At 44.9% G+C, this 139,951-nt stretch overlaps 1 protein-coding gene and 3 pseudogenes across 1 annotated transcript; 3 read left to right on the top strand and 1 right to left on the bottom strand.

Annotated features, from left to right (window-relative positions):
• The first annotated feature begins 2,598 nt into the window (after window positions 1-2,598).
• Window positions 2,599-4,876, top strand: LOC145850302 (uncharacterized; annotated as a pseudogene).
• Window positions 4,877-6,171: 1,295 nt separating this feature from the next.
• On the top strand, window positions 6,172-8,460 carry LOC106606910 (apolipoprotein L3-like; annotated as a pseudogene).
• Window positions 8,461-19,372: 10,912 nt separating this feature from the next.
• LOC106606984 (uncharacterized) lies at window positions 19,373-26,669 on the bottom strand (annotated as a pseudogene).
• A 34,000-nt stretch (window positions 26,670-60,669) lies between these two features.
• On the top strand, window positions 60,670-134,901 carry LOC106606871 (voltage-dependent calcium channel gamma-2 subunit). The gene is made up of 4 exons (XM_014203279.3): window positions 60,670-62,740; window positions 111,598-111,681; window positions 130,457-130,597; window positions 132,893-134,901. Exons 1-4 carry the CDS (start codon window positions 62,515-62,517, stop codon window positions 133,417-133,419), a joined length of 978 nt encoding a protein of 325 aa, XP_014058754.2. The 5' UTR covers window positions 60,670-62,514; the 3' UTR covers window positions 133,420-134,901.
• Window positions 134,902-139,951: the final 5,050 nt, after the last annotated feature.

Genomic DNA, 139,951 nt, shown 5'->3' with positions numbered 1-139,951 from the left:
CAACAATGAGCAAACAGTCAGTAGTTGTATTTGATTCATGTTTTTCAAAAAAAGTGTGGATTTCAGCAATCAAAGAAAGGCACGAAACTACAGAGGACAAACAGGTACAAGGTTGACATTTCATAATATTTCAAACTTTTTTTATATTGTCCTTTTGCAAATTTATGTAGTCATAGCTAGGTTCCACAAAGCCTGGTCTTTGCTCCTCTCAGTTGATGGAATTCATCAGAAACTTCCTTCACCATGAAGTTTAGGTTGCTAAGGAACACTCAACTCCATTATCTTAATCTTATATCGAGGCGTAGTTTGATAACTGGTCACTCGATTTGCTAGCAACAACATTGAATCACGCTTACTTGTACCTATGTTTGTCCTTACAACTTTTCCTCATTTGTGTTGCTCAACTGGAGACATATCAGCCTTGACATAAGCCTACTAAAAACTGAGATGAAATTGGCACATGTGCATTCACGCTGAGTTGAGCAACACAAATGAGGGAAAAACTTGGTTGTAATCAATAAAAGTTTTTATTAAAAGTATGAATTTCAGCACTCGGTTGGACCCCTGTTATACAAGCCAAACATAGGTACAGGTAAGCATTTTCAGAATTTACATTTTTACAAGTATTGATTTACTTATTGTGACTCAATCTTGATGCTAGCAAATCGCGCGACCAGTTATCAAAACTCCACTCCACCCTGATATAAGAGAACAGTTGAGCATTCTTCAGCTAAATTAGTTAAGGGTTATGGTTCAGGTTGGGTTAGGTTAGGTTAGGTAAGATTTAGGTAGTGATGTCCCAGGGATGCCCGATAGCACTAACTGTCTGGAGCTGCTGAGTCAGAGGAGCGTGTGTAGGACTGTGTAGGACTCATTGTGGCCAGCAGGTCAAACAAACAACTAAAATTAACGAATCACTCAGAAAAACAAATCCTGACTTTTGAGTCATTAAAGAGTCGTTCAAAAAGAATGAGTCGTTCAAATAATAACGAATCGTTTGTGAACTACAAGTCAGACTCCGAAAATGACAAAGAGACACCAAAGATACTGTTAGGAACTGCTAATAATTATTCATGCATTTTTACAGTAGGCCTATTTTGTTTAAGGGCTAACCATCTTTACCAGTCATATCCTTTGCCTTTATTTATCTGTAATTTTATTTTCATCAGTTACTAAACTGTGTCAAAGAGGGACAACATGAATTCCAAAATGATCAACAATAAGCTGCGCATGACTCACTTGGAACTCATAGGCCTATTAGTCGGTGAGGTTACAAAATATATAAGGTTTTACCCTAAGGTTTCAACAGGAACATGACTCAAATGTGTAGGCTATGTGCATTATAAATTTGATCTCCTTAGAGGTCCTTACATCAGTCACCCTTGTACAAGGATAGATTCAGGTATGCCTAGGCCTACACTGTGATGTAGTTATAATTATCCTTCTTCATGATGCCATCCTATTTAAACAAACAGGTAAGAAACCCTCTGTCTGCATTCCATTTTTTGAAAAGTCACTGGTTTTAGCAATAAAGTGACATTTAAAAAATGCAGACACTGTTGTAAGGGACTGTAATAGAAGTTTGGATTGGAAAATATGGCTTTTAAGCATGAACACTACATGTATGTGGATACGCCTTCAAATTAGTGGATTCTGCCATTTCAGCCACACTTGTTGCTGACAGGTGTATAAAATTGTTAGTCGGGAGATCATTAAATGGGTTTCCATGATCGAGCAGCCAGACACAAGCCTAAGATCTTCATGCGCAATGCCAAGAGTCGGCTGGAATGGTGTAAAGCTTGCCGCCATTGGACTCTGGAGCAGTGGAAACGTGTTCTCTGGAGTGATGAATCACGCTTCACCATCTGGCAGGCCGACGGACAAATCTGGGTTTGGCGGATGCCAGGAGAACGCTACCTGGCCCAATGCATAGTGCCAACAGTAAAGTTTGGTGGAGACGGAATAATGGTTCATGTCCCCTTAGTTCCAGTGAAGGGAAATCTTAACACTATAGCATACAATGACATTCCAGATAATTTTGTGCTTCCAACTTTGTGGCAACAGTTTTGGGAAGGCCCTTTCCTGTTTCAGCATGACAATGTCCTTGTGCACAAAGCGAGGTCCACACAGAAATTGTTTGTCGAGATCGGTGTGGAAGAATTTGACTGGCCTGCACAGAGCCCTGACCTCAACCTCATCGAACACCTTTGGGATGAATTGCAACACCGACTGTGAGCCAGGTCTAATTAGGTCTAATTGCCCAACATAAGTGCCCGACCTCACTAATGCTTTGGTGGCTGAATGGAAGTCCCTGCAGCAATGTTCCAACGTCTAGAGGAAAGCCTTCCCAGAAGAGTGGAGGCTGCTATAGCAGCAAAGGGGGACCACATACTTTTGGTGTCCACATACCTTTGTCCATGTAGTGTGAGGTCCAGGATCACTGCGCTCCTGACATTGACAAAACTGTCAAACAAACAGGTATTGCAATGAATGAAATTCGTAAAATAAAACATTATTTTATGAACTGAAATGGAAAAAGTCCTTGAGTCTGTGTTTCCATTAATAGCACAAACTGGTACACTCATTAGTGCAACGGCAATGGAGTTTATAGAAATGTAAATGTTTCTAGGCTACTTGGCACTTGTGGTAAATGAAGAATGGTAGTTCGACGTGACAAGAGAGCAGCAGAGAGCTCGCATCATCACGAATACCAGGTGAAAATAATATTCTAAAAGGTTGTATTTTCTTACAGAGAGCAAATTAGGGGGTTATTAGTTCAATACATCTCAGACACCCTCAGCCACATTCACACAGTGAAGGAATTCTCTGACTGGCATTCCAAATGGGCACTTCAGAGAGAGACAGAAGCAAAAATTATGAAAGACATCAAGAAGGAGGCCGGCAGAATCAACCTGAAATTTGACCATGTCACCAAATATAAGGTCAATGCCAGGGCACAGGCCAAGGCGTTTGGGGAGTTCATATGGAGCAGCCTGAGCCAGGTGACTGCAGACAGTAAGATTGAGGAGCAGGAGAATGACCTGGGGGCTGTAATGAAGGATACTGGGGGGATGGAGAAGCTGGACTATATTGTAGATGCTGTGTAGTGTCTGGCGGTCACCTGTCTGTGTTTGAGGAGAACAGGTTCCTCTGTCTGCCTCAGGGGACGGGCCATGCCAGTGTTCAGGCTGCCATCATTGCTGCCAGAATGACCTGCCCTCTCCTCATCTATTTTAAGGGGGATGCTAAGCCCTCCTTTATAACCAGCCTCCTCAATGTAGAAGTACTGGCCTTCTAGGTGAGCAGCTGCATACAGATCAGCCAGGAGCTTTGTGACAGGATAGAGGAAAGGTAAGTGGAATGCCCATCACAATCCACCACTGTAGTTTGCCTAGTAGGCTATAGAGTGGTGAGGAGGAGTCTACCGTGTCCGGAAGCAACTTCACTATTCATTTTCTGGATTCAGGGTTAGGTTAGCTGGACGTTTCTGACTGGTCTTGGAACTGTGACAACAGGCAGCCTCTCCCCGCTTGGCTCGATGGGATATGTAGTGATTTTGCCAATACAGCCAGATATGTACACATAGTCAATTTAAAAAAAGGTTAAAGGTACAAGACTATCTTATTTGTTGATTTAAATCATGCTTTATTAATATAATGAGTAATCGAGGAATATCACAACTTAATTGACACAAAAAAACTGGAAAAAAATAGCAGCTCTACAGAGCGCCAATGGCGACAATGAATGTCAATTACTTCCTGAAATGAAGGGTCCGAAGAGCTCCTCATCACCACTCAATTGGTATTAAAGTAGTACTTTCAATGTTCTTCAGTGTCATTATACATACATTTGAAAAAATATGCTACGACAGCCTGAAAGTAAATTTGAGGAAGATCCCCACAATTGTATTTGTTTATTTAAAATACCTGTAAAAAAAACATGGTCCTACCTAGTAATTACACACAATACAGTATATTCTCTTTAATACTCTTTCTTTGGGCTAACAGGGCTGGTGTCATTCCATGGATAGAGTGCCTTTTGGGTAGTGTAATTTTGCCAAAAATAACTATATATATTTCACCTAATTTTAACATTCTGTCATAAAGATCAACTTTACAACCAACGTTTTTCTGTGTTGATGTGTTATGCTCATCGACACGCTCAGTTTTCCACCGCAAAATGGACAAAAAGAGTAGAATCCACTCAGATGCTTTTACACTATGATTTGACAATTAGATGTTCAATGTTTTTTAGTTTTTTTTAAGGGAATAGTTTTACTATATTAAAATGAGAGTTCAGTTCACATTACAGGGTTGACCTCAGCCTGAAAACCCAAAGTTGAATTTAATTGAATTCTACATTGCGCAAAAATGAGCATTTGTCCTCTCACGACCTCTACAAGCCAGCATGTTGAATACAATTATATTTTAACTTACATTACTGGTTATCCGTGCGGTTGGTCCTTTTGCAGGTAGGAATGTGAGACAATATATCCACAGTTCATATGGAGCAGCCTGAGCCAGGTGACTGCAGACAGTAAGATTGAGGAGCAGGAGAATGACCTGGGGGCTGTAATGAAGGATACTGGGGGGATGGAGAAGCTGGACTATATTGTAGATGCTGTGTAGTGTCTGGCGGTCACCTGTCTGTGTTTGAGGAGAACAGGTTCCTCTGTCTGCCTCAGGGGACGGGCCATGCCAGTGTTCAGGCTGCCATCATTGCTGCCAGAATGACCTGCCCTCTCCTCATCTATTTTAAGGGGGATGCTAAGCCCTCCTTTATAACCAGCCTCCTCAATGTAGAAGTACTGGCCTTCTAGGTGAGCAGCTGCATACAGATCAGCCAGGAGCTTTGTGACAGGATAGAGGAAAGGTAAGTGGAATGCCCATCACAATCCACCACTGTAGTTTGCCTAGTAGGCTATAGAGTGGTGAGGAGGAGTCTACCGTGTCCGGAAGCAACTTCACTATTCATTTTCTGGATTCAGGGTTAGGTTAGCTGGACGTTTCTGACTGGTCTTGGAACTGTGACAACAGGCAGCCTCTCCCCGCTTGGCTCGATGGGATATGTAGTGATTTTGCCAATACAGCCAGATATGTACACATAGTCAATTTAAAAAAAGGTTAAAGGTACAAGACTATCTTATTTGTTGATTTAAATCATGCTTTATTAATATAATGAGTAATCGAGGAATATCACAACTTAATTGACACAAAAAAACTGGAAAAAAATAGCAGCTCTACAGAGCGCCAATGGCGACAATGAATGTCAATTACTTCCTGAAATGAAGGGTCCGAAGAGCTCCTCATCACCACTCAATTGGTATTAAAGTAGTACTTTCAATGTTCTTCAGTGTCATTATACATACATTTGAAAAAATATGCTACGACAGCCTGAAAGTAAATTTGAGGAAGATCCCCACAATTGTATTTGTTTATTTAAAATACCTGTAAAAAAAACATGGTCCTACCTAGTAATTACACACAATACAGTATATTCTCTTTAATACTCTTTCTTTGGGCTAACAGGGCTGGTGTCATTCCATGGATAGAGTGCCTTTTGGGTAGTGTAATTTTGCCAAAAATAACTATATATATTTCACCTAATTTTAACATTCTGTCATAAAGATCAACTTTACAACCAACGTTTTTCTGTGTTGATGTGTTATGCTCATCGACACGCTCAGTTTTCCACCGCAAAATGGACAAAAAGAGTAGAATCCACTCAGATGCTTTTACACTATGATTTGACAATTAGATGTTCAATGTTTTTTAGTTTTTTTTAAGGGAATAGTTTTACTATATTAAAATGAGAGTTCAGTTCACATTACAGGGTTGACCTCAGCCTGAAAACCCAAAGTTGAATTTAATTGAATTCTACATTGCGCAAAAATGAGCATTTGTCCTCTCACGACCTCTACAAGCCAGCATGTTGAATACAATTATATTTTAACTTACATTACTGGTTATCCGTGCGGTTGGTCCTTTTGCAGGTAGGAATGTGAGACAATATATCCACAGGAAAGTATAATTAAATCAACTTTTCAAGGCGCTGGTAGTGCGTTCAGATTTCTATCACCTGAAGCATGCCACAAGATGAAAATACATGCACGCAACACATGCATACTTGCAGAGCTCGTGCACCTGTTTACATAGGCTTGTGTCTGTTTACATGGTTACAGGGATATCGCCCAATGCAAGCCATTTCGATCTACGGTGTCCACAGATTGATTTAAATGGGGGCACTACAGTGTAGATAAATAAAAAAATGTAGCTCCCCTGTCCGAATACATATGGAGGGAGTGTACTGTATGTATATTTGAGTACAGTAAATAGATGTTGAATCTCTCTTCCCTCTATTAAGATGGACCAGCTCCTCAGAATGACGTTCCTGTTCCAAGGGGCTGCTCAGCACTTCATTGGTCAGTTCAGCCAGCGCCGACCCAGGATGGAGCAGTTTCTGACCGAGCTGGAGGAGAATGCTGTGCAGCTGGACAGGATGAAGCTGGGGGCTAAGATCTCCAGTGTTGCAGGCAGCTCAGTGGGGGTGGCTGGAGGGATCCTCTCTATCGCGGGCATAGCTCTGTCCCTAGTCACTGCTGGGGTGTCATTGGGTCTCACCATTACAGGAGCCAGCCTGGGGTTCACCAGAAGGGTCAACAGTTTAACCACTGGTATCACAGAGATGAAGGTCAATAGCATCCATGAGAAGAAGCCAGAGAAGTCTTCCAGAGTTTCATGGAGGATGTGGAGAGTCTCCAGGAGTGTCTGGATGATGTGGCTAGAAAGGAGGCGCTCCTGGGGCAGAGAGGGTTGGATGTCTTAGTTGGAACAGGGAAGGCTATTGGCACCTCAGGGGCCATTGGAAAAGGTATCGACTCCATAGTGGACTGTGGCTCTGGTTTGAAGGCAGTGAAGGCCTTTACAAATGAAGATCAGATCATCAGCACTGGTAAGTTGGCGTGCCAGGACGGCAAAGCTCTTTCTATCCCCACCAATGTCTTATTCATTGGCCTGGATGTCGTCTTTATCTGTAAAGACAGAATTAGCCTGGCAAAAGGCAGCAAGAGTGAAAGATCCTAGCGCATCCTTGCACTGTGGCGCACAGAGCTGGACTCCTGGCAGAGGATCCATGATTCGCTGTGTAGAGGTCTATTCATGTTAAAGAAGAGCCAGAGAATCCTGGAACACCCATTTTACCATCTGGATGAAATGCTAAGAGTAAATAAGACTGAGCTCTATTCAATCTGTATCGCTGAAAAGTTACAGATTACACAATTTCCGATTGAGCCGATATATGCAACGTTTACCGTGAATGCAGTCTCCACTGCCTTTACATTTCAATCATGCTGTAACGCTGAACTTCCACGATACGGATTGAATAGAGCCCTAGGATGAGTATAACATAGCAGGATGACAAAATGACTTACCAGTCTTTGAGGTCTTTGAAGAGGGGAGTTTGTGCCCCTGCAGAAGCAGTTTTCATCAATAATTCAGTATATTAAAGCTGATCATTTAAAATCAATTATACAATTTGATGTAAAGCAACAATTTAAAAAATATTATTGATTTACTAGATTGGTCTGTAATTCATTTATGAGATAATCCACTGGTTATTGGAAGTAAACTAATTCTCAGTCCGACATTAAACAATAACAGTTATTGCATTATCCACAGCATAGTCATCCTATTGAATTATGATCCATTGTAGTGATTTCCTTTTTATGTACTTCTGGAAATGGTCTGCATATCATCTTTAAGCTATCTCTGGGATTTACTTTTTAAATACTATATGTATCAGTAGAAACTGAAAGCTTTGTTTGGTGTTACAGGTGTAAATTCAAGAAGGCCACTCAGAGCGGTGATATATGTTATGGTTGACCACCATGTAAAAGTAAGTGTACCGTATCTTCTAGTTCTCTATATTTCATCAAATGTACTTGGGAATTGTGTATTAATCCTGCCTTTTGATAAAGACAATTCATCTACAACCTATTTTCAGTCTCTCATAGAGAGGGACAGGGAGTACAGTAACCAAAGCTGAGGAGGATCTGAAAGGAACTGTGTAAATACATTGCACTTAAAGCAGCACTGTAATGTTAAAACTGTACATATTTATCAACATTTGATAATGTACTGACTTAAATGTAAATTTATGTGTGTGTTTCAACAGCATGTGTGGTGAACTGTTCAGATCCTACATCAGCCCCACCACACCTCACCTGGTCTGACCTCAGGATCATTGTCAGTCAGAGCTGTAAGACACAATAAAAGAGAAGAGGGAGATTAAGACTTTGCTGACTTCCTGATGACACACACATAATGTGTATACTAACTGACATGTACTGTTTGATAGAATGTAGAGTATTCGCACAAATACCACACCGTGACAGTTTTCCCATATTTTGAATGCACAGATTTGCATGATTTCTCTTATTGATGTGGACCCCAGGAAGAGTAGCTTCTGCTTCAGTAACAGCTAATGTAGATCCTAATAAAATAAAATAAATAAAAATGTCAATGTGAATCATTATAACTGCTATTACCAAGCATTCCTGAAAACAGACATAGAAGCAATCACAAACTGGGTCTGATTATCCCAGGTACAATGTGTGTATAGCTGCCTTTGATTACCACACCTGTTGACTGTTTCTAAGGCTACACTGGGGCATGACACTGGCTGTAAAAAGCTATTGCCTCTCAGGCTGTCCTATGAGAATCTTCCTTGTTTTGTTTCCTTGTATACAACATTTTGAAAAGTTGTTATTTTTCCAGGCCAAAGTCCAGAGATAAATGATATGGGCAAGGGATTTAACACTTTCTGTACATATAGGATTACATATAAGGAACTCATGTTTTAGGATGATTTATAATCACAGTAAATTGTGTGGAAGCAAACAATATCAGTTAAAACATATGCAAAGAGTTCTTATTGTGTTCTGTTGTACAACACAATGCTTTTGTCTTGCTGTACACGACTACAGACTGCATCACTGTGATGTCCGGTATTCAGTTATGTCATGATGAAAATGAGAACGCAGTACAAACGTCCAATTAAAAAATACAATTTATTTTTTCATTTTTTACAAGGGTATTTCAGAACACCAGCAACTAGGCATATTATTGTTAATACAAATGAGACCAGACATGAACAGTCCCATTTAATTTAACATCTCTTAGAAACGTTTTCACACAAGTCAGCATCAGAATAAATTGCAGTAACATGTTTCATTGCCTTTAAGGGCCAGATCGAAATTTACTGGATTTGTGAAGGGTGGTCAAACTTTGTTTTTGCTTTGGGGAGGGTTGTGTGTTTTTTGGGGGGACACGGGGAGGGTAGTGCAAACCTTTTTCCTATAAACAATGGCTTGACTTACTTTTGATATTACCCTAATAAAGTTTAGAAACATTTGTGAAGGTTTGGTATGGTCTGGTATGGTATGGTATGGACACTGTAAAATCCATGGAGAATAAGAGCACCTCCTCCCAGCTGCCAACTGCACTTAGGCTAGGAAACACTGTCACCACCGATAAATCCACAATAATCGAGATTTTCAATAAGCATTTCTCTACAGCTGGCCATGCTTTCCTCCTGGCTACCCCAATCCTGGCCAACAAGGTACTAAACGATATCATAACCGCCATCGATAAAAGACAATACTTTGCAGCCGTATTCATCGACCTGGCCAAGGCTTTCGACTCTGTCAGTCACCGTATTCTTATCGACACACTCAACAGGCTTGGCTTCTCAAATGACTGCCTTGCCTGGTTCACCAACTACTTCTCAGATAGAGTTCAGTGTGTCAAATCGGAGGGCCTGTTGTCGGGACCTCTAGCAGTCTCTATGGGGGTGCCACAGGGTTCAATTCTCGGGCCGACTCTTTTCTCTGTATATATCAATGATGTTGCTCCTGCTGCGGGTGATTTCTTGATCCACCTCTACACAGACGACACCATTCTGTATACATCTGGCCCTGCTTCGGACACTGTGTTAACAAACCTCCAAACGAGCTTCAATGCCATACAACACTCATTCCATGGCCTCCAACTGCTCTTAAACGCTAGTAAAACTAAATGCATGCTCTTCAACCGATCGCTGCCCGCACCCGCCCGCCCGAGTAGCATCACTACTCTGAACGGTTCTGACTTAGAATATGTGGACAACTACAAATACCTAGGTGTCTGGTTAGACTGTAAACTCTCCTTCCAGACTCATATTAAGCATCTCCAATCCAAAATTAAATCTAGAATCGGCTTCCTATTTCACAAAAAAGCCTCCTTCACTCACGCTGCCAAACATACCCTCGTAAAACTGACTATTCTACCGATCCTCGACTTCAGCGATGTCATCTACAAAATAGCCTCCGACACTCTACTAAGCAAACTGGATACAGTCTATCACAGTGCCATCCGTTTTGTCACCAAAGCCCCATATACCACCCACCACTGCGACCTGTATGCTCTCGTCGGTGGTCCTCGCTACATATTCGTCGCCAGACCCACTGGCTCCAGGTCATCTAAAAGTCTTTGCTAGGTAAAGCTCCGCCTTATCTCAACTCCCTGGTCACCATAACAACACCCACCCATAGCACGCGCTCCAGCAGGTATATCTCACTGGTCATCCCCAAAGCCAATACCCACTTTGGCAGCCTCTCCTTCCAGTTCTCTGCTGCCAATGACTGGAACGAATTGCAAAAATCGCTGAAGTTGGAGACTTATATCTCCCTCACTAACTTTAAGCATCAGCTATCTGAGCAGCTTACCGATCGCTGCAGCTGTACATAGCCCATCTGTAAATAGCCCACCCAACTACCTACCTCATCCCCATATTATTTTTATTTACTTTTTTTGCTCTTTTGCACACCAGTATTTCTACTTGCACATCATCATCTGCACATCTATCACTTCAGTGTTAATTTGCTAAATTGTAATTGCTTCACTACTATAGCCTATTTATTGCCTTACCTCCTTACTCCATTTGCACACACTGTATATAGATTTTTCTATTGTGTTATTGACTGTACTTTTGTTTATCTGATGTGTAACTCTGTGTTGTATTTTTGTCGCACTGCTTTGCTTTATCTTGGCCAGGTCGCAGTTGTAAATGAGAAGCTGTTCTCAACTGGCCTACCTGGTTAAATAAAGGTGAAATAAATACAAAAATGTAATGGTGTGGCTATTATTAAACTTGAGCTACTGCAGGCCTATGATACAGTATGAAGGCAGTGCGTCCCGGCGCTCCAACTGACTTCGACAGTTGAACTTGATGTGAGGAAGACTGTTCCAGGCCTACCAGAGTTAATCCTATAATCTAACAATAAAATTCTTATTATTATAAAAAATATTTGGATCGAAAATTTGCAAATTACCCTCATTCTGTACATCTATATCTGTATAGCAGACACAGTAGCTATCTGACATGAAGAAATGCATGCCAGTATCGTAGCATGCCACCGGAATATATATATATATCTGGGGTTAGGCATAAGCTTCTCTTCCTTTATATACGATGTACAGTACCAGTCAGAAGTTTGGACACACCTACTCATTCAAGGGTTTTTCTTTATTTTTACTATTTTCTACATTGTAGAATAATTAAGAAGACATCAAAACTATGAAATAACACATGGAATCATGTAGTAACCAAAAAAGTGTTAAACAGATCACAATATATTTTAGATTTTAGATTCTTCAAAGTAGCCACCCTCTGCATTGATGACAGCTTTGCACACTTTTGGCGTTCTCTCAACCAGCTTCACCTGGAATGCTTTTCCAACAGTCTTGAAGGAGTTCCCACATATGCTGAGCACTTGTTGGCTACTTTTCCTTCACTCTGCGGTCCAACTCATCCCAAACCATCTCAATTGTGTTGAGGTTGAGTGATTGTGGAGGCCAGGTCATCTGATGCAGAACTCCATCACTCTCCTTCTTGGTCAAATAGCCCTTACACAGCCTGGAGGTGTGTTGGGTCATTGTCCTGTTGAAAAACAAATGATAGTCCGACTAAGCGCAGACCAGATGGGATGGCGTATTGCTCCAGAATGCTGTGGTAGCCATGCTGGTTAAGTGTGCCTTGAATTCTAAATAAATAACAGACAGTGTCACTAGCAATGCACCCCCACACCATCACACCACCCCCTCCATGCTTCACGGTGGGAACCACACACGCAGAGATCATCCGTTCACCTGCTCTGCGTCTCACAAAGACACAGCGGTTGGAACCAAAAATTTCAAATTTGGACTCATCAGACCAAAAGGACAGATTTCCACCGGTCTAATGTCCATTGCTCGTGTTTCTTGGCCCAAACAAGTCTCTTCTTCTTATTGGTGCCCTTTAGCAGTCGTTTCTTTGCAGCAATTCGACCATGAAAGCCTGATTCACGCAGTCTCCTCTGAACAGTTGATGTTGAGATGTGTCTGTTACTTGAACTCTGTGAAGCATTTATTTGGGCTGCAATTTCTGAGGCTGGAATCTCAAATGAACTTATCTCCTGCAGCAGAGGTAACTCTGGGTCTTCCTTTCCTGTGGCGGTCCTCATGAGAGCCAGTTTCATCATAGCGCTTGATGGTTTTTGCGACTGCACTTGAAGAAACTTTCAAAGTTTTTAAAACTTTCAGGATTGACTGGCCTTCATGTCTTAAAGTAATGATGACCTGTTCACCGGACGTGCTACCTGTCCCAGACCAGTTGTCCCAGACCTGCTGGAACCCTGACCTATTCACCGGACGTGCTACCTGTCCCAGACCTGCTGTTTTCAACTCTCTAGAGACAGCAGGATCGGTAGAGATACTCTCAAAGATCGGCTATGAAAAAGCCAACTGACACTTACTCTTGTGTTACTGACTTGTTGCACCCTCGACAACTACTATGATTATTATTATTTGACAATGCTGGTCATTTATGAACATTTGAACATCTAGGCCATGTGCTGTTATAATCTCCACCCGGCACAGCCAGAAGAGGACTGGCCACCCCTCATAGCCTGGTTCCTCTCTAGGTTTCTTCCTAGGTTTTGGCCTTTCTAGGGAGTTTTTCCTAGCCACCGTGCTTCTACACCTGCATTGCTTGCTGTTTGGGGTTTTAGGCTGGGTTTCTGTACAGCACTTTGAGATATCAGCTGATGTAAGAAGGGCTATATAAATAAATTAGATTTGATTTGATTTGATTTGATTTCTCTTTGTTTATTTGAGCTGTTCTTGCCATAATATGGACTTGGTCTTTTACCAAATAGGGCTATCTTCTGTATAGCACCTCTACCTTGTCACAACACAACTGATTGGCTCAAAAGCATTAAGAAGGAAAGAAATTCCACAAATTCACTTTTAACAAGGCACATGTTAATTGAAATACATTCCAGGTGACTACCTCATGAAGCTGGTTGAGAGAATGCCAAGAGTGTGCAAAGCTGTCATCAAGGCAAAGGGTGGCTACTTTGATGAATCTCAAATATAAAATATATTTAGATTTGTTTAACACTTTTTTGGTTACTACAAGATTCCATATGTGTTATTTCATAGTTTTGATATCTTGTCTACTATTCTACAATGTAGAAAATAGTAAAAATAAAGAAAAACCCTGGAATGAGTAGGTGTGTCCAAACTTTTGACTTGTACTGTATGTATTTATATAAAAAAATAGGGACCACAATGGAAATAAGTCCCGGACTTTATTATGCAATCTTGATCACTTTAAAACATCTTTGTGTATACAGTGGCTGGTGAAAGTATTCACCTCCCTTGGCATTTTTCCTATTTTGCTGCCTTACAACTTGGAATTAAAAATGATTTTTTGGGGGGGGTTTATACACTGCTCCAAAAAATAAAGGGAACACTTAAACAACACAATGTAACTCCAAGTCAATCACACTTCTGTGAAATCAAACTGTCCACTTAGGAAGCAACACTGATTGACAATAAATTTCACATACTGTTGTGCAAATGGAATAGACAACAGGTGGAAATTATAGGCAATTAGCAAGACACCCCCAATAAAGGAGTGGTTCTGCAGGTGGGGACCACAGACCACTTCTCAGTTCCTATGCTTCCTGGCTGATGTTTTGGTCACTTTTGAATGCTGGCAGTGCTTTCACTCTAGTGGTAGCATGAGACGGAGTCTACAACCCACACAAGTGGCTCAGGTAGTGCAGCTCATCCAGGATGGCACATCAATGTGAGCTGTAGCATAAGGTTTGCTGTGTCTGTCAGCGTAGTGTTCAGAGCATGGAGGCGCTACCAGGAGACAGGCCAGTACATCAAGAGATGTGGAGGAGGCCGTAGGAGGGCAACAACCCAGCAGCAGGATCGCTACCTCCGCCTTTGTGCAAGGAGGAGCAGGAGGAGCACTGCCAGAGCCCTGCAAAATGACCTCCAGCAGGCCACAAATGTGCATGTGTCTGCTCAAACAGTCAGAACCAGACTCCATGAGGGTGGTATGAGGGCCCGACGTCCACAGGTGGGGGTTGTGCTTACAGCCCAACACCGTGCAGGACGTTTGGCATTTGCCAGAGAACACAAAGATTGGCAAATTCGTCACTGGCGCCCTGTGCTCTTCACAGATGAAAGCAGGTTCACACTGAGCACATGTGACAGACGTGACAGAGTCTGGAGACGCCGTGGAGAACGTTCTGCTGCCTGCAACATCCTCCAGCATGACCGGTTTGGCGGTGGGTCAGTCATGGTGTGGGGTGGCATTTCTTTGGGGGGCCGCACAGCCCTCCATGTGCTCGTCAGAGGTAGCCTGACTGCCATTAGGTACCGAGATGAGATCCTCAGACCCCTTGTGAGGCCATATGCTGGTGCGGTTGGCCCTGGGTTCCTCCTAATGCAAGACAATGCTAGACCTCATGTGGCTGGAGTGTGTCAGCAGTTCCTGCAAGAGGAAGGCATTGATGCTATGGACTGGCCCGCCCGTTCCCCAGACCTGAATCCAATTGAGCATATCTGGGACATCATGTCTCGCTCCATCCACCAACGCCACGTTGCACCACAGACTGTCCAGGAGTTGGCGGATGCTTTAGTCCAGGTCTGGGAGGAGATCCCTCATGAGACCATCCGCCACCTCATCAGGAGCATGACCAGGCGTTGTAGGGAGGTCATACAGGCACGTGGAGGCCACACACACTACTGAACCTCATTTTGACTTGTTTTAAGGACATTACATCAAAGTTGGATCAGCCTGTAGTTTGGTTTTCCACTTTAATGTTGAGTGTGACTCCAAATCCAGACCTCCATGGGTTGATAAATTGGATTTCCATTGATTATTTTTGTGTGATTTTGTTGTCAGCACATTCAACTATGTAAAGAAAAAAGTAGTTAATAAGATTATTTCTTTCATTCAGATCTAGGATGTGTTGTTTAAGTGTTCCCTTTATTTTTTTGAGCAGTATATAATTCTATTTACACAACATGCCTACCACGTTGAAGATGCAAAATATTTTTTTATTGCGTTAACAAACAAAAAAAAACTGAAAACTTGAGCCTGCATAACTATTCACCCCCCAAAGTCAATACTTTGTAGAGACACCTTTTGCAGCAATTACAGCTGCAAGTCTCTTGGGATATGTCTCTTTAAGCTTGGCACATCTAGCCACTGGGATTTTTGGCCATTCTTCAAGGCATACCTGCTCCAGCTCCTTCAACTTGGATGGGTCCCGCTGGTGTATAGCAATCTTTAAGTTATACCACAGATTCTCAATTGCTTTGCAGCTCCTTCAGGGTTATCTTTGGTCTCTTTGTTGCCTCTTTGATTAATGCCATTCTTGCCTGGTCTGTGAGTTTTGGTTGGCGGCCCTCTCTTGGCAGGTTTGTCGTGGTGCCATATTCTTTCAATTTGTTTATAATGGATTTAATGGTGCTCCGTGGGATGTTCAAAGTTTCGGATATTTTTTTATAACCCAACCCTGATCTGTACTTCTCCACAACTTTGTTCTTGACCTGTTTGGAAAGCTCCTTGGTCTTCGTGGTGCCACTTACTTGGTGGTGCCCCTTGCTTAGTGGGGTTGCAGACTCTGGGGCCTTTTGGAACAGGTGTGACAGATCATGTGACAGATCATGTGACACTTAGATTGCACACAGGTGGACTTTATTTAACTAATTATGTGACTTCTGAAGGTAATTGGTTGTACCAGATGTTATTTAGGGCTTCATAGCAAAGGGGGTGAATACATATGCACGCACCACTTTTAAGTTATTTGTTCCATTTCACTTCACCAATATGGACTATTTTGTGAATGTCCATTACATGAAATCCACATAAAAATCTATTTAAATTACAGGTTGTAATGCAACAAATAGGAAAAATAACAAGGGGGATAAATAATTTTGCAAGGCACTGTACAGTGCATTCAGAAAGTATTCAGACCCCTTTGACTTTTTTCACATATTGTTAGGTTACATTCTCCTTCTAAAATTGATTAAATAGTTTTTCTTCCTCATCAATCTACACACAATACCCCATAATGACAAAGCAAAAACACGTTTCTAGAATTTATTGCAAATGTATGAATAAAATAAAACGGAAATATCACATTTACATAAGTATTCAGACCCTTTTCTCAGTACTTTGTTGAAACACCTTTGGCAGCGATTACAGCCTCGAGTCTTCTTGGATAGGACGCTACAAGCTTGGCACACCTGTATTTGGGGAGTTTCTCCTATTCTTCTCTGCAGAGCCTCTCAAGCTTTGTCAGGTTGAATGGAGAGCATCACTGCACAGCTATTTTCAGGTCTCTCCAGAGATGTTCGATCGGGTTCAAGTCCAGGCTCTGGCTAGACCATTCAAGGACATTCAGAGATTTGTCCCAAAATCACTCCTGTGTTGTCTTGGCTGTGTGCTTAGGGTCTTAGTCATATTGGAAGGTGAACCGTTGCCCCAGTCTGAGGTCCCGAGCGCTCTGGAGCAGGTTTTCATCAAGGATCTCTCTGTACTTTGCTCCGTTTATCTTTTCCTCGATCCTGACTAGTCTCCCAGTCCCTGCCGCTGAAAAACATCCCGACAGTGTGATGCTGCCACCACCATGCCTCACCATAGAGATGGTGCCAGTTTTTCTCCAGACAAGACGCTTGGCATTCAGTCCAAATAATTCAATCTTGGTTTCATCAGACCAGAGAATCTTATTTCTCATGATCTGAGTCCTTTAGGTGCCTTTTGGCAAACACCAAGCGGGCTGTCATGTGCCTTTTACGGAGGAGTGGCTTCCGTCTGGCCACTCTACCATAAAGGCCTGATTGGTGGAGTGCTGCACAGATGGGAGAACCTTCCATAAGGACAACCATCTCCACAGAGGAACTCTGGAGCTCTGTCAGTGACCTTCGTGTTCTTGGTCCCCTCCCTGACCAAGGCCCTTCTCCCCCGATTGCTCAGTTTGGCCGGGAGGCCAGCTTTTCTTTCATTTAAGAATGATGGCGGCCACTGTGTTCTTGGGGACCTTCAATAATGCAGCCGTTTTTTGATACCATTCCCCAGATCTGTGCCTCGACACAATCCTGTCTCAGAACTCTACGGACAATTCCTTCGACCTCGTGGCTTGGTTTTTGCTCTGACATGCACTGTCAACTGTGGGATCTTACATAGACAGGTGTGTGCCATTCCAAATAATGTCCAATCAATTGAATTTACCACAGGTGGACTCCAATTAAGTTGTAGAAACATCTCAAGGATGATCAATGGAAACAGGATGCACCTGAGCTCAATTTTCAGTCTCATAGCAAAGGTTCTGAACACTTATGTAAATAATGTATTTTTGTTTTGAATTTTAATACATTTTCAAACATTTCTAAAAACCTGTTTTTACTTTGTCATTGTGGGGCATTGTGTGTAGATTGATGAGAAAAAAATATATTTTATCAATTTTAGAATAAGGCTTTAACGTAACACAATGTGGAAAAGGTCAAGGTGTCTGAATACATTCCAAATGCACTGTATACAGTATGTATTTCTTTAACTGACAAATAAAATCAATCAATTCAAATTGTGCAGCGGCCAATTGAGGAATGGAAAGAGACATCTGTTACAAAACATCAAAAAGGTGAATGACATTTTGAGATTGTCAAGCCAAGCCTTCAATACTGGGTAAGCCTACAAGTTAGGCAGGGATGTATTTTCTGTTTGTCTAGATTGACATACAGTAGTCTATTTATTGTGGTGTTGAAAATGAAAACCATGATATTGAAGTGCCCGAAGTCGGTATGCTTTGTTTATAGATTGTGTGGTCATTGGCAAAGAAACCTGTTGGTGGAAAATTTGTTGCATATATTTGATGTAATTAGGAATACGGTATAAACATTTTGAAAATCTGATTCACCCCAAGCTGGTGATTGATTGTGACCAGTTTTTGGTCCATCCTGTTCTTTTTGTATATTTCAAGGGCACAGCTGTGTGGAGATATGAATAGAACAGAGGCTAGCTTGAGCAGCAGTGACAATTCTATCAGCAGAAAGGAGTAACAAAACTGGCGTTATCACTTGTTTACGCTATATTCCCATCATGATCTTACACACCTGCTAAACTGTCACGTAGACTAAGCTTATAAAAGCCGAGACAAAACTATTCTTTGTTGGGTTCTTAACTTTTGAGGGATTGTTTTAACCAGCTCCAGATTTTCACATCTTATTTAAAAAGGTTGTTGTTTGAAGGATCTACAGTCTCTTCCTTTCTGTTAGAATTTCCACGACAACCCTCAATCTTCTGGCCCGTAGCCCTGCGTGGCATTGACTGTGCCACAAAAGCATGCTGAAGTGGCAAAGTCGATACCCATGATTATAAACACAGGCTCGGTACAGATATTGTTATTTGTGGTCGTAAAAATGATTTTGAGTTAATTATATGAGGGGGGAGGGTGTTGAAATTATTTTACAGTACAAAGGGAGGGTCATGTGGAAATATTTGTAACTTTGGGGAGGATGCTTTTTTTACGACACCTTCAGTTGGACAAGCCCCTCCCCCCAGTACATTTTGATCTGTCCCTGTGTGAGAAGTCTTCAACTTCCAGTGAAGTGAGGAATATGAGTCTTCTGTGTATGAAGGTGCATGTCAGCAACACAATCATAGAAACATTATTACATTTCACTTTCAGTATTTTGACTACACCGAACACATATTTTGGGAACATATGGCCATGATATTAAAAACAGACTACTTTAAAAAAAAGTGCCAAGCTGAATACGTTTCATTAAATTGAACAGATTGTTTTATTTCTTATAACATTAAATTGTAAAGTTGATTATAAAATTAGACTCGTGTACAGAATGATTGATGAAAATGAAAAAAGTGTGTCATCTATTTTTAATTGATAACATTCTAAGTGCCACTGAACAGTATGTTTGAGAGGCCCTAACTTCAAAGACTGTTAAGTCATTTATGTTGTCCTACTGCGTCATACACATCGATTTTTCCCTCTCAGCTTCTCCCCCAGAGGGTAACATGGCTGCTCCAGGACGATCTGGCTTTTCTCTAATGTTAATAGACCTCTACACAGCGAGTCATGGATCCTCTGCCAGGAGTCCATCTCTGTGCGCCACAATGCTGATCTGGCACGGATGAGCTGGGATCTCTCACTCTTGCTGCCTTTGGCCAGGCTGATGCTGTCTTTACAGATGAAGAATACATCCAGGCCAATGAAGAGGATGTTAAGGGTGATAAGACCAGCCCGTGCTGACTTGGAGAGGGCTATCTGTCCAATGTCCAGGATGTCCTCTGCTAGCTTGGGCAGGTTTCGTGCTGCTTTGCCTTCCTGGAGCGCCAACTTACCTGCGCTTGAGATCGTCTCTTCTCTTCTAAGGACATTCACTGCCTTCAAAGCTGAGGAACGGTTAACTAGGGAGTAAATGCCTTATCCGATGGCCCCAGTAGGGGCAATCACCTTCCATGCTCCAACCATCCCTAATCAGCCCCAGGACGGGCTTCATATTCCTGGCCACATCCTCCAGACACTCCTGGAGAGACTCCACGACCCCACTGGTGACCCCCAGGCTGACCCCTGCAATGGTGAGAGCCAGTGACGCTGCAGCAGTGACAGGGGTCAGAGCTAAGCCCACGATGGATAGGATCCCTCCAGCTACCCCCACTGAGCTGCCTGCCACACTGGAGATCTTAGCCCAAAGCTTCATCCTGGCCAGTTGCACAGCATTCTCCACCAGCTCGGCAGGAACTACTCCATCCTGGGTTGGCGCTGGCTGAACAGCCCAGTGATGCTCTGTTCAGCCCTTTGGAACAGGAACGTCAGTCTGAGAATGGTGCCAAAGGGGATAGCTGCCGTTTTACGGGCTCCTAACCAATTGTGCTATTTTGTGTTTTTTCGCATTGTTTGTAACTAATTTTGTACATAATGTTGATGCTACTGTCTCTTATGACCGAAAAGAGCTTCTGGACTTCAGAACAGTGATTACTCACCTCGAACTGGATAAAGATTTTTTCTTTAATGAGTCTGACGCAAAGGATATAATGTTGCTTCCAGACAAGGCCCAAATCAAATCAAATTGTATTAGTCACATGCTTCGAATACAACAGGTGTAGACCTTACAGTGAAATGCTTACTTACAAGCCCCAAGTCAACAATGCAGTTTAAAAAATAAGATTAAGAAATAAAAGGAACAAGTAATTAAAGAGCAGCAGTAAAATAACAATAGCGAGACTATATACAGGGGGTACCGGTCCAGAGTCAATGTGCGGGGGCACCGGTTAGTTGAGGTAATTGAGGTAATATGTACATGTAGGTAGAGTTATTAAACTGACTATGCATAGATAATAACAGAGAGTAGCAGTGGAGTAAAAGGGGGGAGCAATGCAAATAGTCTGGGTAGCCATTTGATTAGATGTTCAGGAGTCTTATGGCTTGGGGGTAGAATCTGTTTAGAAGCCTAAACTTGATGAGCTCCGTTTGGGACTATCCTACCAACGGGACATAAAAGTCATTGCTGAACGATGACACGGATAATATACAGTTGGCTGGGTTTTCTGTGCATCGGCAGGACAGAACAGCAGCGTCCGGTAAGACAAGGGGCTGATGTATGTCTATTTGTCAATAACGGCTGGTACGCAATGTCTAATATTACGTGGTCTCGAGGTATTGCTTGCCTGAGGTAGAGTACCTCATGAAAAACTGTAGACCACACTATCTACCATGAGAGTTTTCATTTATATTTTTCGTAACCGTCTATTTACCACCACAAACCGACACTGGCACAACAACCACACTGAACGAGCTGTATAAGGCCTTTAGCAAACAAGAAAATGCTCATCCAGAAGCGGCGCACCTAGTGGCCGGGGACATTAATGCAGGCAAAATTAAATCAGTTTTACCTCATTTCTACCAGCATGTCACATGTGCAACCAGAGAAAATACCAAAAAACTCTAGACCACCTTTACTCCACATACAGAGACACATACAAAGCTCTCCCTGGCCCTCCTTTATGAAAATCTCACCATAATTCTATCCTCCTGATTCCTGCTTACAATCAAAAACTAAAGGAGGAAGTACCAGTGACTCGCTCAATACGAAAGTGGTCAGATGACGTGGATGCCACACTACAAGACTGTTTTGCTAGCACAGACTGGAATATGTTCTGGGATTCATCCAATGGCAATGAGGAGTATAGCACTTCAGTCACTGGCTTCATCAATAAGTGCATCGACCACGTCATCCCCACAATGACCGTACATACTGTACATATCCCAATCAGAAGCCATGGATTACAGGCAACACCGCACCGAGCTAAAGGCTAGAGCTGCCGCTTTCAAGGAGAGGGACAATAATCCGGGCACTTATAAGAAATCCCACTAAGCCCTCAGAAGAACCATCAAATAGGCAAAGCATCAATACAGGACTAAGATTGAATCCTACTAAACCGGCTCTGACGCTCGTCGGATGTGGCAGGGCTTGCAAACTACTTCAGACTACAAAGGGAAACCCAGCCGCAAGCTGCCCAGTGACGCGAGCCTACCAGACGGGCTAAATGCCTTTTATGCTCGCTTCTAGGCAAGCAACACTGAAGCATGCATGAGAGCACCTGCTGTTCCGGATGACTTTGTGATCACGCTCTCCGTAGCCGATGCGAGCAAGACCTTTAAACAGGTCAACATTCAAAAGGCTGCAGGGCCAGACGGATTACCAGGAAATGTACACAGCATGCACGGACCAACTGCCAAGGTACTTCATTGACATTTTCAACCTCTCCCTGACTGAGTCTGTAATACCTACATGTTTCAAACAGATGACCATAGTCCCTGTGCCCATGAAAGCGAAGGTAACCTGCCTAAATGACTACCACCCCGTAGCACTCACGTCGGTATCCATGAAGTGCTTTGAAAGGCTGGTCATGGCTCACATCAACACCATCATCCAGGAAGCCCTAGACCAACTCCAATTTGCATACCGCCCCAACAGATCCACAGATAATGCAATCTCAATCACACTCCACACTACCCTTTCCCACCTGGACAAAAGGAACACCTATGTGAGAATGCTGTGCATTAACTACAGCTCAGCATTCAACAACATTGTGCCCACAAAGCTCATCACTAAGTTAAGGTCCCTGGGACTAAACACCTCCCTCTGCAATTGGATCCTGGACTTCCTGACGGACTGCCCACAGGTGGTATGGGTAGGCAACAACACATTTTCCACGCTGATTCTCAACACAGGGTCCCTCAGGGGTGCGTGCTTAGTCCTCTCCTGTATTCCCTGTTCACCCACGACTGCATGGCCAAGCACGACTCCAACACCATCATTAACCTGTTGGGGCTAGGGGGCAGTATTTTCACGTCCGGATAAAAAATGTACCCGATTTAAACTGGTTACTACTCTTGCCCAGAAACGAGAATATGCATATAATTAGTAGATTTGGATAGAAAACACTCGAAAGTTTCTAAAACTGTTTGAATGGTGTCTGTGAGTATAACAGAACTCATATGGCAGTCCAAAACCTGAGAAGATTCCATACAGGAAGTGCCCTGTCTGACAATTTCTTGTCCTTCTGTTGCATCTCTATCGAAAATACAGCATCTGTGCTGTAACGTGACACTTTCTAAGGCTTCCATTGGCTCTCTAAAGCCGCCAGAAAGTGGAATGGGGTGTCTGCTGTCTCTGGGCAAAGTACAGCAGCAGAGTTTGTAAGTGGTCAGCCTGGGGACAGTGAGACTGAGAGGCACGTTCACGAGACTTCTCAATTTTTTTCTTTCAGTCTTTGAATGAATACAACGTTGCCCGGTTGGAATATTATCGCTATTTTACGAGAAAAATAGCATAAAAATGTATTTTAAACAGCGTTTGACATGCTTCTAAGTACGGTAATGGAATATTTTGATATTTTTTGTCACGAAATGCGCTCGCGCGTTACCCTTCGGATAGTGACCTGAACACACGAACAAAACAGAGGTATTTGGATATAACTATGGATTATTTGGAACCAAAACAACATTTGTTGTTGAAGTAGAAGTCCTGGGAGTGCATTCTGATGAAGAACAGCAAAGGTAATCCAATTTTTCTAATAGTAATTCTGAGTTTAGTGAGCCCCAAACTTGGTGGGTGTCAAATTAGCTAACCTGTGATGGCCGAGCTATGTACTCAGAATATTGCAAAATGTGCTTTCGCGGAAAAGCTATTTTTAAATCTGACATAGCGTTTGCATAAAGGAGTTCTGTATCTATAATTCTTAAATTAATTGTTATGTATTTTGTCAACGTTTATCATGAGTAATTTAGTAAATTCACTGGAAGTTTTCGGTGGGTATGCTAGTTCTGAACATCACATGCTAATGTAAAAAGCTGTTTTTTGATATAAATATGAACTTGATTGAACAAAACATGCATGTATTGTATAACATAATGTCCTAGGAGTGTCATCTGATGAAGATCATCAAAGGTTAGTGCTGCATTTAGCTGTGGTTTTGTTTTTTGTGACATATATGCTTGCTTTGAAAATGGCTGTGTGATTATTTTTGGCAGGGTACTCTCCTGACATAATCTAATGTTTTGTTTTTGCTGTAAAGCCTTTTTGAAATCGGACAATGGGGTTAGATTAATTAAGTTTGTGCCATCAGCAACGGTGGTAGGCCTGATCACCGACAACGATGAGGCAGCCTATAGGGAGCAGGTCAGAGACCTGGCAGTGTGGAGCCAGGACAACAACCTCTCCCTCAACATGAGCAATACAAAGGAGATGATTGTGGACCACAGAAAAAGGAGGGCCGAACACGACCCCATTAACATCGACGGGGCTGTAGTGGAGCGGATCGAGAGTTTCAAGTTCCTTGGTGTCCACATCACCAACAGACTATCATGGTCCAAACATGCCAAGAAAGTCGTGAAGAGGGCACGACAACGCCTTTTCCCCCTCAGGAGACTGAAAAATTTGGAATGGGTCCCCAGATCCTCAAAACGTTCTACAGCTGCACCATCGAGAACATCCTAGTATGGCAACTGCTCGGCATCCGACCGTATTACAGAGGGTAGTGCGTATAGCCCAGTACATCACTGGGGGCAAGCTTCCTGCCATCCAGGACCTATATACTAGGCGGTGTCAAAGGAAGGCACAAAAAATTGTCAAAGACTCCAGTCACCCAAGTCATAGACTGTTCTCTTTGGTCCCGCACGGTAAGAGGTACCAGAGAGCCAAGTCTAGGTCCAAATATCTATGCATAGTCACTTTTCCCCTACCTAGATGTAAAAATTACATTGACTAACCTGTACCCCCGCACATTGACTCGGTACCGGTACCCCCTGTAAATAGCCTCATTATTGTATTTTATAGTGTTATTTTCTTTTTTAATATTTTCTTTTGTTTATTTAGTAAATATGTTCTTAACTCTATTTTCTTAAAACTGCATTGTTGGTTAAGGGCTTGTAAGTAAGGATTTCACGAGTAAAGTCTACACCTGGTGTATTCGGCGAATGTGACAAATACAATTTGATTTGATTTGGTCGATCCTGACAGAGGCGGAAGATGTCTATTTACTGTATTCCAATAGAATAGTTCTTGAATCTTGTTAAAAATGTCAACATAAGTTTTAAGAGAAGAACTAAACCATGGCGGAATAACCTACCTGATATCACTCAGCTGATTCAAATGTTGGAGCATATTTTGTATGGACTCTTCACTCACATCAGCACCAAGGTTGACCACAGGGATGTCATTCCTTTTTTTTAACATAATTTGACTGATTGAGCTACTGTAACAATGAATATTCATTTCAACATGAAATGATATTCATTACATTATTATGTGGCATTTGAATTATATCAATCACTGCAGCTGTAGCAGCCATCTGTAAATATCCCATCCAACCAACTACCTACCTCATCCACATATTTGTTTTAGTTTTTCTGCTCTTTTGCACACCAGTATTTCTACTTGCACATCCTCATCTGCATATATCACTCCAGTGTAAATTGCTAAATTGTAATTACTTTGCCACTATTGGCCTATTTATTGCCTTACCGCCTTACTTCATTTGCACACACTGTATATAGACTTTTCTATTGTGTTATTGACTGTACGTTTGTTTATCCCATGTGTAACTTGGTGTTGTTGTTTTTGTCGCACTGCTTTGCTTTATCCTGGCCAGTTTGCAGTTGCAAATGAGAACTTGTTCTCAACTGGCCTACCTGGTTAAATAAAGGGTAAATATATATATAGTTTTAGATCACATAAGCAAAATAACCTTGTCAAATGACACATCTGAGAAGGAAGGATAAAAATGAAAGGAAAATATGCTAATATAATAGAAATGCTGATATTAAAAGTGTGTGTGGGATCTTACCCAAGTTAACTATCAGGCTGTGGTCTGATCTGTAATCTCGAAGGGAAAAATTGCATTACATAAGTTAATGTTGAATACATTGTGATGGGAGCTCCACTTACCACTTCTCCATCCTTTTACAGACCTGCTGGCTGATTTGTATGTATCTATCTAGTTGGCAGGCCAGCACCTCTACATTGAGGAGGCTGGGCATAAAGAAGGCCTTAGCATCCCTCTTAAAATGGATGAGGAGAGGGCAGGCCATTCTGACAGCAATGATGACAGCCTGAACACTTGCAGGGCTTGTCCCCTGAGGCAGACAGAGGAACCTGTTCTCCTCAAACACCAACAGACAGGTGACCGCCAGACACTCCACAGCATCCAGGAAGTAATCCAGCTTCTCCAGGCCTCCCAGAGTGTCCTTTAGTACAGCTCCCAGCTCCTTCTCCAGCTCCTCACGCCTACTGTCTGCAGTCACCTGAGTCAGACCGCTCCATACGAACTCCCCAAACGCCTTGGCCTTGGTCGCTGAGTTACGGACATGGTCGAACTTAAGGTCAATTCTGTCTGCCCTCTCCTTGATGTCCCTCATCATTTCCAGTTCTGTCTCCCTCTGAAGGGCCCATTTGGAATGCCTGTCGCTGAACTCCCTCACTGTGTGAATGTGGCTGAGGGTGTCTGAGATGCACTGGCCCTTCAGATAGGAGCTTTACTATTGAATTTAGGATAATCAGTATATCAAATGACAAAGTTGGAGATACAGAGTGCCTATACAACTTTAACATTTTATTGGATGGCCTTTATTGAAAACCTTTGATTCTTTGTCAACACTGCCCTCTGTTGTCTATGTAAAGTAATCCAACAACACAGTAATTTATTGCCCCCAGTTATTAATAGTCTCACCGTGACATGGCGCTCTCCCCGCGTTTTGACATTTCCCGGTTTGGTTGATATTGTTACTGAACTGAATTCTAATTGCCTTGGTCATGTCCATTAACTGTGGATCAAATAGTCAACAATCATGAAAATTCGAGGTATACATTTCTCTTCTGAAATAATTTAGAATCAGGTGGGCAAACATGTTTAGATACTTTTCGAAGTACAACATTTCATTTGTGTAAAAAAAAAAAGATTTATTAAACATCACTCACCTTGACAAAGACCCTACTGCACGCAGACAAAACTGAAATGTAGTCTCTTTAAATGGGTCAACATGCTTCAATTCGACTGGGGAATAGCCAAGTACCAAACGAGCAGGGTTACCAGGTCCAGCTGAAATTACTAGATCAATGACCAGTCAAAACCTGCCCACAGGCCCCGAAAACTAACCTACATGTTGCAGCAAGAGAGGAGTTGCCACATTTATCCAATCAAGCTTTTTTTTCATAACATTATGGAGCGAATTAAGAAGGAATATCGACGCAATTTGTAATGACCTAGGCTAAGAAGCAACATTTGGTTTTCAATCAAAATAGTAATTCTTTCATGTTTAAGAATATGTTGCCATATACCACAAACCTCTGTGGTGACTTATTGCTATTATAATCACGTTACCAACGTAATTAGAACAGTAAAAAGTAATTTATTGTCATACCAGTGGTACACGGTCTGATATACCACGGTGTTCAACCAATCAGCATTTAGGGCTCAAACCACCCAGTTTCTAATCGTAAATAAATCCAGTTTGCGCATGTTTTAGTTTAGTTTATTAATTCGACCATTTTACAAAACAAACACACATAAAACTTAAAAGCCATACATGCACATGAATAAAATCATTGAGGATAACACACTATAAAGTCTGGGACTTATTTCCATTGTGGTCCTCTTGAGACAAGATGGCTAGACAAGATCGAACACAGTATGGCAGTGAAATAATAAAACAAAAACATCTATCTCATCATTACATCATAGGGGTTAATCATATGGGCACAGAAGACAAAGATATTCTTACTTTATTTTTAAAGCTGTCCAGAGAGGACATTGTTTTTATAGGCAGAGGCAACTCATTCCATTCTGATGCTCCAGTATACAAGAAAGTACCTTTCCCAGCATTACTCCTGAACCTGTATAAGCACACATCAGCAACACCTGATCTGGTGCTGTGATTGTGTGCATCCCTAACACGAGGAAAGTAAACTCACTTAGATATCTGGGCGCAGGACCATAAATACTCCTGTAAACCAAACCTAGTCTAATCTCGGACACCCTAGCCTCAACAGGCAGCCAGTTTAGTTCCTGAAAGCAGCTCCTGCCTATGTGAGTACGTGGACTCACCTTCAATACTACCCTGATCAGCTTATTCTGGGCTATCTGGAGCTTCCCCTTCATAAGTTTAGATAAGCCCCCAAACCAGGAAGTACTAGCATAGTCAAAATGGCATTGAATGAGGGCAGTAGCTAGCACTTTCATGGAGTCCTTATGCATGTGCATAACTATAGATAAATCCAACAGGAGAGTTTGAGGAGAGTTTGCGTGATGGACGTTGGACAGAGGATCTTGAAATCTCTGTACAATAAATACTTGGACAAACTTAAAAAATATTATATTAAGCTATTTTCTGGCAATTGTGCTATTATTATGTGCCAGATGTTAAGACTACAAAACAATCAGTGGTGATTTTAGCATGTAAATCTTGGTGGAGCAACAACAACAAAAAGCGGGATGCATGCCAGCGAAACCACTACACAACACTAAACAATACATTAATTGCACTATACCACTGCTACACCTGGCTGTCAGCGGAGCCTTGTCTGGCAGCGAGTCAGTTAAGAACAAATTCTTATTTACAATGACAGCCTAGGAACAGTGAGTTAACTGCCTTGTTCAGGGGCAGAACAACAGATTTTTACCTTGTCAGCTCGGGGATTCAATCTAGCAACCTTTCGGTTACGGGCCCAACGCTCTAACCACTAGGCTACATGCCGCCCCATATGACAAGGATTAAAAAAGATTTGCCAGTAGATTGTCTACTTGTTTCATGTTGATTACTGCTAGCTAAGATTTTGAAAGTCCAATTAAACTGATTAATCATGTAACTGTAATTAACTAGGAAGTTGGGGCACCAAGGAAAATATTCAGATTACAAAGTTATAATTTTCCTAATATATCTGATCAATTAGTCTTCGAATTAATGAATTATTATTTACCTCACGTTAGTCTCATTCCAAACGTCGTAAATTGTTGGTTATCTGCAAGAACCCAGTCTTCACTATGAGTCATCCATACATAAATTGTCTTAAAATCATTTATTTACTAACTAGGTAATTCACAGAAATGCATAACAAACAGTAGATATGGTTACAAGGAAATTATAGAATGTGCCCTAGTGGGCTAAACCGGCATGGCGGCTTGTTAGACAAAAGGGGAGTGGGGGTCAGCTGAGGAGGCACTACAGAGTTGATAATTATAACAATTGAAATGCTAATCCTTTGCACATGAACGCTCACTCATTCGGGAATAATTGCAATCAATATATATATATTTACGCTCAGTGTGTTGTCGGGATCTCTGTTGAAAAGTTTGTTTCTGCTGGAGAGCTTGTCCGCTCTCTCTCTCTCTCTCTCTCTCTCTCTCTCTCTCTCTCTCTCTCTCTCTCTCTCTCTCTCTCTCTCTCTCTCTCTCTCTCTCTCTCTCTCTCTCTCTCTCTCTCTCCTCTCTCTCTCTCTCTGCATGCTGGGAGTTTTTTGGAGTTTGAGTGTTTGGTGCGGAGGACTCTGGCCTAACTAACTTTCTAGACTCTTTTCTTGATCTTTTTCTTACATTTTATTTTCTATGGTGGAGGGTTAATGCAATATTTGTTTTAGCGGTATCCACCGTTTTTTTTCAGAGTTAGGGTGGAAGAAGACAGAGTAAGGTTTCTGGGGTTTGCAAGGTGTGGTATGCGCGATGGCTTCTCAGCCTAGCGCGGAGGAGACGCTGTCGATACGGCATGGATTCAGGTGTGTTCCTGAGAATGGAGTTAAGGTGGAGGAGGTTCTGCTCGCGGTCGGCGAACAGGTAGGAGCTGAATTTATACATTCTGCTTCTAGAATGAACAAAGCGGTGGTGGTGTTCATGAAAAGAGAAAATTTGGTTGGTAGGCTAATTGCTAGCGGAATATTTGTAAGGGATGTGTTGGTGCCAGTTTTACCTCTTTCTACCCCTTCGAGAAGAGTAGTTGTTGCAAATTTACCTCCGTTTATTACGGACGATCAAATCAGGAAAGAGCTGAGTCGTTTTGGTAAGTTTGCTAGCGGGTTTCGTGTACTGTCGGCAGGTTTTCAGGCAGCTGCTGTTAAGCACGTTGTTTCGTTCCGGAGGCAAGTGTTTATGTTTCTGAACAACAATGAGCAACAGCTAAATGTGCATTTTAAAGTGAGGCATGGGGAGGGGCTCTATGCAGGGTTTGCCAGCACAGACAGTCTACGGTGTTTTGAGTGTGGGGATTTGGGGCATAAGAGCTTTGCGTGCCCACATAAAGGCCATAGACAAAGTGAGGGTACAAGCGCCGGTGGGGGAAATCGAGGTCAAAGTGCAGGGGGAAATGAGATGCAGACAGCAGAGGCTGGGCCTAGTCATACCAGGGATGGTGGGGTAGCTGAGGCTGGGTCTAGTAAGGCAAGAGATGGTGGGGTAGAGGAGGCTGGGTCTAGTCAGACTAGAGATGGTGGTGTAGTGGAGGCTGGGTCTAGTCAGGCTAGAGATGGTGGTGTAGCGGAGGCTGGGTCTAGTCAGGCTAGAGATGGTGGGGTAGTGGAGGCTAAGCCTAGTCAGGCTAGAGATGGTGGGGTAGCTGAGGCTGGGCTTAGCTATGATATGGAGGATGGTGTAAATGATGCTGGGCCTAGTCATGCTATGGAGGGTGGTGTAGAGGATGCTAGGTCTAGTCAGGTTATGCTAGTGGATGAGGAGAGTATAGTGGGGAAGTGTAAGAGACTAGGGGGGGAGGAGGAGGGTGCCAAGCGGAAAAGGAAAAAGGGTGTGGTTAAAGGCACAATGGAAATTTTGCCTGTTGCTGTGGGGGATGCCATGACCAGAGAGGAAGAGCAGGTGGTCAGGGTGGGAGATGGAGATGAGGAGGAAAGTGAGTCTGAGGAAGAGGATGAGGAGATATTTTTTTCAGACTCCTCTTCAATAGGCCCGGAGCTGACAGCAAGTCAAGCAGAGGGGTCTAAGTACACGTTGAGAGAACTGACAAGGTTCCTGAATGAGACCAAGGGGGAAAAAGTTAATCTTGAGGCGTTTTTCCCTGATTCAAGAAAGTTTGTACGATCAGTACAACATGCTGTGAAAAATGAGGGGCATGGTGTCCTCTCACCCAGGAAACGGTTTAGGTTGAGGAAGTGGGTCACAACAGTGCGTAAGGGTTTACCTTCGGACACTGTTTAGATGTATACTTTCTTTCTGACACTGGGGTTTTTGAGCTTTGCTATTGGTCTTTTTTCTCTGCTGGCTTTTCTCCCACTTCTTATGGAGACTCTACGGGTAGGCTCGCTCAATATAAATGGCGCCAGAGATGCGGGAAAGATGAGTGTGTTGGGTGAATATGTAAAACAAAAAAAAGTACAGGTGTTGTTTCTGCAGGAGACACATAGTGATGTGTTGAATGAAGTCGATTGGGGGCTCTGGTGGAAAGGGGCAAGTGTGTTGAGCCATGGGACAAATCTTAGTGCAGGAGTGGCAGTCCTTTTTGCACCGGGTCTGTCTGTAAAAATGTGCTCCTCAAAGGAGGTGTGTAGGGGTAGGCTCCTTGTTGTTAAAGCAGAAATTAACAACATGGGTTTTGTCTTTATAAATGTGTATGCGCCTAACACAGGGAGAGAAAGAGGGGTTCTATTTGGGAGTCTTAGACAGGAACTCTCACAGGTAGCGCCTGAGGAGACACTGGTGGTCGGAGGGGACTGGAACTGCACAATGGATTTTACAAAAGACAGAAATGGGGAAGAGCCTCATTCAGTGGGAGTGTTAAGGGACATTATTAATCAGTTCGACTTAGTGGATGTTTGGAGAACTAAACATCCGAACACAAGACAGTACACATGGGTGAAGGTTTTTGGGGCTAGGGTGAGTGCAGCCCGACTTGATCGGTTTTATATGTCTAGGAATCGGAGCAATAGGCTGTTGGGCGCTACCATTCTCCCGGTGGGGTTTTCCGATCATCACATAACCATGGCTCGGCTGTCTATTTCACCAGGGCCCCGGCAGGCATCCTATTGGAAATTCAATGTAAAGCTCTTACAAGATGCCACTTTTTGCGCAGGTTTCCAGACCTTCTGGGAAAGGTGGAGGCAGCAAATAGAGGAGTATGAGTCTCTGAGCCAATGGTGGGATGTGGGGAAAGTCCAAATTCGGCTTTTCTCTCAACAATACACAGCTCTCTCATCCTCAGAGGCTAGGAGAGTATTGGGGGAACTAGAGCGGTGTATTAGTGAGATGGAAGTAGAGATGGTGGGGCAAGGCAATGTAGGCCTCCAGGCTAATTTAGCTGAATTACGCAGGGACCTGGGCAGTTTTTTCCAGGTTAAAGCAAAGGGAGCACTTGTAAGAGCTAGATTCTCCATGCTCAAGGAGATGGATGCTCCCAGCTCCTTCTTCTTTGGTTTGGAAAGACAGAGCAGTGAAGCCAAGGGTATGCATTGTCTACGGCTGTCTGATGGGCGGGTGACCTCTGTGGTGGGTGAGATGCGGGAGCGGACTGTGGAGTTTTATACTGAATTGTATAGGGCAAAAGAGTGTGATCCTTTGTGTGCTCAGGTCTTGTTCACAGAACTCCCTAAACTCTCTCTGGCACAGAGGGACGATTTGGACGTTCCTCTGTTGTCCCATGAACTGGCAGAGGCCGTAACCCAGATGTCCCCCGGTCGTGCACCGGGGGTCGATGGACTCCCAGTGGAGTTTTATAAAAAATTCTGGGGAATAATTGGACAGGACTTATTTTGCGTGTTGCGTGAATGCGTCGGGGTAGGAGAGTTGCCGATGAGCTGCCGTCGGGTGGCTCTGACTCTCCTGCCCAAAAAAGGGGACTTGTGTGAACTTAAGAACTGGAGGCCTGTGGCATTGCTCTGTGCGGACTACAAGATATTTGCCAAGGTCCTCTCTAACAGACTGAAGTCCCACTTGGACTCGATAGTACATAAGGACCAAACATATTGTGTACCGGGACGCTCAATCACGGACAACCTGTTCTTAATTAGGGACATGTTGGACTTGTCGAGAGGTTCTAATGTGAACTTTGGACTGGTCTCTTTAGATCAAGAGAAGGCTTTTGACAGAGTGGACCATGAATATCTGTTTAATGTGATGTCTGTGTTTGGGTTTGGGAGGAGTTTTTTGACCTGTGTGAAGCTGTTGTATGCTGGGGCATCATGTATGGTTAAGGTGGGAGGGGGGCTCAGTAGGCCAGTCTGGGTGAGACGGGGCATTAGACAAGGATGCCCTCTATCTGGGAAGTTATACACATTAGCCATTGAGCCTTTTTTAGGCCTGCTACGCAGGAGACTGCAGGGAGTGTGCTGGACAGGTATGGGTGTGGTGACAGGCATAGCAGTGTCAGCATATGCAGATGATGTTTCTGTGATGGTCAGGGATGGTAAGGATATGCAGGCACTGGAGACCAGTCTGAAGGTGTACGAGGGAGCTTCATCAGCTAAGGTAAACTGGGGCAAGAGCAAAGCTCTGTTATGTGGGGCATGGGGGGATAGGGCTCCTCCTCTGCTTCCAGGGGGTTTGCAGTGGGGTTGTGAAGGGCTTAAAGTGTTGGGGGTGTACCTGGGCTCGGAGAGGTGGGTCAGGAAGAACTGGGAGGGGCTGTCACAGGCAGTGGTGTCAAGACTGGCCAGGTGGAGGTGGCTCCTGTCCCAAGTGTCATATAGAGGGAGGGTGCTGATAATTAACAACCTGGTGGCATCTTCCCTGTGGCATAAACTGGCTGTCCTCAACCCCCCCGCCGGTCTGCTTGCAGACCTGCAACGCAAGCTGGTGGACTTCTTCTGGTCGGGCCATCACTGGCTGAGGGCGGCAGTGTTGTATATGACCGTCCACGAAGGAGGACAGGGCCTGGTGGAACTGGAGAGCAGGATGGCTGCTTTCCGGCTAAAGGCGGCACAGAGACTGCTGTACCATACTGATGTTGGCTGGAGGGAACCAGCATGCGCGCTGCTGAGGAGAGCTGGAGATTTAGGGTTGGACCGGCAGCTGTTCCTCATGAAGCTGGAGAGGCTGAGTACAGCAGGTCTCTCAGATTTTTACTCTGCGGTGCTGAGGGCCTGGCAGCTGCTAAGGCACACACGAGAAGGGGGTGTGGAGCCTGGGCTGTGGGTGTGGGAGGAGCCTATCTTCCACAACCCAGCCATCCCTTTGAGATCGGTCCAGTCGGCCACCCTGCAGAGGCAACTGATGGCAGGGGGTGTAAAAAGGCTGGGTGACTTGAGACTCCTGGGAGAGGAGGGGTGGAAAAGCCCGGAAGTCTTGGCACAGCAAACAGGAATAACGTCTCTTAGGCTGCTGGAGAGATTCCTGGAGGAGGTCCAGGAGGCACTGTCTGAGCCGGTAAGGGGGATGTTTGAGCAGCCAAAGGGAGAGGGGCCACCAATGTTTCCGCCACTGCAGGTGACGGCAGAGACTGGAGACTGGCAAGGGGGTCTGGAGGACTTGTTAGATTTTAACACTCCGAGCCTGGGGGAGTTTGAAGGGGTGGGAGGTAAAGCCCTCTACAACCTCTGTGTTAAGGTGAGGAACATTAGGAGCCTAACAGGAGTGAAGGCACATCAGTGGCAGGGGGTATGTGGGGTGGAGAGTATGGTGGGTTTTAGATGGAGGGGGCTCTACAAACCCCCAGTACCAAAGAGGTCAGGGGACCTCCAGTGGAGGGTTCTACATGGAGCCCTGGCCACTAACAGCTGGTTGGCACGGGTTGAACCGGGAGTCGGGCAGGAGTGTCCTTTCTGTAAAATGAAAGAAACTGTGATTCATGTGTTTTCTGTGTGCACCAGATTAATGCCATTAATGTCTCTGTTGGAATGTCTGTGTGAGAGGTTGGGGGTGGTCTTTACTGTTGGGGTGTTCATAATGGGATACAGGTATTCAAGTAAGGAGAAGGAAAAATGTGTTTTGTTGAATTTTCTGTTTGCTCAGGCAAAGTTAGCTATTTGGCTAACAAGGAGGAACAGGGTCAAAGGTGGGGGGATAACAGACCCTTTATTATTGTTTAATGGGATGGTCTCTGCGCGCCTTAGGGTTGAGTTTGAGTTCTATAAAATGATAAAAAGTGTAGAGATGTTTCAGGAGATATGGTGTGTTGGGGGGGCTGTCTGTATAGCTGGGGAAGATGTTTTGGATATACGGTTGTAGGAGTGGGTATTGTCTTGAGTATTGTGATGTTGGCTTGTATCATGTGGTTGCTGGAAAGGCGAGTATGGTACATGTATGCATTACAGGATGTATTTTTGGTTTTATTTTTAAGGGGGAGGTTGGGTGGTGAGTTTTAAATGAAATGAGAATGTTTCAGTAAAGAAAGACAAAAAGTCAAAAAGTCTCTCTCTCTCTCTCTCTCTCTCTCTCTCTCTCTCTCGTGGTTAGAATGGATAGTTCAGAGTGACATTCATTCATGTCGTTATAGAATAGATGTTTCGGCGGTTGTCGGTCTTCGCGTTCAATGATACCGAATTCCTAGCTGCAGACTAGTAATTAATATCAAAGACTTGTTCTTATTCTGTCGGTATCGATAGTCTAAGAGTTTAACCACGTGGTATGGTTAAAAGTTCAGCAAGAGAAATGCTTGGTCTGCAACCTTTAGCCATCTCGTAATTGAGGTAAGCTTGGTCTCCTCTCAAACCTTGACCTCTCGTTATCGAGGTAAGCTGGTCTGAAGTGGGAAAACCCAGGAACATCGAAAGGCTGTCTCATGACGCCAGGTCCTGTCTGTGCCCCTGGGGGTGTGCCAATGACTTAGTGAAACTTTTTAGGGAATTTGAGTTTCCTTCATTAAACAGTCCAAAATCACATTACACAATTTCACAAACAGTATCATCCTCACTCATTCATCTTATACAACAATTAGATGTACGCCTCATAACTGAGGCTATTGTCTAAACAGCGTTATGGTAATGTGGCCGTATTGTCTCCCATGAGTTTCACAAAATTGTACCAAACAGACCAGTTCGTAGCTGGATTCTTCACCGATCTTTAATACCTTCTCCAGAACCTGAATATTGTTCAGTTGTCAAGTTCGGTGAGGTGGAAGAAATTCCTTTGTTCTCTCTATGAAAACTCACTCTCTCTATACTGTCTGGCCATGAGGCAGGATCTTCTATAGGAATTTACGACCTCTTCTGACCACAGCAGCCTGGGTGTGGGAGACAGAGGTAGGGGGATGGTGCATAGAAAAGGGCTGGTGCAGAGGGAGGGGGGGAATAGTGCTCGCTGTACCTAAAGAGGGCAACGTCATGACACCCCCTCAAAACATATTTTTTGTATTATAATTTTTTTGCTAAAAATGTGGGGCTATAAACAGGTGGGGCTCTGACCCCCCTGCCCTGAATGATGGGTCGCCTCTGCAAACAATTATATATTGCCTATTTACGAGATTGACTTGTTAAGTCAATTGGCATAGGCGACCGACTAAAATCTGGGTTTATAATTGCAATTCAACTTTGCCATGGTTTGTTGAGCTAGTTGCAGGTAGACTAGCCCCTGATAGGCCAATATCTCATTTCAGAGAAAAGTCCACAATGAAATTGACATTAAATGTGGAGAATGATACATTTGCGATAGAGCTGTGACCATGAACACAATTGATATCTTCCAATTTAATAAACTAAACATGGCTGAAGTAATAGACTAATACACTCCCTTTAAGAGTGTGCTCCTAATCTCAGCTCGTTACCTGTATAAAAGACACCTGGGAGCCAGAAATCTTTCTGATTGAGAGGGGGTCAAATACTTATTTCCCTCATTAAAATGCAAATCAATTTATAACATTTTTGACATGCGTTTTTCTGGATTTTGTTGTTGTAATTCTGTCTCTCACTGTTCAAATAAACCTACCATTAAAATTATAGACTGATAATTTCTTTGTCAGTGGGCAAACGTACAAAATCAGCAGGGGAACAAATACTTTTTTCCCTCACTGTAAGTATTTCCAGTTTCAGAGATTTTTGTAGTTCGTTCCAGTCATTGGCAGCAGAGAACTGGAAGGAGAGACGGCCAAAGGAGGAACTGGCTTTGGGGGTGACCTGTCACGATCGTCAAAAGGAGTGGACCAAAGCGCAGCGTGGTAATATGTTCAATGTAGTATTAATTTACCTTAGAACACTACAAACAAAAGGAACAAATGAATACGACCGTAACGTCTTGTAGGCTTAACAAGCAGTACAAAATTAAGATCCCACAACTACAGCTGGGGAAAGGCTGCCTAAGGATGATTCCTAGTCAGAGACAACGATAGACAGCTACCTCTGATTAGGAACCATACTCGGCTCAAAACAAAGAAATGTATATCATAGAATGCCCACCCCACACCCTGACCTAACCACATAGAGAAACAAACCCTCTCTCTCAGGTCAGGGCGTGACAGTACTCCCGGCCGCAAACCTGAACCTATAGTGGAGGGTCCGGGTGGGCATCTATACTTGGCGGCAGCTCTGGTTCGGGGCGTAGCCCCCACACCGCCTGCTGATCCCCCCGCTTCTGTGTCGCCGGAGGAACCAGACCGTGGATCATCGCCGGAGGCTCTGAACTGCCGACCGCCGCTGAAGACTCTGGGCTGCAGGTCGCCTCTGAAGACTCTGGGCTGCAGACCGCCGTTGAAGACTCTGGGCTGCAGACCGCCGCTGAAGACTCTGGGCTGCAGACCGCCGCTGAAGTCTTGGTGCTGCAGATCGCCGCTGCAGACCATCGCTGAAGACTCGGGGCTGCAGACCGTCGCTGAAGACTCTGGGCTGCAGACCGTCGCTGGAGGCTCCGGACTGGGGAGCGTCGCTGGAGGCACCGGACTGGGGAGCATCACTGGAGGCTCCGGACTGGGGAGCGTCGCTGGAGGCTCCGGACTGGAGAGCGTTGCTGGAGGCTCCGGGCTGGAGAGCGTCGCTGGAGGCTCTGGACTGGAGAGCAACTCTGTAGATCCGGACTGGGGACCGTCGCTGCAGGCTCTGTGCCATGGATCATCACTACAGGTTCCGCGCCATGGATCATCACTGGAGGTTTTGTGCCATGGATCATCACTGGAGGCTCCGGGCCATGAATTATCACTGGAGGCTTCGTGCCATGGATCATCCCTACAGGCTCCGGGCCATGGATCATCACTGGAGGCTTCGTGCCATGGATTATCACTGGAGGCTTCCTCCGTGGAGCTGAAACCGGTCTCACCGGACTGGGGAGACGCACAGGAGACTGGATGCGCAGAGCAGGCACAGGATATACTGGGCCGTGGAGGCGCACTGGAGGTCTGGAGCTTAGGTCTGGCACACCCCGTCCTGGCTGGATGGTTATTGTAGCCCAGCAAGGGCGGGGCGCTGGTACAGGACGAACTGGGCTGTGCTGGTGAATGGGGGGTACCGTGGGTAGAGTAGGCGTAGGATAACCTGGGCCGTAGAGACGCACTGGAGACCAGATACGCTGAGCCGGCGCACTTCTTCCTGGCTGACGGCCAACTCTAGCACGGCAATGGTGAGGAGCTTGTACCGAGCGCACCGGGCTGTGAGTGCGCATGGGCGACACAGTGCGCATCACCGTATACCACGGTGCTTGTTCAGTCACTCGCTCCCCACGGTAAGCATGGGGAGTTGGCTCAGGTCTTAAAACCGCCTTAGCCAATCTACCCGTGTGCCCCCCCCCCCCCAATTTTTGGGGGCGCTGCCTCTCGGGCCTCCGTTGTTGCCTTGCCTGTCGATCTCGTCGCTGTACCTCCCTCGCTGCTTCCACCTGTTCCCATGGGAGGCAATCCCTTCCGGCCTGGATCTCCTCCCACGTCCAGGATCCTTTGCCATCCCGGATGTCCTCCCATGTCCAGTCCATCGGCCCACGCTGCTTGGTCCTTTGGTGGTGGGATCTTCTGTCACGGTCGTCAAAAGGAGTGGACCAAAGTGCAGCGTGGTAAGTGTTCATCGTAGTATTTATTTACCTCAGAACACTACAAACAAAAGGAACAAACAATGAATACGACCGTAACGTCTTGTAGGCTAAACAAGCAGTACAAAATTAAGATCCCACAACTACAGGTGGGGAAAGGCTGCCTAAGTATAATTCCTAATCAGAGACAACGATAGACAGCTGCCTCTGATTAGGAACCATACTCGGCTCAAAACAAAGAAATAGACATCATAGAATGCCCACCCCACCCCACACCCTGACCTAACCACATAGAGAAACAAACCCTCTCTCTCAGGTCAGGGCGTGACAGTGACCAGAGAGATATACCTGCTGGAGCGCGTGCTACAGGTGGGTGCTGCTATGGTGACCAGTGAGAGGAGATAAGGGGGGACTTTACCTAGCAGGGTCTTGTAGATGACCTGGAGCCAGTGGGTTTGGCGACGAGTATGAATCAAAGGCCAGCCAACGAGAGCATACAGGTCGCAGTGGTGGGTAGTATATGGGGCTTTGGTGACAAAACGGATGGCACTGTGATAGACTGCATCTAGTTTATTGAGTAGGGTATTGGAGGCTATTATGTAAATTACATCGCCGAAGTCGAGGATCGGTAGGATGGTCAGTTTTACGAGGGTATGTTTGGAAGCATGAGTGAAGGATGCTTTGTTGCGAAATAGGAAGCCAATTCTAGATTTAACTTTGGATTGGAGATGTTTGATGTGAGTCTGGAAGGAGAGTTTACAGTCTAACCAGACACCTAGGTATTTGTAGGTGTCCACATATTCTAAGTCAGAACCGTCCAGAGTAGTGATGCTTGACGGGTGGGCAGGTGCAGGCAGCAATCGGTTGAAGAGCATGCATTTAGTTTTACTTGCATTTAAGAGCAGTTGGAGGCCATGGAAGGAGAGTTGTATGGCATTGAAGCTCGTCTGGAGGGTTGTTAACACAGTGTCCAAAGAAGGGCCAGAAGTATACAGAATTGTGTTGTCTGCGTAGAGGTGGATCAGAGACTCACCAGCAGCAAGAGCGACATCATTGATGTATACAGAGAAAAGAGTTGGCCCAAGAATTTAACCCTGTGGCACCCCCATAGAGACTACCAGAGGCCCGGACAACAGGCCATCCGATTTCACACATTGAACTCTATCAGAGAAGTAGTTGGTGAACCAGGCGAGGCAATCATTTGAGAAACCAAGGCTATTGAGTCTGCCGATGAGGATGTGGTGATTGACAGAGTCGAAAGCCTTGGCCAGGTCAATGAATACGGCAGCACAGTATTGTTTCTTATCGATGGCGGTTACGATATCGTTTAGGACCTTGAGCGTGGCTGAGGTGCACCCATGACCAGCTCTGAAACCAGATTGCATAGCGGAGAAGGTCTGGTGGGATTCGAAATGGTCGGTAATCTGTTTGTTGACTTGGCTTTCGAAGACCTTAGAAAGGCAGGGTAGGATAGATATAGGTCTGTAGCAGTTTGGGTCAAGAGTGTCCCCTCCTTTGAAGACGGGGATGACAGCAGCTGCTTTCCAATCTTTGGGAATCTCAGACGACACGAAAGAGAGGTTGAACAGGCTAGTAATAGGAGTTGCAACAATTTCGGCAGATAATTTTAGAAAGAAAGGGTCCAGATTGTCTAGCCCGGCTGATTTGTAGGGGTCCAGATTTTGCAGCTCTTTCAGAACATCAGCTGACTGGATTTGGGAGAAGGAGAAATGGGGGAGGCTTGGGCGAGTAGCTGTGGGGGGTACTGTGCTGTTGACCGCGGTAGGGGTAGTGTTACGGGAATTAAGTTATCAATGTTCTTAAACCGAACTTCAATTTAACTACTCAGTTTGTATACCAGAAGGTGTAAGGTTCCGGTTGAAAGAAACAGACTGAGACCCAGCCTACAATGATCAGAATGTTTATTTACGAGGGCTCTAAAATTCATACAATGCACACAGCCTTTTATATTACCACACACACACACACACAAATAAACTTACATCAGTAGAGAACTCCACCTCGCTTTAGACGGCTGTATTTTTCCACAGTACACAGACCACCTGTCTCCTTATTTTTTGCCAGCCTAGCCGTTTTCGGTCAGTTGTTCCCCTCCCTAACTTAGGGAGGCCCATTTTCCTGTTCCTTTCACAAGGTCGTCTTATCAACTATGCCCTGTTCAATTTGAAATAGTAACAGTGTCTTAGTCTTAAACAGTCTTCTCACACACAGTATTGGATTATAGTTTTTAACACATTAATAATACTTATAAGTCTAATATATTTCACAAAGTTATATGGTATCAGGGTGAAATCATTTAGTCAAACCTTTAATCATATAATTTCCATTACAGGTAGCCAGGTGGAAAGCATGGCCAGCCATAGAAAAATGCTTATTGAAATTCTCAATTATAGTGGATTTATCAGAGGTGACAGAGTTTCCTATCCTCAGTGCAGTGGGCAGCTGGGAGGAGGTGTTCTTATTCTCCATGGACTTTACAGTGTCCCAGAACTTTTTTGAGTTTGTGTTGCAGGAAGCAAATTTCTGCTTGAAAAAGCTATCTTTGGCTTTTCTAACTGCCTGTGTATATTGGTTTCTAACTTCCCTGAAAAGTTGCATATCACAGGGGCTGTTTGATGCTAATGCAGAACGCCACAGGATGTTTTTGTGTTGGTTAAGGGCAGTCAGGTCTGGAGAGAACCAAGGGCTATATCTGTTCCTGGTTTTAAATTTCTTGAATGGGGCATGCTTATTTAAGATGGTGAGGAAGGCATTTTTTTTTAAATAACCAGGCATCCTCTACTGATGGGATGAGATCAATATCCTTCCAGGATACCCGGGCCAGGTCGATTAGAAAGGCTTGCTCGCTGAAATGTTTCAGGGAGCGTTTGGCAGTGATGAGTGGAGGTCGTTTAACCGCTGACCCATTACGGATGCAGGCAATGAGGCAGTGATCGCTGAGATCTTGGTTGAAAACAGCAGAGGTGTATTTAGAGGGCAAGTTGGTTAGGATGATATCTATGAGGGTGCCCGTGTTTACGGCTTTGGGGTGGTACCTGGTAGGTTCATTGATAATTTGTGTGAGATTGAGGGCATCAAGCTTAGATTGTAGGATGGCTGGGGTGTTAAGCATGTCCCAGTTTAGGTCACCTAGCAGCACGAGCTCTGAAGATAGATGGGGGGAAATCAGTTCACATATGGTGTCCAGACCACAGCTGGGGGCAGAGGGTGGTCTATAGCAGGCGGCAACGGTGAGAGACTTGTTTTTAGAGAGATCTATTTTTAAAAGTAGAAGTTCAAATTGTTTGGGTACAGACCTGGATAGTAGGACAGAACTCTGCAGGCTATCTCTGCAGTAGATTGCAACACCGCCCCCTTTGGCAGTTCTATCTTGTCTGAAAATGTTGTAGTTAGGGATGAAGATTTGAGAGTTTTTGGTGGCCTTCCTAAGCCAGGATTCAGACACGGCTAGGACATCCGGGTTGGCAGAGTGTGCTAAAGCAGTGAATAAAACAAATTTAGGGAGGAGGCTTCTAATGTTAACATGCATGAAACCAAGGCTATTACAGTTACAGAAGTCATCAAAAGAGAGCGCCTGGGGAATAGGAGTGGAGCTAGGCACTGCAGGGCCTTGATTCACCTCTACATCACCAGAGGAACAGAGGAGGAGTAGGATAAGGGTACGGCTAAAAGCTATGAGAATTGGTCGTCTATGACGTCCTGAATAGAGAGTAAAAGGAGCAGGTTTCTGGGGGCGATAAAATAGCTTCAAGGTATAATGTACAGACAAAGGTATGGTAGGATGTGAATACAGTGGAGGTAAACCTAGGCATTGAGTGATGATGAGAGAGATATTGTCTCTAGAAACATCATTGAAACCAGAAGATGTCATAGCATGTGTGGGTGGTGGAACTGAAAGGTTGGATAAGGTATAATGAGCAGGGCTAGAGGCTCTACAGTGAAATAAGCCAATAAACACTAACCAGAACAGCAATGCACAAGGCATATTGACAATAAGGAGAGGCATGCTTAGCCGAGTGATCATAAGGGTCCAGTGAGATTCAGACAGCTAGGCGGGCCATAGGTAGCAAGCTGGCAGAAGATGGAGGGAGGTCTGTTTTTAGCCACCTCGTGCGTTTCCGTCTATAGATTAGTGGGGTTCCGTGTGGTAGGGGTGACCAGTCCAATTGGCAAAATAGTTATAGTTATAGTGGCCTAAGAAAATTGTCCGATTGACCTATTCAGATAGCAGCCGATAAGACAGCTAACGATTAGCGGGCCGCAGATGGGCGTTCAGGTTACGTCGCGATGGAGTGGCCAGTTGGATAACTCCCTCGGGCAGATAATGTCGGTAGTCCAGTAGTGAAGGCCCGATGGGGCTCCGCATCGGCAGTAAAACGGGTCCGGATAGGTGATTGTAGCCCAGGAGTGGCTGATGGAACTCTTCAGCTGGCTAGCTCTGGAATAATGGATGTTAGCTCCGGGGCCGACATTAGCCAATAGTCACTCAGGTAGCAGCTAGCTAGCTGCAAGATCCAGGTGTAAATGTCCAGAGCCTCCGGTAGAAATCCGGGGATATGGAGAGAAAATAGGTCCGGTATGCTCTGGTCTGAGTCGCGCTGTACAAAACTGGCGATAGCTTTTCTAGCTAAGGGATAGCTGATGACCGCCAACCGTGGCTAGCTGAACTCCAATGTTAGCCAGTGAACTGGCCAACCTCTGGCTAACCTCTGGTTAGCTTCTGTTGTGGATTTCACATTTGAGGTAAATAATATTTTTTTATTTTTTTATTTGGTGAGGTGGGTTGCAGGAGAGTGTTTTGAGGTTGAGTTTTTAGAAAAAAAAATATAAAAAGATATGTGAAGAAAATATGTAAATATATATATATACACGGGACACGACAAGAGGAGGACAAAGGACGTCTGACTGCTATGCCATATTGGAATGAAAGAATGAGGGGTTAAGACGGAGGGTGACACTCCTCTTGTCTGGACCCATTCTGAAAAACATTCAGTGCTCACTGAAAAGGCATGAAGTTCATTCACCCTCTTAGTGGAGGTAATGGCCAACAGGAATGCCACCTTCACAAATAGGTGCTTCAAAGTAATCAACTCTTGGGGTTCGAGAGTGGCTTAGCAAGCGCTGACATCTCCACGCCAACGTTCCAGTTTGGCACTGAGCCACTGCTGGACACAGACATCGAACTCCCTTCATAAATTTGAGAGCAATGGCTAGCCAGCCATGGGTCCCTCTTGGCATCCGTCATGGCATACCAAGACAGCGGCTAAATACACTCTCAATGTTGATGGCGCTCGGCCCGCATCGAGCAGTGACTGTGAAAAACGTAAAACCGTTTGCACATATGGCTTTCAAACCAGGTACAGAATATGCCCCACCACAACTGATATGATGCACTGGTGGAAGAAACCATGGCATCCCGCAATGTGTTCGCCACATTGTTCTGAAGGCCTAGACTGGTCCACTAACGCCTCTCAGAGGTCAAACACGAAGCTGGAAGCGGTGCGGGTCCGGATGCCACAGTGTCTCCCCAGCCTGAAATGAAGGTCAGGCCTCAGGGGTAGCTGCCATGTGGTACTGAGAAGAGAGACAACAGAAGACTGAACCATGGTGGTCTCAGCCAGCATGGAGCTATTAAGAGCAGCTGGTGGCCAATCAAGATGACCCTGTCTAGTGTAGCTGTGATCAGGGGAAATGGTGGGAAAGTGTAAAGCGGCATTGCCGGCCAATCATGAGAGAGGGCATCGAGAACTAGCTGGGGCAATAAGTGTTCTCCTGAAATGCAAACCGGTCCACCTGTGCTCTCCCGAACCTGTCCCAAAGCTGTAGCACAGGTCCTGTGCACTCATCACCAACAGTTGACGGTGTCTGTGTTATTTTGGGTGCACAGCAAAAGACAAAGACAAAGGCTTCATCTGAACTCATTCGGAAACATTCAATCAACCAGGGCTTCAACATTAGAAGACCCTGAGACATTAGAGGCACCAGAATTATAGTGGTGGCCAGCATCGGAATTGGAGTTCGCAGCCTTACATCACTGTATTCAGTGCCCATGGGGATTCCACTTGCCTCTCTCACTTTGGCCTTTGGACCTGTGAGAAGCTGCCAATGCCAGTGGCAAGCACCTCAGGGTGACAGCAGAGTGCCAACCTTCTTACATGCAGTCCGCTGCCTGTGGGCAGGGACACCTCGCATTTCTCAAGGCAAAAAGCCATGCTGGACATGGTAGTTTCTCTCTGTGGGAAGAAGAGATGGATAGTGTATACCCTGCAGTATAACAAAATAATATGGCAACCCCATCTATACACTGTGTAAGACCAGCAGTGTAATCTAGCTGTTATGGGAGTTTCTAAAGGAAACTAGGATAGTTACTGTCTGTACTGTAAACTAATGTAACAAAAATATAGTAAACCCAGCTATATATTGAAACCCTCAGTGTAATAGATCTGAGATGTGCGTTTCCAGGGGAAACTAGGAGAGTTACTGTCTTAACTGTAAGTACAACAGAAAACTAGTAACACCTGCAGTGTAATAGCTGAAAAGTGAGTTTCCGAGGGAAACTAGGAGACAGAAAAACTACAGTAAACCCAGCTACACACTGTGTAAAAAACAGTATTGTAATAGAGCTGTCAGTTTCCAATTAAGGGATAGTTACTGTCTGTACTGTAAAGTAGTGCAACAGAACTATAGTCAACACAACTACACACTGAAACCCTCAGTGTAATAGAGCTGTGATGTCAGTTTCCAAGGGAAACTATGATAGTTACTGTCTGTACTGTAAAGTAGTGCAACAGAACTATAGTAAACACAACTTCACACTGAAACCCTCAGTGTAATAGAGCTGTGATGTCAGTTTCCAAGGGAAACTATGATAGTTACTGTCTGTAGTGTAAAATAGTGTAACGAAAACTATCGCAACTGTGTGAAAAAACACCAGTGTAATCTCACTATGGTTGGGCTAACATAAACTCAGCCAAATACTGGAAAATTAAGCCAACAGTGTAATATTACTGTCTATAATATACACTGTGCAATACTGTACGATAGTATAGAATGGGACCTACAGTATCAGCCTTTGTCTCATAAACTATCTGAATGAGAGGAGACGTAAATGGGTGTACCTTTTCTTTGTGGAAAAATAATCAAGCCAACAGTGTAAACTGCCTGACCATGATAGGTTTTTTACCTCACACGTTTATAGCTTTTTTCTTGCTTTATACATGGAGGTGCTGGTTGGCAGGACTTAAGGGATAGTGTGTTTATAACCGTCCTTAGTCCTGCAATGGTCACCTCTCGTTAAGCTACTTTGCATAGCTCTTTCACCGTGGAACGCACAAGTGTCTAAACAAGATGGCTGCGCCCTGTGAGAGATGAATCGCGGTGCGTCTCACGACAACTAGCTCGCTCTCAGGGGAGAACTGCAAGCCAGCTGGTGTGAAACATACAGGTCCATTTTCTACATTGTAGAATAATAGAGAAGACATCAAAACTATAAAATAACATATATGGAATCATGTAGTAACCAAAAAAAGTTTTAAACAAATCAAAATATGTTATATTTGAGATTCTTCAAAGTAGGCACCCTTTGCCTTGATGACAGCTTTGCACATTCTTGGTATTCTCTCAACCAGCTTCATGAGGTACTCATCTGGAATGCCTAGTTAAAAGTTAATTTGTGAAATGCATTTCCTTCTAAATGCATTTGAGCCAATCAGTTGTGTTGTGACAAGGTAGAGGTGGTATACAGAAGATAGCCCTATTTGGTAAAAGACCAAGTCCATATTATAGCAAGATCAGCTCAAATAAGCAAAGAGAAACGACAGTCCATAATTACTTTAAGACATGAAGGTCAGGCAATATGGATAATTTCAAGACCTTTGAAGTGCAGTCATAAAAACCATCAAGTGCTATGATGAAACTGGCTCTCATGAGGACCGCCACAGGAATGGAAGACCCAGAGTTACCTCTGCTGCAGAGGATAAGTTCATTAGAGTTACCAGCCTCCTTTGTTCACTGTTTTATCCATTCATCCATTTACACACTCATAGATTCATTTATATGCATGTTGGATGTTTTTATTATTATACCTGCAACCTGCAAATGTATTATTTTATTTTATTTGCATTTATGCCACCGCAATCATAATGGCACTGCCTCTGTCCCTCAGTCAAGGTTAGTGATGGTGCAGGTTTAAAATCAGTTCAATAAAGTGAGGAGGTAGACAGTGCACATCTCGCATACAGAGTGGAGCAGAGAGAGATGAGGTGATTTGCCACCATGGCTCACAAGCAGCTCAGGTGTGTGAGGGACAGAGTGACGAGGGAAGGAAGAGAATAAGATATCACCACAGCATCTTTCTATGAAATAAAGGACAGAATAAGAGTATGTTGGGGAAAGGATTTGTTTGAGACAGAAGTGGAGGCATTGTAATAAAAGAAAAGCCTAGAGAGTGGTTCATTATTCCCCTGAAAATACTGCATATTTCCTTGTGTCTCTAAGTCACGTGTCTCTGTCCTTCATCTTTCCTCCCGAAGGCACTGGGTTCAGGGAGATTAAATATGGGCCCTGCACTCACATTGGGATTCCCCAGCATGCTCGCACTACACTACTTTGGTGGTGACACATTGCTAAACTAAATAGATTGGATTGAAAAAGTGCTGTGACTGGGAAGGTCAAGTCTTCCTATACCACTGAAGCAAGCTCAACCTGATTCAGCTCGCCTGCTCTAACCTGGTGCTGGGCTGGCAGACCCCTCCCCACCCCACTACTCTCTTCCTACTAATAACATATAGTTAAAGCTGGGTTCCAACACGAACATTTACTGTAGATGTGGAATAAGAAAGCGAAAGCTGGTGGACGAAATTAGAACAATACTATAACTGATTGGTTTCATAAACTGATCTGTTATAACAAGCGAATTAGGGTCATATATGAAATACCCTTAGGAATAAAAAGGGAAAAAAACAGAATGAAATAATTGTGCTGCGTTTAACTGTGTCTTAATCAAAATAAAGCTGTACCTTTTGTCTCAGACCATTCTTTGTGACGTAATGCTGAGACAGAGGCAGAGATGGTCCTGCATACAGAGCCACAGCATACTGCAGCTAGAGAGAGAGAGAGAGAGAGAGAGAGAGAGAGAAAGTGAGAGAGAGAGCGTGCCCATTCACATACATTCGTATGCACAAATGTACACACACCCTCACCAATGTGCACAAATCAACGTTGAGATGATCATGACGTATACAACATACACCCCCTGAACATATTGTGCATGCAGGCTCTTTAAAGCGCACACACAAATTCACACACAAAGTCTCTGCTCACAAGCGGCAGCAGTCGGGAAATGTCTAATGGGCCAGCGCTGAAACTGGGAAACTATTTATAGCTATCGCCATTCATGGATTAAATAAGGTCAATATATGTATGTATTTTATTATCTCTTCACTGTGTCCCTGTTTTTCTTTTCCTGCAGAGTCTCTCATCTGCTATGTTGCTATCTAAAGCAATCTCTCAATCTCCCAAGCACACTTACACAGTCGCACGCATAGACCAACTCAAAAATACATAAACACAATTAAAAGAGCATGGAATATACATGGACATTGATCCAGGAATTCACAGACATGGTTTATGGCACATCTATAGGCAAGTGTGAACCAGGCTGTATGTAGCCTAGCGTGTGCAAGCTGAAGATGTGGATGAGGTGGAGGGCAGGATTGGTGCTGTTTCCATGGAAACAGAGCAGTCAGCACATCTGTATTTCTGCCACTGTCACAGCAGGATCTGCCGGGTACCCCCTGCTGCTTCTTTACCACTGCCCTCAGTACGATCTCGGGCTCACACCACACCACAGCATGCACAGCCCGCTCTCTAGTACAAACAGGTCTCAGAGCAGATTACAGTACTATCACAAGCAGCCATTGCAGAGCATCAATGATGTCATGAGCAGAGGCAGTTGGAACGGGATGTTGGAATATGAGGACTGCAGAAACTACACTCTGATCCATCTCCCAAACCCAGCATTTTGTACAAAAACCAAACTCTAAAATCCTCACTCTCACTCTCGTCCATCTCTCTTTCTGTCCATCTCTGTCTGTGTCTGTCCCCACTCTCTCTCTGTGTCTCTGTGGCTGGGAGTAAGGGAGGCCAGAAGCTCTAATTAGAATGCGAGGGAGCGAGTCACTGCTGTAAATTGAAAACATATTGATTCCCTGTGCTCTGCTCTCCAGAGTGTGGAACCAGCAAAGGGAGAGAGAGAGAGAAAGAGAGAGAGAGAAAGAGAGAGAGAGAGAGAGAGAGAGAGAGAGAGAGAGAGAGAGAGAGAGAGAGAGAGAGAGAGAGAGAGAGAATGGTGGACTACAGGGAAAAGGGGGATGAGCCTCACAGATGAAGTATTTCCTTGAAATGAACATGGGAATATTAGCATATAGTGGTCTCATAAGTCTTCCAAATTATAGTGCATTCAGAAAGTATTCAGACCCCTTGACTTTTTCCACAAATTTGTTATGTTACAGCCTTATTCTAAAATTGATCAAATAAAATGTCTTCCACACAATACCCCGTAATGGAAAAAGCAAAAACAGGTTTTTATAAATTTTAGCAAATTTATAAAAATAAAAAACAGATACCTTATTCACATAAGACCCTTTACTATGAGACTCGAAATTGAGCTCAGGTGTATCCTGTTTCCATTGATCATTCTTGAGATATTTCTACAACTTGATTGGAGTCCACCTGTGGTAAATTCAATTGATTGGACATGATTTGGAAAGACACACATCTGTTTATATAAGGTCCCACAGTTGACAGTACATGTCAGAGCAAAAACCAAGTCATGAGATCGAAAAAATTGTCCGTAAGAGCTCTGCGGCAGGATTGTGTCGAGGGACAGATCTGGGGAAGGGTACCAAAACATTTCTGCAGCATTGAAGGTCCCCAAGAACACAGTGGCCTCCATCATTCTTAAAAAATAATAATTATGTAACCTTCATTTAACCTGTTAGGGCTAGGGGGCAGTATTTACACGGCCGGATAAAAAACGTACCCAATTTAATCTGGTTACTACTCCTACCCAGTAACTAGAATATGCATATAATTATTGGCTTTGGATAGAAAACACCCTAAAGTTTCTAAAACTGTTTGAATGGTGTCTGTGAGTATAACAGAACTCATATGGCAGGCAAAAACCTGAGAAGATTCCTTAAAGGAAGTGCCCTCTCTGACAAGATCTTGTTGTTCTTGTCTCTGTTTATTGAAGACTGAGGATCTTTGCTGTAACGTGACACTTCCTACGGCTCCCATAGGCTCTCAGAGCCCGGGAAAAAGCTGAATGATGTCATTCCAGCCCCAGGCTGAAACACATTTGCGCTTTTGGCAAGTGGCCGATAAGAGGATAATGGGCTTAGGCGCGTGAACGAGTCGATCCCGTGCTTTATTTTCTGTCGTCTATTTTCCTAAACGCAGATTCCCGGTCGGAATATTATCGCTTTTTTATGAGAAAAATGGCATAAAAATTGATTTTAACTAGGGAAGTCAGTTAAAACCTCTTTGGGCTAGGCGTGCCTCAAGCGACCCACCTCAACAACATCCGGTGAAATTGCAGAGCGCCAAATTCAAATGACAGAAATCGTAATATTAAACTTTCATGAAAATACAAGTGTCATACGTCATTTAAAAGATAAACTTCTTGTTAACCTGTTAGGGCTAGGGGGCAGTATTGACACGGCTGGATAAAAAACGTACCCGATTTAATCTGGTTACTACTCCTGCCCAGTAACTAGAATATGCATATAATTATTGGCTTTGGATAGAAAACACCCTAAAGTTTCTAAAACTGTTTGAATGGTGTCTGTGAGTATAACAGATCTCATATGGCAGGCCAAAACCTGAGAAGATTCCATGCAGGAAGTGGCCTGTCTGACAAGTTGTGTTTTATCTGGGCTCTTTTTATTGAAGACTGAGGATCTTTGCAATAACGTGACACTTCCTACGGCTCCCATAGGCTCTCAGAGCCTGGGAAAAAGATGAAGGATATCGAGGCAGCCTCTGGCTGAAACACTTTATCGCGTTTGGCAAGTGGCCATTCAGAGTACTGTGGGCTTAGGCGCGTGCACGAGTCGACCGAATGCTTTATTTTCTTTCCTCTGTTTACCTAAATGCAGATTCCCGGTCGGAATATTATCGCTTTTGTACGAGAAAAATGGCATAAAAATGGATTTTAAACAGCGGTTGACATGCTTCGAAGTACGGTAATGGAATATTTACAATTTTTTTGTCACGAATTGCGCCATGCTCGTCACCCTTATTTACCCTTTCGGATAGTGTCTTGAACGCACGAACAAAACGCCGCTGTTTGGATATAACTATGGATTATTTTGGACCAAACCAACATTTGTTATTGAAGTAGCAGTCCTGAGAGTGCATTCTGACGAAGAACATCAAAGGTAATCAAACTTTTGTAATAGTAAATCGGAGTTTGGTCAGGGCTAAACTTGGTGGGTGTCTAAATAGCTAGCCGTGATGGCTGGGCTATGTACTCAGAATATTGCAAAATGTGCTTTCACCGAAAAGCTATTTTAAAATCGGACACCTCGATTGCACAAAGGAGTTCTGTATCTATAATTCTTAAAATAATTGTTATGTTTTTTGTGAACGTTTATCGTGAGTAATTTAGTAAATTCACCGGAGGTTTGCGGGGAGTATGCTAGTGCTGAACGTCACATGCTAATGTAAAAAGCTGGTTTTTGATATAAATATGAACTTGATTGAACAAAACATGCATGTATTGTATAACATAATGTCCTAGGTGTGTCATCTGATGAAGATCATCAAAGGTTAGTGCTGCATTTAGCTGTCTTCTGGGTTTTTGTGACATTATATGCTAGCTTGAAAAATGAGTGTCTGATTATTTCTGGCTGGGTACTCTGCTGACATAATCTAATGTTTTGCTTTCATTGTAAAGCCTTTTTGAAATCGGACAGTGTGGTTAGATTAATGAGAGTCTTGTCTTTAAAATGGTGTAAAATAGTCATATGTTTGAGAAATTGAAGTAATAGCATTTCTAAGGTATTTGAAAATCGCGCCACGGGATTACACTGGCTGTTGCGTAGGTGGAACAATTTGGTGCCACCTAGCCCAGAGAGGTTAATCCAGCCGCGTTGTCAGATTTTAAAAAGGCTTTACAGCGAAAGCACACCGTGCGATTATCTGAGGACAGTGCCCCGCATACAAAAGCATTAAAAACATTTTCCAACCAAGCAGATGCATCGCGAAAGTCAGAAATAGCGAATACCTTCATCTGGTTGCAATCAAAAGGGTCCCTGTTACATAACAAATTATCCTTTTGTTCGATAAATTCCTTCTTTATATCCAAAAAAAGTAAGTTTATTTTGGCGCGCTTCATTCAATAATCCACAGCTTTGCCCTTGTTCAAAATGTATACAAAATGAATCCCAAACGTTACCAATAAACTTGGTCCAAACATGTCAAACAACATTCCTAATCAATCCTCAGGTACCCTAATATGTAAATAAACTATAAAATTGAAGACAGAAAATAGTATATTCAATACCGGAGATAAATAACCAAGTGCGCGCCCTCACCGGAGCGCGTCACAATAATTTTCCAACCAAGCAGATGCATCACGAAAGTCAGAAATAGCGATAAAATAAATCGCTTACCTTTGAAGATCTTCATCTTTTTGCAATCCCAAATGTCCCAGTTACACAATGAAAGGTCGTTTTGTTTGATAAAGTCCTTCTTTATATCCAAAAATGTCAGTTTATTTGGCACGTTTGATTCAGAAATACATCTGTTCCAACTCGCCCAACATGCCTACAAAGGAATGTTAAAAGTTACTTATAAACTTCGTCCAAACATTTCAAACAACATTTCTAATCCAACCTCAGGTACCCTAATATGTAAATAATCGATAAAACTTAAGACGGAATAAACTGTTTCCAAGAGAAAGAGAAAAACGAGGAGCGCGCAGTCATTCACGCGCACCAAAATACTAGAGTCCTTCTGAGTGACACTTAGAAAGAATATGACTACTTCTTCATAATAATTCGGCTTTCCCATAGAAAAGCATTGGAAAGTTGAATGACTTCAAAAAAGAAATTCCTGGATGGATTGTCCTCGGGGTTTCGCCTGCCAAATCAGTTCTGTTATACTCACATTCATAATTTTATCAATTTTAGAAACTTTAGAGTGTTTTCTATCCAATAATACCATGCATATGCATACCTTAGCTTCTGGGCCTGAGTAACAGGCAGTTTACTTTGGGCACCTCAGTCATCCAAACTTCTGAATACTGCCCCCTATCCCTAAAAGGTTTTAAGAACTAATTCTTATTTACAATTGGCCTACATCGGCCAAACCCGGACAACGCTTGGCCAATTTTGCACCACTCTATGGGACTTACAATCACAAGCAATCGGGGGAGAAGGGCCTTGGTCAGGGAGGTGACCAAGAACCCAAAGGTCACTCTGACAGAGCTCCAGAGTTCCTCTGTGGAGATGGGAGAACCTTCCAGAAGGACAACCATCTCACTCCACCAATCAGGCCTTTATGGTAAAGTGGCCAGACGGAAGCCACTCCTCAGTAAAAGGCACATGACAGCCCACTTGGAGTTTGCCAAAATGCACCTAAAAGACTCTCAGACCATGAGAAACAAGATTCTCTGGTCTGATGAAACCAAGATTGAACTTTTTGGCCTGAATGCAAAGCGTCACGTCTGGAGGAAACCTGGCACCATCCCTACGGTGAAGCATGTTGGTGGCAGCATCATGCTGTGGGGATGTTTTTCAGCGGCAGGAACTGGGAGAGTAATCGGGATTGAGGGAAAGATGAACAGAGCAAAGTACAGAGAGATCCTTGATGAAAACCTGCTCCAGACTGCTCAGGCCTCAAACTGGAACGAAGGTTTACCTTCCAACAGGACAATGACCCTAAGCAGCCAAGACAGCGCAGGAGTGGCTTCGGGGCAAGTCTCTGAATGTCCTTGAGTGGCCCAGCCAGAGCCCAGACTTGAACCCGATTGAACATCTCTGGAGAGACCTGAAAATAGCTGTGCAGCGATGCTCCCCATCCAACCTGACAGAGCTTGAGAGTATCTGCAGAGAAGAATGAGAGAAACTCCCCAAATACAGGTGTGCCAAGCTTGTAGCCTCATACCCAAGAAGACTCAAGGCTGTAATCACTGCCAAAGGTGCTTCAACAAAGTACTGAGTAAAGGGTCTGAATTCTTACGTAGGTAAATGTGATATTTCAGTTTAAATTTTTTGAAAATTCTAAAAACCTAGTTTTGTCATTATGAGGTATTGTGTCGAGATTGATAAGGAAAAACAACTATGTAATACATTTTAGAATAAGGCTGTAATGTAACAAAATGTGGAAAAAGTCAATGGGTCTGAATACTTTCCAAATGCACTGTATTTGCTTAAGGCCCATTCACACCATAGAAAAAGATTGATTAATGAAGAAAGGACAGAGCGAGAGAATGATCAAGCATTGAAGTGGCACACCAGAAAATAGAAGCAGAGAGAGAGAGAAAGAATGGTCATTCATTACCTCCAGCCACACCCCCATTAAATATGGACAAACCCCTCCCCTTTATCCATTGTACACACCTGATTGATTATGAGAACAGGGTGAGAGTTGGAGGGAGGGAAACAGCGGATAGCGCGAGAGGTGTGTGTGGTGTGTGTGTGTGTGTGTGTGTGTGTGTGTGTGTGTGTGTGTGTGTGTGTGTGTGTGTGTGTGTGTGTGTGTGTGTGTGTGTGTGTGTGTGTGTGTGTGTGTGTGTGTGTGTGTGTTGAGGGTACAATCAGGCCCTTGCTGAGCCTGTATGTCGGTTAGAAACGGAACACAAGCAGAAATGAAATGGGAAAAGACAGATGGTAAGTTCGAAGTGAGTAGCTGTCAGGTTGAGTCGCACACATACCTGTGTGTCTGCCCCTGGGCACTACAATAGCATCCTCACTCGGTACAGTACTGTCTCTCCATAGCACAGCAGTAACAATAAGTGCCTTCAACAGCACCAGGCACTGAACACATACTGCTCCAATGCTGAGATATTGAGTGTCATGTAGACTGGTCACGCCACTCTGCCAGACAGAGTGCCTTGCAGAAAGCATGCACAGCCTTCATGTCTTTAGTTGCACAATGACATTGATGCACCATGTAGGCTATGTTTCTGATAGCACTGACGTTGTACATAGGGAAATCACATAAGGTTATGCTAGATAGAGAGCCATGAAAAATACCTTTTATGGAACATTGGGTGACCAAGACAATGACCCAGTATTGAACCCTGATTGGATGCCATCCAGGCGGCCAGTGTGGATCACAGCCGCAGAACACCAGTCAGGTAAAGAAGCTGAGGCGCTGCAGCAGAGAGAGACAACCATGTCAGAACGCTCACTCAGCTCAGCTCAGAGCAGGCACCCGGGGATCAGAGAGGAACCGCTGCTGACAGGGCAGTGTCCTCAACATGCAACACAGCCGCAGAACACTGGAGAACACAGCTAAACAAAAACGCATAAGACTGAGGATCACAGCAGAACAGTGGAGAAGAACACAGGCTAACACAGGTCAACACCACATAACACAGTGGAACAGGACAGAGAGGAACCAAGGAATAGAGGAACCAAGGAATAGAGGAACAGAGGAACAGAGGAATAGAGGAGTACAGGAGCAGAGGAATAGAGGAATAGAGGAACAGAGGAATACAGGAACAGAGGAACAGAAGAATAGAGGAGTACAGGAGCAGAGGAATAGAATAATAGAGCCACAGAGGAACACAGGAACAGAGGAATAGAGAAACAGAAGAATAAAGGAACAGAGGCATAAGGGAAGAGTAGATAGAGGGTTAGGGAGGAATTGTGGCACCTGTCATGAGAGTGATTCAATTCGTCACACAGATAATCTTGTGGAGAGAGGGGAGGAAGGTGGGGATGGTGGCAGGGAAGCTGTTTGGTACGTTGTCTTTTGACTGTCTGAATGTAGTTGGATGGAACTGGAATGCAAACAATTTTGTGGCACATGGACATGTTTCCACTGGCAGCCTGTTTCACAGGCTACTCTCAGTCTGAGAATGGGACTGCTGTGGAAACTGTGGTCTATCAGTTGGTAATGATGAGAAACAATAAGTAGGTCCAAGCCCCCCACATCTACCTGGTGAAGAGAAGACTAGCACCCCCTGGTGAAGAGAAGACTAGCACCCCCTGGTGAATAAGTCTAGTTATTCTGGAAGCCAGCTGCCAGTCATCAGCTTTATCTAAAATAACTGTCAATGGCCACAATGAAACATTATGCTATCCATTTAGAGGGGAAGAAATTGTTGTATTTTTACACTGTCCTGTGAAACAGACTGGAAAATGAAAGCAAGGGGTGACATTTGAGTGGGGTCAGCAATGGGATGAGCTTGGTGGATTTATGCAGTTTGTCCAACACAACCATATCCATTGTGTACCCTGTTAATATAGACTACAGAAGCACATGATGTACTGTACTGTTAGCCCCTATGGCAGCAGTGCAGCCCTGTCTCTGGGATCCCTTCCTCCCTGCCTCAGAGCAGAGCTGTAGAGACTAGAGAGATCAGCCCCAGAGACCAAACGGCTCCAGGGTAGAACCTCACCCAGAGACTCCCACTTAACGGGGATCACCTTCAATTAACAGGGATCGAGACGGCTGCTGCCTCCTTCAAAGTAGGCCAACACTTTTCTTCCCTCTCCTCCCTCTCCTCCATCTTTTTTACTCCAGAGCACAATTTACTTAAAGCATTCCTTAAGCCAATGCTCCAGGGGTGCTTTAGCAAGGCCCTGATTAGGCCGGATCTACAGATTGACATAAAGAGTCCATTTGGGAGTTGTGTGGGTGCGGAACTGGGCTCCCTCTGATTGGTGCAGGCTCGACCTGTCAGGGGTAATTGTTTAATAAACCCGAGGGTGTCCCAAATCCTGACCGCGACGGCGAATCAGAGAGGTCTTTAGTCAGAGCACAAGGCCCCCCTCCCAGCTGGGTAGTGGTAGTGTGAGTGAGGGATCCAGAATGGATGAAGAGAGGGGAAGGGCAAGCAAACGAAGACACACAGAAAGACAGTCTGAAAGACAGATATAGATGAAAAATACACACAAATATGAGGGTGAAATGAAGGTGCTGTTTATTGACATAGGAAAAATAGCATTTTCCACGGGACTAGGGATTACAGAGACTAAGCATTTTTCATCTTGACCCAGATGAGAGGAAGAGAGGAAGAAATAAGTAAAGGAGAGAGAGGACACAGTGAGCTGACAAAAAAAGTATGTGAGGTTTCCATTCACAGCAAGACACCGATGAAAATGTTTCATCTCAGTCGCACATTAAAGACCTACAGCGTGAGGGAGTGTTTCTCTGTTCAGAACTGATAAATGCTGAAGTAAGAGAAACACACATCACCTTGTCCAAACGTGTCACGGAGACATTGGCCACAGCTCATAACCTAATGCTTGGGAAGAAAATGATGATGACTTTTCTTTTATGATGAAGCTCCCAGCCATTCAACCTGCACAGACCAGATGACAGAGCCAGTGGTATGTGTGTGCCAGGGCCAGGTTTCTGCTCACCTTATAGGCTCAAGTGTTTATTTGATATCCAATGGAAGGGCTGTGTAGATCAGAGGTGGGTCCCATGGGTCTATTACATCAGGCTTATTAATGAGTGGGGCGCTAGGGACTGCCAATACAGTTAGTAACCAGGTTCAAAATGGCCTGCATTTTAAAAACACTCAAATTAGGACGGATGACTATGGCCAGCAGGTTTTCCTGATCATATGACTTGCCCAGGAAAATCTCCTGGCCCCGTTAGGTTGTACCTAAAACTAGGCCCAGAGTTTTTCCAGATCATGTCGATCTTGCGTTGACATCTCACTCCAACCCTATGCAACAGTCACTGTGGACCCAATACCCAGCTCCCAGTCCAGTGTTCATGCATCAGTTTATTTGCTCCATCGGTTTGTTGAGATCACAGAGTCCCTGGCCAAAACTAGCAGTGCTATTTGTTTGCTAATTGCTCGGTAAAGCAACTGGGACACGGGCTAATGGGCCCCCAGATCTGTGCACATGGCTGGGTTGGGTAAACATTAGAGATGAGTGATGGAGAGAGAAGCCTGCCATAGTTGAAGAGTTGGACTTAAGAATCACCAGGAAGATCAAATTAATTCATATTAATATTACGAGGAGCAAGAATCGACAGGACTCCGCCCTAATGGAATGGCAGAATCATATCCATATGCAAACTATAGCCATACATTGCATGAGTTAATTGCACAAATGTATGGTAGGCCTATGGTTGGTTCTCTACGGAAGTCCAGAGAGCACATATTAATACAACAATTATTGCATTGTTATGTCGAGATCACAACTTATCTATCTTCTGATCACGACGTAACAAAAGTTGTTTTGTCGAGATCACAAGATAAACTCTGTAAATATGAGTGGATGTATTGATGATAGATTGACAGCAGTGTCATAGTGGACCAAAAACAGAAAGACTCTACAAAGATCTAATATCTTTGATCAGAGCACATCTGTTGTCAGTGTCCTATAGGCCTGGACCTTCTCATCAAAGCTCCAGCAATATAAGACAAACTGAGGAATTACAAACAAACTGCACGTTACAGTATGGAAAGGGGATACCTAGTCAGTCGGACAACTGAATGCATTCAACCGAAATGTGTCTTCCGAATTTAACCCAACCCCTCTGAATCAGAGAGAGATGCCGGGGGCTGCCTTGATCAATGTCATCTGCACAGTGGTTTTTGGGGGTTAACTGCTTTGCTCAAGCTCAGAACAGCAGTTTTTTTCCACCTTGCCAGCTCAGGGATTCAAACCAGTGACCTTTCAGTTACTGGCCCAACGCTCTTAACCGGTAGGCTACCTGCCGCCCGAAATGTGTCAGTGAGAGGATTTTTAGAACTGGATGAATGGTGGTGCTGTCCTTCAGTAACACAACATTTTGCCCACCATTTATGGCTGAAATGACAAATAGACTGTAACCTTCATGAAATGTTTGAGTATTTAGAAACCTCAACATGTGATTCACTTCACCTGTTTTACTAGTTTTATTTTTCTGTTGACACGACTTCCGCCAAAGTCGGCTCCTCTCCTTGTTTGGGCGGCGTTCGGCGATCGACGTCACCGGCTTTCTAGCCATCGCTGCTCCATTTTTCATATATCCATTTGTCTTGTCTTGTTTCCATACACACCTGGTTTTCATTTCCCCAATTAAGCTACTTGTATTTAACCCTCTGTGTCCCATCATGTTTTGTGTGTAATTGTTTCATGTTATGTGGTGTTAGTTTACGTGCTTTACTTTTATGTTCTGTTTTTTGAGCGCGTTTGATTTATGCAGTGCTCTCGTTATTGAAACTATAATAAAAGTGTGCCTGTTCATTATACTCTGCTCTCCTGCACCTGACTTCGCCTCCAATACACCTTTTGACATCTGTACTAGTTTTTAATTGTTGTTTGTGACTGTGTTTGGCTGCTATTGACAGGCCAATCTCTCTGTTAAAACTATTCAAGAAATGAAAATAAACTTTCATTGGTAGTCTGCAACCACAAACCTCAATGTTAACTTTTCTTGCCATAAACATTCAACATTCAATTAAAATAGTAGTGCAACATCACTTTTACATGTCTTTAAAATTGGATTGTACTGGAGCCAAAACTGGAAGCAATATATAACTGCCAGACAAAAGGCAATTTCTGCCTGGGTTAATCCCTTATCAAAATAGAAATGGATGCATTGATCCACCCTTGGCTCTGCCTTAGCCATATTGTCAAGCTATCATCAATACATCCATTCCTATGTATAGAGTTCATCTCGTGAACTCACAAAACAACTTTTATGTAATGATCAATAGAAAATATCTCCACAATAGGAGGGAATCTTTTTTTTTATTTATATGTCCTCTCTGAACTTCCGTAGTTCTTTCTAAAGCTGTTGGAATGAAACGCTCAATTGCAGTTGCGGCGCATGAAAGCTAGGGGGAGACAAGCTCCTGAACACTGAACGACGCTTATGGCGCGCGGAGGGAGCTGTCCTTTCAGCACTTTGAGAGTGGACCACACAATCAAGAGCAGTGGCGGACAACCCCCGCGCGTTTCTCTGGCTTCCTGCTGCTTATTTCTCCATTCAGAGTTATTGCAGTAAGGTGCGTGGAGTAATTACTTGTATAGGACCGAGAAAATATTTTGCTGGCAGTGGCAGGAGCTAATAAATCTGATTGCTTTGCAATTATAAATGACACCGTGATTGTTTGGATCAAAATGGCCAAGTCTGAAAACAGCCCAAAAGCGAGTCCATCTCATAAGGCTGTCCTGCGTCAAAATATGGAAATGTTATTTGGTAATTAAACAAATTATGATAGAGGGAGAGAAACCACAGCTGCACTAAAGGTGTAGGCTGTAAAATCTGAGAAATTGGCACCCAAAATCCAATCCAAGCGAGCACGAAAAATAGTAGAGTCACGCAATTCAGACTCAATCCAATAAATCATTTTGGGGGATTATTTTAGGAACATTATGAGCACCATGAATAGACTATCATAAAATCCTGTGGTGGCAATAACCCAAAGCACGTCAGGGCTTATAATGCTAATGCATAAATATAAAATACAGTTCTCCATAATCCTTCAACCAGTTCTAACTAACCCCACCCCCCTCTTTTCACACACACACACACACACACACACACACACACACACACACACACACACACACACACACACACACACACACACATATACCCATACACACACAAAACTAGCCCGCAACCCCCGCACCCCCTATCCACCCCTCCCTCCACTCCAGAAATGGAATTAAAATCTTTAATAGGCTATCTTTCCAGCATCGGTGGACGAGCACTGTAGCCTACTAAAGCCAGAGTATAGCACCAGTCAGTGTGGGAAGAAAATATACTCATAATCTTCAGCACTACAATCAGCATTCAAACACTGACATAAACCATCGTTTTAGAGGAGAAAACCTCAATTAAATGCATAGCGCTGTGACACTGACATCCAGAATATACGGACTCCAATTTGCGCCCCTCTCAACGGCTCTGTGGATCTGTGCTGTTGGGTCGGCGTGGCGTGCTGTCGGTCTCTTCCTCCGGTTGTGTAATATCTTTCTAGCCCAGCTACACACTCCTACACCCTCAGAAGAAAAGCTCCGCTCTCATCTGAACGAACAAGGGAAGGAACAAGGATTGGAACATATACTGTCGTTTTTTGCTTTGATTTGCAACTGAGTTTTCTATCAGATTATTTTCGATTTACATGGCGCAAGGGCTATGCAAGTGGGAAGGTTCTGGTTCCGGTTCTGGGTGTGATACAACCGTGAGTTTGGATATCCAAGTAACAACGGTATTAACAGTGGTACTAAAACGGATCAGTTCCGGAGGCATCCCCAACTCCTCTTTCTCCTCTTCCCGGCTTTATGTCGAGTAATGGTCGGCTTGCCTTGCTGGATGCACCCCGCTCTCTCCGGATCGTCGACTGCACCCTTTCCAACCGCAAATCCCCATTTTCGGCGGAAACCTTCAAGGAGCTAAGGGCTACATATGGAAACTGGGGATCAGAATTTTAGGAAAAAGGAAATCTAGCGCTTGTTTAATTTGTTTTCGACCTGATTTATCTGTTTCTTTACTAATTAATTAATTTATTCATTGGGCTTGATTTCTTCATTCCATTGTTGGTTGATTTATCAAATTGATGCAAGCCCTATAGTATTTTACTTTCTTATATAATATAGACCCCAGGATTATTTTCATTTGTTTCCACTGGACTTGAATCGTCCATTTATTTACAATTGCTTTTCTTATTTTCCCTGTCCTTCATTCCCGTCCCTGTTTCTCTCCTTGCTTTTCCATCTGGACTATAATAGCCCTGACATAGGGTTATTCAAACACAATTAAACATCAAATATATACACATTCAGCATTATATGCCAACAATAATTGTAATTCATTTCGCATCTAAGAGACGTATTGACTTGCCAGGCAGAATTGTTGTAAGCCTACCATTACTCTAACACCACCCCCACCCTCTTCTCTTCATCCATTTGAGCTCATATTCATTCAGCGCTATCCATAGAATAGTACTTATCTGCAAACCTTGCACATCAAGAAACACATTTCCAGCGATCTACATGTGTTAAATGCTACATTGTAAAGCATGAGACAAAAGCTAGTCTCAAAGCAGAATAGCCTACTGAATTTTGATTGAGGCTATCCCCTTTTCCATTTATATTACAGTCTCTCTCTACCTATCACTTACTGTGATTGTATATTATACATAATATTATCTTTACATTAGTAGGTTTATGCTGCAACTGCCAGTGTAGTCTAGTTGTAGTCATAGGGATAACAGTTGACGCTATAGTCCATTTTAGAGGCCATTACCTTGTCCGTAATTCTTATATTTGGGGTAACATTTAGTAAGAACCCATCTGGGGAGAGAGACACTGCGTCCTCCTCCCCAAACTACCCTAAAAGGAAACCCAATTTCTCTTAGTCAGTCCTCACCCAAACGCAACCATAAGGTTCCTACCGCATCCACCTCCTTCCCCCTCCTTTCGCTCAAATATATCCCATTTTTTTAGTTTGGTTTGGTCCCGTAAATTTTCAAATATTTATTTCCTATATATCAAGAGGAAAGGGGGTCCCCCTTTCATGGAATGCGGAAATATGGGTCTGTTTGACCGCGGAGTTCAGATGCTATTGACCACGGTCGGCGCATTTGCCGCCTTCAGTCTCATGACCATCGCGGTTGGCACGGACTACTGGCTGTACTCGCGCGGCACGTGCAAGTCAAAGTCGGTCAGCGATAACGAGACCAGCAAGAAGAACGAAGAGGTGATGACCCATTCGGGATTGTGGAGGACGTGTTGCTTAGAAGGTAATTGAGCCACATGCGTTTTGCAGTCACCTTATTTTCTCCATGTCAGTATAGCATAGTGATTACATTTGAACCTTTAGCTACATGTAGTAAAACCTATCCCACTCGGTGACCTTATAACATGTATCCCTTCCTTTGCTTTTCTACTGACATATGCCATGTGGATCAGGTTTATCTTAGCCCCATACAGTGTATCAAACACATAATTGGGTCAATGAACTACTGTAAGAACCCTCCATTTCACACCTCTTAGGCCTATACACAATCCCCAAGTGACACCTTCAAAACATGACTTTTCTACATTCTTTGCCACCAGTCGATTGTATTGTTCAAAACAGCACCAAGTGACCATGTCATTCTTCAAGCATTTCTAATTGTGATAACATATGATAATGACCAGTGCACAAGAGCAACAGAGAGTCAGCCATTCCTGTCAAAGGTCTATTTCCATCCAGACCCCACCTTTGACCTCAAGATGATGGGGTGCCTTAACAGTGCTTGTCATTTACCCTTTGACCTGGCAGTGCTTAGTATTTTCTAAGTTGTCAAACACAGTCACCTCTCAAGCGCAGGTTCAAGACCACCTCCCACGTCCTGACTTGACACACAGTGGGGTCTTGTTTCCTGTCATGCGGAGGCGTCAGATGCTGACTTTGAGCGTAACCTTGTGAGGTCACGCAGCGTTACATCTTCTTAGCAGAGAGATTCACACAGGCCTCCTGTCTCTCTGCACACTCCTCTGTCATTTGATAAGCAGTAAGCAGTCAGTCTCAGGTCAGATCTCTGCTCTAACAGCCTGAGGTGAAGTCAGCCCTAGGAAGTGGTTTATGAAAATAATGTCAGTGCCACTCAGCTGTAAAGATCTGATGATTTGAACTCTTCAAAATGTGTATGATTGCACAGAATAAAGATATGTGTTTTTTGGCATGTTAAATTCACATTGGCAAAAATGTATTAAAACATTGGAAATTACAGGGATGTATTTTTCCTGGGCAATAAAAGTACTGTTGTATGTTCATTTATTAACCGACATTACTGGGTGATTTTTACCAAGGTAGGATGGCTGACGTTGGCCATATCTGTCAGGGCGGCCTAAGCATCTGCTTAAGGTTTGTTCAAGGTCTGTCTGACACCCTCCAGCTACCCTTTCCAGGAACTCTGCATCTCTTCTCCTGTGCTAGCCAGGACATACAGTGGGAGAGCCATTTTAGGTCTCAACGTGACCCATCACGGGTTAACTACAGCTGTGGAGAGGTTTTCAAAGACTAGAGATTTTTAACCTCTGTTGAAATTCACACTTATCTGTGAAGGTGTAGAAAATCAGTGGTGTGATATGACTGGCCTTTGCCTTAGTCAGGCTGTTATGTAATTAACAGACAATTGTTCATAGTCCAGACCTGACCAAAATCTCCTATACTTGGCACAAGGTGAATTATAATTACAAAGCCCATATGCCGCAGCTTCTCTTTTGTGGCAAGATAACAGCCATCCTCCTTTGAATTGGTGATCCAAATAGCAGGAAATGAACACTGATTTGTAATTTGCGATTCATGAATGGTCTCAGGCCTTGATGAGGGGAGGAAGCGGAGAACGGCACCATCGCATTTACACATCGAGGTCAGATTCATTTGAATACCAATCCAAACGACTTCCTGCTGTGGAAATTGGGCTTAAAAAAACCGCAATTGGGTAAATTTATTCATGGATAATTAGCACAATTTATACCGAAATCTGTGATATTGAAAAATAGGAAGTAAACTGCAGAGCCGGATCCAGCTGCAGTCGAGAATAAGCAGCAGCTCAGCCACAAGAAGCTCCTGCTACGGACCAGGTGTGCTGCTGCTATGTCTGCCATCTCAGGTGGATACTGTAACTACAGCATGAAGAGGTTCATGCCAATGCTGAAATCAAGTGGGTACTTTGTATGGAAAATCATCATCCTACACATTGTGTCTCATATATCGGTAGCTACCTTGTTGCGATGGATGATGATGCATCCTGTCTGTATCACAACTGACAATGCAGACAGTGATTTGCTGTAGCCCAGCTCTGGCCCACTCATACAGCTCATGTTGTGTGCCCAGGTGGGCGAGGGGTTGTGTTTGTTTAATCAGCTCCTGTAGAGGAGAGCCCCTGATCACAGAGGGGAATGCCCACACAACCATCTACCACTCTACTGCTCACTCCAGTCACTGTAATACCATGCCTAGCCTCACCCATGAGAAAGTAACCATACAGGCTGAGTGTGTGTGTGTGTGTGTGTGTGTGTGTGTGTGTGTGTGTGTGTGTGTGCGTGCGTGCGTGCGTGCGTGCGTGCGTGGGGGCGTGTATGCATGTTTGTGTGAAGGTAGAGGCACTTCTCACTGATCTCTCCTCCGGTGAACATTCAGGTCCTTTTCCCTCTCCAGCACTGGAAAGAGAGTGGAGCACTTCGATGGTTCCATAAAATATGGCTTATATAGATTTTGTAGATTTACACTTGTTTTCACTAGTCGCCTGTGCTATCAGTCATACTGAAAATGCAATAGCATATGCCATCGCCAAAGCATGCGATTAATTTGTGAAATCTCACATTGCCCTTGGAGCTGGTTCATATGAATGCTGAGTCCCTTGATCTGTTGCAGTATTTGATTCAATTGTCCTGACATCAGAGAAACCAAAAGATGTGTGCTATCAGCAAAGAGCCCTCCACAAGATTTGGCAACAATGTGCTCCTGGCTTACTATTTGGGCAAACAACATCTAACAGGAGTAACACAGTCCATTACGAGGAAGGTCAAAGATTAGAGTTCAGCATACATCACAGTTCTATGCTTGCTCCACTCATTCACATCAAATGAGACGCAGTCATTTGAATATGTTTTGTATTGTAATTTGCACTGTATTATACAGTAAATTGTATTATGTAGGTGGGTGGCCTTGTGAGAGCCAGAACGGCTCATAGGGCAGGAGTCATTTCCTGTTTCTGAAGCGTTAGGTAGAGGCAGGAGGTTATGTAGTGTTATGTATATTATTCACATTTACATGTTAGTCATTTAGCAGACGCTCTTATCCACAGTGACTTACAGTACATACATGTTCATACTTTTTTGTACTGGTCCCCAAGGGAATCGAACCCACAAACCATGCTCTACCAACAGGAGGATTATGCATATTATATTATGAATTTTAGGTATTTTATTTGTTGTTTTGTTTCCTGTTTGGACCCGAGGAAGAGTACTTAGGGATCCCAATACAATACTAAATACTAAATGCCTCTTCTATAGTGAGAAATAAATATCCAAGACTACATTTTAAACGCAGAATAAAATCCTTTGGAGCCTCTATTGTCATAGTCACCCTAATACACTAGCACCCAGTTATACTGGCAGTTATACTGGCAGTTATACTATCAGTTATACTAGCAGATATACTAGCATATATACTAGCTGTTATACTAGCAGTTATACTAGCTGTTATACTAGCAGTTATACTAGCTGTTATACTGGCAGTTATACTAGCTGGTATACTGGCAGTATACTGGCAGGTATACTGGCAGTTATACTATCAGTTATACTAGCATATATACTAGTTGTTATACTAGCAGTTATACTAGCAGTTATACTAGCAGTTATACTGTCAGTTATACTAGCAGTTATACTAGCGGTTATACTGGCGGTTATACTATCAGTTTTACTAGCAGTTATACTGGCAGTTATACTAGCAGTTATACTAGCTGGTATACTGGCAGTTATACTGGCAGTTATACTGGCAGTTATACTAGCAGTTATACTGGCAGTTATACTAGCTGTTATACTGACAGTTATACTAGCAGTAAATACTAGCTGTTATACTGGCGGTTATACTGGCAGTTATACTAGCTTTTATACTGGCGGTTATACTAGCAGTTATACTAGCAGTTATACTGGCAGTTATACTAGCTGTTATAGTAGCAGTTATACTGCCAGTTATACTAGAAGTTATACTAACAGTTATACTGGCTGTTATGCTGGCAGTTATACTGGCAGTTATACTAGCAGTTATACTGGCAGTTATACTAGCTGTTATACTGACAGTTATACTAGCAGTAAATACTAGCTGTTATACTGGCGGTTATACTGGCAGTTATACTAGCAGTTATACTAGCTGTTATACTAGCAGTTATACTAGCTGTTATACTGGCAGTTATACTAGCTGGTATACTGGCAGTATACTGGCAGTTATACTGGTAGTTATACTATCAGTTATACTAGCATATATACTAGTTGTTATACTAGTTGTTATACTAGCAGTTATACTAGCTGTTATACTGGCAGTTATACTAGCAGTTATACTAGCAGTTATACTGGCGGTTATACTATCAGCTTTACTAGCAGTTATACTAGCAGTTATACTAGCTGGTATACTGGCAGTTATACTGGCAGTTATACTGGCAGTTATACTAGCAGTTATACTGGCAGTTATACTTGCTGTTATACTGACAGTTATACTAGCAGTAAATACTAGCTGTTATACTGGCGGTTATACTGGCAGTTATACTAGCTGTTATACTGGCGGTTATACTAGCAGTTATACTAGCAGTAATACTGGCAGTTATACTAGCTGTTATAGTAGCAGTTATACTGCCAGTTATACTAGAAGTTATACTAACAGTTATACTGGCTGTTATGCTGGCAGTTATACTAGCAGTTATACTAGCTGTTATGTTGGCAGTTATACTGGCAGTTATACGAGCAGTTATACTAGCAGTAAATACTAGCTGTTATACTGGCGGTTATACTGGCAGTTATACTAGCTTTTATACTGGCGGTTATACTAGCAGTTATACTAGCAGTTATACTGGCAGTTATACTAGCTGTTATAGTAGCAGTTATACTGCCAGTTATACTAGAAGTTATACTAACAGTTATACTGGCTGTTATGCTGGCAGTTATACTGGCAGTTATACTAGCAGTTATACTGGCAGTTATACTAGCTGTTATACTGACAGTTATACTAGCAGTAAATACTAGCTGTTATACTGGCGGTTATACTGGCAGTTATACTAGCAGTTATACTAGCTGTTATACTAGCAGTTATACTAGCTGTTATACTGGCAGTTATACTAGCTGGTATACTGGCAGTATACTGGCAGTTATACTGGTAGTTATACTATCAGTTATACTAGCATATATACTAGTTGTTATACTAGTTGTTATACTAGCAGTTATACTAGCTGTTATACTGGCAGTTATACTAGCAGTTATACTAGCAGTTATACTGGCGGTTATACTATCAGTTTTACTAGCAGTTATACTAGCAGTTATACTAGCTGGTATACTGGCAGTTATACTGGCAGTTATACTGGCAGTTATACTAGCAGTTATACTGGCAGTTATACTAGCTGTTATACTGACAGTTATACTAGCAGTAAATACTAGCTGTTATACTGCCGGTTATACTGGCAGTTATACTAGCTGTTATACTGGCGGTTATACTAGCAGTTATACTAGCAGTAATACTGGCAGTTATACTAGCTGTTATAGTAGCAGTTATACTGCCAGTTATACTAGAAGTTATACTAACAGTTATACTGGCTGTTATGCTGGCAGTTATACTAGCAGTTATACTAGCTGTTATGTTGGCAGTTATACTGGCAGTTATACGAGCAGTTATACTAGCAGTTATACTAGCAGTTATACTGGCAGTTATACGAGCAGTTATACTGGCCTATGCTTTGGAAGCCTGTGCAAACTAGTCTGTGTATTATTGTCATACTGAGGCAGAGCCATACGAAGGGGATGAGGTAGGGGGATTTGTCTGGGGCTATGTTCTGTGTGTGTTAAGCATACGGTAAACATGTGTGGTGCTAATGGATTGAGCCCCAGAGGGAGGGGGGAACACTGCTCCATCCTGTCTGGGCTGGGCGACTGCCTACCGGAGCATCCACATCGGTCGGCACGGCCTCCTCTCCTCACAGCCAGGTATAGCACACCGCCACGCCATCGCTCCACGCTAATCTGCCCCATTCATCTTCATTACAGCGCCCCCCTCTGCCTCGGCTATAGGAGGAGAAACGGAGGAAGGGAGGAGGAGGGAGGGCGGGCAGGAGGTGCAAAAGAAGATGGGAAAATCCTTTGACAAAAGAGGGCTGCTTTGGTGGCTGTGTTTCCCCCCCTTTCCTCCTATCACCTGTTGTATGAGTGGTTTTCTTCAGTAAGACCAATAATTCAACCCCTGCCTCGGGGTTCACTGGCAGAGCCGTTTCCCATGAAGGACTATCAGCAATAGAAGGAATACATGTGATTTGTTTGCTACCTTGATGCCGTTTGGAAGAGTAGTCCAATGCTTTGTGATGCCATATGAATGAAAATATATGGGGGCCAGCTTTACCCTCTAAACTTGAAATCCACCCACTTGGTACCCTTTCCTGGTTTCTCAGTTGTGGAAATGGACTGGTGCTGAAGAGAATGCATGTAGGATGGTTGAGGAAATGAATGACCAAACTCCAGGACTTGTTCGTGTGGCCTCCCTCGGTTCTTTCCTGTCAATCATCTTGAGACTATACCAGTGTGTGTGTACAGGCACTGTATCTTATGGTCTTCTACATGTGTATGTGGGTGTAGTGTTGTGAGTACATGACATTCATGCATTTTGAACAGGTGGGAGTAATGTACTAGTGTTTTCTCCATGTGTATGTTTTGTTGGTGTATGTGTGTTTGAGCCTGAGCACTTGTTTGTGTGTGTGTACACGTTTGTGTGTGTGTCTGTGTGTGTGTGGGTGTGAATGTTTACATGCATGTGTATATATCCGGTGTGTGTGTGTGTGTGTGTGTGTGTGTGTGTGTGTGTGTGTGTGTGTGTGTGTGTGTGTGTGTGTGTGTGTGTGTGTGTGTGTGTAAGAGAGAGACACAGAATGAGAGATAGTGCAGAGATTGTTGGGCTGGGCAGTGCCAGTGCTCCAGAGCAGGATTAGTTTCATAGTCCAATCAGATAAGGATTATACCGGCTGGCACATGCCCACCCAGGCTAATGACCCGACCCTAAAGTGGCATTAGGCTGTATTATGACACGGCTCCACTGTACACCCAGCTGCATGAACAGGATAACATGCCCGCATATCTGCCATCAAGGAACCCAAGCGTAGCCACGCACACCAGTGTACTGGATGGCCGTATCAAGTTGAATACGGAGTACTGTATCCGTGGCAGTTCAGAGTGGTCTGGTATTCAACCACTTGTTGAGATAGGGGCAATAGGGGTTCATGGACAATCCCTCCCTTAGTGTTTCATTGGACTGGCTCATTGGAATGACATCTGCCCCAGTCACATCCCTCCACTCAGCTGCTATCTAAGTGACTGGGCTCTATTGCACTGTCACCTCTCCCAGAGCCCATAGATAGATGGGATTCATTTAGCTCTGACCTGTCTGCCGCTGTGGCTACAGTAGCTCTGCTCTGCTGGGACTGCAGACAAACACTACTGGTCTGGACTGTTTTATTGGTCTGTACACTGGTCTGTTCTATTGGCCACTAAGGCCTGATTATTACAGTACAGTCATTACTGGATGAGGCTGTGTGGGACTCAATCACCTTCATTACGGTAGTACAGTGTCTGTGGTGTCAGTCTGTCTGTCATTGGGGTGGCAGAGTAGCCTAGTGGTTAGAGCTTTGGGCTAGTAACCGAAAGGTTGCAAGTTTGAACCCCCGAGCTGACAAGGTACAAATCTGTCGTTCTGCCCCTGAACAAGGCAGTTAACTCACTGTTCCTAGGCCGTCATTGAAAATAAGTGTCACGGCTGTCGAAAGGATCGGACCAAAGTGCAGCGTGGTTGTATTTCCACATTTTACTAAATCCGTGAAACTTTGCAAAACATAAATAACTGAATTTACAAAAACAACAAACCGTGACGCAGAGAGCAACAAACACTACTAAAAAGATAATAACCCACAAAAACAGGAAGAAAAAACCCCTACTTAAATATGATCTCCAATCAGAGGTAATGAGGACCAGCTACCTCCAATTGGAGATCAACCCAAATAACCCCAACATAGAAATAGAAAAACTAGAACTTAAACATAGAAATAGAAAACATATAAAAACACAAAACACCCCCTGTCACTCCCTGACCTACTCTACAATAGAAAATAACCTCTTACTATGGTCAGGACGTGGCAATAAGAATTTGTTCTTAACTGACCTGCCTAGTTAAATAAAGGTTAAAAAAAAAAATTGTCCCACTGTGGAGATGGCCATGTACTGTAGTTCTACTCCTTTATAATGTACTGTCCATTGCCTTGGAGAGAGTGAATAGTGGGAGTGATTATGGTTCAGTACAGTCTTATATGCTGTTGCAGTGTTTTGGTCATGTGTAGGTCAATCACTAAGCCCCTCCTTTCTGACATTATAACATGCTTTACTACAGTGAAGGTTATATCATTTTCCTATCTGGTTTTCTCATTCTCATTCTATGCTCCAGTATAGTGGAGGTGTGTAGTATGTAGGAGTCTCCATGCTATTCTGAATCTCCCCTCCCCCACACTTAGCTTACTGTACCTGCCAGAAAAGGCCTCTCCTGGCTTGGCAGTGGTGTGAAGCGGCATAATCCTCATCTCCATCTCCTCCATGTGCCCGTGTTGTGTGATGGGCTATGGAGAGGGAGATGCCATAGGAATTGGTTTAGGATATGATTAATGGCACTGATGGCTTTGATCGATGGGAAACGTGCTGTAAACTTTGGTAGCCCTGTCCCGTAAAAGCCGCCCTCCTGCACGCCCACCTGCCTGCCCGCCTGCCTGCCCGCCTGCCCACTCAGCGTGTAGGAGTCCCCCTGCTCCACTAAACGAGAGGGCCAGTCGTAAATTAGAAAAAAGGATACATGTCAAAGAGGGGACGGCGTCCGGGTCACCACATGATAATTACATCAGTCCTCTCCAGTAACTGAAACTCACGTGTGTGTGTGTGTGTGTGTGTGTGTGTGTGTGTGTGTGTGTGTGTGTGTGTGTGTGTGTGTGTGTGTGTGTGTGTGTGTGTGTGTGTGTGTGTGTGTGTGTGCTTGTGTGTGTGTGTGTGTGTGTGTGTGGCTCTAGCCTTCATTTACACATGTTATTTTTAGCTGCAGTCAGTTGTGTTGAGGGGGAGTCTATCTTTATCCTACATGGCCAGGGAACAAATCAATAGTGCACATGGGCTGGGCAGCTGGGCCAGTCATACCCTGGGCCAGTCATCAAACCCTGGGCCAGTCATCATACCTTTGGACAGTCATACCCTGGGAGAGTCATAACCCTGGGCCAGTCATACCCTGGGACAGTCAATATACCCTGGGACAGTCATACCCTGGGACAGTCATCATACCCTGGGGGAGTCATACCCTGTGAGTGTCATACCCTGGGAGGGCACACCCTGGGCTAGTCTCTGTAACACTATTGAATGGACAGGGGGCACTGGACTCTGGCTGCCAATAGATGTTATTGTACCGATTACAGTTGACTGTTATAGTACACAAACGTCATGAAAATACATGTGATGCACTGACACCAGAAACAGTGAGATGAGACTGAAAGAAATGAATGTATCCTGGCAGGATATTGCATGGTTACAGGCACAAATAAATAGTTCACTGCTCCTAACAACACAGTAGTCTCTTACCTTGGTTCCACATCGGCGGCCATTTCCTTAAGCAGTGGAAATCTCCCAAAGAGACCCAATAGTAAATAATAATTAACCTCAGATACAATCCATTCATTTTAAGGAGGTGAGATCCACTCCTTTTTCCTGCGATAGTGAGGAGAAACTACAGCAATCTGCCTTTTGATTAATTGGTGGTGTCCACAGTGCAGTTCATTTGCCATCTATTACACCGTATTTGCTTTGTGTCAGTGCAGAGCCCAAACACACTGCATCATCCCGGAGAGTGGGAGTGGGTAGAGTTCTGTCTGCTCCCCAACACCCTGCCATACTGTATGGGGTGTGAGGTGAGCCTGCACCTGGATCCAGTAAGACCAAGGCCCCGGTCCTTCACGGGGTTACGACTCCAGCCCTAGCACAACATCCTCTCAGTGTTGCTGGGGAGAGGAGAATGAGATGTTCCCACCTCTGTAGAACCCTCTTAGCACCTAGTGGGAAAGGTGCTGACAGCTCCACTCCCTGCCTGGTCCAGGTATATTTACTGTAGAGAGCGTAGCTCCAGTTTCATATACTCTGCAATCAATGTGTTTTAGGTATAACAATACAATGGAGCTAGACAGAGTTGTAATATGAGATGTGCAGAGTTTTGAGGGTATTGGATTTCTGCACAGCTAAAGAGTTGAGTCCTGACTGCAGGGCAGACAGATAGAGTAATGATTTTGTTGTACTCACCTGAGCCCCCCGTTTCTTTTTTCATTGTCAATCGACCCGGGTCAGAGAGAGTAATGTCACATTTTGACAACATTATTGACAAGTAACATTTGAGGTTGCAAAGGCAAATGGAAATCTTTCTCACAGCACACTGACTGAAGGTCTTCTGTGCCTTACCTCCTTTAAGGGGATGTCGGTGGCCATGTTTGTATGGGGGCCTGCAGAGGCCATACTGTGCTCTGACTGTGTGTCAATCTCCAAAGACGGGACTGGCCACTGTGTGTGTGTGTCTGTGTGTCTGTGTCTGTGTCTGTGTCTGTGTCTGTGTGTGTGTGTGTGTGTGTGTGTGTGTGTGTGTGTGTGTGTGTGTGTGTGTGTGTGTGTGTGTGTGTGTGTGTGTGTGTGTGTGTGTGTGTGTGTGTGTGCGTGCGTGAATGCGTGTGTTTGTGTGTGTACTCGCACATGTGTGTGCGTGTGGGGCTGTTCAGATGGTCCTGTTAACTGCACTCCAGAATGAGTTTTTACTGCAGCCGACAGAGCTGGCAGACCCCACTGTCACAGCAAATGGTGCTGTTGGGAAAACAAACACTTGTAATGAGACTCTATCTGTCAAATCCGACCGTCAGAAACTGCTCCAAGCTAAGAAAAAAAATGGAAGGTGGTGATGTCACTGCCTGACTTGAATTGGAGTAATGATGTTGACAAGGTCAAAGGGAGACTGCTGAACATTTGATTATTGGTAAAAAAAATATATATATATTTATAGTTATGCAATCCAAATATTTATTTTAAACAGAAAAACATTATTAAAGCCATCCCATTTTAACCTACACAAGCTTTGTGTAAGTTACACTCAATGTTATTTCAGAATGAGTCTGTCCCAACTTGTATCTTACCTGTGAACTGTAGCTTTAGCAGTGACGGAGTGAGTTGGGGGTTAATCTGAAGGCTGATGATGGAATATGTTCTCTACAGGAAATGATGTAAACCTGGTGTCCAGGTATGGCTGACACTCGATTATTCATGTCTATGGAGGGATAATGTATGTACTCTGACTCTGAAGCTCAGCCACAGCCTTGGCCAAAATGCTGACAACGCATCTGATTTTCCTGAAGATGAAAGACAATGCTACGGTAATCTCCAGATCAGGTTGAATCAGGGAGTTTGACAAAATGAAGGTGCTACATACTGATGTAGCTGGGGATAAGGCTCTGCTAAATCACAGAGGAAGATGCCAGTAAGGAAGAGTATGAATTGTTAATGGCGAGCAGCGTGGCTTTCCTTTGCTCTCTCAGATCGTTTTCCAGGACAGGAGTCTCTCATGAGTTCACAACAGCATGCACATGGACTGCTCCTGTGCCATAACATACACACACATTCACAACCAGGGTCAGGAAGGAATTCTTCACTATCACAGCTAGTGTGCACCGCTACTCTTACTGACACGCATACCTGACAAACACATGCATGCAGAGAGGGAGAAATACAGCAGCCTGTACTCGAACCAGCCTAAAGGTGCTGTAACCACCATACCCCAGACCTGCTGGTCTCATGGTGCTGTAACCACCGTACCCCAGACCTGCTGGTCTCATGGTGCTGTAACCACCATACCCCAGACCTGCTGGTCTCATGGTGCTGTAACCACCGTACCCCAGACCTGCTGGTCTCATGGTGCTGTAACCACCGTACCCCAGACCTGCTGGTCTCATGGTGCTGTAACCACCATACCCCAGACCTGCTGGTCTCATGTTGCTGTAACCACCGTACCCCAGACCTGCTGGTCTCATGGTGCTGTAACCACCGTACCCCAGACCTGCTGGTCTCATGGTGCTGTAACCACCGTACCCCAGACCTGCTGGTCTCATGGTGCTGTAACCACCGTACCCCAGACCTGCTGGTCGCATGGTGCTGTAACCACCGTACCCCAGACCTGCTGGTCTCATGGTGCTGTAACCACCATACCCCAGACCTGCTGGTCTCATGGTGCTGTAACCACCGTACCCCAGACCTGCTGGTCTCATGGTGCTGTAACCACCGTACCCCAGACCTGCTGGTCTCATGGTGCTGTAACCACCATACCCCAGACCTGCTGGTCTCATGGTGCTGTAACCACCGTACCCCAGACCTGCTGGTCGCATGGTGCTGTAACCACCGTACCCCAGACCTGCTGGTCTCATGGTGCTGTAACCACCGTACCCCAGACCTGCTGGTCGCATGGTGCTGTAACCACCGTACCCCAGACCTGCTGGTCTCATGGTGCTGTAACCACCGTACCCCAGACCTGCTGGTCTCATGTTGCTGTAACCACCGTACCCCAGACCTGCTGGTCTCATGGTGCTGTAACCACCGTACCCCAGACCTGCTGGTCTCATGGTGCTGTAACCACCATACCCCAGACCTGCTGGTCTCATGGTGCTGTAACCACCGTACCCCAGACCTGCTGGTCTCATGTTGCTGTAACCACCGTACCCCAGACCTGCTGGTCTCATGGTGCTGTAACCACCGTACCCCAGACCTGCTGGTCTCATGGTAATGTAACCACCATACTCCAGACCTGCTGGTCTCATGGTGCTGTAACCACCGTACCCCAGACCTGCTGGTCTCATGGTGCTGTAACCACCGTACCCCAGACCTGCTGGTCTCATGTTGCTGTAACCACCGTACCCCAGACCTGCTGGTCTCATGGTACTGTAACCACCATACCCCAGACTTGCTGGTCTCATGGGGTTGCACAAGTCAAAAATGAATATATTGTGTCAAAATGAAGCTAAGTTGTGATGATGGGCTGTAAGGAGCCTGGCTTTTATATTTAGTTTCCCCTCAATACGCCTCATATCACCTGTTGGAGAGCTCCGCGGCAGATGGCAGACAAAGGCTCAGAACACAACACTGTATTACTGTCGGCCTCAGTGTCTGCTACTGACAATGTCAGTATCACTCATACAATTGACTGAATATCTCACTGGCTCACTATATCTGTGTAGGAGTGACATCCTACGGCAACCCTGTAACCAAGTTAGCCATTGTCAAATGTGTCTACAGTGGAAAGGTGAGACTCTCACAAACACATACATGTTGGTTGTTTTGCTCTAGGATGCCCACAGGCCTCACAAGACTTGTCTGAAGGCCCCCAGTATCAGTTGGAAACATTAATGGAAGAACAGTTTACTGTATATGGAGACTGTTTGGTGCCAAAAATAAGGGGTTAAATACATGTAAAAAAAATAATGGTCATTATATTTCTTATATCGCTCAGATATAGGACATACACTTCGGAACAAACTTCCTTTACATTTTTTGGGGGGAATATCTGTTGTTCCATGTAGTGAATCTGTTATTCAATGCATTTGTATGGGCTTGTAAGGCCAAATTACATTTTTTATCAAATACATTTTTATATACTGTATATTGATTTTTTATACTTCAAGGGGTCTTAAAATCAAATAGCTAAATGATCCTTGGTTAAAATAATTCCATATACAGTGCATTCGGAAAGTATTCAGACCCCTTGGCTTTTTTCATATTTTGTTACGTTACAGCCTTTTTCTGAAATAGATTTTTTTTTAAATTCCTCATCAATCTACACACAATAACCCATAATGACAAAGTGAGAACAGTTTTTTACATTTATTTAAGCAAATTTATAAAACATTTAAAACAGAAATACCTGATTTATATACGTTTTCAGACCCTTTTCTATGAGACTCGAAATTGAGCTGAGGTGTCACGTCCTGACCAGTAAAGGGGTTATTTGTTATATTAGTTTGGTCAGGACGTGGCAGGGTGTAACGGCCGTCGTATGAATTGGACCAAGGCGCAGCGGGTTGAGTGCTCATATTTCACTTTTATTGAACACCAAAACAAGAAAACGTACGAATGAACAGGATGCAGGCTAAACACAAAGCTATGCAACTACAACTACCCACAATACCCCATACAAAACAATCCCTATACATAGGACCTTCAATCAGAGGCAACGAGAAACAGCTGCCTCCAATTGAAGGTCAAATCAATAAACTGAACATAGACGTAAACAACCTAGAACTAACATAGAATATACTAACCTAGAACCTAAACTTAAAACCCCGGTACACTCTAAACCAACACCCCTCTACATAAACACATAGCCCCAAAAAACCCGAAATCTCTAAACAAATACCCCTTCTACATAAACACATAATATAACAAACCCCTAAACACTCTAAACAAATACCCCCTGCCACGTCCTGACCAAACTACAATAACAAATAAGCCCTTTACTGGTCAGGATGTGACACAGGGGGTATTTGTTTAGAGTGTTTCGGGGTTTGTTGGGCTATGTGTTTTGTAGAGGGGTGTTTAATTAGAGTGTTCCGGGGTTTTGGTTTATGTTCTATGTTGGTATATTTCTATGTTCTAGTCTAGTCTTTCTAGTTCTATGTTTAGTTTATTGATTTGGCCTTCAATTAGAGGCAGCTGTTCCTCGTTGCCTCTGATTGAAGGTCCTATGTATAGGGGTGTTTTGGTAATGGGAATTGTGGGTAGTTATTTCCTGTTTAGTGTATATAGCACCTGATGGGACTGTTTATTGTCGTTCGTTCGTTTTTGTATACGTGTTTCTTTTGGTTTTTCCTTCTTTTATAATAAATAAGAAGATGAGTATTAATTTTCCCGCTGCACCTTGGTCCATTTCACGCGACGACCGTTACATCAGGAGGAAGGAGCAGCAAGAGGACTGGACATGGGAGGACATCCTGGACAGCAAGGGATCCTACAGTTGGGAAAAGATCCTGGCCGGAAGGGATCGCCTCCCATGGGAACAGGTGGAGGCAGCCAGGAGAGCGGAGATAAGAGAGGCTAAAGAAGACCGGGAACGCTACAGGGGAACACGGCTGGCAAGGAAGCCGGAGAGGCAGCCCCAAGAAATGTTTTTTGGGGGGCACACGGGTAGTTTGGCTAGGGCAGGCAGTAGACCTAAGCCAACTCCCCGTGCTTATTATGGGGAGTATATGGAGTGGAGAGCGCCGGAGTATGCGGAAGTGCGCATGATCTCACCCATGCGCACGCACAGTCCGGTGCGAGCGATCCCAGCCCCTCGCAAGTGCCGGGCTAGAGTGGGCATCCAGCCTGGAAGGAGGATGCCTGCGCAGCGCATCTGGCCACCAGTGCGCCTCCTAGGCCCAGGCTACCCTACGCCTGCTCTACGCACGGCAACCATCAGGCTTCTGCACAGCCCAGTTCACCCTGTGCCAGCACTCCGCTCGTGCAGGGCTGCTATTTCCATCCAGCCAGGAGGGGTTGTGCAGAAGGTACGCTCCAGACCTCCAGTGCCTACTCATGGCCCGGTGTATCCAGTTCCCGCTCCTCGCACTAGCCCTGAGGTGCGTGTCTCCAGTCTGGTGTGTCCAAAGCCAGCACTACGCACCAGGCCTCCAGTGCGTCAGCCCAGTCTAGTACGTCCTGTTCCCGCTCCTCGCACTAGCCTTGGGGTGCGTGTCTCCAGTCTGGTACCTCCACTACCAGCCCCACGCACCAGGCCTCCAGTGCGTCAGCCCAGTCCAGCTCGTCCTGCTCCTGCTCCTCGCACTAGCCCAATGGTGCGTGTCCCTAGTCTGACGTGTCCTAAGCCAGCCCCATGCATCAGGCCTTCAGTGCGCAGTCCCCGTCCAGAGCTTCCGACAACAGAGCCTCGTCCAGAGCTTCCGGCGACAGTGCCCCGTCCAGAGTGTTCGACGACAGTGCCCCGTCCAGAGTGTTCGACGACAGTGCCCCGTCCAGAGTGTTCAACAACAGTACCCCGTCCAGAGTGTTCGACGACAGTGACCCGTCCAGAGTGTTCGACGACAGTGCCTCGTCCAGAGCTTCCGACGACAGTGCCTCGTCCAGAGTGTTCGACGACAGTGCCCCGTCCAGAGTGTTTGACGACAGTGCCCCGTCCAGAGTGTTCGACGACAGTGACACGTCCAGAGTGTTCGACGACAGTAACCCGTCCAGAGTGTTCGACAACAGTACCCCGTCCAGAGTGTCCGGCGACAGTGCCCCGTCCAGAGTGTTCGACGACAGTGCCCCGTCCAGAGTGTTCGGCGACAGTGCCCCGTCCAGAGTGTCCGGCGACAGTGCCCCGTCCAGAGACGGCCCACAGTCAGGAACCGAGAGAGACGGCCCACAGTCAGGAACTGAGAGAGACGGCCCACAGTCAGGAACCGAGAGAGACGGCCCACAGTCAGGAACCGAGAGAGACGGCCCACAGTCCGGAATCGACGCAGCGAGAGTCGCTCTACAGTCCGGAATCGGCGCAGCGAGAGTCGCCCTACAGTCCGGAATCGACGCAGCGAGAGTCGCTCTACAGTCCGGAATCGGCGCAGCGAGAGTCGCCCTACAGTCCGGAATCGACGCGGCCCACAGTCAGGAACTGAGAGAGACGGCCCACAGTCAGGAACCGAGAGAGACGGCCCACAGTCAGGAACCGAGAGAGACGGCCCACAGTCCGGAATCGACGCAGCGAGAGTCGCTCTACAGTCCGGAATCGGCGCAGCGAGAGTCGCCCTACAGTCCGGAATCGTCGCAGCCAGAGTTGCCCTTCAGCCCGAGGTCTCCAGCGACGCGCATCAGCCTGAGGTCTTCAGCAATGCACATCAGCCCGAGGTCTTCAGCGATGCGCCATAGCCCAGAGACTTTGGGAAGGGTAACAATTAATAAATATTTAGCGGGGGTGGACAGGTTAGGTTGGGGAGTAAGGCCCGAGCCTGAGCCACCTCCATAGTAGGTGGGTTGGGGAGGGGGGTGTGTAGCACAAGAACCGTCGGTGACGGTAGCCACCCTCCCTTCTCTCCCTTTAGTTGGGATTATTTTTTGGGGGGGGGGGTATTTTTGTGTTTTTTGTGTGAGGTGCATCCGGGGTCTGCACCTTTGGGGGGGGGGTACTGTCACGTCCTGACCAGTAAAGGCGTTATTTGTTATAATAGTTTGGTCAGGATGTGGCAGGGGGTATTTGTTTAGAGTGTTTCGGGGTTTGTTGGGCTATGTGTTTTGTAGAGGGGTGTTTGATTAGAGTGTTCTGGGGTTTTGGTTTATGTTCTATGTTAGTATATTTCTATGTTCTAGTCTAGTCTTTCTAGTTCTATGTTTAGTTTATTGATTTGGCCTTCAATTAGAGGCAGCTGTTCCTCGTTGCCTCTGATTGAAGGTCCTATGTATAGGGGTGTTTTGGTAATGGGAATTGTGGGTAGTTATTTTCTGTTTAGTGTATGTAGCACCTGACGGGACTGTTTAGTGTCGTTCGTTCGTTTTTGTATACGTGTTTCTTTTGGTTTTTCCTTCTTTTATAATAAATAAGAAGATGAGTATACATTTTCCCGCTGCACCTTGGTCCATTTCACACGACGACCGTTACATCAGGTTCATCCTGTTGCCATTGATCATTCTTGAGATGTTTGTACAACTTGATTGGAGTCCACCTGTGGTAAATTCAAATGATTAGACATGATTTGGAAAGGCACTGTCTATTTAAGGTCCCACAGTTGACAGTGCATGTCAGAGCAAAAACATAGCCATGAGGTCAAAGGAACTGTCCGTAGAGCTCCGAGACAGGATTGTGTCGAGGCACAGATCTGGGGAAGGGTACCAAAACATTTGTGCAGCATTGAAGGTCCCCAAGAACACAGTAGCCTCCATCATTCTTAAATAGAAGAAGTTTGGACCCACCAAGACTCTTCCTAGAGCTGGCCGCCCAGCCAAACTGAGCAAACGGGGGAGAAGGGCCTTGGTCAGGGATGTGACCAAGAACCCAAAGGTCAGTCTGACAGAGCTCCAGAGTTCCTCTGTGGAGATGGGAGAACCTTTCAGAAGGACAACCATCTCTGCAGCACTCCACCAATCAGGCCTTTATGGTAGAGTGGCCAGACGGAAGCCACTCCTCAGTAAAAGGCACATGACAGCTGCTTGGTGTTTGCCAAAAGGCACCTAGAGGACTCTCAGACCATGAAAAACAAGATTCTCTGGTCTGATGAAACCAAGATTGAACTCTTTGGCCTGAATGGCATCCCTACGGTGAAGCATGGTGGTGGCAGTATCATGCTGTGGGGATGTTTTTCTGCGACAGGGTCTGGGAGAGTAGTCAGGATTTGAGGGAAAGAGAGATCCTTGATGAAAACCTGTGCTCAGGACCTCAGACTGGGGTGGAGGTTCACCTTCCAACAGGACAATGACCCTAAGCACACAGCCAATAGAACGCAGGAGTGGCTTCAGGACAAGTCTCTGAATGTCCTTGAGTGGCCCAGCCAGAGTTTGGACTTGAACCTGATCGAACATCTCTGGACAGACCTGAAAATAGCTGTGCAGCAACGCTCCCCATCCAATCTGAAAGAGCTTGAGAGGTTCTGCAGAGAAGAATGGGAGGAATTTCCCAAATACAGGTGTGCCAAGCTTGTAGCGTAATAACCAATTAGACTCGAGGCTATAATCGCTGCCAAAGGTGCTTAATTTTAGGGACAGACGTTCCGCTAGCGGAACGCCTCACCAATATCCAATGGTAGAGCGTGGCGCGAAATGCAAATGCCTCAAAAAATGCTAGAACTTAAATTTCTCAAACATATGACTATTTTACACCATTTTAAAGACAAGACTCTCGTTAATCTAACCACATTGTCCGATTTCAAAAAGGCTTTATAGCGAAAGCAAAACATTAGATTATGTCAGGAGAGTACCCTGCCAAAAATAATCACACAGCCATTTTCAAAGCAAGCATATATGTCACAAAAACCATAACCACAGCTAAATGCAGCACTAATCTTTGATGATCTTCATCAGATGACACTCCTAGGACATTATGTTATACAATACATGCATGTTTTGTTCAATCAAGTTCATATTTATATCAAAAAACAGCTTTTTACATTAGCATGTGATGTTCAGAACTAGCATACCCACCGAAAACTTCCTGTGAATTTACTAAATTACTCATGATAAACGTTCACAAAAAACATAACAATTATTTTAAGAATTATAGATACAGAACTCCTTTATGCAATCGCGGTGTCAGATTTTAAAATAGCTTTTCGGCGAAAGCACATTTTGCAAAATTCTGAGTAGATAGCTCGGCCATCACAGGCTAGCTAATTTGACACCCACCAAGTTTGGTGCTCACTAAACTCAGATTTACTATAAGAAAAATTGGATTACCTTTGCTGTTCTTCGTCAGAATGCACTCCCAGGACTTCTACTTCAACAACAAATGTTGTTTTGGTTCCAAATAATCCATAGTTATATTCAAATAGCTCCGTTTTGTTCATGCGTTCAGGTCACTATCCGAAGGGTGACGCGCGAGCGCATTTTGTGACAAAGAAATTCAAAATATTCCATTACCGTACTTCGAAGCATGTCAAACGCTGTTTAAAATACATTTTTATGCTATTTTTCTCGTAAAATTGCGATAATATTCCAACCGGGCGACGTTGTATTCATTCAAAGGCTGAAAGAAAAAAATGGAGAATTCTCGTGAATGCGCCTCTCAGTCTCACTGTTCCCAGGCTGACCACTAACAAATTCTCCTGCTGTTTTTCGCCCAGAGACAGCAGACACCCCATTACACTTTCTGGCGCCTTCTGAGAGCCAATGGAAGCCTTAGAAAATGTCACGTTACAGCACAGATGCTGTATTTTCGATAGAGATGCTACAGAAGGACAAGAAATTGTCAGACAGGGCACTTCCTGTATGGAATCTTCTCAGGTTTTGGCCTGACATATGACTTCTGTTATACTCACAGACACCATTCAAACAGTTTTAGAAACTTTAGAGTGTTTTCTATCCAAATCTACTAATTATATGCATATTCTAGTTTCTGGGCAGGAGTAGTAACCAGATTAAATCGGGTACGTTTTTTATCCGGCCATGAAAATACTGCCCCCTATCCCAAACAGGTTAAACAAAGTACTGAGTAAAGGTCTGAATACTTGAAAATGTGATATTTCTGTTTTTTATATATTTTTTATTTGCGAACATTTCCAAAAACCTGTTTTTGCTTTGTCATTATGGTGTATCGTGTGTAGATTGATGAGAAAAAAACAATTAAATCAATTTTAGAACAAGACTGTAACATAACAAAATGTGGAAAAAGTCAAGGGGTCTGAATACTTTCCGAATGCACTGTAGCTTAGTGTTAGGGTTAACCCTAATTGCTCCAGGGTTGCCGTTGATAATGGCAGATCCTGGCTGTGACCCCACTCTCTGAGGGTGTCTCAGGTAGTTGGGATATGCAAAAAACACATTTCCAATTCACACATGTGAAGTGTGTGAAATAGCAAAAATATTATCACCCACCAAATTATTATTATTACTATTATAATAAAATGTGCTTATACTATGTGAAGGGTTTTCACACACAGGAAGTTTTACCCAGAGGCCTAATTAAAACGATTAATCAAGTGAATTAAGTAGAGATCACACAGAGCCTTACCATTGCCCCCCAGGCCAAAGGCTGACCATCGCTAGACTACGTTTCTGCTCTAATGCTAATGCTAACCTAACACTGCTAGCTCTAGCCTTTTGCTAGCCTCGTTTCCTTATGTCTGTCTGATTTTGGTCAATGTTGGCACTAGTGCTGTTTGCCCTCTGTGTTTAGAAGATAAGCGGTGTGTAACAAACAGAGACTCTAGAGCTGGAGTCAGAAGCTTAGCCCATCATGTTGTGTGACTTGCTGCAGGGCGCCCATCTTTGTTCACAGTACAGAGTAATTGCATTGGATCGCAATGCTGCAGTGCTATGCTATCCGTATAGCTAGAGGCTAAAGGCTCCCGCAGACTAGATTTGGTTTGCTCCTAGCAGAACTCGGCTAGGCGAAGTGAACGTCTGTGCCTCGCATACTCCCTTAAAAGACCTTCGCTTAAAAAACGAGAAAAAAATGGCAATGTTACTGTTTGTCCCTTTTGAAACGCCGTAGCATCAACATAGCCAGTATACACTTTCTTAAAAAAGTCAGAAATAATCTAAGATAAACCAAGAAATCTGTAATTCATTTTGATGTTTTTGCTGAGGTCTAAAGCCTTCTTTTTCCTGCAGTCTGAACAACCAAAATGCTAATGGAATCGACTATTTCAAGCCACATTTCAAACCACCTTCGTTGGTGGTTTAAAGTCAGATACAAATCTGATCCCCGGCCATGCAACTTGTGTCTGAATGGTCAAATCTTATTATATTTGCCCTCTCGTGGTTTTTAGACTGTTATTTGGCATATCTTGTTGCTTGCTAGCAATTCTCTTGACAGTTTTACAAGAACATGTGGTAGCGAACTAGCTTGTTAATTGTTTACTTGGCTCATCGTGATCTAGCAACTTCTTGTGGCTGGCCGGGTGCCTGCAGGCTGACCTCGGTCGTCAGTTGAACGGTGTTTCCTCCAACACATTGGTGTGGCTGGCTTCCGGGTTAGGCGGGTGGCTGTTAAGAAGCGCGGTTTGGCAGGTCATGTTTGGGAAGACACATGACTCGACCTTCACCTCCCGTGAGCGTTGGGGAGTTGCAGCAATGAGACAAGATCGAAATTGGGGAGAAAAAGGGGGTACATTTGAGCATTAAGGCCTGCAGTGTGAACAAGGCTTTAGTCATGCAATCTAACTAAGATGTTTGGTGCAGTATTTCTCAAGTGAAACATTTGCATGAAAACTAGTCATCTCTCGATGAATGACAACAAACACTTCCTTGAAGAATCCCCTATGAGTAGTACTGTCGACCAATCACTGACGAAGCGGTGTAGACTTCAGTTACCAAACTTCGACATGCCACAAGAAAATAATGTGTGTGCGTGAAAAACTGCCAAACACCAAAACAAACAAAAATATCACAACATTTCGTCATAATATATGCACAAACAATTTCGACTGGGAAGCTTTACACAAGCACCTAGGCCCGAACCTTTGTATTTTTAGGGGAATTTTGCCATAGAAGAGAATATAACAAGAGAACAGGTCATATGGCTACTGCTTCCCTCTGCCAAGCTACATTTTGATGAGAAGACAGTGTCATGGGTTCATAGCAACACTGTCAGGGCAGAAAGAGGAACAAAGACACTGATAGGAGGAATGAAACACTGTATTACAGCCAATTAAGATATTATATTCCCCTGTAAAAGATTCATGCTGAATTTTGGGGGATTCAGTTGAAGGTAAAGCGGCAAAAGAAAAGAGAAAGGGGGAGAGAAAGAACAACAGCAAGAAAGACAGAGAGAGACAGGAAGTGATATATCAGAGAGCACTGATGTGTCTGAGAAGCTGCTTGTCTTGTATGTGTTTGGGGACTCAAGGAGGGAGAATGCAAACACAAATCCAGCGACATTTACCTAGATGTAATAAAACAGGGAAATAGATTAATACCCTCCTCCACCCACCCAGCCATCTTGCCCTCCCTCCCTACTCCCCATCCCTCGCTCTCCCTTCCGCTGCAGAAGGGCAGAAGATGACATGTGGACACTCAGTGAATTGCCAATTGCCAGAGAGAGGAGAAAGGAGAGAGTGCGAGAGAGAGCACAGGAGAGAGAGAGAGAGAGAGAGAGAGAGAGAGAGAGAGAGAGAGAGGGTGGTTTGACGCATCCAGACTGCAACCATTGGCTTTTTTTCCTACATTAAAGATCAGAAAAAAAGAACTGCAGAGAAGCACTAGACTGAATACTGGATGTATTCTTCTCTCTCTCCCTCTCTGTTCCCTCTCTCTCTCTCTCTCTCCCCCATCACATATAGACACACCGATTCTCTCTCTCACACACACTCTCTCTGTCCCTCACTCTCTCTCACACACACAAACACACACTCTTTCTCTGTCTTACACACAATCACACACATTTTCTCTCATTCTCTCTCAGTTTCTCACACGTGCTCTCACTCTCTCTCACTCTCTCCCACTCTCGCTCTCTCTCTCTCTCACATACTTTCAGCTCAGAAAGAGAAATCAATAGCCACAAATTAATCATTGTGCCTTAGGCAGTCCGTGAGATAGGGGGAGGGGATGAGCCAGGGAGAGAGAGTGTGTTGTTTAGAAAGATAGAGAATTGAGGGGTTTTTGGACCACACACACATACACATGTGAACAAACACACACAGTGAATTTGACCATCAGGGTCCAGACTTGTCAAGGCTTAGTTAACAACAAGGTACAACAAGGTATTTCAATGAAACTGTCACACCTTGATCTGTTTCACCTGTCGTTGTGATTGTCTTCACCCTGATCTGTTTCAACGGTCTTTGTGCTTGTCTCCACCCCCCTCCAGGTGTCACCCATCTTCCCCATTATCCCCAGTGTATTTATACATGTGTTCTCTGTTTGTCTGTTGCCAGTTCGTCTTGTCAAGACTACCAGCGTGTTTTGCCGTGCTTCTGGTTTTCCTAGTCTCTGTTTTCTTACCCTCCCGGTTCCGACCTGTTCTGCCTGCCCTGACAATGAGCCCGCCTGCCTGACCATTCAGCCTGCCCTGACACTGAGCCCGCCTGCCTGACCATTCAGCCTGCCCTGACCTCGAGCCTGCCTGCCCCCCTGTACCTTTCGGACTCTGACCTGGTTAATGAACTTCTGCCTGTCCTCGACCTGCCTATTGCCTGCCCCTTGTATTTGAATAAATATCAGAGACTCAAACCATCGGCCTCCTGTGTCTGCATCTGGGCCTCGCCCTGTGCCATTATAGAAACATTAGAGGTAGCACACATTTTTGCTATTTGAATTAGCTACTGTATTGAATATAATCTTGCTCATTGCTGACAACTGGTTAACAATTCAATGTCTATGTAGCTGCCTGAAAGCACGTCTTTACCAAGACTCACCATTAGTTAAATATGTAGAGACGTACCTGAATTCACCTGATAGAGTAGCTATTTTTCATTTTTAGCATGACTCCATAGTGCTCCATTTTTCCTCCTGCAAAGACTTTGTTATCTACGCTGAATAACCTTATCTTCCAAACTGCACAAGTGTTGCTGAGGAATGCAATTGTAAGGAGCAAGGGAATTTTTATGGAATTATTTAAATTCAATGAGACTTCGATTTAAATCTTTATTTTTTGACGCAAGGGTATTAAGCACTTAGACACACTCGAATGTAATGTGCATAGACAGATACACTTGCCTGCATACAGGTAAGCATATCTTACCGCGTGTGCATGCAACCACACACACACAAACACACAAACACGTGATCGTTTGACACTGATCTAAACAGCTGCTGGTGCAATACTGTACTTAGTCTTTTTCCAAAGTTCAAACAATAACGAAGCGCCACCCCACCACTTGTCTTGGTAAACAACTGAAGAATGGGGCTTGAGAAATATAACCACTCTCAAGCTGATAGACAGAGCTATGGATGCCAGACGGACCATCAAGCCATAACATATGTTCTGAAGCTATACAGTCATCAATGAATTCATCAATGAATCTGAAATTCACTATAAAGTGCTTTGTTCACAGAATATCCACACGTTGTTTTCATCAGAAAAGAAAAGGTTGGAAATGTGTTCACTGTTTCCGGGCAATCAGTAAATACTACTGCACGAAAATGTACATGTCTTTAACAGTAGTATGCCTGAAACAGGTCCACTATAGGGAAAGATCTAGGATTTTCTACAACATTGCAGAGATGCAGAGAATGAAGTTGAGTTACTTCTAAGTAACTTTGGGTTCCTCCTAAATCATCTCTCTCCAACATTGTGATCTTCCATTACAGAGCTTTGCTTTGGTGTGGACTGAGGCCTATACATTCATATCAGTTGTGTTCCTCCACTCTATTCACTATTTCTAATGGAGATTGTGTTTCTGCCGCTGAAGGAAAGTCTACAAGCCTATGTATTGAATGCATGGAACTGGATTGTGATGATACCAGTAGTGAATAAATCCTGCACACAATGTGCTTAGTTTCCATTTTCTTCTTGATTAGGAATCATATTTGATGTGTATGAAACTGTTTGTTGTAATATACAGTACATGAGAGTAGAGTAATTACTCAGAATTCTGCACCTTTTGATAGTTGTATTTCCAGTTTTGATCGTCATGATTTAGTTACTGCAAAGAGAATCTATTAATCTACTGGGATTTAAAAAGGAACTTTCTGTTTGGACTCAAAAGATAAGTATGTTTGGCTTAATGTTTTTGCAAGAAGTTGTGTTCATTTGATGAATGTATTTACATTTTGACGGTGTAATATAGTTTTGATGAATGTATTTGCATTTTGAAGGTGTAATGTAGTTTTGATGAATGTATTTGCATTTTGACGGTGTAATATAGTTTTGATGAATGTATTTGCATTTTGACGGTGTAATATAGTTTTGATGAATGTATTTGCATTTTGACGGTGTAATATAGTTTTGATGAATGTATTTGCATTTTGACGGTGTAATATAGTTTTGATGAATGTATTTGCATTTTGACGGTGTAATATAGTTTTGATGAATGTATTTGCATTTTGACGGTGTAATATAGTTTTGATGAATGTATTTGCATTTTGACGGTGTAATATAGTTTTGATGACTTTACATTTTGAAAACGCATTTACTGTTTATCAAAAGGGTACAGAGTGTGTTTTGAAAACAGACAACATAGTTCCAAAGAATCCTTGTAGGTGATCGAGAAAAACTATAATTTAACAGTCCAAAACTGGATGTAACAACTGCAGATTGCTCCTTTAATGCAAAAAAAACACATAATTTATGTACAATAAAAATAAAAACATAATATATGTACAAAATGTAGTGCTTGGGTGACAGGGGAGTAACCTAGAACCATTTGGATATCTCCCTCAGCTACGTCCAAATCCAGGCATTTCCGACAGGATTTTGGTCCAACATTAACCCTGCACATAGCCTAGTGACTTGGGGTTGGTGCTTGAAGCGGTGGTACTGACTCCACCACCACAGTGTGTAGATGTGACAGGGGGTCTCACGTACAGAGAACACCTCTCAAGACATAAGCCTTGAGAAATCTGCACGAAATTTCCCCAGCTAGACCTTAAGCCTGCGTTCAAAACGGGAGCGTGTTCCCCATCTGCCAGTTCTCACTCCACTCAAAACGACAAGTACTTATTTTGCCTGGGGAAATGCTTCGCTTCTCTCTCTCACTGTGTTGGTGGGAGTGATCTTTTACCAGACACTTCTGAGAGGGGGAGAAAGCGGGGAAGGGGAGGGGAATGGGGAGGTAGAGAGGAAATTTGAAAGAGGGGGAAGGGGATTTAAGATTAAAAAGAGGGAAAGATTCATATCATATCTGTGCAGAAAGAGGAGAAAGCAGGAAAGAGAGACAGAAAGAGTGGGAGAGAGAAGGCGAGTGAGGAAGACCAACAGATTTATATGTTTATAATGCCTCATGCATGTAACGTGTATCTATTTGAGTCATATACATACAGTATGTGGATTGAGGTATATATATGAGATATGATTTATGAGAGACATATGAGTGATGTATAAAAGACAACAGGTCTAAACAGTGATTCATTTAGCTTTGTGCTATACTGAAAACAATGTAGCCTCCTCGCACCCGTAGCATACGTGCTTGCATATATGACTGTTTGTGTGTGTTTGTGTGTAATGCATGCATGATGGATAGGGAGTAATTGTTCATGTTGAAGGTATGGCATACAGGCCTTTATTATACACAGTTAACAGTTTTCTTTCACCCTCTCAAGCTGTTGGCAGCCATCCATGTCTTTATGAGATCTCTTCAATACGACGTAATTGATGATGACTTATTAGTGAAGGACAGAATACCAAACACCACCTCTCACAGACATGAAGGATTCACTGCCTACCAGGTCTAGAATGTTACTTTTGTGATACATTTTCTCATTTCATATAAAACTTGCTGAAGCAAATATTGGCAGATGGTTCTGCTATACAGAAATGATATGTTTTAGGAATAGATTCCTGATCCCTGCAAAATGCACCGTATTACAAATGTACTGTATTAAACTGTATTACTGTTGTCATCACTCCCAGCGAAATAACATGGCATATGCTATCCTTTCTAAAGCGAGTCACTCTAAGTGTGAGCTCAGCCCTGTTTTACAATACAGTATATTGGCCTACATAGGGAAAGGGAAAGGGGATACCTAGTCAGTTCAGCAACTAAATGCATTCAACCAGAATGTGTATTCTGCATTTAACCCCTATGAATCAGCGCATGAAGTGAAGTGCTTTCCCAGCCGTGTGAGTATCCCAGTGTCACCCAATGATCTTTCTGGCAACCAACCTAAAGAGGTCTACAGTAACAACATCAACAGCTACAACAAATCAACACTGTGTTCAGCACCAATAGCTCCGTCAGCTGAATGGCGTGGCTTAGCTTGGCTTGGCCGGGCTTGGCTCTGTGTGCAGTGTGGGGATAACCGGATATGCCACTGGTGCTGTTGCTGGCAGAAGCCTAACTGAGGAGACGAGGCAAGTGGGAGAATGGAGGCTTCCTAGAGTATACTGGCAGACAAGACAAGTAGGCTCTGGAGAGTTGAGTCTGGAGCAAGATCTCAGTTCTCAACCCTGTCTAGCAGCACCTTGCAGTTGGATGGGAGAGTATTTGTGTGTGAATGGTGGTAATAGTTTGTGTTATTTTATCATTTTGTAGGTGTATATGTTGAGTTAGGTACTGTGTGTGTGTGTGTGTGTGTGTGTGTGTGTGTGTGTGTGTGTGTGTGTGTGTGTGTGTGTGTGTGTGTGTGGTGTGTGTGTGTGTGTGTGTGTGTGTGTGTGTGTATGGGTGTATTTGGGTAGCATCCATCCCTGACAGCAGTGCTGAAATGTGTGAAACAGGAGAGTGTACTGAACCCAGAAGTCCCAGCGCAGTGACTCCCTCTACTGCTGTGTTCCTCTCCTGCACTGAGTCAATGGAGATGTTCATGGCACACACACACACACACACACACACACACACACACACACACACACACACACACACACACACACACACACACACACACACACACACACACACACACACACACACAGTGCACACACACACACACACACACACACACACACACACACACACACACACACACACATCCTATGCAATTACACAGGAGCACACAGAGAAGAAATAAACATTCACATAGCCCAAGTCCACATTGAGGACGACTTAGTTGGCAAACCACACTCTGACATCAATCTGTATTTGTCCTACTCACATAGTGGTGGCAGGCAGTGTGATCGTAGTGATGTCATCATCAGTTCAGTAATCAGGGGGATTCAGGGGGCAGGAAGTCTCCCATGACGACACACCAGTGGAGGCTGCTGAGGGGAGGATGGCTCATAATAATGTCTGGAATGGAGTCATTGGAAAGGTATCAAACACATCAAACGTCAAAGGAATGTTTGATACCTTTCCATTGACTCCATTCCAGACATTATTATGAGCCCCCCTCCCCTCAGCAGCCTCCACTGAAATACACTGAACCCACACTTCCTGCCTGCTTGACTTCCTGCTTTCTGGCTCTCTCACTCTTTTTTACTCTCAATCTCTTTCGATTCTCCCCTCCATTCTCTCTCTCTCTTTCACCCCCCTCTCGCTCTATTTCTGCGTTACCCTCTCTCCCCTTGTTCCTCCCCATCTCTCCCTCCCTCCCTCCCTCCCTCCCTCCCTCCCTCCCTCCCTCCCTCCCTCCCTCCCTCCCTCCCTCTCTTTCTTTCTTTCTTTCTTTCTTTCTTTCTTTCTTTCTTTCTTTCTTTCTTTCTTTCTTTCTTTCTTTCTTTCCTTCCTTCCCTCCCTCCCTCCCTCCCTCCCTCCCTCCCTCCCTCCCTCCCTCCCTCCCTCCCTTCTCTCTCTCTCTCTTTCTTTCTCTCCCTCTCTCTCTCTCTTTAATCCTCCCTCTCATTCTTTAACCTCATCCCTTCCCGTCCCTTCCCTGCTTCTCCCATCTTCACATGCCCCCAGCTACTCTCTATCATTCTCCCTCCCTCCCTCTCCCTCTCTCTCTCTTTCGCTTTCTCTCTCTGTGGGTCAGTGCTCATACAGTCATCTTTATAATCTAGTGAAACAGCTGCATCGACCGCCTTTGATTTGTGATCTTTTATAGTCTCTAGTAAAAGTAACCCCCCCGCCCAGCAGATCTATCCTGAAGTGTTCACACTCTTATTAATGTTGGTTGGAAATCCAATTGATTTAGATAAGAGTACGACACGTCCTAAGATCAATGGCCAGCTGTTTTAAGGGTGAATTTATGATGCTCAGCCACTGCCTCACTGTGCTCACTGTGCAGATTTTACACTGATAGCATGAGCTCACTTCCACAGCAATAATGTAAATCATAGCAAAGGGCGGCAGAGGGGTCAAATCGCTTAGGTTTTCATGAGAGTATATGAGCCTCGGCCACAGCTTTATCACCTCTGTAGCACAGCGAACAATCTGCCTTGTAGATTGGGTTTTGTTACTGGCTGTTTATTAAATTAAATTGCCTTTGTGTGTTAACATGACTGGGCTGTGAACGCCTTGGTTAATGTGCGTCTTGCAGAAAAAAGTCAAATACATTGCAGGCTTTTTATCACTTTGCATGTGCTACATTTTCACAACTCTAAGCACACAAATCTAAACAGATCATCAACATGGCTCATGACTGAGTAGAACAAAAACTCACAAATCACTCGATCAATTTGGATACATATTCAATCTAAGTATCTGCTTTTCACTTTACTTTTGATATGATTTTCTTGTCATTTCTTAACAATAAAATGAACAATCACATCACACTGCTCCAAACAGATAACTACTGAATGAAAACGAAGTGCTGCCTAGTTAGCTTATTTACACTACATGTCCAAAAATATGTGGACACCTGCTTGTCGAACATCTCATTCCAATATCATGGGCATTATTAGGAAGTTGGTTCCCCCTTTGCTGCTATAACATCCTCCACTCTTCTGGGAAGGCTTTCCACTAGATGTTGGAACATTGCTGCAGGGACCATTCAGCCACAAGAGTGAGGTTGGGCACTGATGTTGGGCGATTAGGCCTGGCTCGCAATCGGTGTTCCAATTCATCCCAAAGGTGTTCGATGGGGTTGAGGTCAGCGCTCTGTGCAGGAGAGTCAAGTTCTTCCACACTAATATCGGCAAACCACTTCTGTATGGACATCGCTTTGTGCACGGGGGCATTATCATGCTGAAACAGGAAAAGGCCTTCCCCAAACTGTTGCCACAAAGTTGGAATCACAGAATCGTCTAGAATGTCATTGTATGCTGTAGCGTTAAGACTACCCTTCACTGGAACTAAGGGGCCTAGCCCGAACTATGAAAAACAGCCCCAGACCAGTGCTTGGCCATGGAAACCCATTTCATGAAGCTCCCGACAAGCAGTTCTTGTGCCAACGTTGCTTCCAGAGGCAGTTTGGAACTCGGTAGTGAGTGCTGCAACCGAGGAAAGAACATTTTTACGCGCTACGTGCTTCAGCACTCGGCAGTCCTGTTCTGTGAGCTTTTGTGGCCTACCATTTCACGGCTGAGCCGTTGTTGCTCCTAGATGTTTCTACTTTACAATAAGAGCACTTACAGTTGACCGGGGCAGCTCTAGCAGGGCAGGAATTTGACGAACTGACTTGATGGAAGCATTCTATGACGGTGCCACGTTGAAAATCACTGAGCTCTTCAGTAAGGCTATTCTACTGCCAATGTTTGTCTACGGAGATTACATGGCTGTGTGCTCGAATTTATACACCTTTCAGCAAAGGTGCTGAAATAGCAGAATCCAATCATTTGAAGGTGTGTCCACATACTTTTGTATATATAGTGTATATAGTTTGATACCTGCTGAACACTGTACATTTCTATATTTTTACCTCAGAAATGTGTCAGTTTGAAATCAATTTATGTTGGAAGATAAAACCAAATCATATATGGATGTGGCTGTAAATACTACATCATCATTCTCCATCAGGCAGTGTGCTTGAATAGGACAACGTGGAAAGAGTCACTCTATGTGCTACATGTATTGGTGACTAAACTTAATGTTCTCATGGTATTTCACACAAAACGTTGATTTTGCATGGATGACTCAGGGGTGAAAGTTGTGTGAAACCCCAATGAACGCACAAGATTCTGAACATAAAATAGGGGTATTACAAGTGTTTAGTTTAGAGTTTTGTACTTAGAGTTTTGAAAATATACCACTTACACCTGAAAAATGGGCCAAACTGATTGAAAAAAATGAACAGAGTTGTGGGTAAATGTGTGTGTAGACGTATGTGTGTGTTGTGTGTGCATGTGTCCGTGCGTACACGCACGTGTTACTTTAATGTGTGTGTACACTTAATTGTGTGTTTACACAATATGATATCCATGCTGGATAGAGGCATCACGCGGGATAAAGTGGTTGTCCAATGGGGAAGGCAGCACTGCTACTGTATAATGCTAATAAAATTAGCCCTAGTGCTGCTAGGGACTTGGCCAGGCCTTAGCCTGCTAATGAGAGCAGCACAGCCACTCACCTGTTGGCTTAACAAATAACTGGCTATAGCCATATCACATCACAGCCCCAGACATGCCCTCTGTGTGTGTGTGTGTGTGTGTGTGTGTGTGTGTGTGTGTGTGTGTGTGTGTGTGTGTGTGTGTGTGTGTGTGTCTGTGCTCTGACCACAATGATGACATCACTACGATCACACTGCCTGCCACCACTATGTGAGTAGGACAAATACAGATTGATGTCAGAGTGTGGTTTGCCAACTAAGTCGTCCTCAATGTGGACTTGGGCTATGTGAATGTTTATTTCTTCTCTGTGTGCTCCTGTGTAATTGCATATGAAGAGTGTGTGTGTCTGTGTGAGTGTGTGTGTGTGTCGTTTTGTGTGTGTGTGTGTGTACGTGTGTGTGTGTGTGTGTGTGTGTGTGTGTGTGTGTGTGTGTGTGTGTGTGTGTGTGTGTGTGTGTGTGTGTGTGTGTGTGTGTGTGTGTGTGTGTGTGTGTGTGTGTGTGTGTGTCGTTTTGTGTGTGTACGTGTGTGTGTGTTTTTGTGTGTGTGTGTGTGTGTGTGTGTGTGTGTGTGTGTGTGTGTGTGTGTGTGTGTGTGTGTGTGTGTGTGTGTGTGTGTGTGTGTGTGTGTGTTCTGACCACGATGCTGTGTGTATCTGAGTTCACAGACTATGCTCAATAGGGGCCAAATGTAAACTTTTATTAAAACATATTACTTGGTCTTATGCAACACATTTTCGCTTAGGGCCTCCAAAAGGCTCTGACTGCATATGTGGGTATGGATGTGGATACGCAGAACCGCCAGCCACTGCGGCCCCTCATGATGAGTTCAGATTTTTTTGTGGCCCCCACCCCCATCAACGTTGTCCATCCCTGATGTAGGCTCTGTGTTCATGTAGGTGTAATAATTTGCATTCTGTGTATCAGATGAGGGAGCTGAATGTATCGCTGGTGTCCAAGTCACTTCCGGACCATTAACTCAGGGATTAGTCTGTGTGGGTATGGTTGAGCTTGGCTCCATGCTCCAAGCTTCAGCCTACTCATGCAGAGGGGAGTGTTTGGGTCCTGTGGCGGAGCAGGGAGGAGGGCCTAACGGCAGAGCCCAGCCCAGACTCAGAGCTCCATCTCCTGCCTGTTGACACAGATACAGCAGGGACAGGGATAGGGACAGAGACAGACAGGGCCAAGGGCAGAGAAAGAGACAGACAGGGACAGATACAGAGAAAGACAGGGACAGAGACAGGTACAGAGACAGGGATAGGGACAGAAACAGAGACAAAGAGAAAGGGACTGAGATAGAGACAGGGACAGAGACAGAGACAGACAGGGACTGGGACAGAGAAAGAGACAGACAGGGACAGAGACAGAGAAAGACAGGGACAGAGACAGGGACGGAGACAGAGACAAAGACAAAGAGAAAGGGACCGAGACAGGGACAGAGACAGAGACAGAAACAGAAACAAGGACAGGGACAGAGACAGAGACAGAAACAGGAAACAGAAACAGAGACAGGGACAGAGCGACAGAGACAGGGACAGAGACAGAAACAGAGGACAGAGACAGAAACAGAGACAGAGACAGGACAGGACAGGGACAGACGACAGAGACAGGGACAGAGACAGAGACAAGACAGGACAGGACAGGACAGAGACAGGAGACAGGAGACAGAGACAGGGACAGAGACAGAAACAGAGACAGAGACAGAGAACAGACGACAGAGACAGGAGACAGAGACAGGAGACAGACAACAGAGACAGGGACAGAGACAGAAACAGGAGACAGAGACAGGAAGACAGAGAACAGAGACAGAGACAGAGAACAGGAGACAGAGACAGGGACAGAGACAGGGACAGAGACAGGGACAGAGACAGGGACAGAAACAGAGACAGAGACAGAAACAGGGACAGGGACAGGGACAGAGACAGAGACAGGGACAGAGACAGGGACAGGGACAGAGACAGGGACAGAGACAGGGATAGGGGCAGTGTCATGCTGAAACGGGAAAAGGCCTTCCCCAAACTGTTGCCACAAAGTTGGAAGCATAGTATCATCTAGAATCTCATTGTATGCTGTAGCGTTAAGACTACCCTTCACTGAAACTAAGGAGCCTAGCCCGAACCATGAAAAACAGCCCCAGAGACAGATAGGGCCAGGGCCAGGGCCAGGGCCAGGGACGGGGACAGGGACAGGGACAGAGACAGAGACAGAGACAGAGACAGGGCTAGGGACTGAGACAGAGACAGAGACAGGGACAGGGACTAGGGACTGAGACAGAGACAGGGATAGGGACTGAGACAGAGACAGGGATAGGGACTGAGACAGAGACAGGGACAGGGACTGAGACAGAGACAGAGACAGAGACAAAGAGACATGGACCGATTGTGGTGGCTAATTTCTGCATTACCAAATGAGGAGAGTTACAAACACACCAGTCCGAGTTAACTACATCTTTAATAATTAAGATACTTTTGCAAAAGCACTTGACCTTCAATAATGAACTCTCGAATGAACCAGGAAGGTTTCAACACAATGGCTACTGAGATATTTTATAGCAAATATCCACCCCCTTTTGACATGACAAACCACAGATAGTTAGGAACGGTTCACAAAGAAAGACTGTTTACTTTAGAGAGGAGTATTTACAGCCAGATAGCATTCGCTATAAATTATCGTTCAGTTTGATCCCTAATGACGAGGTTCTAATCTCATCCCTGGTACTTCATAGAACCAAAACACCATTTCATCCAATGGCATATATCAATGGTCAACTCTAGATACTCCCATCTCAAGCAAACCCCCTCTTGACCCCACTCCTGGACAGGCTCACTGGGGGGAGTGAACCTCTATGCCATATACTATCACAGGATAAGTGCGAGATCTAAGAGAGGACATACAATGGTCCCAATACACTATCATAAACCTCCCCACAATAAAGAAAAGGAGGGAGTGACTTGCTCACAGACATTGTGGAGACAAGTCATTGGTTCCCCATTAATCACGCCATCCCTTCACATGGTTTAAGAATAGGTAAAGACACATTCCCATATAAAAGACAAGTCTGACCTCTCCCCTCTCTGGGCCCCAAGTCACTGAGCCCCAGCTAAGGAAAACGTGCACCTGAAACACACCAGAGTCCAAAGGACACTTTCTAATGACAAGTATCTCACATAAGCATATTATACTAATAAAACATCTTAATTATCTATGTTACCCAACTAATTCTGATTCATCCACCACACGATAGAGAGACAGGGACATAGACAGGGACAGAGACAGAGAAAGGGACAGAAACAGAGACAGAGACCCCTCACTCTTCTCTCTAGCCTCTATCTCTCCTCTCTCTCACCAGCTGTTTTTAGAATGCCCTACAGTCCCTGTTGACTGTGTGCTCCTCTTCCTCTCCTCCCAGTCCTGGAATCCCCTTTCTTTCTCTCTCTCTCTCTCTTCCTTCCTCTCTTTCTCTCTCTACAGTTCCCTCCCAACTCTGTACTCTTGTGTTAAGGTGAGAAATGAATCGGGGGCGACCTAAAAAAGTTTCCATCCTAACTGGGATACAAGTAGTTGTTGGATTTAGAATGTGTCTGTCTACAGAAGACTATGATCGAGGAGTCTGCTTTAAAACAAGCTAGATAAAACCACATATAAAAAACGGGTTGATATGACATGCCCTATTTTGTCTGCACATTTGACTCAGAGGCTAATAGAACAGCAGAGCTCCATCCTATTTAGTCTAATACGCATGCTGGCTCAGATCGTACACTGTATATACAAAAGTATGTGGACAACCCTTCAAATTAGTGGATTCGGCTATTTCAGCCGCAACTCTTCCTGACAGCTGTATAAAATCGAGCACACAGCCATGCAATCTCCATAGACAAACATTGGCAGTAGAATGGCCTTACTGAAGAGCTTAGTGACTTTCAACGTGGCACCGTCATAGGATGCCACATTTCCAACAAGTCAATTCGTCAAATGTCTGCCCCACTAGAGCTGCCCTGGTCAACTGTAAGTGCTGTTATTGTGAAGTGGAAACGTCTTGGAGCAACAACGGCTCAGCCGTAAAGTGGTATGCCACACAAGCTCACAGAATGGGACCGCCGAGTGCTGAAGTGCGTAGTGTGTAAAAATTGCCTGTCCTTGGTTACAACACTCACTACCAAGTTCCAAACTGCCTCTGGAAGCAACGTCAGCACAATAACTGTTCGCCAGGAGCTTCATGAAATGGGTTTCCATGGCCAAGCAGCCGCACACAAGACTAAGATCACCATATGCAATGCGAAGCGTCAGCTGGAGTGCTGTAAAGCTCACCGCCATTGGACTCTGGAGCAGCGGAAACAAGTGCTCTGGAGTGATGAATCACGCTTCACTATCTGGCAGTCAGACAGAGGAATCTGGGTTTGGTGGATGCCAGGGGGACAGTGCCTGCCCCAATGCATAGTGCCAACTTTAAAGTTTGGTGGAGGAGGAATAATGGTCTGGGGCTGTTTTTCATGGTTCGGGCTAGGCCCCTTAGTCCAAGTAAAGGGTAGTCTTAACGCTACAGCATACAATGAGATTCTAGACGATTCTGTGCTTCCAACTTTGTGGCAACAGTTTGGGGAACGCCTTTTCCTGTTTCAGCATGAAAATGCCCCCGGGCACAAAGCGATGTCCATACAGAAATGATTTGCCGAGATCGGTGTGGAAGAACTTGACTGGCCTGCACAGAGCCTTGACCTCAACCCCATCGAACACCTTTGGGATCAATTGGAACACCGACTGCGAGCCAGGCCTAATCGCCAAACATCAGTGCCCGACCTCACTAAGGCTGTTGTGGCTGAATGGAAGCAAGTCCCTGCAGCAATGTTCCAACATCTAGTGGAAAGCCTTCCCAGAAGACTGGAGGCTGTTGTAGCAGCAAAGGGGGACCAACTCCATATTAATGTCCAGGATTTTGGAATGAGATGTTCCATGTACTTTTGATCATCTAGTGTATTAATTGACTTTGCACATGGATAGAAAATAGACACAAGTCTCCCATGTGGAGATAATGAGATGGTTGTGATTGGCATAGGTGGGTTGTTGTTGATATTGTTGTTGTTTACGCTGATCTTTGTTCTGAGAATGTCCTTGTCTCTCTCTGTGTGCTAGCCAGCGCTGAAGGACTCTTCTTCTGAGAATGGGGCGTCTCTGGCTCTGACTTTGTCTGACCAGAAGGCAGTGACGCACCCCACTTAGACACCCGTTACTCACTGACTCACTGTTCCTGGATCTGTGAAATCTCATCACTCACTCTCTCTCTCAGCTCCCATCATGCCCCTTTATGACCTCGCTTCCCCCAAAAGTGTCAAGATTCTCAGCTGGGCTCAGTCATCTTGGAGTCCTATGGGCAGTCAGGAGGAATCCGTCACTCCACTCTTTCCCTTCTCTCCCCTCTCTCTCTTCTCTCCCCTCTTTCCCTTCTCTCCCCTCCCTTCTCTCCCCTCTCTCTCCCTTCTCTCCCCTCTCTCTCCCTCTCTCCCTCTCTCCCCTCTCTCTCCCTCTCACCCCTCTCTCTCCCTTCTCTCTCTCTCCCCTCTCTCTCCCATCTCTCCCCCTCTCTGCCTTCTCCCCTATCTCCCATTCTCCCCTCTCTCCCTCTCTCCCCTCTCTACCCTCTCTCTCTTTCTCCCCTTTTTCCCCATCTCTCCCCTCTCTCCCCTCTCTCTCCCTCTCTCCCTCTTTCCCCTCTCTCCCCTCTCTCTCTTCTCTCCCCTCTTTCCCTTCTCTCCCCTCTCTCCTTCTCTCCCCTCTCTCTCCTCTCTCTCTCTTCTCTCCCCTCTTTCCTTCTCTCCCCTCTCTCTCTTCTCTCCCCTCTTTCCTTCTCTCCCCTCTCTCTCCCTCTCTCCCCTCTCTCTCCTCTCTCTCTCTTCTCTCCCCTCTTTCCCTTCTCTCCCCTCTCTCCCTTCTCTCCCCTCTCTCTCCTCTCTCTCTCTCTTCTCTCCCCTCTTTCCCTTCTCTCCCCTCTCTCCCTTCTCTCCCCTCTCTCTCCCTCTCTCCCCTCTCTCTCCTCTCTCTCTCTTCTCTCCCCTCTTTCCCTTCTCTCCCCTCTCTCCCTTCTCTCCCCTCTCTCTCCTCTCTCTCTCTTCTCTCCCCTCTTTCCCTTCTCTCCCCTCTCTCCCTTCTCTCCCCTCTCTCTCCCTCTCTCCCCTCTCTCTGCCTCTCACCCCTCTCTCCCTCTCTCCCCTTTCTCTCCCCTCTCTCTCTAAACCCTTTCTCCCCTCTCTCTCCCCTCTCTCCCATCTCTCCCCCTCTCTGCCTTCTCCCCTATCTCCCCTATCTTGGCACTTTGGTTATACAGTATGTGGAAATGGCTTGTTGAAAATAGGGGCAGACACAAAAGAGTCGAAAAAGAGGGGAGAGAAAAACTTGAGAGGTTGAGAAGACTATAAATAATTGTATTTGTATTTATTATGGATCCCCATTAGCTGCTGACAAGGCAGCAGCTACTCTTCCTGGGGTCCAGCAAAATTAAGGCAGTTTATACCATTTTAAAAACATTACAATACATTCAAACTGTGTGCCCTCAGGCCCCTACTCCACCACTACCACATATATACAGTCAAAATCTATGTGTACGTGTGTGTATAGTGCATATGCTATAGTGTGTGTGTGTGTGTGTGTGTGTGTGTGTGTGTGTGTGTGTGTGTGTGTGTGTGTGTGTGTGTGTGTGTGTGTGTGTGTGTGTGTGTGTGTGTGTGTGTGTGTATGCTTCACAGTCCCCGCTGTTCCATAAGGTGTTTTTTTTATCTGTTTTTTAAATCTAATTTTACTGCTTGCGTCAGTTACTTGATGTGGAATAGAGTTTTATGTAGTCATGGCTCTATTTAGTACTGTGCACCTTCCAAAGTATGTTCTGGACTTGGGGACTGTGAAGAGACCTCTGGTGGCATGTCTTGTGGGGTATGCATGGGTGTCCGAGCTGTGCGCCAGTAGTTTAGACAGACAGCTCGGTGCATTCAACCTCTCGTAAATACAAGTATCCCCCCTATATCCCCCTGTATACCCCTGTATCCCCCCATATACCCCTATATACAGTACACCTGTATCCCCCTATATACCCCTGTATCCCCCCTATATACCCCTATATACCACTTTATCCTCCCTATATACCCCTATATACCCCTGTATCCCCCCTATATACCCATATATACGCTTGTATCCCCCTTGTATCCTCTTTGTATCCTCCTATATCCCCCCTATATCCCCCTTGTATCCCCCTGTATCCCCCCTATATACCCCTGTATCCCCCCTATATACCCTTGTATCCCCATTGTATTCCCCCTGTATCCCCCCTATATCCCCCATGTATCCCCCTTGTATCCCCCTTGTACCCCCTACATCCCCCCTACATCCCCCTATATCCCCCTTGTATCCCCCCGATATCCCCCTTGTATCCCCTATATCCCCCCTATATCCCCCTTGTATCCCCCTACATCCCCCTACATCCCCCCTTGTATCCCCCTTGTATCCCCCTATATCCCCCTTCTATCCCCCTATATCCCCCTTGTACCCCCTACATCCCCCCTACATCCCCCTATATCCCCCTTGTATCCCCCTACATCCCCCCTACATCCCCCTTGTATCCCCCTATATCCCCCTTGTATCCCCCTATATCCCCCTTGTACCCCCTACATCCCCCCTACATCCCCCTACATCCCCCTTGTATCCCCCTATATCCCCCTTGTATCCCCCTATATCCCCCTTGTACCCCCTACATCCCCCCTACACCCCCCTTGTATCCCCCTATATCCCCCCTGTATCCCCCCTACACTACCTCCATCAACACATCATCACACAAGTAAACACTGAGACATAACCCCTCCTCAAGTCCCTACACGTTCCTCCATCTTCTACTGTACAGATAGTGTATAACTAGTGTGTCTGTACATCAGAAACACTTCCCATCCCACAGCTAAGGGCGGGAATCCCAGATTCTGAAAGACAGTCTGTAGGAAAAGATCTGTCGAAATGTATAGTCAGCGTTCTTCAAAGAGGATGATATGTAGATGTTTTGCAAAGAGAAGTCTGCCAGGATTGTCAAATCAGTTCATCAGTCCATCAAACATCAAGCAGTATTAGCACAGTAGAGAGAGCTATAGCTTATCCACAGCATACTGGCTTCTATTCCATTGCAGATTAGCAGCTACAATAGTCAATATGTATTTACAGTATGCTTTATCCAACACAATTATTATCATCCCCATGTCTCTCCCTTTCCTGTGTGTGTGTGTGTGTTTGTGTGTTGGTTTGTGTGTGCGCACGTGAGTGCCTGTGTGTGCATGAGTGTACGTGTACGTATGTGTGCGTCTGTGTGATGCTGCGCTAGGCTCCCACCTTAGCAGGGTCATTATGAAGATGAATAGTGTGATTATAAGGATGAATAAGGTGATTAGGCCTGTTGTCCTTGCTGCTGGGTGCTGGGGCTGCCTACCACGTCATGCACACATTAACCACGTTACCCAGTCATCCATAGGGTACACATCCATAGGGTACACTTTAAGGACTTTTGAAAGACTAGTCCTTGGGCTAAAAGAGATCCTAATAAAATCTAAATCAAACGAAACTACGGTTTGGGGATGCCTCTGTAAGTGTGATACCAGGACAAGGGAGATGCATTGTGTTCACCTGAGTGCTGAGCTCTAGTCATGTCCTTAGTAGCTGTTTTGTATGTCTGCTGCTAAATAATACTACAGTGAGCTCCAAAAGTATTGGGACAGTGACAATTTTTGTTGTTGTTTTGGCTCTGTACTCCAGCACTTTGGATTTGAAATGATACATTGACTATGAGGTTAAAGTGCAGACTGTCAGCTTTAATCTGAGGGTATTTGTATCCATATTGGGTGAACCGTTTAGAAATTACAGCACTTTTTGTACATAGTCCCACCATTTTAGGGGACTAAAAGTATTGGGACAAATTCACTTATATGTGTATTAAAGTTGTCATAAGTTTAGTATTTGGTCCAATATTCATAGCACGCAATGACTACATCAAGCTTTGACTACAAATTAGTTAGATGCATTTGCTGTTTGTTTTGGTTGTGTTCCAGATTATTTTGTGCCCAATAGAAATGAATGGTTAATAATATATTGTGTCATTTTGGAGTTACTTTTACTGTAAATAAGAATACAATATGTTTCTAAACACTTCTATATTAATGTGGATGCTACCATGGTTACGGATAATCCTGAATGAATCGTGAATAACGATGAGTGAGATAGTTACAGACGCACAAATATCCTACCCCCAAGACATGTTAACCTCTCACCATTACAGTAACAGGGGAGGTTAGTATTTTTGGAGGGGTAGGATATTTGTGAGTCTATAACTTTCTAGGTCATCATTATTCACGATTCATTCAGGATTATCCGTAACCATGGTAGCATCCACATTAATGTAGAAGTGCATCCAACAAATCTGAATAGTCACAAGCGTGATGTTGTCCAAAGTGTTGGAGTACAAAGACAAAACTGTATGTTATTGTAAGTTGTAAGCGATCAAATAATATTTGATTGTTTTCAACTTACAATAACATATACAGTGAGCTCCAAAAGTATTGGGATAGTGACACATTTTTGGTTGTTTTGTCTTGGTACTCCAGCAGTCTACAGACATTATTCCATATGTGTTATTTCATAGTTTTGATGTCTTCACTTTTATTCTACAATGTAGAAAATAGTAAAAATAAAGAAAACCCCTTGAATGAGTAGGTGTGTCCAAACGTTTGACTGGTACTGTATGTTATGTTAAACAAATCAAAATGTATTTGATACTTTAGATTCTTCACAGTAGCCACCCTTTTCCTTGATGATATGCTTTTCCAACAGTCTTGAAGGACTTCCTTCACTCTGCGGTCCAACTCATCCCAAACCATTTCTATTGGGTTGAGGTCAGGTGATTTTGGAGGCCAGGTCGTCTGATGCAGCACTCCATCACTCTCCTTCTTGGTCAAATAGCCCTTACACAGCCTGGAGCTGTGTTGGGTCATTATCCTGTTGAAAAACAAATGATAGTCCCACTAAGCGCAAAGCAGATGGGATGTTGTATTGCTGCAGAATGCTGTGGTAGCCATGCTGGTTAAGTGTGCCTTGAATTCTAAATAAATTACTGACAGTGTCACCAGTAAAGCACCCCCACACCATCACACCTCCTCCTCCATGCTTCACGGTGGGAACCACACATGCAGAGATCATCTGTTCACCTACTCTGCGTCTCACAAAGAAACGGCGGTTGGAACCAAAAATCTCAAATTTGGACTCATCAGACCAAAGGACAGATTTCCACCGGCCTAATGTCCATTGCTCATGTTTCTTGGCCAAAGCAAGTCTCTTCTTCTTATTGGTGTCCTTTAGTAAAGGTTTCTTTGCAGCAATTCAACCATGAAGGCTTGATGTTGAGATGTGTCTGTTACTTGAACTCTGTGAAGCATTTATTTGGGCTGCAATTTCTGAGCCTGGTAGTTCTAATAAACCTATCCTCTGCAGCAGAGGTAACTCTGGGTCTTCCATTCCTGTGGTGGTCCTCATGAGAGCCAGTTTCATCATAGCACTTGATGGTTTTTGCAAATGCACTTGAAGAAACTTTCAAAGTTCTTGAAATGTTCCGCATTGACTGACTTTCATGTCTTAAAGTAATGATCGACTGTCATTTCTCTTTGCTTATTTGAGGTGTTCTTGCCATAATATGGACTTGGTCTTTTACCAAATAGGTTATCTTCTGTATACCACCCCTACCTTGTCACAACACAACTGATTGGCCTAAATGCATTAAGAAAGAAAGAAATTCCACAAATTCACTTTTAACAAGACACACCTGTTAATTGAAATGCATTCCATGTGACTACCTCATGAAGCTGGTTGAGAGAAAGCCAAGAGTGTGCAAAGCTGTCATCAAGGTAACGGGTGGATACTTTGAAGAATCTCAAATATAAAATATATTTTGATTTGTTTAGCACTTTTTTGGTTACTACATGATTCCATATGTGTTATTTCATAGTTTTGATGTCTTTCTTCACTATTATTCTACAATGTAGAAAATAGTAAAAATAAAGATGACCCCTTGAATGAGTCGGTGTGTCCAAACTTTTGACTGGTACTGTATAGAATGTTGCTAACATGTAGAGGTCGATGTGCAGGTGTAGCCGAATGCTATGTTATACTAATCTTGGTTAGCAACATAAAGGTGTAGGGCAGCTTAGTGAGTAGGAACACTGCATAAAGCCAAGTGAGCAGTGAGTCAGTCCAGGGGTTAAACACATCACTAGATTGGCCCAAACATCAGCTCCACCCATGTGATCATCTTCAAGTGGGTCCCAGATAACTGTCTCCATGGCAACCCCCACACCAGGAATCTCTTATTTTTTTTCACAGCGACTGGTTCTGATGTCCACATGGCAACGGCTGCCGTGGGGACAGTGCAGGGAGGAGGGAGGAGGGATAGAAGGGAGGGTGTGGGGATAGAGGGGAGGGGGATGTGTGGGGGTGGCTGCTGCTGACGCACTAGGTGGCTGCCTGCAAACTTTTCCAGAATTCCGCCCACCGGCACAGAAGTAAGCACTCGGCTGGAATCCGGTGCACCAAAGCTGCGTTTCCTCTCTCTTTTTCTCTCTGTCTGTCTCTCACCCTCGAACAACGCCTCCTACTTGAACCAGGCCTGTTGACCCTCCCTTCTTCATCCATCCACAGAATCTCATAGCACCTCCTCCATGGTTATGTCCCAGAACAACAAACCTCTGCCTGTGTTTCGGGAGCTGTGGTGGTGACATCACTGTTAGGAGGTCAGTGTGTGTGGGCGGGCCCTCCCGTGTGTCTGTCTGTGGCTAGGGGTCTGGGGATTGGCCGGTTCTCTATGTTCTGTTCTGTTGTGTCCTAGGGGAATCTCTGGAGTCTTAGACACCACTGATGGATGACATCAGCAGCAGCAGCAGGGGGGGTGGTTAAGGAAGAGGAGGAATGCTTAGCTCTCTCACCTGCAACCATACACACACACACACACACACACACACACACACACACACACACACACACACACACACACACACACACACACACACACACACACACACACACTCCCATATTGTCAAGGATGAGTGTTTTTGTCTTTCTTTACCAGGACTGAGCTGACCGTGTCGAGATCATGTCTAGACATTGTGGTTTTTGTTTGGGCACAAGTGTCACATCCAAAATGTATTACACATGTAGTAGGGAGAGTATTTCAAGATGTCATATTAGTTGGAGAAGTTGAGGGGGGAGGTCGGGGGAGGTGGGAGGTGGGTCAGTTGGTAATTGAACACTCCCAATTATCTTGAATAATCCCTCAGTAATCTTTTCCTGTGAATGGAAATTGTGTGGAAAGAAAATGTGTTGAGAGTCAAAGATTACAATTAAAATAAAAATCACAATTTCTTCTGCCGTAATTTGGCCCATTGTATCTGGTGGCTCCCCGGGTTTTATGGGCCAGTGCTTATTTCTATCAGCCGGACGTTGGGAGAGAGAGCGAAAAAGAGAGAGAGAGAGAGAGAGAAAGAGAGTAAGAGAGAGGGGAGAGACAGAGAGAGAGAGAGAGAGAGAGGGGGGGGGGGGGAAAGAGAGTAAGAGAGAGAGGAGAGACAGAGAGAGAGAGAGAGAGAGAGAGCGAGAGAGGGAAAGAGAGTAAGAGAGAGGGGAGAGACACAGAGAGAGAGAGAGGGAAAGAGAGTAAGAGAGAGGGGAGAGACACAGAGAGAGAGAAAAAAGAGTGAGAGTATGGTTTCCGTCCAAGTGGGGAAAACCACAGCCGACTTAAACCATCAAAAATCCCAAGCACCGGGGCCAAGAATCCTCTCCTCAGTGAAAGCCAGAGAGAAAAATGTAACTTTTCTCACTCTAGCTTGAGGAGATAACCAGAAGGCAGCCCAGCAGGGGTTGTGTTTGTGGCTTCAATAGCATTGGAAAAAGTACCTCTGTGTGATTCTTAAACAATTAACCCCGACCTTGGAATGTATTGATTTCAATATGAGGATGTTTATCCAGAATGTTGATCCCAACATGACGGTCATACCAATAGAGTAGGACTCCCCAGGGCACAGGCCAATTTACAAATCACAGCCTCGTCACTGGAATCTCCCCATGAAGACACAACCTTGGAGACATACTATACAGCCATCTCTAGGGAACAGAAAATGGGGGCACATCGACCGGAATATCCAGGGGCTGAGCAGACCAGGAGCCTCTGTGGGATGGGTGATTGTAAATCTACACCCACCCACCAGCCCCACTCACTTGACCTTGTCCACCTCCCTCTTCCCTTCTTCCTCCTCTCCTCTCCTGAATGGATCTCAGTCTCACCCTGGTCTGCTCTAGTATTGAAGTGCTTTATGGCAGTGGGACAGGGAAGACAGGAGAGGACCTAGGTGTTAGGCCATAGCTCATCGCCACAGTAGGGGTCATGGTGGCCAGTGGTCGTCAGGGTGATTGAGGAAGTCCAGTGCTGACCCCTAGTATGGAGCCAGCTGATGGGACCCAGTGGGTCGGTCAGTGCAGGAGAGTCCCATGGCCTGGCTCTGCTCTTAATGCTAACTGCTTTATAAATGATTAGCACAAGACTTATATGCCCAGCTAGAAGGCTAGCTATACTTACAATGCCTCGATTGCTTTTTAACACTAAGCACTTTCAACGGGGCTGAGTATGTACTGACATGACGCTATTGTAGTACTACAGCTTGCTATAGTGAGCAACCCTCCGATAGAGGTAACATAGTGGATACTATGGCCTGTCTGTAAACGCTGAATGAAGATGTCGTGACCCACCAGACACCTGTTGTGGGTCCCCTGCCAGATAGGCCTCCCCCTCTCCCCCCTACTCTCCCACCTCCGCCCTGCTCCTCCCTTCCTCCCCCCTCTCCGCCCTCCTCCCTTCCCTCCCCCTCTCCCCCCTCCACCCTCCTCCTCCCTTCCTTCCCCTCTCCCCCCTCCACCCTTCCTCCCCCCCTCCGCCCTCCTCCTCCCTTCCCTTCCCTCCCCCTCTCCCCCCTCCACCCTCCTACTACCTTCCTCCCCCACTCCCCCCTCCGCCCTCCTCCTCCCTTCCCTCCCCCTCTCCCCCTCCCCCCTCCTCCTCCCTTCCTCCCCCTCTCCCCCTCTCCGCCCTCCTCCTCCCTTCCCTCCCCTTCTCCTCCCTCTGCCCTCCTCCTCCCTTCTCTTCCCCTCTCTCCCTCCACCCTTCACCCTTCCCAGGGTCACACACTTTTGTACAGGAGGTTTCCGAAAAATAAAAATGTCAGTATAAAACATTTACCAGCGTGCTGAGTTTACATGTCTGACAAGAAAAGGACAGTTTGGAGCGCTTAAGTGTCACATAAATCTTTCAGCGCATTAATTGAAGTGGTTCCCCCAACAGGCTACTCTCTGCAGCTGCTTGAACAAATGACACAACTGTGGACGGGACAGCCAGCTAACTATACCATACTCCCACTCTGTGATGTCAGCTGTTGATAAGACAAAGACACATGGTGCACTGTGGGTGGATGCTGTGTTCTCAATGTTACAACTCCGTGGCGACTGTGCTGTGTAACTACATAAACAGTCGTATCCTTATTGAAATGGATTTGAAATGAAAGAGTTCAGGATACTCCTTGTTTTTCTCCTTCACTGCATTTGACCCACTTTTTGATAGATGTTGTTTATTGTGGAGGCTCAGTGGCTGTACTGTGGTGTCAGTGGTGGTAAGAGTCGCAAACTGAGTTTGATGTGCTTTTTAGGCCTATGAGTTTCGATCCAACAATGATGAAAGTGTGACAATGGAAGCAGATCTATCCCCCTCTCTTCTGGACTTCAACCTTCTCTCTGTTCATTGCCCTTCCTCTGTCTCTCCCTCTTTCCCATATATTCCTCCCTGTCTCTTGTTAATTGCCGCAGAGCTTGTTGATGGAAATCAATGAGTGCTTTTTGATTATGAGCCAGAGCTGGGGAAGGTGAGAGAGAAGTGGACACACACACACCGTCAGCACTTTGGACTCTGTCCACCGAGGAAGGATTAGTGTGTGTTTCACACGGAGGTTCCCACACTCCTCTGCTGCGGCCCAACTCCAACCTAGCATGGCCTCTGCCAACCGCTCGGTGAAAACTCAATGACATTGGAACAATCACAACAAACTCTCCTCTGATGAAACCTTAACTACCCTCAGACAGTTAACAGACAGTTACGTCTGTGGTATCAAACACCGTCTCCCCTCAGCCTTGTGAGCCCTACCACACACAGTGTGCACAGAAGGAAGAGCAGTGTTAAGTCTGTTTGATAGCTCTTCCTGCAGACGCCAGTCGCTCTCATATCCGAGCGGTTCTCGCCGGGGGTCCGTTCTCCGTACGTAGGGTCCATTCACAAAACCAGCCCCCCACCCAGCTGTACCCGCGGCACCCATCCTGCCTTCCCGCCATCTTCTCCTCGGCAACACCTGGCACCCGGCTAACAAACACCTGTTCACCTAATTAGACAGACACTGGAGGGAGAAGGAGATGAATAAGTTAATGAGACAGTGATCTGGCCCAATCACATGCCCCGGCGTCTGCTTCCTCCTCGTCTGTTTCCTCCTCGGCAGCAGGGGTGCAGTAATGACCTCTGTATTGGGTGATTCCTTCGCCGTGTGACCTTGAGTGACCCCATCACGGATGGACCTTCTGTGGTACCACAGCATGGAGGAATGGAAGGATGAAGGTATAGAGAAAAGTGGGAAGTGGGGAGAAGGACAGGCCAGGCCAGGCCAGGCAGGCTGCTTCCTGAAAGGGCAGTGCGAGTGACTTGGCAGCCTGGGCACTGAGGCGTCAGCCAAGTGAATGAGCATTAGGAGATGAAGTTCCCATTGCACAGCAGTTGGAGCCGCTCCAGGTCTCACCAGCTGTGCCACTCTTGTTTACAAGCTGCCACCTGCTGCCGGAGAGGCCTCCATTCTGACTAGCAACCTCAGGCTCGCATGACCACCAAAGCCAGACCAGGGCATGTGCTGCCTGGGCTAGGGAAACCCAGTCCCTGGTGCTTATGAGAAGGGCAGAGCGCCCACTCCTCTGTGGAGTTTCATCATCATGTTTCCTAACATCGCTGTGTGTTACATTTACATGCATACATAAATACAGGCAGGGGCGCAACTTTGGTTTTAGAAGTGAGGGGGACATATTATTATCCAGTCAGATAAAAACCGCGACCTGGAGACCCATGGGGCGGCGCACAATTGGCCCAGCATCATCCGGGTTAGGGGAGGGTTTGGCCGGCAGGGATGTCCTTGTCCCATCACGCTCTAGCGACTCCTGTGGCGGGCATGCGCTGACACGGTCGCCAGGTGTACGGTATTTCCTCCGACACATTGGTGTGGCTGGCTTCCAGCTTAAGCGGGCATTGTGTCAAGAAGCAGTTTTGCTTGGTTGGATCGGCTTGGTTGCATCATGTTTCGGAGGACGCATGGCTCTCGACCTTCACATCTCCGGAGTCCATACGCGAGTTGCAGCGATGAGACAAGACTGTAACTACCAATTGGATACCACAAAATTGGGGAGAAAAATGGGTAAACGTAATATATATATATATATATATATATATATATATATATATATATATATATATACATATATATATATATACAAAAAAAATCACAAAATAGCTAAGTTGGGTCGGAGCTTGCAAAACGGCAGCCATCTAGAATGGATGTAATGACTAAATGTCCAGGATCCTATCACTCATTATATATTCATCTCTCTGCAGCCCACACAAACAAATCACTGGCCCATATGTTTCACACACCGGAACTGGATCCACATCCTCCTCCATTCCTCCATGCTCAGGTATCCACAAAACACGCATCCATCCATGCCTTTCTCCATGACTTGACCTCCTCCCGTGTCTCACCATCCCTTCCTTCCTGCAGGCATACAATAAGTGCAGTGTTGCTCCAAAATAATGAATCTGTTCTTTTCAACGCATCCTGTGGATCTCACAAGCTCTTTCTTTATGTTGTTATGCTATGTTGGTGTTTCCTTTATTTTGGCAGTTACCTGTACACTCATAACTACATGGGTTTGAACTGACTCATGTCACACTTTGTGTTACCATGGTGTTTCTCTTGATTCTATTATTATTTTTCCTCTGTGACTGCTTTTCTGACCCTGTGTGTTTTCTCTCTTGTTTCTCCTCCAGGGAATTTTAAAGGGATGTGTAAACAGATAGATCACTTTCCTGAGGACACGGACTATGAAGCGGACCCCTCTGAGTACTTCTTACGTGAGTCTCCTCTCTTTGGCTTCCACTTTTACAGTACAGAGGAACCAGTGAACCTCAAGGGATAGTGTGGTCTGGGCATCCCATCTGCACATTTGATACTGTATTGTAGTGAATAGTGTAAATACTACACAAATACTACACAAATGTACAACTGTGTACTTTCTAATCTTGTTAAGAGAGGGTAGTATTTAATATGAGGTAACCTTCAATCAGGTGACAAGGGGGGACAGAAATCAGCCAACAACGCATCCTCTTACTTCAACTGACAACTTGTTCATATTTAATACCTGAGCCCACTTTCCCCACCCAGCCCCTGACAGTCAATACAGACAGTAGTTCTGGTGGGCCTGTGTGTTATTTTAGATATCTCTAAACTGTATCCTGCTTTTAGTGAGTGCCTGTCTGTCTGGTCTGAACTCTACCAGGCACCACTCCTCTTCTCCTGGCTGTTTTTACTGCATGCCATGTGTAATATAACGTGCAGTATTACAGTCAACTGTGTACCCTGTAAACTCCCCACATTGATTTGTGCTCTGTTTTCCTCACTGCTAGCAAGACATAGAAATGTGTGTCAGACAAGCTGTGGTAATAATCCTAAAATTACATGATTTCAATGCCAACATAAATTGTATTTGAATTCCATAATTTAGAATTTGTATTAGGATTTTGAATTTGAATGTAATATTTTTGAATTTGTAATGCACAAATGTGTATTTCATGATTTGAAACTGAATTGAGTGAATATTGCATTCAGTTTTAAAATTCAATTTACATTTAATTGAATATTCAAATTCAATATTTATATATTCAGTTTCAATATGATAGATATTGCATTCATTGTCTGTGTATCAAGTTCACAAACTAACATTTCAAGTTTATAAAAGTTTTATATTTTAAACTTCTCAGATGCGTTTAGATTAAGTTTTTAAGTTCAGTTCTCTAAATTCAGATTCAAAACCAGAGACAACATCCTGGCACTTTGCCAGCCAGGAAAAGTAGAGGAGAACAGATAGATTGAAATGCTCACTGTGATAAACAGAAGCTTCTGGCGGTTTCTGAAGTCAATGTGGCATGTTGAATGAATTTTTTTCCTATTAATTTGGCTCTAGCATTTGAACCATTTTGGCTATGAGCTCTTATGACCCCATTCCTGAAAGACTCTCTGGAACATGGTCATGCCTTCTGTTTCCCTCTATGATGATCGCAGGCCTTGTTAGAAGGGAGTGTCATAAAAACAATTTGGCCCCAATAAGAACATACTGTAGTTGAATAGCCAAGTCACAGCCCTTCTAAGGATAGTCTTTCCACTCCCTATTTAATGTTTCTCTTGGGACTAACTGGGATCAAAACATGTCTCCCGCATCTCACAAGATTCCTGTGACTGTGAGACTTTGAAGTGTACGATGCTCAAACCCAAATGATGGGTTTTGTTTATTTTCATATAACAATACACAGTTTCAACACAGTATTGAGAGTTTCAAACAAATAAGTTAAACTAACACTACCTCTGCATATTGACCTAGTACATTCAAAAAGTGCTGCAAGGTCCCCTCATTTTTCCCCTGAACAGTTCTCACTCAAAATATAGGAAAATGAGTAATTTTACCACAAACAACCCATTGGGTGGATCAGTGCTTTGATCCAATTGATTAGCACACATTTCCATGTTACGAGCAGTGCCTCGGCCCCACGCCTGTTTAACAATGCTCCAGACATTTGACCCCTCCCTTCCCCCACCAGTGATGCTCAACTGACCTGGATTCAGGTTGTGTTCATCTCCTGGTCTCCATCAGAACAGACAGTAATTGAAGCCCACTCTGAGAGAAGAGGAGAGCGGAGCAGTGCGTGTTACTGCCAGTCCTGGAGATGAGGCCTAGCCAATTAGGCTGTGTTTGACTTAACGCTCTGAGCGACTGTGCTCGTCCATATGGGCCAGAGAGGACGGTTATGATAACAGCTCTGGTAATGATTCTAACGATGCTGAAGCCTTAACGAAGCCGGATCAGCCCTAGCGAAGCTGGGCCTTAACTAGGTGCCCGAAGTCACTGGCCTTGACAGGGGCACAGGGGCGAGGTGACACTGTGTGTGTGTGTGTGTGTGTGTGTGTGTGTGTGTGTGTGTGTGTGTGTGTGTGTGTGTGTGTGTGTGTGTGTGTGTGTGTGTGTGTGTGTGTGTGTGTGTGTGTGTGTGTACATGTGTTTTAACCGCTTCCTGCTCTGTGATTGGACGAGAGGGCCGCAGTGCTCCCAGTTGCTTGCCAATTAGGACACTCACATCCATAAATATTTCAGCCTCCTTCCTATATAGGTCAGGCCTCCATCACTCTCTCTCTCTCTCTCTTTCTGCCTCTCTCTCCCCACACACCCGTCTGTGACTGGCATGTCTTTTTAGTCTGGAGTTGTACCTCTGTACCACTGTAGTGACAAAGTGAGCCCCTATTCAGGCCACTCAGTGTGTCTGTGTGTCTGTGTGTCTGTGTGTCTGTGTTTGTATGTTTGTGTTACATTTATGTGTTCTCTTCTGTGAAGGTTGGGCAGGGTGAGGTCATGAGGGTACAGTGGGCCACATTGGGACAGGTTCAGAGAGAGGTGGATGTCATACTGTAGCTTTAATATCTCTGCTGCCTGTTTCATCATAGCCAGGCTGGTGTGGTCTGTGAAGGGAATTCGTTTATATACTTACCCCATTTGACTTTAGTGGAGGACACACAGCTGGTATTTCCATAATGAGGTGTTGCTCAGAGCATCTGGAGGGAGACCAAAGAGAGAGGGAGGGTATGCCAGCCACTTACAGGGTAGAACGAGAGGGGAAGGGTTATGCAATAGAGATTATGTCACCTCAGGTAAAAACCCACAGGAAGTGACGTCAGAGGGAGTTCACACTCAGACTGAGGGGACTCGTCTATGATGTATGTAATCCTGTGATTCAGCACCTGCTAGCTCACAGTACACCAGCCTACACCAGTATTGGAAGTGAGCAAATCTGACATATACAGATGAAAGGCACAGAATGTTCTTGAATACGTACGTGCACCACCCCTCCCCCATACTTGAACACACACAGACAGACACAGCCATAGACACACAGACACAAACACACAGACACAAACACACACAGACACACACATAGCACACACAGACATCCCCAAACACAAACACACACACAGTAGCAGGCTGCTTTGCAGTAGTGACTGTAGTGACTGTGAATCCTCGGCTCTCCCCATAGCCAGGCGGTTCACACATCCACACACGGTTATATAACCCAGCTGAGGCATACTAAAGCGCCAGTGGGTTTTTAGATCATGTCGTGTCCGAGCTCCCATCATCCACTGCTCTACTGGGCGCTAAGCAGCAGAGAGAGAAAGAGAGAGAGAGAGAAGAGAGAGAGAGAGAAGAGAGGAGTAAAAGAAAACATACAGAAAGAGAGAGATGCAGAGAGAGATGCAGAGAGAGATACAGAGAGAGAGAGATAGAAATAGAGAGATACAGAGAGAGATACAGAGAGAGATACACACAGAGAGAGAGAGAGAGAGAGAGAAATAAATAAATAGAGAGATACAGAGAGAGATACAGAAAGAGAGAGATGCAGAGAGAGATACAGAGAGAGATACAGAAAGAGAGAGATACAGAGATAGATACAGAGAGATACAGAAAGAGAGAGAGAGATACAGAGAGAGATACAGAAAGAGATACAGAGAGAGATACAGAAAGAGAGAGAGATACAGAGAGAGAGATAAAGAAATAGAGAGATACAGAGAGAGATACAGAGAGAGATACAGGAAGAGAGAGATACAGAGAGAGATAGAGAGAGAGATACAGAAAGAGAGAGAGAGAGATACAGAGAGAGAGATATAGAAATAGAGAGATACAGAGAGAGATGCAGAGAGAGATACAGAGAGAGATACAGAGAAGTATACAGAGAGAGATACAGAGATAGATACAGAGATAGATACAGAGACAGATACAGAGAGAGATACAGAGAGAGATACAGAAAGAGAGAGAGTGATACAGAGAGAGAAAGAGAGAGAGATACAGACAGAGATACAGAGAGAGAGATACAGAAAGAGAGAGAGAGATACAAAGAGAAAGATACAGAGAGAGAGATACAGAGAGAGAGAGAGATACAGAGAGAGAGAGAGGGATACAGAGAGAGATACGGAAAGAGAGAGAGTTACAGAGAGAGATAGATACAGAAAGAGAGAGAGATACAGAGAGAGAGAAAAAGAGATACAGAGAGAGATACAGAGAGAGAGATACAGAGAGAGAGAGAGACAGACGGAGCGATACAGACAAAGCGATACAGAGAGAGAGAGAGATACTGAGAGAGATACTGAGAGAGAGATGCTGAGAGAGAGCGAGAGAGACAGCGACAGAGAGTCAGATTGAGTAGAAAATACGTTGTGAGTCTTGTTGTAGCAATAGTGGATGTTCTGTCAGTTTATTTGTATTATTTCACCTTTATTTAACCAGGTAGGCTAGTTAAGAACAAGTTCTCATTTGCAATTGCGACCTGGCCAAGATAAAGCATAGCAATTCGACAAATACAACAACACAGAGTTACACATGGAATCAACAAAACATACAGTCAATAATACAGTAGAACAAAAGAAAACAAAAAGTCTATATACAGTGAGTGCAAATGAGGTAAGATAAGGCAATAAATAGACCATGGTGGCGAAGTAATTGCAATATAGCAATTAAACACTGGAATGGTAGATGTGCAGGAGATGAATGTGCAAGTAGAGATAGTGGGGTGCAAAGGAGCAAGATAAATAAATACAGTATGGGGATGAGGTAGATAGATGGGCTGTTTACAGATGGTCTATGTACAGGTGCAGTGATCTGTGAGCTGTTCTGACAGCTGGTGCTTAAAGCTAGTGAGGGGGATATGAGTCTCCAGCTTCAGTGATTTTTGCAGTTCGTTCCAGTCATTGGCAGCAGAGAACTGGAAGGAAAGGCGACCAAAAGAGGAATTGGCTTTGGGGGTGACCAGTGAGCTATACCTGCTGGAGCGCGTGCTACGAGTGGGTGCTGCTATGGTAACCAGTGAGCTAAGGCGGGGCTTTACCTAGCAGAGACTTGTAGATAACCTGTAGCCAGTGGGTTTGGCGACGAGTATGAAGCGAGGGACAACCAACGAGAGCGTACAGGTCGCAGTGGTGGGTAGTGTATGGGGCTTTGGTGACAAAACTGATGGCACTGTGATAGACTGCATCCAATTTGTTGAGTAGAGTGTTGGAGGCTATTTTATAGATAACATCGCCAAAGTCAGAGGATCGGTAGGATGGTCAGTTTTACGAGGGTATGTTTGGCAGCATGAGTGAAGGATGCTTTGTTGCGATATAGGAAGCCAATTCTAGATTTAATTTTGGATTGGAGATGCTTAATGTGAGTCTGGAAGGAGAGTTTACAGTCTAACCAGACACCCAGGTATTTGTAGTTGTCCGCGGATTCTAAGTCAGAGCCGTCCAGAGTAGTGATGCTGGACGGGCGGGCAGGTGCGGGCAGTGATCGATTGGATAGCATGCATTTAGTTTTACTTGCATTTAAGAGCAGTTGGAGGCCACAGAAGGAGAGTTGTATGGCATTGAAGCTCGTCTGGAGGTTAATTAACACAGTGTCCAAAGAGGGGCCAGAGGTATACAGAATGGTGTCGTCTGCGTAGAGGTGGATCAGAGAATCACCAGCAGCAAGAGCGACATCATTGATGTACACAGAGAAGAGAGTCGGCACGAGAATTGAACCCTGTGGCACACCGATAGAGATTGCCAGAGGTTCGGACAACAGGTCCTCCGATTTGACACACTGAACTCTATCAGAGAAGTAGTTGGTAAACCAGGCGAGGCAATAATTTGAGAAACCAAGGCTGTCGAGTCTGCCAGTAAGAATTTGGTGATTGACAGAGTCGAAAGCCTTGGCCAGGTCGATGAATACGGCTGCACAGTAATGTCTCTTATCGATGGCAGTTATGATGTCGTTTAGGACCTTGAGCATGGCTGAGGTGCGCCCATGACCAGCTCTGAAACCGGATTGCATAGCGGAGAAGGTACGGTGGGATTTGAAATGGTCGGTAATCTGTTTGTTAACTTGGCTTTCGAAGACTTTAGAAAGACAGGGTAGGATAGATATAGGTCTGTAGCAGTTTGGGTCTAGAGTGTCACCCTCTTTGAAGAGGGGGATGACCACGGCAGCGTTCCAATCTTTGGGAATCTCAGACGATATGAAAGAGAGGTTGAACAGGCTAGTGATAGGGGTTGCAACAATTTCGGCAGATAATTTTAGAAAGAGAGGGTCCAGATTGTCTAGCCCGGCTGATTTGTAGGGGTCCAGATTTTGCAGCTCTTTCAGAACATCAGCTATCTGGATTTGGGTGAAGGAGAAATGGTGGGAGCATTGGCGGGTTGCTGTGGAGGGTGCCGGGCAGTTGGCCCGGGTAGGGGAAGCCAGGTGGAAAGCAAGGCCAGCCGTAGAAAAATGCTTATTGAAATTCTCAATTATAGTGGATTTATCGGTGGTAACAGTGTTTCCTAGCCTCAAAGCAGTGGGCAGCTGGGAGCAGGTGCTCTTATTCTCCATGGACTTCACAGTGTCCCAGAACTTTTTTGAGTTTGTACTACAGGATGCAAATTTCTGTTTGAAAAAGCTAGCCTTAGCTTTCCTAACTGCCTGTGTATATTTGTTCCTAACTTCCCTAAAAAGTTGCACATCATGGGGGCTATTCGATGCTAATGCAGAACGCCACAGGATGTTTTTGTGCTGGTCAAGGGCAGACAGGTCTGGAGTGAACCAAGGACTATATCTATTCCTAGTTCTACATTTTTTGAATGGGGCATGCTTATTTAAGATGGTGAGGAAGGCACTTTTAAAGAATAACCAGGCATCATCTACTGACGGGATGAGGTCAATGTCATTCCAGGATACCCCGGCCAGGTCGATTAGAAAGGCCTGCTCGCAGAAGTGTTTTAGGGAGTGTTTGACAGTGATGAGGGGTGGTCGTTTGGTCGCAGACCCATTACGGATGCAGGCAATGAGGCAGTGATCGCTGAGATCTTGATTGAAAATTGCAAAGGTGTATTTGGAGGGCGAGTTAGTTAGGATGATATCTATGAGGGTGCCTGTGTTTATGGATTTGAGGTTGTACCTGGTAGGTTCATTGATAATTTGTGTGAGATTGAGGGCATCAAGCTTAGATTGTAGGATGGCCGGGGTGTTAAGCATGTCCCAGTTTAGGTCACCTAGTAGCACTAGCTCAGAAGATAGATGGGGCAATCAATTAACATATGGTGTCGAGGGCACAGCTGGGGACAGAGGGTGGTCTATAGCAAGCGGCAACAGTGAGAGACTTGTTTCTGGAAAGGTGAATTTTTAGAAGTAGAAGCTCGAATTGTTTGGGTGCAGACTTGGATAGTAATACAGAACTCTGCAGGCAATCTTTGCAGTAGATTGCAACACCACCCCCTTTGGCAGTTCTATCTTGGCAGAAAATGTTATAGTTAGGGATGGAGATTTCAGGGTTTTTGGTGGTTTTCCTATGCCAGGATTAAGACTCGGCTAAGTTATCCAGGTTGGCAGAGTATGCTAAAGCAGTGAGTAAAATAAACTTAGGGAGTAGGCTTCTAATGTTGACATGCATGAAACCAAGGCTTTTACGGTTACAGAAGTCAACAAACGAGAGCATCTGGGGAGTGGGAGTGGAGCTAGACACGTGGAGCTAGGATTAACCTCTACATCACCAGAGGAACAGAGGAGAAGTAGGATAAGGGTACGGCTAAAGGCTATACGAACTGGCCGTCTAGCACGTTCGGAACAGAGAGTAAAAGGTGCAGGTTTCTGGGCACGATAGCATAGATTCAAGGCATAGTGTACAGACAAAGGTAAGGTAGGATGTGAGTACATTGGAGGTCAACCTAGGCATTGAGTAATGATGAGAGAGATATAGTCTCTAGAGACGTTTAAACCAGGTGATATCATTGCATTTGTAGGAGGTGGAACAACATTGTTGGTTAAGGCATATTGAGCAGGGCTAGAGGCTCTACAGTGAAATAAGACAGTAATCACTAACCAGGACAGTAATGGACGAGGCGTATTGATATTAGAGAGAGGCATGCATAGCCAAGTGAACATATGGGTCCAGTGAGTGGTTGGGCTGGCTGGGGACACGGCGATTCAGACAGTTAGTGACAATGATGGCAGTCTGTGGTAAAGATGTCTCATGTTTGTGGATCCTAGCCAGGGTTCACTAGGGGTCAGAGCATGGTGTGATGAGCTACAGTGAGGGAAAAAAGTATTTGATCCCCTGCTGATTTTGTACGTTTGCCCACTGACAAAGAAAAGATCAGGCTATAATTTTAATGGTAGGTTTATTTGAACAGTGAGAGACAAAATAACAACAAAAAAATCCAGAAAAACGCATGTCAAAAATGTTATAAAATGATTTGCATTTTAATGAGGGAAATAAATATTTGACCCCTCTACAAAACATGACTTAGTACTTGGTGACAAAACCCTTGTTGGCAATCACAGAGGTCAGACGTTTCTTGTAGTTGGCCACCAGGTTTGCACACATCTCAGGAGGGATTTTGTCCCACTCCTCTTTGCAGATCTTCTCCAAGACATTAAGGTTTCGAGGCTGACATTTGGCAACTCGAACCTTCAGCTCCCTCCACAGATTTTCTATGGGATTAAGGTCTGGAGACTGGCTAGGCCACTCCAGGACCTTTATGTGCTTCTTCTTGAGCCACTCCTTTGTTGCCTTGGCCGTGTGTTTTGGGTCATTGTCATGCTGGAATACCCATCCACGACTCATTTTCAATGCCCTGGCTGAGGGAAGGAGGTTCTCACCCAAGATTTGACGGTACATGGCCCTGTCCATCGTCCCTTTGATGCGGTGAAGTTGTCCTGTCCCCTTAGCAGAAAAACACCCCCAAAGCATAATGTTTCCACCTCCATGTTTGACGGTGGGAATGGTGTTCTTGGGGTCATAGGCAGCATTCCTCCTCCTCCAAACACGGCGAGTTGATGCCAAAGAGCTCCATTTTGGTCTCATCTGACCACAACACTTTCACCCAGTTGTCCTCTGAATCATTCAGATATTCATTGGCAAACTTCAGACGGGCATGTATATGTGCTTTCTTGAGCAGAGGGACCTTGCGGGCGCTGCAGGATTTCAGTCCTTCACGGCGTAGTGTGTTACCAATTGTTTTCTTGGTGACTATGGTCCCAGCTGCCTTGAGATCATTGACAAGATCCTCCCGTGTAGTTCTGGGCTGATTCCTCACCGTTCTCATGATCATTGCAACTCCACGAGGTGAGATCTTGCATGGAGCCCCAGGCCGAGGGAGATTGACAGTTCTTTTGTGTTTCTTCCATTTGCGAATAATCGCTCCAAGTGTTCTCACCTTCTCACCAAGCTGCTTGGCGATAGTCTTGTAGCCCATTCCAGCCTTGTGTAGGTCTACAATCTTGTCCCTGAGATCCTTGGAGAGCTCTTTGGTCTTGGCCATGGTGGAGAGTTTGGAATACGATTGACTGATTGCTTCTGTGGACAGGTGTCTTTTATACAGGTAACAAACTGAGATTAGGAGCACTCCCTTTAAGAGTGTGCTCCTAATCTCAGCTCGTTACATGTATAAAAGACACCTGGGAGCCAGAAATCTTTCTGATTGAGAGGGGGTCAAATACTTATTTCCCTCATTAAAATGCAAATCAATTTATAACATTCTGTCTCTCACTGTTCAAATAAACCTACCATTAAAATTATAGACTGATCATTTCTTTGTCAGTGGGAAAACGTACAAAATCAGCAGGGGATCAAATACTTTTTTCCCTCACTGTACATAGTTAATACAGAGAGGGGGGCTGGATTCTGGCCTAATCTGGCCCAATAAAATCAATGGGTCTGGGGTAGGACACACACAGGGGGCTTGCATGTAGGGCAGCAGGGGTGGGACAGTGGGGCCTCTGGGGCGATGGGGGGTGTAGGCAACATTGGGGAGATCATTGGTTGTGGCCCAGCATGGGAGTTCCCGCAACAGCTCCAGAGGGGGGATGGGCAGCCGGTCGCTCGGCCCTGAGCCCTGGTGGGTCACGCCGGTTCCACCTGAGGCCAGGACCGTGGACCACGGTCACAGCCATTGGACCAGAGGGAGGGTCACATCACATGACCTCCACTGCCTCGGTAGAGGATAGTCATCAGGATAATGTGTTAATCATGAGTGACAGCCTTAAAGTGATTCTATTAGAGACTATTATTACTATGACTGTCCACTTGGATTTACTGTGTGGTGTTAGGTAGCTAGAGAGAGATGTCACAGTGTAGCTGTGTAACAGTGGTGGCCTAGGCGACAAATATGGAGTCCATCGACAGATACATTAAACACATACAGGCCCATAAATTAAAAGGCAATCATTTTAGTGGCCTGGTGGAGCGAGCAAGTACCAGCGCTCTAACTACACATCTCATTAAGGCTGGAAATATGGAACTCAGAGGTGAGAGAATGTACAGTATCTCATAAACAAAGGGACAGTAACAGTAACACAGAGGTTATACAACCGTTATTTGTGACTGCATATGGACACTTGTTAGTCTTCCTTCACACACACATTGACATATCCACATTGAATGCAGCGTTTCTCTGTATTGACCCATGTTAGTCCGTGCTGTGGTACTATGCTAACAGTGGCGTAAACTCGACATAAACCACCGTATTCCCAGTCTTATCCATATGTATTGGAGCATTTCTCTGTGCTATCATGCCATTCACTGTTGTACCAGGCAAGTTTTAAATTGAGCTTCCTCTGCCCTTTGCTCTGGGCTACTAATTGTGTTTTTCTGGCTGCTAAGCTAGCTAACAGACTAAGCAGGGTTACTGTTCAGTTTGTTCAAACTAATAGGGCCTCCTCTACCCTGTGTTAGTCTATGGGCTACTGTGCTGTTTGTGTAAACGCTAAGGCTAAGATAAGCTAACACAGACAGCAGTGATTATGTGGGCTACTGTGTCAATGCTAAGCTAACAGAGCGAGTAGTGATTCTGGGCTGTTGGTGCTAAACTAACCCAGAGCAGCTAGCTATGGCACAGTGCTGTCAGGCAGGCAGGCAGGCAGGCAGACGGGCAGGCCTGATCTATGGGGACATCAGCAGTGAAGTGGAGGGTAATTACAGTAATTGAAATGTGGTCTTTAATTGTCTGAGCAGTCCTGTCATGTGAAGGAACTTCAATGTGTCAGGCGGCCCAGATTCTTTTCCACCGTGCTCCAGTGACCAGTCTGTGTGTGGATGAGTGTGTGAGGGGTGTGTGTGGACAGGGATTTTGCTGTGTAATATGTTATGTTAGTATGACAGAGCGATATTCAGTGGGGGACTGCAGTGTCAGAGAGCATGAAGCCCACTGTAGTCCTATGTCGTACAGTACTTGGATTTTCCGTGTAAGAAAAAAATTGAGAAAAATAAACTTTGGCTGTGTGCATATGGAGAGTGTACGTGTATAGGGGTAGTGTGAGAGTGTGCATACACATGCTTGTGTGCAACTCTGAGGGCATATGCTAACTGGTGGCATGTTAATTGGGGAGGACAGGAGGATATTAATGGCTGGAACGGCGTAAATGGAATGGTATTAAACACAGCAAACATGCTGTTTCTATGTGTTTGATACCATTCCATTTCAGGCATTATTATGAGCCATCCTCCCCTCACCAGCCTCCTGCAGGAGGCTTCTTGGTTGAGGCTGAGTATTGAGGAGGAGGAGGGCGGGCTGGATTAATAAGTGTTTGTAGTTTTAAATCAATGTGCCTGGGAGCTGAGGCACCTGATTAGCATGACCCTGTCCTGCACATCAGCACATTCAGTGCTGGGGGAGGCTGATTAAGAGCCAATGCTAATTTCCTCTCACAACGCTGTCAATGAGAGAGGGAGAGAGGAGAGAAGAGAGAGAAGGTTCAAAGAGATGCCTTTGTCAAGAGAACTCTTTGCATATTTATTGGTGTATGTACCTGTGTGTGTGTGTGTGTGTGTGTGTGTGTGTGTGTGTGTGTGTGTGTGTGTGTGTGTGTGTGTGTGTGTGTGTGTGTGTGTGTGTGTGTGTGTGTGTGTGTGTGTGTGTGTGTGTGTGTGTGTGTGTGTGTTCATGCATGCATGCGTTTTTTTGTGTGTATACAACATACTATTTGGTTTATGTGCTGAAGCCGTAAACTGGCAATGTACTGGTAAATGGACATGTTAAGTGGGAATATGTGTTATGTGGCGTTAATGCAATAGAGTGATCCCTGGCTGTGAGTCACTGTGAGTCACTCTGGAGCTGTGTTGGGTAGTGTTGGTAGGGGAGAGTGGGGTAAGCTGATCCACCATTGTTTCTAAGACACCATACACAAAATGTATCATTTGACCAAATATTTAAGAAGAGGTCATCATTTCATGGAGTATGTGAAGGAAGAAACCACATGGAAAAAGTGGTAAGTAAGTTCGGTCCAAAAAACAGATTTTCAGCAAGTCAAATTAATTTATTGGGTTAGAGGTTTGTAGCTGTGTGGGCTAATATAGTCATAATGTTTGCCTTGGGGTAAGTTGAGACAATTGTTGAGCCAATGGTATGTTGAGCAAATTGAAGTGTTTTCTTTCCAGGCAATAATGCAAGGAATTATCGCTTGGATATGAAGTAACAGGGCCTATGTTAAAAGTGTTTGTTAGGTGTTCAGCCTGTCTTAAAATATGCTTAAAATGATTCAAATACAAAAAAGTGATTGTGATTGTGTTGAATTGTGTTTGGGAAATAAAGATAGACATGATTTTAAAAAGGTAGTGGTAATATTTCATTCAGTACAGACATTTGTAGGCGGCTTAACTTATCCTGTTCCTCAGCTAAATTTACCCCGTACCTGGAGTAAGTTGTGCCAAGAGACCAGTTTTTTTGGACAAGCTTTGTTTTCAAAACTGTAATGTTTAGATGAATTCTAATTATTTCTAGGGATACGCAACATCCTGAAATATATGTAGATATCTTTATTAGAATGAATACTATATTTCCCTTGATGGAGAAATGCTGAATGTAAAAAAAGGCTCACCTTACCCCACTCTCCCCTACTACTTCCTTATGAGGTGATCAGCATGTGTGGAGAGGTGGTTAGATACTGTAAAGACACTGATGTGTCACATATGTGTACAATAGTCTGCGTGAAGTAGTGTGTAAGAACAGGGTCAGTCAGTGTTCAGGAGTGCCACTGCCACTACCCAGGTGCCAGCCTAAACTGTAGTTGTGCCAATCAATACAGCGCACACCAACTCTGTATCTCTGCGGGCAGCCTGGCACGCACACTGGTACTCACAGACAGGCGGCAAAGCGGGGCAGGGCAGCTCTAACAAGCCACTATCAGTCATCACTACGCCTTTCCCATCCTAATAGGAGCAATGACAGGCAGGGACAGGGACACATCCATCCCAGGCAGGACTGCTTTCTATCTGTCTAATGAGGCAGGATGGAGGGTATGTGGTAGTGGAGCTGATAAAGCACAGGATAGCATAGGGCTTCTGTGTGTCACTACTTTAATAACCAGCCTGACTGGTAACGCTTTGGGCTTAGCGAGAACACAGGGAGGGGACGAGGTGAGGAGGCAGAGATGCCTCTCCCCAAATAGGTCCCAGGCGACCCACACAGACAGAGGTGGGCCCAGGCGACCCACACAGACAGAAGTGGTCCCAGGTGACCCACACAGACAGAAGTGGGCCCTGGCGACCCACACAGACAGAAGTGGGCCCTGGCGACCCACACAGACAGAGGTGGGCCCAGGCGACCCACATAGACAGAAGTGGTCCCAGGTGACCCACACAGACAGAAGTGGGCCCTGGCGACCCACAAAGACAGAAGTGGGCCCTGGCGACCCACACAGACAGAAGTGGGCCCTGGCGACCCACACAGACAGAAGTGGGCCCTGGCGACCCACACAGACAGAAGTGGGCCCTGGCGACCCACACAGACAGAGGTGGTCCCAGGCGACCCATACAGACAGAAGTGGTCCCAGGCGACCCACACAGACAGAAGTGGGCCCTGGCGAGGCTCTTTGTGATAGTGACCTCGACCCAAATCAAAACGGTGACCTGGCTGATAATCACAGGGCTCCAGAGCGCATTCTCGATTAGCGCTCCTCCTTTCATGTGCCGTGTCGCCGAGAGGGACTTCGGAAACACAAGACGCAACCGAGGTCGCCGCTGTCTCTGGCTATCAGCAGAGAGGTCAAAGCTTTCATTTAGACAGGGTCATTGTTTTCCAGCTTGATAGATTTCTGAAACACAGGAGTCCCCACAGCCACCTCCCAGGACAGGGTCCATAGTCCACCTCCCAGGACAGGGTCCATAGTCCACCTCCCAGGACAGGGTCCATAGTCCACCTCCCAGGACAGGGTCCATAGTGCACCTCTCAGGACAGGGTCCATAGTCCACCTCCCAGGACAGGGTCCATAGTCCACCTCCCAGGACAGGGTCCATAGTCCACCTCCCAGGACAGGGTCCATAGTCCACCTCCCAGGACAGGGTCCATAGTCCACCTCTCAGGACAGGGTCCATAGTCCACCTCCCAGGACAGGGTCCATAGTCCACCTCCCAGGACAGGGTCCATAGTCCACCTCCCAGGACAGGGTCCATAGTCCACCTCCCAGGACAGGGTCCATAGTCCACCTCCCAGGACAGGGTCTATAGTCCACCTCTCAGGACAGGGTCCATAGTCCACCTCCCAGGACAGGGTCTATAGTCCACCTCTCAGGACAGGGTCCATAGTCCACCTCCCAGGACAGGGTCCATAGTCCACCTCCCAGGACAGGGTCCATAGTCCACCTCTCAGGACAGGGTCCATAGTCCACCTCTCAGGACAGGTCCATAGTCCACCTCCCAGGACAGAGTCCATAGTCCAACTCTCAGGACAGGGTCCATAGTCAACCTCTCAGGACAGGGTCCATAGTCCACCTCTCAGGACAGGGTCCATAGTCCACCTCCCAGGACAGGGTCCATAGTCCACCTCCCAGGACAGGGTCCATAGTCCACCTCCCAGGACAGGGTCCATAGTCCACCTCCCAGGACAGGGTCCATAGTCCACCTCCCAGGACAGGGTCCATAGTCCACCTCTCAGGACAGGGTCCATAGTCCACCTCTCAGGACAGGGTCCATAGTCCACCTCCCAGGACAGGGTCCATAGTCCACCTCCCAGGACAGGGTCCATAGTCCACCTCCCAGGACAGGGTCCATAGTCCACCTCCCAGGACAGGGTCCATAGTCCACCTCCCAGCAGCCCAAAGTCAGAATAATGTCCTACTCAGATAATGGGATATTACTGTACCTGCCGCGGTAGGATAACTAATCACAGGACACTTAGTCGGCATACGGTGTGTTGTTGGTTCATAGATTATGTTGGGCTGTTACAGTGAGTGTACTGTATGTGTTTCATTACACCTGGAACGTTTAGGGAAAGCTTATCAGAAGTTATGCTCTGAATTGAGCTGTTCAAGCACGACTACAGTTTCTCAATCCGAAATCCATCTACTCTCACTCACACAAATCTTACTACCGTCCACTAAAGCCCACTGTTAGCCACACATCACACTGGCATGACTGTGGAGAGGAACCTTCACTTACTGTGATAATCAATCCTATACTCAGCTGGAGGACACTGCCTGTCTGTCCAGCATCCCGCAGGTTATCTGCCATGTTAAAACACACCCCTCCAGGCAGGAGCCAAACCCCTGACAGACGCTTAAAAGAACCAAAGAAGATGTGAAACTTCCTATATTTGGCAACACTGAGGTATTTTTCACTGGGTGGAGGTAGCAGCACTCACTGCCTTGGGGCATAGTTATCTCTCCGTCTCCCTCTGAGAACTTCCATCTCCAGCCCTCACTCATGCCCTCACTGGAACGAAGGAGCAGGAGCCCTCATAAAAACGCCTTTCTGAATTTCATACATCCACTAAGCGAACACTTCACTGACATATTCAACATTATAGTAAAATAGAGTGAGTTCTGGCGTAAGAAATCTGCAGGGACCCCAGCCTTTCTTCGTTTCGGAGGTAGAGCGTGCTTAGCCAAACCCAGGGGCACTTGGCGCAGAAAACGGCAGCCTGAACCGAGGGAAGGCACAGCATGCTGGGAGGTTACTGTGAAAGTCAATGCACTTTGGAGTGCGCTGCTAAGCATCGTGGGTAATATAAAGATAATACATAGGCACTCTGGGCTGACTGATACCATTCTCTTGCCCTTGAAAAGCTCCCCATCGAAAGTCTATACTATAGTTGCTTTCAAGATTTCCCGCTGCGGTCATAACCTAGGGAGTTCTGCCTGGGAGTCCAGCTGCTTCTCAGTCCAGTAAGTGATTCTTAAATCTTTGACTCAAAGCACATTAAATGTAGTAATGCATTTCATAAAGAATGACATTCGTTTTTTAACAAGGCCCAAATGATAGCTGAACATACCAAAGAGCTAAATTATTCAACTCAGCCTAATGTGCAGTTTTTTTTACGCAATGTGGCAAACTTACCCAGCAACCACTGAGCTGGCTCTTCTCTCTCTCTCTCTCTCTCTCTCTCTCTCTCTCTCTCTCTCTCTCTCTCTCTCTCTCTCTCTCCTCTCTCTCTCTCTCTCTCTCTCTCTCTCTCTCTCTCTCTCTCTCTCTCTCTCTCTCTCTCTCACTCTCTCTGAGGTTTCCTTCACATTGGCGTCACCTTGAGAGCTGCAGTATTAAAAACTCTCTCTGTCAACAATCAATACAATTTGTCTGGCCCTTTATCCCTCTTTTGTCGGTGCAAATGAAGCTGATGGATGAGAAAGAGCCCCCCTGCCCTCTCCCAGGTAATGTAGAGTAACTGGCCATTTTAATATCTCCAGGGTTAACGTGAGCCGGATTGGAGGGATGGAGGGAGGAGGGGGAGGTGTGAGAAGGGGGACAAAAGAGCAGGGTCAACTTCCAGGACAACTTCATATTTAATCACCACGCCACCTGTAACTACACCACACTACTCCCTCTGCTCCAAGGACAGGGAGAGGAGGAGGATGAAGGGATGGAGAGAGAGAAAGAAGGGGAAAGAGAGAGCGAGAGCGGGAGAGGGTAAGAGAGGGAGAGAGAGAGAGAAACAGAGAGAGAGAGACAGAGACAGAGAGACAGAGAGAGAGAGAGAGGAAGAAAGAGATACTGCACTTCAAATAATAATGGCATAAAACACAAATTACACTTCCGACTAGTAATACATAACTCCACAACCACATACAGTATCAATACAGTCTTGATGAACATCCATCCTCAGTACCCTACAGGGCCTCCTCAGCCTCTCCTGTCTCCAGTCTTACTGTAGTTACTGTTGTGGGCCCAGTGGAGGGTGAGTGAGTGATGGTGACCCAGCCAGCCGTGGCCACCACTTGGCCCAGTCCTCCTCAGCTGTCGGCCTGCTGCTGCTACTGCCATCTCCCAGGGTGCCTGTGGGCTCACCGTGGCTCTCCTCTCCCCTACCGTGCATGGAGGGGATTGGAGGCTGTGTGATGTGTGATGTGGCGTGTTAGGGCATGGGGGAAGGATGAGAGGGGAAGGGAGGGAGGTGGGCAGCAGGTAGGGAGGGAAGGCAGTTGGGCCGCCAGGAGCCCCGGGTCCCCGCGGGGGTGCAGGCGGCAGAGTTCAGCGCGCAGCCACCCAGCCCTGGCGACGGCGTCAGCATTTTGGGGAGAAGCTGGGGAAAGTGCTGAGGTGGCAGCCGCGCAGAGAGGCAAGGTGAAGTAGTGAAAAAGTGGTGGAAAAAATGTAACCAGCCTGATGAAAGTTTAAGTGTGCATGTTAAACAGGAGAGAGAGAATATGAGGAGAGGGAGGATGGGGGAGTGAGAGAGGAGGGAGGCATAAGGAAGAAGGAAGGAAGGATGGGCAAGGGTGAACTGAGGAGATTGAAGTATTTCCTCTATGCTCTATAGACCTCAGCACGACATTTAGTCTCACCTGTGAGTGCCATCCTCAACACCTTAATGCTCCTCAGTACCTCAACCCTTCAGTTCTACCTCTGTCATCAGTACCTCAACCCTTCAGTTCTAGCTCTGTCATCAGTACCTCCACCCTTCAGTTCTAGCCCTGTCATCAGTACCTCCACCCTTCAGTTCTAGCTCTGTCATCAGTACCTCAACCCTTCAGTTTTACCTCTGTCATCAGTACCTCAACCCTTCAGTTCTACCTCTGTCATCAGTACCTCAACCCTTCAGTTATAGCCCTGTCATCAGTATCTCAACCCTTCAGTTCTTGCTCTGTCATCCGTACCAGTATCAGTCAAGGACGTGAGCTTGGTTTGAAGAGCATCGCCCCCCATCACCCCACAGGCTAGGCCCCTGGAGCTCTGGTGGAGTTAATGTCATTTGCACTACATGACATGGCGTAATGCAACGCTCCAATCTGGGGAGCTGTGTGTGCTAACTGAGTGTTGTGTTGTGCTGTGTGTAGTCAGGTGGCGTGATTACATAACGTTGGGTAACAGAGGCTCACTGAGGAGATACACTCACTGGCTGGTGTTGATCAAGACTTTCACAGCGCTGATGCAGTGTTGATTATGATGTGGCTCAGATAGGGAGCTGATGTTGGGAGTCTAATTTACATTCTCTCTTCTCTCTCCCTTATTTTTCACTTTTCTCTGCTCTTATTCTTCCTCTCCTATCTCTCTCTCTATATTTACCATTTTATTTATCCTATCTCTCTCTTCTTCTCTATCCCTATATAACCCCCCTGTCCGCCCTCTCTTTTATTCTCCTCCTCTCCTGTCCTCTATCTGTTCTCAGGTGCGGTACGAGCTTCCAGCATCTTCCCCATCCTCAGTGTCATCCTGCTCTTCATGGGAGGCCTGTGTATAGCTGCCAGCGAGTTCTACAAGTCACGCCACAACATCATCCTCAGCGCAGGGATCTTCTTTGTGTCTGCAGGTGAGTCTAGAGAAGAATAGAGAGAGGAAGAGATAGAGAGGAAGAAAGAGGGGAAGAGAGAGAGGAAGAGAGAGGGGAAGAGAAAGAGGAAGAGGAAGAGAGAAAGGAAGAGAGAGTGGAAGAAAGAAAGGAATAGAGAGCGGAAAATAGAGAGGAAGAGAGAGAGGACGAAAGAGAGGAAGAGAGAGGAAGAAAGAGAGGAAGAGAGAGGGGAAGAGAGAGGGGAAGAGAGAGAGGAAGAAAGACAGGAAGAGAGAGAGGAAGACAGAGAGGAAGAGAAAGACAAAGAGAGAGGAAGAAAGAGAGGAAGAGAGGAAGAAAGAGAGGAAGAGAGAGGGGAAGAGAGAGAGGAAGAAAGACAGGAAGAGAGAGAGGAAGACAGAGAGGAAGAGAAAGACAAAGAGAGAGGAAGAAAGAGAGGAAGAGAGGAAGAAAGAGAGGAAGAGAGAGGGGAAGAGAGAGGGGAAGAGAGAGGAAGAGAGGAAGACAGAGAGGAAGACAGAGAGGAAGAGAAAGAGGAAGAGAAAGAGGAAGAAAGAGTGGAAGAGAGAAAGGAAGAAAGAGAGGAAGAGAGAGTGGAAGAAAGAGAGGAAGAGAGAGAGGAAAAGAGAGAGGAAGAGAGAGGGAGAGAGAGAGAGGGAGAGAGAGAGAGGAAGAGAGAGTGGAAGAGAGAGTGGAAGAAAGAAAGGAAGAGAGAGAGGAAAAGAGAGAGGAAGAGAGAGGAAAAGAGAGAGGAAGAGAGAGAGGAGAAGAGAGGGAGGAAGGGGTGTGTATCTAGGGCAGGTAGAGGAAGAGAGGAAGGAAGACTGGGAAAAAGAAAGAGAGAAACAGTTACTATGGTGGAGAGGGATAGTAGGGGTTAAATTAGGGAGACTAGCTTTAAATGAGTTGGTTTCATTGATACAAAGTGTACACAAATGCAAATGTTTTCAGTCACTACTTTTTAGTCACTAACATGCAATGTTGTTATGGTTCACTTACATAGAACAGTTGTACAGATGGATGTAAATCCAGCAAAGAAGAGACTGTTGACTAATCCAGCTAAGGTGCAGTGCACAAGCAGTCTCTCTCTCTCTGCTGGTCATCCCCAGTACTGCAACTCCTCAGTCAGCTCTCAGCCTCCACTCAGCAGCAGCCACAAGTCACACAATCCATTCTTCCCTCTTTATCCACTTATTTTCTCCTGATCTGGGTGCTGGGCTAGAAGCTACCCATTGGGATTCAACTCTAAAAATATGGTGTCCCTGACATACTTTCCCAATGATCCATCATCCCAGCTCTACTGTTATACACACTTCTCTCTCTCCGTGACTAAACGCTACAGTCAAAGTAGATATATATACACTGAGTGTACAAAACATTAGACCTCAACATCAGAACATCCTCAATTTGATGGGGCATGGACTCTACAAGATGTCGAAAGTGTTCTTCAGGAATTCTGGCCCATGTTGACTCCAGTGAGTCCCACAGTTCTGTCAAGTTGGCTGGTCCCTTGGGTGATGGACCATTCTTGATACACACAGGAAACTGTTGAGTGTGAAAAACCCAACAGCGTTGTAGCTCCTGAAACACTCAAACTGGTGCGCCTGGCACCTACTACCATACCCTGTTCAAAGGCACTACAATATTTTGTCTTGCCCGTTGACCCTCTGAATGGCACACATACACAATCCATGTCTCAATTGTCTCAAGGCTTAAAGATACTTCTTTAAACTGACTCCTCCCCTTCATCTACACTGATTGAAGTGGATTTAACAAGTGACATCAATAAGGGATCATAGCTTTCACCTGGATTCACCTGGTCAGTCTATGTCATGGAAAGAGCAGGTGTTCCTAATGTTTGTGCACTCAGTGTATATGAGTATATGATTATTATCCCTATCGTAGGTTGTGATCCCTATGTGAATCAGATGTGTGATCATGTTATGTGCTGTCCCAACAGATCCGTCTCTGGATCTCAGTCTTTGTTCTTAAACACTATAAGGGCAGAGGCTCTGGCTTGGGTCATATTTCTGGGTCGTATTCAGTCATATTTTAAAACAGTGAGAAGTTCAGTATGTATGTACATTATTCTTTGGTGAATCCGTGGCACTTGTCTCAAAAGGTTTGTCTTGGTAATGGTGTATTCACTGTGGTGGATAGATGCACTCAGTTGTAGAACAGGTTCATGGAGGACTACTGCATATGTGGTTTGCCTAGAAAAGGTAAATGTCCTGTCTTAACCGATTGCATAATTCCTCTGTTCTCTCATCCCGCCCCTCCAACTCCCCAACCCTCTACCCCCCACTCCCTCAGGCCTGAGTAACATCATCGGGATCATCGTGTACATATCAGCCAACGCAGGGGACCCCTCTAAGAGCGACTCGAAGAAGAACAGCTACTCCTACGGCTGGTCCTTCTACTTCGGAGCCCTGTCCTTCATAATGGCCGAGATGGTGGGCGTCCTGGCAGCCCACATGTTCATCGACCGCCATCGGCAGCTCCGGGCAGGGGCCAGGGCTGCCGACTACCTCCAGGCCTCGGCCATCACACGCATCCCATCCTACCGTTACCGTTACCGGCGCCGCTCGCGCTCCTCCTCCCGGTCCACAGACCCCTCGCACTCCCGCGACACCTCACCTGTGGGCCTCAAGGGCTTCAGCGCGCTACCCTCTACAGAGATCTCCATGTACACGCTGCCCCGGGACACCCTGAAGGCCGGGGGCACGCCGACCGCCACCTACAACTCGGAGAGGGACCATACCTTCCTGCAGGTCCACAACTGTATTCAGAAGGAAAAAGACTCGACCAACACAGCCAACCGCCGCACCACGCCCGTATGAGGGAGCCCTGAGAGCAGAGCCCGGGGAGCGGAGACAGGGAGGCCCCCACCCAGGTCTCTAATATACCATAGGCCAGGATGAGTTTCCATGTTTATAGAGATTGATGATTTTATTTCATTCAACTGCATGATTTTCCCCATCTACCATTGTTGAGAGAGTCTAAAGGGGTTTGTTGAGTTCCTTTGGAGTAAATGGTAGTACTGGGAGAATGGGACAGATTGTCCTTAGAGACTGAGTCATTTTTATGGGTGGGGATGGGTGATGAGGGTGGGGCACTGAAAGGGAGGGTTATGATTTAAATTCGATTCTTGATTTCATAACCTTTTGGTTTTGACAGTTTGGCTCCACAGTTTTGGTGGTGCAACAAGCTGCTGTATTTTCCCATCATACCACCTGCCATATGCCTCTGATTTGTTGTCATATTTATTCATTTATTTATTTTCTGCATTAAAACTGTGAATTTTTGCAGCTTGGGATTCAGTAAGAATTAGCCCAGTCTGTAAACTCTAACAAAGGTACTATATGTGTATTAATTTTATAAATAAATTATTAAGTTAATAATCAAGAGATACAGACTTTACTGAAGCAAAAAAACAAACAAGTAAACTAAACTAAGTGCTGTTGGTAACACGAGAAAAGACTCTTTTAGGATCTGCTGGAAGGATGACAGAGCCAGAGAGAAAGTACTGTAGGTACACTACACTACGGAGCTGCTGAAACATGACGAGAGACAGACGCAGACAGTCAACAGTAGAAAAATAGAGATTATTTTAATAGAACCTTCTCGCCTTTTTCTGAGTCCCTGTTCGCTTTCTTTTTGGGGGGGGTCGTCATGGGAGTGTTGAACCCCTCAAGAGGAACCACCAACAACAACAATGGGGTCAAAGTTCACACCAAGAAAAAAAGACTCCAAACACGACTTCTCGAAGAAAAAGGAAGGAGGAGAGGGGGAGGAAAAGAAGAGGATGCCAAATACAAAAATAAATACTTGCGTAAAAGGCAAGCAACAAGATAAATATGAAATAGTACAAGAGAAGCTAAGTGAATCAAATTTTCTGAAATTAAATGCATGCTATAAAATTACAGCAAATCTGCTCTTGAGAAACTTACGTTTTAAAGGATAATGATAATTAGAAGGGGAAAAAAGTGATGACGCCAACGTTTAAACTAGTAATGTTTCATGAGTATTTTTTCTCTTATGTTTTTTTATTTACTTCATTTTATCTTATGCTTTTGTGAAAGAAACCAAACAATCTACATTGAACAAAAACAGATTTTTTTTTAAATGGTTTGGTTAAATTCTTTATATAAATATATATGTACGTATTTTATTTTTCAAATTCACACAGCCTTAGTCATTTCTTTGTTTCTTTTGATTTTCAATGTGTTGTTCAAATTGAAAATGAAATCTTTAAAGGTGCCAAAACCGAATGATGCTTTACTTGGATGCATCAAGTCCTGATGAATAAAATACCAATCCTAGGAGAACAAATCAGCCTGTTTCACTGTGTCTCTAACCTACTGTATCCTTACACTTAACACCCTTGTTCTATGTTTCTGATACACTCTCACACTGTCTCTCTGTGTGTCTCTACTCTCTACCATGTACTAACACTTGTGTTAACAAGCATGTTTCTGTCTTTAGGCTACAGTATGGGAGAAACCATTATTGTAAAGATAAAACAGCACATAAGCCACATCACCGCGTGGTGTCTTTCTAGGACATGACATTCCTGAAAAAGGAACACAGGTTTGCAATAAAACCAGGACTCTGTAGCTGGAGCTATCCATGTAGAAATGATATACGACACCTTTCTACACGACCGCCCTAAAAGCATCCCTTTCAGGACCTGATGCACCCGTTTTTCTCTGCAATGAGGTGAGCGTGTGTGTGTTTATGCGAGCACACGTGAGTGTGTGAGGCAGACACGTAATAGCAGCCCTCTGAGTGGAACCAAAGGGTCTGAGGCTGTGGCAACACTGGCTGTGTTTGTGTACTTTTTATTAAGAGGGAGTAATATAGGGGTCTCTCTGTCCAGCATGGCTCATGAAGAGGGAGTAATATAGTGGTCTCTCTGTCCAGCATGGCTCATGAAGAGGGAGTAATATAGTGGTCTCTCTGTCCAACATGGCTCATGAAGAGGGAGTAATATAGTGGTCTCTCTATCCAGCATGGCTTATGAAGAGGGAGTAATATAGTGGTCTCTCTATCCAGCATGGCTCATGAAGAGGGAGTGATATAGTGGTCTCTCTATCCAGCATGGCTCATGAAGAGGGAGTAATATAGTGTCTCTCTGTCCAGCATGGCTCATGAAATGGGTCTCCAGGAGAGCCAATGAAGAGTATGGGATCAGCTCCCGCACAGGCCAGTCAAAGCCCTTCTCTGTCCCATTACTCCCTGATGCTAGGACAGCAGAGTCCCTGACCAATTTTTTTATTATTATTGTATTTTACTACTAGCACTAACTTTGCTGATAACTTCAAGGGATCCTATTATGGTCTCTGTGCAGTGTGGGAGCAATGAGCCATCTGCAATCTATTTGGGCTCCAACTCCATTCAAATTAAAGGACCAGCAGGTTCATGGGAAAAGAAAAAGACCCCAAACTGTTTCTATTAGACAAAGTGCTGAGATCTTGATTCACTGTATTATCTGAGTTCACTGACAAAAGCTTCTCTCCATAAATTTGTCTAAGAATGTGTCCACGAAGCACTCTGAATGAATAGGGCTTTTTATGTACAGTATAGGCATTTTTATTCAGAATTCATAAGAAGCAGCCATTTTACAAGGCTGGATTACATTAAATCCTAAGTGGAGGAGAGGAGATACTGACATTACCATGAAGCCACATCGAGTCCTACTAGCCGTACACACACACACGTCAGTTTTTTATGTTTTGGGATTGGAGGTTCTCCCTCTCTCTTTCATCTCTGTCTCTGTCCCTCCCTCTCTCACTTCCTCCATCTTGTCTGGCTGACATGCTTGTCCTTAATTTGCCTCTCCTGCACAATCTCTCATTCTCTATCCCTCTGTGACTTATACACTCACATACTATCTCCTCCCTTCTCCCACCCGTCTTCCCTGTTGTTTTTGCTTGCTCTCATGAATGCAGAACATCTCTCTCCCTCTAACTCTCCTTCCCTCTTCATCCATCCCTCTCTCTTTATGTCTCTCTCACCGTCTTAGAATGCAGGATATGTGATGAAAGGAGGGAAGTGCAGTTGACATCACTGAAATGTAATTGACAGTGTGGCGGTGGTGTCCGTCCATACGAGAGTCCCAGCTCACTGCGGGGGAAGATGCATTTGTGGGCCACACTCCTAATGAGCTCCTTACCACTGGATTCTCTGTGGCTTCAACAGCCATCCTCTCTTCATCCCTCTATCCCCGTCTCCCATCCTGACAGTGGAGAGTTAGAGTCTGGAGTGGCTAGACGTGCCCTTGAAGAGTCAAGTCCTTTCTTGGCAGCCTGACAGAGTTGGACATTCCGTGGTGACGTCATGGAGGGTTAACTCTCCTCGCCCACCGCAGTGAGAGGAGAGCAAGGCTCCAGCTACACGGCTCACATCATAGGCTGGGTTTCCCATGCTCTGTCGCTGAAGGTTACAAAGTGTCATATCTGAAATGGAGCCAGAGGAGGGAGAGATTTCTCACACTCTAATTGTTTCTCCCCTCTCCTACTGTGTGTTAATATCTGCATTTTAGCATGCAAGAAATTAGCCTCTCACTCTGAGTGTCTCCCTCTGTCTGTGTACCTCTCCCTCTATCCCTCCATTTCCTTTTCTCTCTCTCCCGGTGTTGTGATCAGAGTGCCTGGTGTGTCTCTCTGCAGTGCTGTGTGATCAGAGAAGTGTGTGGGGGGGGGGGGGGGGGTTTGGTGAGGCCGGAGGAACATACTGTCCCCTTCTGGCTGGGAATACTAAGAGACCATCCTCTTCTCTGGGCTGTCTTTGTGTCTAAGTACAGCAGTCTCCAAGGTTACATAACCTCGCATCAAATCAACAATGACCTTTATCTGACTTCAGCAGCCAGTGTTCTGGGACAGAGCACCCCATGGGACCGTCAGGCACGTCACCTGAAGACTCGCCTCTTATCCCCAATGAAAAGGCCACCGCAAGAGAAGGGCTCGGTTGGGCACGGCTGGAAACTGTTCAGCTGAAGAGTGACCCCACAAGGTTAGCTGTACAAGACTGTGTGTGTGTGAGTGAGAGAGAGAGAGAGAGAGAGAGAGAGAGAGAGAGAGAGAGAGAGAGAGAGAGAGAGAGAGAGAGAGAGAGAGATATTGCCTCTTGTTTATGCTGACCAGAGATTTGCTGACTGCGCTCACCTAGGTTATTTTTGGGTCAGGGAGAGGTGAGAGGCTACAGATAGCTAGGCATGGCTCTTCTACAGGACATGTCACACGAGGACAAACGAACACTGAGTTCAAAATTACAAATTCAAAAATCACATCGTCACAACAACCGCTATACTCAAAACAGAGGGAGGAAACAATAGCTAAGTGCGCAATCTGTACTTTCACAAAAGCGTTTGAAACAGTAGTAGAAAAGAAACAGGTTCCTCATAAAGAAACAGTAGAAGAAAAGAAACAGGTTCCTCATAAAGAAACAGTAGAAGAAAAGAAACAGGTTCCTCATGAAGAAACAGTAGAAGAAAAGAAACAGGTTCCTCATGAAGAAACAGTAGAAGAAAAGAAACAGGTTCCTCATAAAGAAACAGTAGAAGAAAAGAAACAGGTTCCTCATAAAGAAACAGTAGAAGAAAAGAAACAGGTTCCTCATAAAGAAACAGTAGCGGAAAAGAAACAGGTTCCTCATAAAGAAACAGTAGCAGAAAAGAAACAGGTTCCTCATAAAGAAACAGTAGTGGAAAAGAAACAGGTTCCTCATAAAGAAACAGTAGTGGAAAAGAAACAGGTTCCTCATGAAGAAACAGTAGAAGAAAAGAAACAGGTTCCTCATAAAGAAACAGTAGTAGAAAAGAAACAGGTTCCTCATAAAGAAACAGTAGAAGAAAAGAAACAGGTTCCTCATAAAGAAACAGTAGCAGAAAAGAAACAGGTTCCTCATAAAGAAACAGTAGCAGAAAAGAAACAGGTTCCTCATAAAGAAACAGTAGTGGAAAAGAAACAGGTTCCTCATAAAGAAACAGTAGCGGAAAAGAAACAGGTTCCTCATAAAGAAACAGTAGTGGAAAAGAAACAGGTTCCTCATAAAGAAACAGTAGTGGAAAAGAAACAGGTTCCTCATAAAGAAACAGTAGTAGAAAAGAAACAGGTTCCTCATAAAGAAACAGTAGAGGAAAAGAAACAGGTTCCTCATGAAGAAACAGTAGAAGAAAAGAAACAGGTTCCTCATAAAGAAACAGTAGTAGAAAAGAAACAGGTTCCTCATGAAGAAACAGTAGAAGAAAAGAAACAGGTTCCTCATAAAGAAACAGTAGTAGAAAAGAAACAGGTTCCTCATAAAGAAACAGTAGTAGAAAAGAAACAGGTTCCTCATAAAGAAACAGTAGAAGAAAAGAAACAGGTTCCTCATAAAGAAACAGTAGTAGAAAAGAAACAGGTTCCTCATGAAGAAACAGTAGAAGAAAAGAAACAGGTTCCTCATAAAGAAACAGTAGTAGAAAAGAAACAGGTTCCTCATAAAGAAACAGTAGGAGAAAAGAAACAGGTTCCTCATAAAGAAACAGTAGAACCACTAGACAGCATGATAGGGATTTTAAAAAAGGCTGTGAAGGAAATGGGCCATGATATCCCACCCATCCTGCACTCTGGTGGTGAGAGGCAGTACTTCATGCAGGGAGAAGGGCACTCCTGCTCCTATAAGCTTGGGGAAGAAAGGAAAGCTGTGTCCATGGGAACGGGCTTGGAATACTGATGCCACAGTGCAGGGGTGCATTGGAGCTGCAGTCTATTCTGGCAAGCTCAGGCTAAGGCCTTAGGTATTCTCATTACAGCTGTCCTCTAAATGTCTGAAGGCTATCATCAAATGTTGCCTTTTTGTCAAAACTGGGCTTACAAAGTACCCCCTGTCACTATTATTCGATTGTGAATATCTTAAAGATAATAATACAACATTGATCAAATAGCAGCAGTGAAATAGTCTCTCATCATGTCCACATTGTGTTTGTCACTAAGCTTGTCAAAGTCCCCAGTCAGTCCTTCTGGTCCCCATAAAGGATTGTATGATTTGTGACCCACTGTCTCTACATGTTGAAAGTAAAGAGACATTAGACTAAAATGCACATTTTGCAACCACACATGCCTTTCACATATATAGGTGTATGATTTGTGATCTGCCTTCTACTAATGAGCTTCCATGTTTTTATTCTTCAACTGTCTTCAACAGTTCACGTTTCAGCATGTTGAAATATTGTACTGTATCGTCCCTCTATTACCTGCTGGATGAGGGACGGGGGAGTCAGGGCCTCCTTCAGACAGACAGACTCCTGACCCCATCCTCTCCATGGGACCTGATCCTGAGTGTGAGGTCCTCCCTGATGGTCTGTCTCCCTGGCTGTCAGACTCCCTG

This window comes from Salmo salar, chromosome 06 (genome assembly GCF_965601325.2).
Source record: "Salmo salar chromosome 06, fSalSal1, whole genome shotgun sequence".
NCBI classification, from domain to species: domain Eukaryota; kingdom Metazoa; phylum Chordata; class Actinopteri; order Salmoniformes; family Salmonidae; genus Salmo; species Salmo salar.
Note: the sequence above shows the minus strand (reverse complement) of the source record. Positions and strands in the feature narration are given on the sequence as shown.

Excerpts from the sequence above, each read along its gene's own strand:
- LOC106606871 (XM_014203279.3), top strand. The coding sequence starts at position 62,515 with ATGGAATGCGGAAATATGGGTCTGTTTGACCGCGGAGTTCAGATGCTA. Across the intron at positions 62,741-111,597 it reads GAGGACGTGTTGCTTAGAAG|GGAATTTTAAAGGGATGTGT; the intron begins GTAATTGAGCCA and ends TTTCTCCTCCAG. Across the intron at positions 130,598-132,892 it reads GATCTTCTTTGTGTCTGCAG|GCCTGAGTAACATCATCGGG; the intron begins GTGAGTCTAGAG and ends CCACTCCCTCAG.